Genomic DNA, 144,179 nt, shown 5'->3' on the forward strand with positions numbered 1-144,179 from the left:
ATGAGGTAACTGAGGCACAGAGAAGTTAAATGACTATGCACAAAGCACTGTTCTAAGCGCTGGGGAGGTTACAAGGTAATCAGGTTGTCCCACAGGGGGCTCACAGTCCTAATCCCCATTTTACAGATGAGGTAACTGAGGCATAGAGAAGTTAAGTGACTATGTGCAAAGCACTGTTCCAAGCGCTGGGGAGGTTACAAGGTGATCAGGTTGTCCCGCAGGGGGCTCACAGTCTTAATCCCCGTTTTACAGATGAGGTAACTGAGGCACAGAGAAGTGAATGACTTGCCCAAAGTCACACAGCTAATTGGCGGAGCTGAGATTTGAACCCGTGACCTCTGACTCCAAAGCCCGTGCTCTTTCCACTGAGCCGCGCTGCTTCTTCTAGATTGTGAGCCGGTTATTGGGTAGGGGCCGCCTCTACATGTTGCCGACTTGTACTTCCCAAGCGCTTAGTACAGTGCTCTGCACACAGTAAGCGCTCAATGAGTGAGTGAATGAATGAACGGATGGATGGATGGATGGGAAGGGATCCAGATCCGCCCCTCTATCCGGGGCTCCGGGTTTTCCCCCGCCCCGGCCCTGCGTGCTCCTGCCGGGCTCCGGCTCCCCCCGCCCCGCCCGCCCATGTGCCGCCCGCTGGGCCAAGTTTGCAGTCCGCCGCCGCCGCCGCCGCCGCTGCTGCTGCTGCACGCCCGCCGGTCAATCAGGAGCCGAGCGCCGGCAGCGAAGCGCCCTGCAGCACGGGGAGCAGCGGCAAGTTGCTCTTTCCGCCTTGGGCCGGGCGTGCGGTGGTGCAAACAAGTCGCAAAGGTCGGGACTCTCTGCCTCCGCCGCTCGGGAACTGAAACTCGCCAGGTGCCGCCGCCCCAGGCTCGGAGTCGGCCGCCGGCGGGAACGATTTGAACGGGACCCGGCTGGTTCGCAGGGCGAGGCCCAGCCGTACCTCTCCCCTCCTTTCTTCCCTCCCCCCGGCCCTCCAACTTTCCTCCTGCTCCCAGAGCCCCGGAGGGGAAGGCGAAGAGGCGCCCGGTGCCCCGGAGTCGGCCCACCATGGTCTGGCCGGGTTTGCCTTGCGTGATTTGCACTTTGGCCGCCCTGAGCCTGTCGCCGCTGGCCGCCGAGCCCAAGTCGAAAAGTTGTTCGGAAGTGAAGCGGCTCTACGGCTCCCAGGGTTTCAACAAGAACGATGCGCCCAGCCACGAAATCAACGGTGAGGACGGGACCGGACCGGCGGACGGGCGGGTGGGCGAGCGGGGCACCCTTCCCCCTCCCCTGTTCCCGGTTCAGGTAGCGGAGGGAGGGACGGAAGCGAGCCTAGGAGAAAGAAACCGGAGCCGCGGGGCAGGAATACTCAACCCCCTCGCCGGGGTGGCAGGAGGAGAGGAGCTTTGCTTCCTGGTCGGCTGCACGCATCCCACCCCGAGATCCTCACCCAAGCACCCCTTTGCATAAGCACCCCGGAACCCCCTGCCTCCCGGTGTACCCCCCCTCTCGATTTTCCGGGTCCACCTCTTTTATTCCCAGTTTGTCTCTTTGTGCCTCCGTCCCGGGGAGGTGGGATGTAGGGGGCCCACACAACCTATAATCATGCCGTGTTAATTGTTTTTTTTTTTTTAAAAGACCCCCTCCCCCGCCTAGCTACTTAGGAGACGTACTGCTTTTTAGGGTTTGTTTATTTATTTATTTTCGAGCCCGGTTACTACAGAGACTTGGGAAGCCTTTGAAATGAAAGCGCAAAAGCAATTCCAAACTCTCTCATTTGGACATCTACGGAGGTAGTCGGTGAGATTTCCCCCTTCCCTCTCAACTCCCCCCTCCCCCCCCCCCCCCGCAAACCTTGGGGGCTAATTGCACATGCAATTACGGGGACAGACGGTTGAAAGGACTGGTTTCAGGAAACCTTAATCTCTGTTTGGAAATGGTCATGCAAATGAAGGAGGCTAATCCTTTGGGAAAATGAGCACGTTTTTTGCACTTGAGGTGTTTAAAAGGGAACCTTTGCCTTGACTGTTTACCAAATTCATTCTTTTGTTTGGCACTGCTCGGGGGCAAGCATTCTTTCTCAGACCTACCAGGTGAAATCCAGCCAAGGATGTATCGTGGCCGAGGACTTCTCCCCGAGGCTGCAACAATTGGGTGCCAACCTGTGCCCGGCTCACAACATGTGCCAGCCTCACCGGCGGGGGGGCGAGGATTGTCCGCAGTGGTAGACCCATTAGTGGGAGCTCTTGGGAGAGCCTTCTAAAGACTCATGGATGAAGATCACCTAATTAAAAACAGTACAAGAATCCAGGGTTAGGTTGAGTCTCTTCAATAGCCCTTCACAGAAGGTAGATGACTACTTGGCCCCTCCTGGTGAGGTCGGGGGGAGTTGGAGGTAGGAGAAGGAAAGAATTTAAACTACGGTAGTTTCCAATGACTTAAGATAACTGGGGGACATTTTAGAAGAGCTAATAATAACATTGGAGTTTTAAGTGTGGTCATGAATAAATGCATGTTAAGTTTACTGGGGAAAACTCCTGGCTCATTTAAGATTATAACAAAGAAACACATGTTTAGAAATGGAGCAGAGTAAATGGTCATTTTCCCACAGCGTGTCAGTGTATTCTGCACCTTTGCAGTCAACAGCCTTGTGCACAAATAGCTTAGGTGCTGTTTGCCCTTGAGCTGCCTTTGTTTTTGCCAGTTGAAACGGACACGCCGATGCGAGGTTTCATTAGTTGTGTAGACTTGAAAAGCCCTCGTTATTTTCTCCCTCCCTGCCAGCGTTCAGAAAGGGAAATGGACCAGTAGTCACCGTGGTGTCACTAGTGTTGCATAGGTTCCGCCTGATCTGATGTGAAATTATTGTGCTTGGTGCAGTGGGGAACCCAGACGCTGGTAGTATTGGCTGGAAACTGACAGTAGACTTCCTCACATTTTGAAAGGGTGAATTGCATCTAGTCATAAAGTCAGCATTTTCTTTGATTTCTAGGGACATGGATAGATCTTTGATAAACTTTTTAGGGACAAAAATCTTATTCGGTATTAGCCAATCTTTTGAAGTAGTGTTTTCACCAGCCAATATTTCTAGGAAAAAGCTACCCCAGCTCTTAGTACAGTGCCTGGCACATAGTAAGTGCTTAACAAATGTCCAATTTTTTTAAAAAAAGTAACTTGTGGTATTCCATAGTCTTAAGATCTTAAGACTGTGTGCTTGGTGCTTAGTTTCATTCTCTCCTTGCCTTCTAGAAAACCCCTGAGGAAAAATTTTGCCCATCTGCCAGTAGCTCCCTAGCTCTCCAAAGGACAGGAGTGCTATTAGTAGCCAGGAGTAGGAAATGGAAGCTAATGTGCTCACACCCAAAACATTTTATTCTTTTTGTCTTGTCCTTCATCTCCCGCCCAGGGCTGCTGCTTTTATTTCCCCTTTTGAATGACCTACTGGACTGCATTCTCCTGAGGAACAAAGGAAGTGCCTTTTTAGCTGGAATCCTTGGGAGACCACCAAGGATTTTAGCTCATGCAGTGCAATTTCGCACCACTTTCAACAATAACAAAAATGCATGACTGAATGGCTCAAAAATGTGGAGTGTTAGAAGCATTCATTTCAGTCTAGGACACTGTCACAACACAGACAGACCCAAGTAAATACCTTTAGGTTGTTAATACAGAAACAGGGGCAATCTTTACCATGCTCTACCCTCTAGATATGCATATATTATCGTCCTTTTCAGTGACATAAACTAAAATGATTATGGTCAGTTGTGTGTTTTCATTGACAACCCAGGGATGTGCATTCATTACTTTCTGGGAAGATATTTTTTAGCGTAAGGTATCTCTGAATATTTCTAGGCTACATCCCCAATTCACACATACTTTATTCCCAGTTTGAAAATCCAGTCAATCTTTGACGAGTTTAATTCATGTGAGATTTTCATCATTGTAGGTTGCTGCAGGTTTTAAGAATACCGCTCTTTATATATCATAATTAGGATATTTGATGTGCTCTCAACAATGTCAAAGGGTGCATCATGCTGACTCAGTTTCCGTTAGAGGTCTTAAAGTAGATGTCAGTTTGACCCTCTGCTTTTACAATGACAGGTCAGAGAAATGTGGTTACCAAAAGGGATTGTTTCATAAAAAGGAAATCTTTGTATTATTCTCAACCGTAGCATATGCTGGGATCTAGCATTGGGCTTTTAATATTTTATTTTGAATCTTGTACCCTCGTGGAAAAAACAGCTAAGGTACATGTTGCAGCAAGTGTTCTACACAAATGGGTTTTCTCATTGATTCTATTTCTGACTGAGGCTGTTGGTTAATCCCTTTAGTAAGGACTTCTCTGTTTTTAGACTGCTTTTCACACCGTGCACTACTACTGCAGAGGGAAAAGTCATAATTGAAGATATGATGGAGAATACTTTTATAACCAGTTTTTGTGCTTTGGCCTCTCCTCCACTTGTGTCTTCCTGAATAATTAATATTATTCACCTGTTGAAGTTCCCACCTTTAACTCTTTCTCCCTCAAAGACCTTTAAATGTTTTGTTTCATGACATTGTGTAATTCAGTGGAATTAAAAACCTGATTAGTTAGGGGAGTGAGCTAGTTGTAGGTAGGGATTGTGTTCACGAACTCTACTACACTGTACTCTCTGAAGCACTTAGTACAGTGCTCTGCACACAGAAAGCGCTCAACAAATATGATTGAGTGGGGAAAGCATTTAAAGTAATAATAATTATAATGGCATTCACTGTTCTAAGTGCTGGGGAGGTTACAAGGAGATCAGGTTGTCCCACGGGGGGGGCTCACAGTCTTAATCCCCATTTTACAGATGAGGGAACTGAGACACAGAGAAGTTAAGTGACTTATCCAAAGTCACATAGCTGACAATTGGCAGAGCCGGGATTCGAACCCATGACCCCTGACTCCAAAGCCCGTGCTCTTTCCACTGAGCCACACTGCTATGAAGTTCAAAAATCAAATATGTGTAGACTGTCAATGGTATCTACTGAATGCTTACTGTGTGCAGAGCATACAATACATCAGAGTTGGTAGAACCATTCCCTGCCCTCCAGGAGCTTAGAGTCTACAGGGGGGAGATAGACATTAAAATAAATTACTGATATGGAGCTGGGCGATTGCCCTCTCCCAGGTATTTTTTTTCCCTCCTTAATTGGATTGATTCAGATCTTGGCACTTGTCTCTTTCTGGCTAAGACTCCAACTCTACTTCCTATGTTTTGCTACCTAGCCGTTATACAGGACCTATCCGTATTTTACTTGTCCTGTCTAGTACAGGAAAAAACTTCTTGAAAGAAACTTACTGAAAGTTAGGGCTTTTGCAGTTATTTAAATCTCTAGTTAGGACATTAACCCAAACTTTAAATGTTTGATGTATCATAATTACTGTTTTCATTTCTTTTCTGATTAGAGCTAGACTGGCACCCAGTTTCAGGATTTACTGGAGACTGGAATTAACTTAAAGGTATGTTTAGGCCAAGTCTGTGTGAGGGGAGAAAAAAGCTGAAAAACTCTGATAATAATGCAAGTCTCGTGCAAGTGAGTTAACACTTCAACTCGTCAACAATCTGTACTCCTGTAGCACTTTTCAGTCAAAATAGAAACACATTTTCTGTGGATCAGAAAAGCATTATTAATCTAGAAGGGAATTAGCCATAAATTATTAAGAAATGACTTTATCTTTGGTCCTAAATGAAAGGTTACATGGTGAATATTGCTGGTGGTGATGATGTTGAGAGTTAATACCACGCACTTTGGTATTTAATTCAGTCAAATTTATTAATTCAGTTGTACTTATTCATTCAGTCATATTTATTGAGCGCTTACTGTGTGCAGAGCACTGTACTAAACACTTGGGGAAGTACAACTGCAAACCTGACAGCAATTTGGAGTAAATAAAAGAATATATCCTGTAGAACTCAATGATAACTGATCCTTTTGATTTAATAAAGTGTCATTTATTACTTTTTATAAAATTCCTCCACTTCATTAGAATATATCTTTCAGAAGAAATGTATTCATCACCTTATACCCAACAGGCAGATAAAACTTCCAAATTCACTTGTGAAAGTAAGACATAAATATTTTTGAGCATCTTTTCAGTAGTGTCCTTTAAGAATAACTCTTATGGTTATGGCAGTTACACAGTTTATGAGCACATCTTTAGTGATATCAGAATTTATGGTATAGATGAATACTTTAAAAAAACAATCCATTCAGAAATTTCATTTCCTCTTGGCAAATGTCTTTAAATCACTGAAGAAATGATGGCTTTTTTCTGTCAAGTGACACATGAGCCTCAGATATGGGACTTCAGGATTGAGAACCTGTATAAAGGAATTGTTTATAGTGCCCGTGGTTGAAACTATGCCACTTAGACTCATGCCTGTTGGCTGCGCTCCTGTAGTGACTGAATAGCCAGGCAGGGGTGCACTGCATTGTGACTTGCATGCAAGAATTTTACTTACAAAACCTATTTTTGGCCAAAGCAACTGTAACTGAGTGCTGATGTTGTCATAGTGCCATGGACTAGGAAGCAGTTGTCAGGGTATCCACTTGCTAGTTGCTACAGCCTTTGCTGCCTCCATTAGCTAACCATTTTCAGGATTCCTGCTGATACTGGCCACTGTACGGTTTGCCCTGGGTGGTGTTGCTTCATTCCAGCAGACACTCTACCACTTCTGGCTAACTCTACCCATTTCTTTGAGGTATAAGGTGGCCTCGGCAGAGTAAAAACTAAAAACAATTTTTAACAAATGTCTGGGACACATCACTTGTGTTAGGCTGAGCATGTACCATAACTTGGCAAAGTCATGGGCTACTGGGCACCCTATCTCCCCCGACACCTCCCAGCCACCCTCTGCCTTAACCCTGGAAGCCCTAGGTGCCAGTAGCAGCAGGAAGAAGGAGTGGGATGAGGAAGCAAGCAAGTGAGCAAATGAACCATGGTTGCCTCTGGACAGGGATAAAGGAGAAGTAGTTGTATCCCACCTGTTGGGGGATAGGTGGTGTTTGAGGGACTGTCCTGGCAGATAGGGTCCTGCTTCCATCACCTCCCCTCATGATGGTCACTCCTTGTGTTTCTCTTAGTGGAAGGGTTCTGTTTTCCCAGTCCATTGCCAACTCTTGTCATTCCCCTGTCTCCCCAACCCTGGTCCCCAGTATGTCCTCGGAGCCTGGTTTCTGCCAGTGGCGAAGGGGAATATGGGTAGGTATGGAGTCCACCTTCAACCCCAATCCCTTCTGGCTTCTGCCTCCCCCAGCTAAGAGACCACAGGGGATGGGTGCCAGAGCTCCTCTCCTGCCCGGGGTGAGTCCCACCCAAAGCCATTTTGTGAAGGGAACAGCTGTTCCACGATTTCATCAGCTGAGTTCCGTTCTAGTCCCACTTCTGGGGCTGGAGGTGAAATACTATAGTTCACATAAAAAAAAAGAAACTTGAATACATCTTACAGGTATTTTTGAAGAAGGCATGTTGAGGGATAGACTGGCTACAGGATATCAGGAAATAAATGAGATTTATTTGAAATTTTTGCATATTTGTTTCATCTTTAATATCAGATTTGTCTGTTAGCTTACATTTTGATATCCAGAGACTTTCAAATCAGAGTATTGTTCTTTAATTCCCAATTACACATAGAATAACATGCCTTTAATGACCACAAGCTGTATTCTTATCTTAATTATTATGATTGTTATTAGCTTAATTATTAAACAATAGGTTTGAGTACTTTGGAATTAACAAGAGATCCTTGGGAGGAAATTCAGCCCTGTTGTGACTTTGTGTTCATATTTCAATGTATTAAAACTTTCATTATCCACTCCTGGGATAGGTAAAATGAGAAATCATTCCCTCATTTTAAACCTCACCATTGCCACTTTCCATACATCTTCCTCAAAAGCAGTAGTGATTGTGACATTTATGATCACAATGAATTATAGAGGAGATCGTCAGGAATTATGGTTGGGGGGTGATTAATCTGCTTTTATCACTAAGGACAGTGTTCTCCTCTCCCAGCTCCCTCTCAAACATAATTTGGATTTTGGTTTAGGATACATGAAAGAGTCACTCAGGATGAGTTTTGAAAACCTATATCCTGGTGTAGAGCTATTTGATTTTAACCAGAGAACTAGACTGCCACTCTGGAGACCAAGTTTAAAAGTTTGACCATTTGTTTTCCCTTTAAACATTTACTCCATTGAGTAAATATTTAATTTTGGAGAAAGACTAGGAACTAGAATTGGTTCACTTTGAGCATCCTGAGTGAATGCGATTGTTCATACAGTCTCCTGTGTGTCTCTGTAATAGGTTCTAATAGGAGCTTTGTGGAATTTCTAAGCTTCTAAGATCATATATTTGATCTGTCAATTTGCCTTGAGCTTTATCCTCCAGTATCTACCCTTTATAAAAGCTTTCCCACAGTAGAGATTTTTGGCTTGAATTTTGTCTTCTGTATCCATTGCAGGAAGAATTTTCAGTGCTTAATTACCATAAGGCCAAGGTTTATAATAAATACCTAGCAGTGACAGATGCACCAAGTAAAGTGAAAATATTCAAATCGTACCTGAAATTTTGTGGTAGTTCTTGGATTCTTTTGACACTCAGGGGTTGATTTCATGGCTAATTTTGAACATCAGTTGGCAGATTACTTTTATGCTTTATCCCTTATATATTAGTAATTTATCCAGCAGCCCACTGTCAAAATGGGAATTTTCTGTGTAAATTTTTTTCTCAGTTAACTCCCAAGGATGGGAGGCTTTTAACCTTTTTAAACAGTTGCTTCAGTAAATAGTGCAGTGCTGCGCCTCCCCCTCCCTCTCCAGCTTGAAGCCATTGTTGGGTCCTCAGGCAGTGTGGCTGCTTATATCAGGTGACACTCAGGGTCATCCTCCCCTGCACATTCTGTAGCCTGAATTGGTAGATCAGGCCTTTCGGTTTCCTATTGGTCACTTATCTTTGTGTCCCGCGGCCTACTTTGACATGTCTAATATTCGCCCATTGTGCTTTCATTTTGCAGTCCCACAAATGGGCTTTGGTCCTTGAGTCTCCTTTGCTGTAGATGAACTGAACGGAACTGGCTTTCCATTTGGGTTCCCGGAGGTTTCCGTGGTCTTCACCCAACTCTTGACATGGGGATCCCCTCAAGAAAAACGAGCTGCATGTTTGCTTTTGGTTAGAGTTTGTGTTTCACCACATTTTGTGTCCAAGTTTTCAGACCGGTGTTTGGTTAGAGACCAAAATAAAGCGTTATGTCTTAGCAAACTGCAGTGTTAAGCATGTGGTAAACAGTAACTGCTTGCAACGGTCCAGTGTGAGTGGGAGTATCATTTTCCTTGGCAGCCGTTTCACAAAAAGTCCTGTTTTTCGAATGCCAGAATAGCAGCCATTAAATTCCATACAATTTAGTGTTAAATTATTATCTATTAAAATTGATTTAATTATTGGCTGTTTCCTCAAAACACCAAGCTTTAAAATGGAAATGTATTGACTGTTCTTCAAAACTACTGTTTTGAACGCAGTCACATACAGATTAGAACCAAATGACAATGGTCTATTAATCTGAGCTATTTTCTTTTACCTTAAAGCAACTCCTTTTTGATGGTGAAGAGATGTGCGTGTGTCTGTGTGTCACTTGAAAATGAAATATAACTGATGCTCTGCTTTGCTGTAACTTCTATTTTTTTTTCCCCAGCTTCAGGCCAGGTGAAACTGGAACCTCACTGAAAGTGATGTTAGCCCTGAGGGGAGGAGTGGGTGCAGCCTAAGAGCTTTTGGTGATTGGCGAGTTATTAAGTGGTTTTGCAATCTTGGAAGAAGCTCGTGCATCCTTTGAGTTGGAGGGTAAATGAAGCAATGACAATTTTAAAAAATAAAGTGCTGCATCATAGTGCCAGGGAATTCTTGCTAGCTGAACCAAGGATTAGGTAACTTGCCAAGGTTAGGTAATTTTCCCAGATAATCTGAGCCTCCTTTTTCTTAGGTGCAAAATTAGTTGTTAAGGGACCAGCGAGCTCCTTATCCATCTTGAGGGGGGTCTTGGGCTAGGTTAAGTGCAACATTTTCAAGTTTCCTTGAGGACCTAGAGTTAGAGTGTCAGTCTCCCTGATCTTTCTTTTTGTATGATAAAAAGCTCTGTTACCTATTAAGTACTTACTGTATGCAAAGGGCTGGGGTAGATACAAAAAAAATCAGATTGGACACAGCTTGGCTCACACTCCAACTAGGAGGGAGAACGGGTACAGGATACCTATTTTACAGATGAGAAAACTAAGGCACGGAGAAGTTATGTGATTTACCCAAGGCCACACAGCAGGCAAGTAGCAGAGCCGGGATTAGAACCTAGGTCCTCTGATTCCTAGGCCTGTGCTGCTTCTATTAGACCACACTGCTTCTTTTCAGATGATGTGTAACTTTTCATCTAGGGTATCTGGTGGTTGTTGTGAGCAAAGCTGACTTTATTGTTCACCCTCCTATTTAGTCTGTGAGCCCCATGTGGGATGGGGACTCCATCCGACCTAATAATATTGAAATTACCTCAGAGTTTAGCACAGTACCTTCCACAGAATAAGTGCTTAACAGATATTATTATTGCCAAAGAGTGGTAGTATGAAATTTAACTTTAGGGAGTGGTTGCTGATGTTGACAATGTTTAGCTGCCTTTTTGAAGACTGCCTTATAACCAGGATTGAAAGATGTCAAGTCATGTTTTTGTTGGAAAATGCCCTCCAAAAGAAATGCAGTCAAAGCCCTTTAGAAAGGTTGAGGTGTGTTGGTGGGATAAAGTGAAGACCACCAGTGCTCCCTGCATGAACAGTAACACTCTGATTTTTATGTAGTGCTTATGTTCCCAAAGTGCTGTCCATTACAACATCTCCATGAGGTATGACAAAGCAGGAATTGTTAACCACATTTTACAGATCAAGAAACTGAGGCATAAAGAAGGTGTGAATTGCCCAGTGGCAGTAATGGGAACAGAAGTTTAACTTCCAGGATCAGCAATTCAGTAGTTTGGGTGTATACTGAAATTCACTTGACAGGGATAGAAAAATTGTGACAAGCCACACTAAACTTTCCCATGCATTCAGTTAAGGACAGTTGCTTTTTCCATGGCACTTGGAAGCTTTTAGTTTTAAGCCTGTATTAAAATGACACCACCCTCTCTTCACTTTCCTCTCCTTCCCTTAAAACACTCAAACCTTGCCCTATTGTGGTTTTGCATTCCAATATTTTAGTGTAGTATAAGGAATGGATAGACTTTGCTGCCATAAAAATGTTTTTTCCACTTTTGGATTTTGAGCAAAAATTGCCACAATAAAAGAAGCACTGTGTTATTCTGTAACTGATATGTTAAATCCCTTTGCCAGTTTTGGAAAAAGCATACTGCTCTTTCTCACATCTTGTGATGTTCAACAATCTCCACCATCATCACCATGGTGATCTTGGAAATACTGATTATTGTTATAAGTGTGTGCTTGAAGTAATGGTGCTGCTCATTGCATGGATGTTTTAATAAAACAAAAGACATCTTTGTGGAGTTGCAATCTATTTTTCTGTTTATCCAATTGTAGCCAGAATTCATTTTGCTGTATTGAGAGGTAGGCTTTTCGTGTCTAAGGGAACTATTATAAGGTTGATATCCAATGGATTTTTATTTAACTTTTCATTACCAAAGAATGGTACAGTAGTATTGTGCTTTCATGCATGCAAATCATAAAGTGCTTTCTCTGTCAACCTAGGAAGGAAAAAGAGGGGCCACAGGGATGGCTGACTGTGTTTTTTCTTTATTGTAATGCCATCTCTTTCTTCTGGTTGATGGCAGCTGGTGTGAAAGGAAGCTATCCTTAGTAATGGACAGTATTTTTGCTCTTCAGTCCTAAAAAGGCATCATTTTCCCACATCATCTCTTGAATGCTTCATATACCAATCAGACAACTCACTACATTGTTCAAGGATGCTTTCTGTGGAGAGTAAGCTTCTAGATGTTAGGGACCAAAATATGGACATTCAGTGGTCTCCATGGAATGTATGCTTAGTGTCTCACAATTAGTACTAACTGTGGAAAAAGGAGGGCAGCTGTACATTTACAAACACATATATGTATGCATGCATATATGCCATATATGTTTCTCTTGGAAATGCAATCTATTAATGGTATTTATTGAGCGTTTACTGTGTGCAGAGGACTGTACTAAGCACTTGGAAAAGTACAATACAGCTGCTGGTAGACTTGATCCCTCCCCACAGGGAACTTACAGTCTATAGGGGGAGACAGACTACCAAATAAATTACAGATAGCAGAAGTAGTAAAGCAATCTGGGAAAGTCAAATAATGCTTTAATTTAGCACAAGTCATGGTAACTGATCTTTCTGTGTCTTGAAATGTTAGTAGTGGAAACACTATTTGGAATTGTCAGGATTTTAAATTCAGTAGGTACCCTTTAGTTTTTAACTCAAATTCCAGTGTCTCAGAGAAGGGGCTCAGCTGGTTCCAGCTATTAGTGAGTGCATTGGTAGTAGAATTCAATGTAGTTGTGTATTTATTTTTCTAGATATTTTGCAGGCTAAATTGCAGGAAATTGTCATGGAATGTATTTTTTATAGTATTGTTAAGCACTTACTATGTTCCAGGCACTGTACTGAGGGCTGGGGTAGATACAGGCTAATCTGGTTGGACACAGTCCCTGTCCCACATGGAGCTCACAGTCTTAATCCCCATGTTACAGATGCGGTAACTGAGTCACAGAAAAGTGAAGTGACTTGTCCAAGGTCACACACCAGTCAAGTGGCAGAGCAATATTAGAACCCAGGTCCTTCTTATTCCCAGGCCCTTGCTCTATCCACTAGGGAATGCTGCTTCTCAATCAGTCGTATTTATTGAGTGCTTACTGTGTTCACAGCACTGTATTAAGCCCTTGGAAGAGCACAACACAATATAACAGACACATTCCCTGACATCGGGTTGTCAGGGTTGTCGGGTTGAACGAGCAGGGTAGCGGTTTGGATGGAGAGGAAAGGGTGGATCTTGGCAATGTTGCGGAGGTGAGACCGGCAGGTTTTGGTGACAGATTGGATGTGGGGGTGAACGAGAGCAGAGTAGAGGATGACACCAAGGTGCGGGCTTGTGAGACGGGAAGGATGGTAGTGCCGTCAACGGTGATGGGAAAGTCAGGGAGAGGGCAGGGTTTGGGAGGGAAGATAAGTTCCGTCTTGGACATATTGAGTTTTAGATGGCGGGCTGACATCCAGATGGAGATGTCTTGAAGGCAGGAGGCGACACGAGCCTGAAGGGAGGGAGAGAGAGCAGGGGTAGAGATGTAGGTTTGGATGCCTCTTACAGCATTTTACAAACATTACCTGATGTTTGTTGTGAGAGCGAGAGAAAAAGAAAGGAAGAAAAAGAGAAAGAAGAAAAGGAACAGCATGGCCCAGGGGATAGAGCAAGGGCTTGGGAATCAGAGGACCTGGGATCTAATCCCAGCTCTACTGTTTGTGCTCTGTGACCTTGGGCAAGTCACTTAACTTCTCTGTGCCTCAGTTCCCTTATTTGTAAAATGGGGTTGAAGACTGTGAGCCCTATGTGGAACATGGGCTGTGTCTAATCTGATTACATTGTATCTGCCCCAGTGCTTAGTAAAGAGCCTGGCACATAGTGCTTAACAAATACCAGAGGGTGACAGCCCTTGGTGGCAATTCCTTGGTTACATACAGAGATAGGGACCTCAATTCAGAGAAATGACTTCCTTATCAAAGAATGTGCCTTAATCATCCTCTTGTCTGCAGAACAGTAAATCAAACTCAATTGCTTCAAGTGTCTTAACTTCCTTTTGATACTGTTCTATAAGAGTTGTTCTAAGAAGTAATATACTTGGCGAGATCATGATCTGCAGTATAGCTGCACAGTACCTGAATCTGTCCTTTCCCTGGTACGAGACAGGTTTTCTCGATTTCCTTTCCCACTCTTTTCTTTGCCAGCCCCTTCCCCCTCTTGAATTCTTCTAGTCAGAGGAGGCACCTTTTAACTTACGATCAAACTCTTTCCTGATTCCAGAATGTTCAGGAAGGGAACAGAGAAAAGAGGTTATGTTTCATTCCAGGGTTTAATTTAGGGCCCAGGGATTGCAGGAATGGGAAGAAAAGAGTTGGAGTGGGGATAGTAGAGGGAGGGAGAGGAGAGGATCTAGGCTATTTAGAAACTGTCCAAGATTGTGGATGGAAGACTCTTTCTAACTTGCTGAGCTCTTCATTGCACCTGTGCAGATATATTCCCCAATAATATTTCACCTTTGTATGTTAGGGGGAAGAACTATACATACATATGGCCACATTTGCTCTCAGTGGGGTGGGGGATGTGTGTGTGTGTGTATATCCATGTGTGTATCCATGTGTGCGTGCTCACAGGGTGGACTTAACACATGCATTAGAAAACTGCATCATTTATATAAGCACAGTACTTCCTAGAAAGCAGTAACATTGTTTCCATTGAGAAGTGAAGTGATTCCCTTCCCCCACCCTTCAAGCTTTATTAGCTATGAAATAGCTCAACAACTTCCTCCCTCAAAATATCAAAAAAAGCTTTGCTGAACCTGATGTCTGTCACTGATCAAAGGGTATTTCCTGTGTCATTCATCTCCATGGTTCATTTGTTTTAGCATTTGGCTTTTAAACTCTTTGCTATGCCTTTTATCTTTCTCAAAGTCCTGGAAGATATTCTAGAGATTTCCTCAGTAGCTGCTAAAAAAAATAAAAATACACAATTTTCTTTATTCTGACAGGTTGCTGGTGAACGACATGCTTTTGAACAGGAGTGCTCTGAAGTAGTGGATGTGGGGGGGGATGTCTGTTCTTTTTCAGAAGCCTGGCAAATGGTGAATCCATTATGGGCTATCTCTTCCCCTTAATTGTGGTTTCTAAGAGATATCTCCCTGCACAGGAGTGGAAGGGAAAGATGTGCTCAATCTCTGACCTTTAGGGCATGATTCCATAGAGGAACACCAGTATGCCTGAGATGAACTGGTAGAGTTCCTCAGTTTTACTGGAGAGATTAATAAGAAAACTTTTAAGTTAGATAAGGGATAGAGTATCATGTGAAAGTGCTGAGGTAACAGCATGGGGGAAATAGGTTAGGGAGATGAGAGATCAATCAGGGAAGACCTCATGGAGGAAATAAGATTTTGGAAGGGCCTTGAAGATGGAGAATGCAGTGGTCTGCTAGATGGGAAAAGTGGGGAGTGAGAGGGGACTTCCAGACAGGAGGGAGAAGGTGGGAAAGAGTTCATCCATGAGAGAGACCAGAATGAGTGAGTAGGTTGGTTTGAGGTGAGTACAGTGCAAGAGCTGTAGTGTAGTTGGGAGAGTAGCAAGAATAAGATACTCTTCTCTTGTTAATTCATTCATTCAATTGTATTTATTGAGCGCTTACCGTGTGCAGAGCACTGTACTAAGCGCTTGGGAAGTACAAGTCGTCAACATATAGAGACGGTCCCTACCCAAGAACGGGCTCACAGTCTAGAAGGGAGAGACAGACAACAAAACAAAACATGTAGACAGGTGTCAAAATCGTCAGGACAAATAGAATTATAGCTATGTGCATATCATTAACAAAATAAATAGAATAGTGGATCTGTACAAGCAAAATAAAATAACAGTATTTGTTAAGTGCTTAGCCTGTGCCCCTCACTGTACTAAGCACTTGCGTAGTTACAGGATAACACTAGTTTCACCCTTTTTTAAGTCCCAGAAATTAAATATTTGTCTAGTTTAGGCTTATTGATACTGAGAGTTGCGGAAGCAAATTTGCTATTCATTTTAAGGAACAAGTAGGAAAAGATGTGTAAGCTTCACTTTATTCAAGTAAGGAGCACAGTTATAGCACTTCTGTAGCACTTCTGTGCAGAATTTTTGCAGATTGCAGTTTTGTTAAGAATTAGTTATAGCATTTTAGACTGTGAGCCCACTGTTGGGTAGGGACTGTCTCTATATGTTGCCAATTTGTACTTCCCAAGCGCTTAGTACAGTGCTTTGCACATAGTAAGCGCTCAATAAATATGATTGATGATGATGATTTCTGTGCAGAATTTTTTACCTTAATGGTTCTAAACTGTTAACAGTGCCGTTTCAGAGAACCTTCCATTTTTCCCCTACCTTTGCATAACCACCAAACTGTATCAAAGTAGGTATATGTTGAAATACTTTTGTTTCCTTGAGTTTATGGTCAGTCAGCCTTGCACAGTGTGCTTCTGTTTTGATGGCAGTCACAGGAGGGACAGAGTCCGGATCTAATTCCCACCTGTGTATTCTTTCCCAGCACTTAGTACAATGCTCTGCACTCAGTAGGCACTTAGTAAATTCTGCTACTGACATTAATGAGAAAGGAAAACTCAGTGTTTTTATGAAGTGTTAGAATAACCTGGGTTACTGCTGCCTTTGGTAATTACTGTTTTCTGACCTTTTTCAGTTTATGAAAAAAGTCCTGGAAAAAAAGGTGGAAAAGAATTACAGGTATAGGGAATATCAGTTTTGATGGAAAAAGTTCAACAGAAAAAATGAAATCTATCATGAGAAAGCTAGGTTCAGTGTATTTTTGTCAAATGTGATAGCATATGGAAATGTATATAGTTAGCACAGTGCAGATCTATAATGTAACCTTTAATTTTATCTGACTCAGTTTTCATTTCATTAAATTTTTTCATGATATAGCAACAGTGGTTCTCAAAAGGAATATTTCCGTAAGTGGCTTGAAGGCATTAAATTTTCTTAACACAAATCGAGTTATTGCTACATTGATCTCATGGAATTTCATGTTATAGTAATGTTTCTTATCAAAGACATTTGTGGGTCACATATATATGCATATTTTATGTAATGTGTGTGTTTGTGGTGACTAGGGCACTGTTGAAAAGCACCCATTAATTCCTTGTATTTCTGATTGTTTGCCAGAGTGGAAACAGAAGGAAACTGGAAATAGTTTTGGTGAACAACAGTTAATTTTTTGAATGGTTTAAAAATGTGCAAGAGGTTAAATGAGAATTTCCTCCTTGTTCTTGAATTATAGCTTTAAAATATTATTCCTAAATTCTTTCCTGAAAGATTTAGGAATAATTATACAGCCCTTAAGTTTATCTGGCATTGCCTATTCTTTTAACAACTCTATAATTTTTATTTTAGGGAGAGTTTCCTGTAAATGAGAGCTGGATTTGATTTTATAATGTTATGAAGTGTTTGTTGATTATGAATTGTGGGGCTTGGGTTTGTTGCAGTTCTTTTATAGAATTTTAAAATAATTGTTTCTTTTCCAATATCAACCAGTGCAGTCACTCCATACCACATTAATGAGGATGTCAAGTCCTTTTATACTAGGATATTTCTCTTTCTCTTAACCCTCATTGCACAGAGCCTGTTAGTAAGTCTTTTAGTGTTCTCTTTGTATATGAGGTTGGAAACATCAAATATTTTCAGTATATGTACTTAATTTCCATCACTCACACACAGTCATGCCTAGTTACAGCCAAAGACGCTTCAGCAGTTCAAGGGATAGCAAGATAGCTGACAGTCTGGAATGCAGATTTATCAGAGCAAAAGCTATTGCATTTTAAATTGTAAATAGCTAATTTTAGTTTAGAAAGGAAGCATCATTTTTTACACATGTCCATAGCCTTGAAGGGTCAACCTTTTTTGATTGAAGTTCTCTTCCCCCTAATTTAATATTCATGCTGTTTGATTGTGATGATGTTGTTATACCTCATAAAGTGGTTTGGTTTAAAGTCAAAATTTAAGGTCTTCCAGAAATGTGTTATTTTTTTAGTAGAGGAGTCAAGCTTACTTTAAATAATAGGACTTTATAACAGATGTCTGGTGGTGTGACCACAGCATAAATGGATTGGAAAGAAGAGAAATTTCCTCTGTGCCCAGTGGAGTGCTGTGGGATCAACCCAGTGTTTTGCTAATTTAAGTCTCAGGATTTTTTTTTCACTGAGGCAGTTATTGAAACTTCTGTTACCCTTTGATTAGTAAATACATTGAAGAAGATTTTGAATAGGACAAAGGGCGTATAATCCAATGTTTTGTCTTAGAACTGTTGTTCCAAAAAATAATAAGTGAAAGTGGTATAGTTCCACCTGAAAAGGGATGCCAGCTTCGAAGCAGAAAGCAGAAGCCTTTGCTTTTTAGCAGTTCCCATAAGAAGTTACTATGGTCAGTAACCAAAGAACAAACTATATGTGTCACAGATGTGGCAGAGGCTGGTATTTGTGAACGATTCTTTTCAGCTACATCTGTTTGCACAGGAAGCAACACTTTTAAATGTCATTTTTGAGTGTGAAAAATGAGCATGTGAAAAATGTCTTAAAAGTAATTTTTATCTTAATAGAATTCTTTGGAATTTTTTCTATTGCATAGAATTAAAATAAAAAGTCTCTGCAACCTTGTACTAGAAGATCCTGGTTATGAAAGAACAAATGTGTATGGTTTCTCAATTGATCAGTTGATCACTGAAATAACATAAAGAAAAACTAGAGCTTTTACCAAAGGAATTGCCACCTGTAATCTCTTCCAGTTATCATCTGCCTGAAATGATGAAAGTCTGTAGCTGCTCAGTCTAAAGGAAGCATTTTGTAAATAGTCTTGTGTTCAGCAGACACTTCCATAGGGATTCTGTCTTGTATAATGTCTTTTAGCCACATGTGTATACTCTCCCCTCCATAGGTAAAGTTTATCATCAGTGATGTCATTTTTGTGGGTGAAAGATTACTCAGTATGTAAATTGGATTCTATCCAAGTATGAAAGAGGCTTTTATTCTGTTTCAGTAACTTTTTCTAAGCAAGGCTTATCTTCATTGGTTTGGTTTGTCTCATTGAATCAGTTTTGAGCACCTGCTGTGTGCTGAGTGAGCATTGTACCAAACATCTAGGGAGAGTACAAGAATTAGTAGACCTGATTCTTTCCTCTCAAAGAACTTACAGTCTACTCTGCACTGAATACTGAGTGACTGGTAGAGTACAGAGGTACAATCCCTGCCCTCCAGGAACTTGCAATCTAGTTAAGAGGACAAGCTATGAAATTGTTGTAGATAGGAGGAAACAGAATGGAAAAAGCTATTTGGGGCAAATAAATACTAGTAACGTCTATATGTCTGTATATACATAAGTACTGAGGGGAGTTATGAGTATAGAAATCTGTTGAGAGAAAGGTGGGTGGATTTTGCTACCTGAGATAAAAACATGGTTGGCTCCTGTATTTAATGTTCATTTTAAACTTGCACCAAATTTGATGGTAAAATTTTAGTGAACTGTATGTTGATCTGCTAAAACCCTAGCTCTTTACCAATCAACTGATTATGTTTATTGAGCATTTACTATATGCAGAGAGTTTTACTAAGTGCTTGGGAAAACATCATACAGTAGAGTAGGTAGACATGATCCCATCTTATTTTACCCTTCCACTTGACTAACCACCCCCAGAGCAGAATTCCACATTATCTCCTTTGTCCTCAAAGCTGATGTAAACATGTTTTGTGTATACAGATCATTTTACTTAAACCATCAGTTCCAATTCTGAGGTTACTAGTAAATTTACTTAGATTTCTGCTAAAGTAAGGGCATGAGGAGAAAAATGTATTTTTTCATATTAAGTAGAAATCCCGTGCAAGTTTTCAGAACAACTGGTCAAAATGAAGGGGCTGGAATTATTCAGGTTTGAGCTCTGAAAGTATTTTCCTGGTATTAGTTATATATTTGATCCCACAAATATGGCATCTTTGTAAAGAAATTAAAAACACATTGGAATGTTGTCTTTCTTCCATTCTTTGTCATGGGTGTTAGCCATGCTATATTCAGATATATTTGCATCTCTTTTTCTTGCATCTTGTCTCTTGGGGATTGTTGAAATAATTCCTTTCAGCAGATGCTTTTTGTCTTTTTTTTTAAAGGATTCTTTTTGAAAGGAAGATGAAAAACTTATACAGATGAAATTCATTACAAAATAAATGTAGTCACATCACATACAGTATAGATATGTAGGCAGGACACTCCAAGAAAAATTATACTGATGAACTAGAAAAAATAATTCCATGGCTTCAGTTTGGGTAGAGGGATTTTTTAGAAAGTGAAAATCTTTCTTTTTCTCCCTGAAGAGTTTTCTTATGTATAACTTCCTATTTCCTGTCCCAAAGCACTTCAGTGAAAGGGGAACAGCTGCAGTTGTCTCACTAACATTTTGATTTAAGGGGCAATTACCTGCTGCCTGGCTGGGATAGAGAATGACTTGACAATAGAGAGCAAGGTCAAATTTAAATGGAATTGCACGAGGCTCAGTCAGCAAAATAGTGTTTGGACTGAACATTGATTTTTGCCAGAAACTTTTTTTTACAACATTCTGCTGTTTGAATGTCCCCTCCCCACACAAATGAGGACTCACTTTAGCCCAACACCAACCTCCTCTCATCTCCTCCTCACCCCCAATTGTGGCAGCATGTAGAAAGGGAGAATGAAAGTGGTTTATCTTCTGGATTTTGTTCATAGGGGTGGGTTGTTCAGGAAGGGTTAGGCAGGAAGTAGACCTATCAGTGGTTAAGAAAAGCAGAGGGCAGAGTGATAACTTGTGGGGAGGAGGTGTCAAACTCCAAATAAACAAAAGTGCTAGGCTTAGAAAAGAAAACATTCACTTATTTATATTAAGCCAAATCTTAGGTACTGTATTTCATGGAGCAGGTGAAGAAAGTCCAGTAATCAGTCAATGCTTTTGAGCACTAAATATGTGCAGAGCCCTGTTATAAGGGGTTGAGAGAGAACAATACAATGCCCATAATGAATAACTGATATAACCTTCTAGAGGCTATATTTACACCTGAGTTTCAAAATGGCAAAATGTTTTGAGGTACTAAATTAAACGACTTAGCCCTTTTAGTGACAGACCTCAGGATTTTTAAGTGTTCATAATGGTGCTATCCAAGATTCTGTAACAGTTACGTTTAAGTATGTAAATCTGTGTTGTATTTTTTGGCTAGAAGAGAGACATTGCTGAGAGAGGCCAGTTGGGGCCCCAGTAGCCCTTATATAGTTTCTTGTGCTACTATGGCCATATGGGGTATTAGATCAATAGTCTGATCTGACCACTAAAACAATACAAGGACCACAAAAATGTCTAATACGAGAGCTGCTAAAATTCCTAATGCTGTTTTCAGTAGTTAACCAGCCAGAGAGTTATATTGCTGTTTGTCCTCTGTCTGTGGTCCTTTTTACTCCTTAGAAGAGTTCAGCTTTTCAATAACTGTAGAAGTGTGAAATGACACATGCTAGGGAGTGGGAAAGGAGGAGGTTTTGTTATACTAAACAGAGGCTTGGAGGTCAAAAAATGTATTCCCAAGCCATTATACCCTCCTTGGTGTGTGTAGCGACTTGCATAACTTTCTTTAATAGCTTGAATCAACAAACACAGCTTGAGGGAGTGAGACTACAGATTTAAAATATTTTCTTAGGTTAGTGTTTTTTCTATCGTTTGGAAACAACTTTGAAGTTCTGATACTATTTATTCCATGATTATATCTGAATAACTTCTTTATTGTCTTTCTGTTTCCAATTTATTGTGTTCTTAGTATATGGCCAAGGGGTTTGCATGGCCAGGATCCACCTTGGGTACCTGTGGACATTGTTTTGGGGATGGTGAGGGAATGGTGGGGGAACCACATCAGATTATTTTTTTTTTGGTGGCTGGGTGGGGGCTATTGTTTAAAAGTGGCCTCTTTCACTTTTGAGAACGGGTCCCTCTAGATGGTAAGCTCATCTTCTAGACTGTAAACTTGTTTTGGGCAGGGAATGTATCTGTTGTTGTATTATAATAATATTATTATTATTATTATTATGATATTTGTTAAGCACATACAATGTGTCAGGCATTGTACTAAGCACAGGGGTGAATACAAGTAAATCGGGTTGAACACAATCACTGTCCCACATGGGGCTCACAGTTTCAATACCCATTTTACAGATGAGGTAGCTAAGGCCCAGAGAAGTGAAGTGACTTGCCCAAGGAAACAGTGATAAGTCGTGGAGCCAAGATTAGAACCCATGATCTTCTAACTCCCAGGCCCGTGCTGTATCTACAATGCCACGCTGTACTCTCCCAAAGGCTTAGTACAGTGCTCTGCACACAGTAAGTGCTTAAAAAAATAATTGCCGAAAATCAGCAGATGAAATCTAAGATGTTCATAATTGCACAAAGCCTAGACAGATAACAGGATGGCAAATCCAATCTCTTGTTGGGACAAGTGGAGGCACACCAGAATGCAAAGCGGAGACTAAAAGGCTTGCTTTTCTGACTTTTGGTTTTGAGTTTCCAGGGCCTTAGCAGGGGAAGTGAAAAGGTGACCTTGCTTTTTCCCTGGCCAGAGCGGCTGTGCCATATGAAGCTGATAAAAACTGAAAGGGGGCAGTGGTCTAGTCCCCTGTCGTGTAGGTGAAATAGGGGATTGGCTAAGAATCTGGACTAACTGGTTTTCCTGGCTCTGCAAGTAACCATGGCTGAGCCAGGTCTTGAAGGCATCACGGTTCCTTAGGTGAGGGAGAAAAGTAAGAGTGCTTAGAATTCACTTTGTAGTCTTGGTGGATTTGGAGAATTTTAATGTGTATACTTCCCTTGGAAGGCCGATTACCTTGAATATGCATCAACAAATCAGGAAGCCATAGTCTACTACATATTCACATTCCAAGCCTAGCCCTTCTTCGTGTAGCTGTAGTAATCCTGCAATATACAGATGTTGGCAGCTTTTCAACATTGTATTAATCCTGGGAGATACTTGGTCATGCATGATAGATTGTATTTATAAACTGATGTCTATGGAAATAGTCAGAGACTTTGAAGATTCTTTATTATGCTGTATGTGGAAGTGGAAGTGTTTATATCGCTTGCTAGGGATGTATTGGACAAGCAGCCACAAGGCAAAATGTAGTCTCTTAATAGACTGCCAAACTTTCACAATGACACTTGAATGTTCTTTGGGCAGTTTTCAAACCCAATTTAAGAATATTCATCAGATGTTTTGCCAAGGTTCAAGAACTCTTCAAATATACTGCATTAGGGGGATGATGCATATGAAGTTCTAACCCATTTAAACTTCCTACACCTGCTGAATGTGATCTACATGGTAAACATGGATATTTTAGAAGTATTTGGATACCAATGTAATAACTTCGGTTGTGTGTTTTCTGGGAAGCCAAACACTTTATAGCCATTACTCCTTTAACTTCAAAGGCTTTTGTGATAATTAGGTAGTAGTGCCTTTGTAGATGAGAAAATAGACGCCCAGGAGAAAACAGTGATTTTTCAGACAATCACAGAGATAATTACTGGAGAGATTTAAAGTGAGGTGAATGACATTGGGTAGATGCTTCATGAATGTGGACTCTGGAAAATTTTGGTTGAGCCAAAATTTTAAAAATTAACTGTCACTGGAGGCAGTCTTGGTATTTGAACTGGGTGGTCAGGCCTCTGCTTTGTTCCTAGTAGAGCTTTGTCTGGAAGGAATGGAGTTTTTGAAGCTGAAACAGAGCAGGGAACTTCAGCAGGACTAGGAAAGCAAAAGAGAAATGCATATAAATGGAAAACCCCGAACCTAACGGAAATCAAACCCTCAATAGTAATATTAATTGTGATATTTGTTGACAGTTGACTGTGTGCCAGCCACTGTACTAAGTGTGGGGTAGAGTCAGTCAGATCAGACACAGTCTCTGGCCCACAGCAGAGAAGCATCATAATCTACTCAATAGAACACTGAGCTGGGAGTCAGAAGAAGCTAGGTTCTCTGCCACTTGTCTGCTATGTGACCTTGGGCAAGTCACTTTAACTTCTGTGCCTCAGTTACCTCATCTGTAAAATGGGGATTAGGACTGTGAGCCCCAGGACATGGACTGTGGCCAACTTGATAAGTACCCCAGCATTTAGAGCAGTGCTTGGCACCTAGCGCTTAGAAAATACCATTAAAAAATGGGTCTCAGTTTAAATTGGAAGGAAAGTGGGTACTTAATCCCCTTTTTTGCCTTTGAGAAAGCTGAGGCCCAGAGGAATTAAGTGACTTGCCCATGAACCACAGCAGGGAAGTGGCAAAGCTGGGATTAAAACCCAAGGCTCCTGACTCCCATGCCTCTGTTTTTGCCACTAGGCCATACTTTCCTCAAGTTTTCTACCTCTGAATTGGTCATAACCATCAAATCACTCAATTTATACCAGTTTCTCAAAGGCAGTTTTGCTGTGGCAAATTGGGCCGAATCCAATCCAGGTCAAACATAACCAGGCAGAACCCTGCTTCCAGAGGAGATGGTAGCCCCCAAAAAGTTTTCCTGACACGGTAGCATCAGGGCAGCAAGTTCCCAGTCCCTTTGGCCTTGGCACTAAAACATGTAGTTTAGTGACACTGAAGCCCTTCCGCCTGAAACTGGAGACTTGAAGTGTCCAAAGGTGACCGCACCCAAGTCAAATTCAGTTTTGAACTGATCTAACTCTGTGCATAAGATGATTATTATTATCTTTATTATTGTTATTTATGTTCTACTGACTTCCCCAAGCTAAGAGAGGATTCAGTGTGTGAGGAAGCCTAAAAGGCATGGCACTGCAGAGAGAATCCTGTAATATAATGGAACCCAATTTAGTCATTTTTCTGTTTGGAACCCCCTTTCCAGCACCCTGAGCCATAACACCCCTTCGGCTAACTCTAACTTATGAACTTGTTTACACCCTACTTAACGCTCCTCTATTGTCTGCTCACTTATTTTGAGCAAGTGAATTGTAAATATTTTTATATTTGTCTCAGAGTACCAGCTCTTTGAGGGCAGGGACCATATTACTTTCCAAGTACCTAGTACAGTGCACTGCATTAAGTTGGTGCTCAATAAAATGTTAACTGCTACTATTACTACAGCTATTATTACCATAAGCCCTATTTTCCTCTGCTGTTATTGTAGGAGATTTTTGAGTTAGGTGCTGTAAGTATTAGTGAAGGAAGACTAAGAATTTATGGCTTACAACTTCACCTTTAATGAAAGATATTTTAAGACAATTAAGGATATGCTGCTCTGCTGCACTGAAACCTCTTCTACTATAAATTGCCTTATATTTTATATCTGCTGTGATGCTTAATAAGAAGAATTCACATTGGCAGGGTCATTCAAAAAGTGAGCAGAGATGAAGGGACCCAAAACAGCCCCCAAAGAAAGTCTGCTGTATCATGGCAGTAGAGAAACAGGGCACTTTGTCTCCTTGGGAAGAGACACAATCCTTTCTAAAACTCAGTTCATATTCATATCTCTTTATAGCCATTAAAAATTTGAAAACTACACTTGTAGGATTCTTAGATTTAACATTGACCAACAACTGGAGCATTAAACACCCTTCACCAAGGAGTGAGAATTCAGAATTACTTTGCACTTCTAAGCATGCACTATCCAAAATACCATGGAAACTTTGAAGCAGAGCTGTGTTGGGAGCACAGTTCATAAGATGCATGCTTGCCCTTAAAAGAGCACCTAAAGAACTCTTAGTTTGTTTCAGAGAGTTTATCAAAGGGGCTGGCCAAAACTTCCAGATCAGCAATTACGAGTAGTTAATTAGGTTTAACTTCTGAGTAATGGAGTGGGGGATGGGGAATGTCACTTCAGTTTGCACTGTTCTTTTATGTTGAGGGAACATTTCTAAAATGCTGGGAAGAGCTAGGGAAAAGAGTTACAGAAGATAAGTTTTTTATAGTACTTGTTAAATGCTTATTATGTGCCAGGTACTATATTAAGCTCTGGGGTAGTTCCAAGATAACTGGATTGGACACAGTTCCTGTACCACATAGGGCTCACAGTCTTAATCCCCATTTTGCAGAAGAGGTAACAGGCACAGAGAAGTTAAGTGGCTTAGCCAAGGTCACACAGAAGAGGTGGCAGAACTGGGATTAGAACCCAGGTTCTTCTGACTCAGAGGCCCTGTTCTATCCACTGCTTCTCAAGTTGCAAACTAGCTGTGAAATCATTTTGCCTGAAGGGATTGCAGATCATTTCATATGTTTGCAGTGAACAGTACCAATGTTAATTGATGCTTGTTATTTGAATTCTGAGATAATATAGGAAGACTTTTATGGTTTTCGAGGCTTCCAGATTCCTTAAATATATTATATTGATTGAAATATAAGGTTCATCAACCAGTTTGAAGGTCAGTGATCTAAATGTAAACTCTTTAGTCCCTTCATAGTAGTACAGGTGAGAAGCTGATTAGGTTTTGTTTGGTCCCAATAAATTCCGTTGAATTTCATGGACTCAGCACAGTGGGGCCAATCCAATTCCCATGTGGGGGTCTACAGTCATGGGAAAACTAGGTATTTTTTTTCTTAAGTCAGTGAAATGGTACTGGCTGCTTTTGACGTGTGAAACCATGTGAAAGCATAAGATATGAAAGCCTTTTTATTTTGACTATGTCATTCGTAGAAACGAGATACAATTTTGTGTTTGAGGGAGACCAGTTTTTTCTTTGCTCCCTGCCCTACAGAGAATGGGAGACTTGCTTAATTTTGATCTTTGATTCTTTTAAGGAAACTGAATGATAATATATTGAATGATAATGAAGAGTAAATTTTAGGGAACCAAGTACTTTTCAGGGCAGTCATTGTTGAATTGGAAGTTCAGAAAGATAAGAATCAAAATGGTATGCTTTGGTATCTAATTTATTATTAATTTTTGATAGTTCACGTGTTGGTGATCAAAAGTCTCAACTAAATTTAAATGTAAGTTTAAAAAATAAAAAAATTCTGACAAAAACTCCTAGTTCACTTAATCCCTTTTTGTTGATTCACTAGAGTCTGAGTGGTGCCTTGTAATATTTTAGCTGGGGGAAGGGAGGAGAGCAGAGGGTGCATTTCCTGCCAGAGTCAAGTTGATGCATTTTCGTTCACCTGAAATGTGTGTCTCAATTTTTAAAATTACCTTTCAAATATCCTGGGAGTTAGGCTTCTTAAAGTTTGGTCTGTCCCTTAGTTTCTTTTCATTTAGTTAATTGTCTGAGAAATTGTGTGAAAGCATAGTGTTTGTCATAAATTGTTATTCTGTGGGAAAAATTTTCTCTGCTTTGTGTGTAATAAATACATGCCTTTCTTCACGTATTGATAACTTTGGACTAGTATCTGTTGAGCCTGTTTATGTTTAAAAACCAGTGTACGCCATTGTTTCAATATTTTTGATGCCTGCTTCCCTTAAAAGAAACAATTGTTTAAAAAAACACTTTAAGGTTATTTGTCCATAATTTAGCAGTGAAACTTAAGCATCTTTTAAAATTGGTGTGCAGTGATTTGATGACTCCCTGTAGAATTAAGGTGGTAGCTCAGAGTGATTTCTCAGGAAAAGCAAAGGATGCAAGGGGTCAGCTTTCTGTAATTTTAAATAGTTTTCAATATAAGCGTGGAATAGGCTGAAAGCTTGGTGAAGGCTCTTACAATCCCATCTCAAGTTCCTAATGGTGCCTTAGAAATTGATTGTGAAATGAGAAATGTGCTGAAGTAAATATCATTTTTCAGTATTATAATTTTTTTCTAAGTAAATTGATGCAGTATATTTTATGCGCAGTTAATTATTTTACTTTTAAAGAATCATAGGAAAGGTTTTATATGCTTGTAAAGTGAAAATGTCATCATTTGCTTGTCATAAAGTCTTTTTGGATCTCACTTAATTTTTATGCTTCACTTCAGAAAATAATTTAAATTTTCTTTTTGCTGCAAGCTTCCCACCTCCTTCTTCAAGAGCTGAAGGCTTAAAAGAGCATGTCTTTTGCTCAGTGATTTTTATGAAATTTTTTAAATAAGAACCTGTGGATCAAAAACAGATGATTAGGTCTGGTCATTCAGGGCTTTGAAAAAAAAATATTAAGGTCTGCAAATAGCATCTTGAAACTCGACAGGGAAAAATTCTGAGATGGGATTATTGAAATTTTGTGCAGCTGGATTGAAACTGAAATAGAAAGTTGGAAAGTAGATCTTCATAAACTATTAATCATTTGTAATTATCTTTTATCATCAAAATCAGTATTGAATGCTTACCGTGTGCAGAACACTGTCCTAAGTACTTGGGAGAGTGCAGATTTATGGAAGAAGGAGTTAGAAAGTCAAGCACACCCTTTAAAACAGTACAAAATTCCAGATAGATACCAATGGAGCTAAGGTCTGGTAACCCAGATAAACACACTAGAGAAATGTGATCACATTTCTTCCCTTTGCCCAGAGTCTAGATGTTTCCAAATTTCAGCATCGTTATAATTTTGAAGTTACTACCTACTGTACCAAATGATCTTTACTTGGAGTAATTGATGCAAAGCAGCCTTTCTTGTTTAACCCTCCCCTCAAAATCTTGCCTCCTCAAATGTTGTTTACCAGAACACTTCAGGTACAGATTTTGCTGGTGTAAAACTCTGACATACATAAAACCTCAGATTGTATATGTGTTGTACTTTAGGCAGAAATGTATTTACAGAATACCAGTTGTTTATTAAACCATTTAATAAGGACCCTAACTGAAATTTTATATAAAGCTTTGTCAAAAAATATCCTCTACCCCTACTCATGCCACTTTGGGATGATTAGTTTTCTTTCTACTGTTGATTTTAGGAATGAAGTCTTAAAAATTGCAATTTGTTAGGGTTGTGAGGCAGGCAAGTGGAGTATCTTGTGATAGAATTGCTGTAATTATTTGAGGGCACATTTTAATGAATGAATAATGATGTTGGTTCAGTCACAAAAGAATCAAGCCGGCTCCCAAGCTAGGTATTTGGTATCTCAAACAGCAGGTTAAAAGGTTCCTAATCTAAAACACGTTTTCAAAATCTTCTTTCCCTGATTTCCTTCACCTTCAGTGCATTCGGATAATCATATTTAACATACTGTCAGTGTTGCAGATAGACTCTGACTTGTCTCAAGGATTCGTTATGGTTTCCTGCTGATTAAGAATCTTGATTTAAATATTGATATCAGAATGGTATCCTTTACATGGGATGTGGAAGATTTTTAATTTTACTTCTTCCCTTTGTAGTTATAGAGATAGTTATTCAGCATGATAAAATTTTCAACCGTAATGTGCAGTTATGTAAGTAGGAAATTGGGTATTTTTCCAAGGTTTTAATGCCATCATAGGTAACTGATTGGTATTTTAAGGTTTTTCACTCCAGTTGACATCAACATAATGTACCTAGACTCATTATAAAATTTTTCTGAAGTTGAGTTGGTTATGTTGAGGGCTGTACCTTGGCAGAATGGTATGATACAAACAGGAACTAGGGTCAAAAGCCTGAAGGAATAAGAGGTCACAACCTTTCTCAGAGGAGGCATACTTCACTGATACTGGTATTTAAAGGGCAGTTGATTGCATGAAGGAATGTGGTAACAGGATTTAAAGAAAACATACAACCCCAAGAAGGATTAAAGCTAATTGTTTGGCCTTTTTTAAAAAGGAGAATTGAAGGATGTGGTTTTATATGGAATTATTCTATTTTACTTTAAGTGGACTATTTTTAAGTTCCTGGTTTTGCATATTGTAATGTACAGTAATTTGTGGTTTATCTACTGTGATTACTATATAAGGCCTAAATTTAGAAGAAAAACTTTAAACAAGTTTAAATAGCAAAACCTCACTGTGTATTTTTTAAACAATGTGGCTCATCCGGGTATACAGTATATGTTGATTTTCATCTACAATTTTTTTATTTGAAATACCATTCAAAATTAAGTCTATTCTGACTCGGAATGAATCCTCTTTGTAAAGTAGGAAAAGAACCAAACGTCATTTTGCAATTAAGAAGTTGTATCTGACTCACTCAAAAGTATTGAACTAGTGAAGCATCAACAGTCCTATCCCAAGCGCTTAGTTCAGTACTCTGCACACAGTAAGCACTTAATAAATATGAACGAATGAATGAATCTTCTCAAATAATAACTTGCAAATAGATAACAGAAAAAATACTTGGAGCAGTGTGAGTATAAACCTGAACTTAAACCAGCACATATAATCGTCTAACAAGAGGCACACAAAGAAACAGTGTTATTTATTGAGTGCATACTATGTGCAGAGACTGTACTAAGTGCTAGAGAAAGTGTGGTACACAAGCTGGTAGGACTAATCCCTTCTCACAAGGAGTTCACAATCTAGTGAGGGAGATATTAAAGTAAACTAGAGAGAGGGGGAGCTGTGGAGTATAAAGGTGTATATACATAAATACAATCATTGGTACTTATTGAGTGCCTTGTGGACAGCACTGTACTAAATGTTTGGTTAAAGTACAGTAAAACAGAGTTGGTAGGCATGTTCCCTGCCTGTAATGATGATGATAATAATAATAATGGTATTTGTTAAGAGCTTACTATGTGCAAAGCACTGTTCGAAGCACTGGGGAGGGGATACAAGGTGATCAGGTTGTTCCACGTGGGGCTCACAGTCTTAATCCCCATTTTACAGATGAGGTAACAGGCACAGAGAAATTAAGTGGCTTGCCCAAGGTCACACAGCTGACAAGTGGTGGAGCTGGGATTCAAACCTATGACCTCTGACTCCCAAGCCCGGGCTCCTTCCACAGAACCACACTGCTTCTCAAATAAGCTTCTCAATAAGATTACAGTCTAGAGGATATGCTTAATATCAGTCTGTTTAAGGCGTACAGGAGAGTTGCCATATTAGAAAAACAATAAATAGAGGCATGGAAATTGAAGGGTTTGCTAAATGCCATAATTCATTATGTAAATTTCCCAGGTATATTCAGTGCCTGTCAGTGATCAAAGTCATTTCCCACTAAATGCAAACTCTTTACTTTAGTCAGACTGGTGTGGAATTCTTGGATTAGCCATTTAAACTAGTGAGGTTAGATTACATTAAGGCTAAAAGGCGACCGGGATGGTATTTTTTGAGCTTTTACTGAGTGCAGAGCACAATACTAAGAACTTTGGAGACTGTGAGCTCCTTGAAGACAGGGAACAGATCTACCAACTCTGTTGGATTGTGCTCTCCAAAGTACATAGTACAGTGCTGTGCACGTGGTAAGGGCTCAGTTGAGAGTACAATATAACAGAGTTGGTGGTAGTAATAATAATAATGGCATTTGTTAAGCACTTACTATGTGCCAGGCACTGTACTAAGCACTTGGTTGGATACAAGCAGATCCGGTTGGATACAGTCACCTGTCCCACATATTTGTTAAGCATTTACTATGTGCCAAGCACTGTTCCAAGTGCTGAAGTAGATACCAAGGTAATCAGGTTGTCCCACGTGGGGCTCACAGTCTTAATCCCCATTGTACAGATGAGGTAACTGAGACACATAGAAGTTAAGTGACTTGCCCAAAGTCACAAAGCTGGAAAATGGCGGAGCTGGGATTAGATCCCACGACCTCTGACTCCCAAGCCCGTGCTCTTACCACTAAGCCACGCTGCTTCTCAGAAAGGTAAACACATTCTCTGCCCACAAGAAGTTTGCAGTTTAGCTGCACAAAAGTGGATCATATTTGATTGTTTAATTCACTTTTGGAAGGCAGAAGTCAGAAGAATTTAATGGGAGATGAAATTCTGAAAATATGTAAAATATTTTAGCCAGAGAAACAAGGGATAAAAATCCCTCATCTCTTGAAAAAGAAAAATCCCTCATTTCGTATTTTTTGAAGTTTCAACGAACAGGTGTAACTAGGGTAGAATGGCGCCCATAGATCTGTAATTGAACTAAGTGTGAAATCAGGTAAAAGTTTTTGAAAGAAATGTTTCATTTTTAGTGTTTTTTCATTTTTAAAGCCATGTTTCAGGTACGAGATTTTTGGTTTTCTAAGTTATGTGGGCTTTTTGGGTAATGAAAAGAGAAGAAATTGACCATTTCTATTTTGATATTCATGCCAGAATTAGTTCCAAATAGTGTTTTATTGCAGTTGAAGGTGTGTTATCGTTTTGTGTTCAATATTAAAATGTAGACAGAGTCAGGGAATATTCTCAGTAGCATTTATTAAGCATCTACAGTATGCAGAACACTGCACCAGAAATAACTACTGTGTTGTAGACATGCTAGCAGTATAGTAGTGCTGTAGAAATGTTACCCAGTGTGGAATACATTGTTTCCTCAATCAGATATATGTGTTTATTGACAGAGTGTGGTAGAGCAGATAGGATAGTTAGAACAGTAGACTAGTAGTTGAGACCTGTTTCTTCCAGTAACTCCAGGAAGTGAGCAATTTACTTACTAATCCCTAGTGGATCAAGCCTATTGCCTTAGTCCTCTTTCCCTCCCTCTCCATTTTCTAAGGATTAAGGAAGCAATGTGTTTGATCTACTGAGTATAAGCAAGCAAATTACTCACTTCCTGGAGGTGTATGAAGTAGAGTCCTGTAAATGGGCATCCCACATATCTGAGCTTGCTGGATGATTGAGGCTCAGACTACATTGCAATCAAACAAGCAGTGATGTTTATCGTGAGCAGACCACTGAACTAAACACTTGGGAGAGTACAGTAGAGCAGGTAGATACAATCCCTATTCCAAAGTCTCTCAGTCTAGCTGGGAAACAGACATTAAAATAAATTTCAGATAGGGATGCAACTGAGTGTAAGAATATGTGCCTAAGTGCTATGGAGGCAGAGATGGGTTGAGTATCAAAGTATTTAGTGGATTTGGACTTAAGTACATAGATGCTGCAGAAGGGAGAGTGAATAGGGAGGGGAGATATGAGATCTATCTGGGAAATCAATGAGTTTGAGCAAGACCTAGCGAACTCATCCACATATCCATGCTAGAGGAAGAAAATTTATATTTGATCAGGTTGAATTTTGCCTTCAAAATGTGATTCAATCAATCAGTTGTATTTATTGAGAGCTTACTATGTGCAGAGCATTGTACTAAATGCTTGGGAGAGTACAATGTAATAATGTTGGTGGGCAAGTTCCCTGCCCACAACAAGCGTCGATGCCCAATATAACATGGAATTCGTCAGCTAAAACAGATCTTGTCAGTCGTGGATGGGGGCCATTTGGGGGCTTTTAGTCTCAAGGGCTGCTAGGTAGGAGATGGTGCAGGTTGCTTGTACAGCATGACCTGCTGTTCAAAGGGGCCATGGTTCCCTTAAAAAGTTAGTAATGCTGCCCCAGCCCTAGCTACAGGTTGGAAAATCTTAGGGTGGGAGGGGCAGGCACCACATCTTCCAAGTTATTCTGTGCATAGGGAAGACTCGAGCAACCCAGTTTGTGCTGAAAGTCACACCAAAATGCCATTTAGTGAACTGGAAGATATCATTTTTGTCTTCCTAGTGGTCTAAAAGGGTTAGTGCATAAAATAAAAAGTGCCAGCAGTTGGTTCAGTACTTGATTTATTTGAAAGGAAGGTGCTAAAATAAGTATAAAATGAGGTCATTAGGGATTCAGGCACCAATTGTGGCATATCACTGGTCTCATGATGTCTGCCTTCTCTGGCTCAGGCTTGTCTGAGTCTCAAACCCAGAGGGGTATTTTTAGCATAAGTGATTCTGGAGCCAGATCAGCTCTGCCCTAGAGACAGAGTTTTGACTGTGTGTTGAGAATGCAGGACTCCATACTCTGTGCTTTGTGTCACCTCAAGGGTAAAAGTATGTGCCAAGTGGTTTTACTTCACCACGATTCTAGATTGAGAATCGTAACAGGAGGATGTTGGAGTTGGTGTTTAGAGCAGTATTTTGCAAGTCTATCTGAAGCCTCTATATTTCTAAACTACCAAATGCTCATATGGATTTTTGCTCCTCATCATCCTCAGCACTTTATTTAGGCTTACCATGTGGCAAACACTGATTTAAGCTCCAGGGAACATCCCAGCGCTTAGAACAGTGCTTTGCACATAGTAAGTGCTTAACAAATGCCATTGTTATTATTATTATATGATAGAGGTAAAAGACGTGGTCATTGTCCTCAGAAACCTTGCCATGTACGGACACAGATTGCCAAATGTGTAGGAAAAACAGTAAGAGCATAGCTACAAGTGTTAAGAGCAAGCAGTTAGACATATATGCCAGTTTCAATGCGGATGCAATAATCATTGATAGGGATGGACCCTGTGTGCCTTCAGTAGCAGTGCGAAGCAGCTCGGTCTAGTGGATAGAGTATGGGCCTTGGAGTCTAATCCCACCTCTGTCACTTATCTGCTGTGTGACCTTGGGCAAGGCACTTAACTTCTCTGTTCGTCAGTTACCTCATCTGTAAATGAGGATTAAAACTGTGATCCTCATGTGGGACAAAGCCTGGGTCCAATTGGGTAAGTGTATCTCTACCCCAGTGCTTAGTACAGTGTCTGGCACATAGTAAGTGCTAAACAAATACCATTAAAAAAGTGAGCATTTCTAAACTTCAGGGTTAAAACCAATTGAGTTGTTGTCAGTGATCCAGTTTTCCAGGAAAAGATTTGGGTTTGCACAATCCTTTCTGACCTGTTCAAGTGAGTGTCAGTAGCAATACCCCTGCTTTAATAATGACATTATTAGTAATAATAATTGTGTTTACTATGTGCCAAGCATGAACTGAATACTGGGGCAGATACGACATAATTAGGGCAGATGTGGTCCCTGTCCCACATGAGACTCAGGCTAAGAATGAGAGAGAACAGGTATTAGGTAGTAGTGGTATAGATGTAGCCTAGTGGAAATAGCCTGGGCCTGGGATTTAGAGGACCTGAATTCCACCACATTCCTACTGAGTGAGCTTGGGCAAGTAACTTCACTTCTCTGTGCCTCAGTTATCTCATCTGTAAAATGAGAATTCAATACCTGTTCTCTCTCATACCTAGATTGTGAGCCCTGTATGGGACAGGGACTGTAGTGACCCCATAGTCCTTGACACATAGTAAGCGCTTAACAAGTACCACAATTATTATTATTAGTAGTATTAATAGTAATATTTAATAAGTGCTTACTGCATAAAGAGCATTGTACTAAGAGCTGGGAGAGAATACACAGTTGAGAAATGGATTGATTGATTACCTTGAGGGGGCTCACAATTTAAGAGTATAAGTGGGGGAAATCATCAGGAAAGATGAGACATTAAAAAATAACACAAAATACAGACAAATACACAAAATAAAAAAAGTTAGCAGGGTGCTATGGTTAGAGAATTGAACCCCCATTTTTCAGATGAGGAAACTGAGGCCCAGAGGACTTGCTCAGGGTCATGCACCAGGCAAGTGGCATAGACAGAATTAGAACCCAGGTCCCCTGACTTTCAGGTCCATGGTCTTTCCACTAGGTCATGTTGCTTTCCCCTAAAGGCCTTTGCTTTTGGTGTTCCCTTAATCTCCAGTTACAGTTACATTAACCTTCCAGGAAAGTGTGAAGAATATCTACATGCAGTTTGTCGATTTTATACACTGATGGGTGTTAAACATTTGTTTTAGAATGTTCATTAATATAACAGATGTTAAATGGTTTGTCTTAGGACATTAAGTTCTCTTTGTTTAAATTTTAATATAGTTTAAAAAGAATTTATTGTATTCTCTGTCTTTGCTGTTAACTCTCTGCTGAGAGTATTTTGTTATGAGGATTGGGAAAGAATTGTGATTGAATCAAGGTTTAGGACTTTTTAGAACTTTGACCTCTGAAGTCTGTGATGCTGAGGAAGACCTGGGTGATGGTTTTGGGATAAAATGTGAAATGGCAACATATAGCTTTGGGGATGGGCTAGATATTTAAGAAGTGGTGTTTATTCACAGTTCTACCATGAGTGATGAGAAAATATGTTCCTTGACCTCAGATCCTGCATAGTTCTTTCCCCTTCCTTTTCTCTTTCCTCCCATGTTTGCTGCACAGAGAAAGTGTATGAAGCAACTGCAGTTTTACAAGCAAGTGGGAAATGTAGGAACCAATGTGAGTTTTGCAGGTTTTGACAAGCTAGTTCCCTTTTTGCCAAACACCAGACAATAGAGCAGAATGGTGGGTAGGCAGAAGCTGGGTTGGGACTGGAAGACCCAACAGGTGAGGTAGTATTTTTTAAATGATTGACTTCCATGAACTATTTTGCACTTAGATCTCTATGAATTGAGTGTGTGAAAGCTGCTTTGTTATATTAAGGAATCATTTGATCAAGATAAACCTTTTAGTGTTTAGAAGACAGCAAAATATAAGCATGGGAACATGCTGATTTCTGAGAATTTAGCACTTATTTAATGTTGTATTTGTTCTTGAATTAATTTGATTGCCGTTGGTATGCCTAGCTCAGATATGGGAAAAATGGAGTCATGGAGAGGGAAGCTATTACTTGTGATCAGTTTTTAAGTAAGTCCGAATTCTATAAGTTGTTTATCCATTGAGTCTAGGAATTAACTCAAGCATATCCATATTGGTAACTTCCCTGGATTGACAATGAAGGACAAGAACACTGTTATACTTCAGTGGTTAGGTTTTTTAAAATAAAGGCTGAGCATTTGACTTAATTCTCCAGCCAGGTTTATATGTAATTCAGCGTTAATGTCATGATGTGAAACAATGCAACATCCTTTTAGAAAGTGTCTTCAGTTTGCCCTGAAGATTAGCCATTACTTAAATGAGTGCAGAAAACCAGACTGGAATTCCATCTGATCCCACAAATGCTAACATCAAGCAATTGTATGTATTGAGTACTTCCTGTGTACAGTGCACTGTACTAAGCACTTGGGAGAGTACAGTATAACAGAGTCGGTAGACACATTCCCCACCCACAAAGACCTTGGAGTATAGAAGGGGAGACAGGCATTAAAATGAATTATAGGTATGTACATAGGTGCTGTGAGGCTGAGGGTAGGTTGAATAAAGAGTACAAATCCTAGTGCATAGGCAGCACAGAAAAGACACGGGGTAGGAGAAGTAAGAGCTTAGTTGGGAAAGCCCTCTTGGAGGAGATGTGATTTTAATAAGGCTTCGAAGGGTCAGGGTTGTGGGGCGGAGAGAGTGGTGGTCTGTCACATGAAGAGAAGCAGCAGGGTCTAGTGGCTAGAACATGGTCTTGGGAGTCAGAAGGACCGGGGTTCTAATCCCAGCTCTGCCACTTATCTGCTGTGTGACCTTGGGTAAGTCACTTCACTTCTCTGTGCCTGTTACCTCATCTGAAGAATGGTGATAAAGACTGTAAGTCCCTTGTAGTACAGGAACTGTGTACAGCCTGATTTGCTTTTATCTACCCCAGTGCTTAGAATAGTACCTGGAACATAGTAAGTGCTTAACAAATGCCACTATTATTTATTATTGCTATGATGATGATGATGATGAGAGAGGGAGTTCCTGGGCAGGGGGGTGGGGGAAGAGGAGCGTGGACAAGAGGTTGGTGATGAGATAGATGAAAGTGAGGTACACTGAGTTGGTTGGTGGGCTAGGATTGAAGGGTGTATGGGCAGTTTTGGTGTTCCAGAACTAGAAAAGGCATAAAAAAGAGATCTCCACAGCAACAGAGAGAATAATAATAATAATAGTAATAATAATAATAATAGTATTTATTAAGCGCTTACTATGTGCAAAGCACTGTTCTAAGCTCTGGGGAGGTTACAAGGTGATCAGGTTGTCCCACGGGGGCTCACAGTCTTAATCCCCATTTTTACAGATGAGGTAACTGAGGTACAGAGAAGTTGTGACTTGCCCAAAGTCACACAGCTGACAGTTGGTGGAGCCGGAATTTGAACCCATGACCTCTGACTCCAAAGCCCTTGCTCTTTCCACTGAGCCATGCTGCTTCCTGAATAATGGGAATTTAGCAGTTCCCTTCTGCTGTATTGTACTCACCCAAGTGCTTAGTACAGTGCTCTGGACATAGTAAGCACTCAAATAACACTGATTTATTGATTGGGGCTTATAGGTATTGTGAAAACTATTACGAACATTTCTGCTAGGGTAATGAGATATCAAGGCCTCAAGGGAACAGTTGAGTTCTAGGGTGATCCAAGGGGCTCATATAAAAAAAAATGGGAATTTCAAGTTTCCTTGGATACAGTGAACAGGTGCATTTTAGGAGGGTACATATTCCTAGATCTAGGCCAACTTTGAGGAGCTTTCTCGACAAAGTATGTAGTAGATGTACTTAAATTTACTCTTTAATAGTGAAGTAGTGTTTCTGTCAGAGCCTCTACTGTGAAAACTTGTTGGGCTATTTGTACTACTTCATGCCAGTTTTGCAATTAGCCATGTGTGTATTGGTGGGTACATGTGTGCTCAAATCATTTTTAATTTTAGGTCCAAAACAGGAAGTAGTGACTAAATTTAAGTATCTTTTTATGAGGGATTAAAAACATCTTGAGCTTTGGGGTTTGTTTTTGTTTTTGGTATCAGTTCCATTTAAATGTCATTGTTTTTTGTGGTATATAAACACACTGAAACATCAACTTCTTGTGACAAATAATTTTTGTCAATCATGTCTTTGTCTAGAGCAGGGACAACAGTACATGCTGCTTTTTTCTGTCTTTCTGAAGTGTTATTGTACAATTCTCTCCAGTAAACAGGAGATGGTTGGGACAGTCCCTTTGATAGTGTTTTTGAAGTGCAGTGTTCTTCTCCTTCCCCCACCCCACACAGCCATCCCTCCACTTCTCTCCTTTTTCCTGTGCATCTACCAGGGCAGCAGGAGCTCTGGAATATGTCCGGAGCAGCATGTTCAGGGCGCAACGGAACCATGTGGGATTTAGGAAGCCCAGTAGCTTCCGCTAAAACAGCTGCTTCTGAGTGACGGAATGGTTCCTGCTCAGCTCAGAAGATGGCAGCAGTAGTGTTGGCAGTTCAGTTCCTCCTCCCTTAACGGTGTGTAACAGTTTCCCCAGAAATGGCATTGTAGGGAAAATCCCTTGCTGAGTTTTTTTTCAGTGTAGCTTGCTTTTCAATGGAGTTGAGGCACCTAAGATTCTTAAACACTCAGTTCCAAAAATGTGTGCATACTCAACCCATCCTTTGGAACCAAGGGGATCTCGAGGTAGCCGGAAATTGAAGATTTTGATCGTTACTTAATGTCTACTTGTCAAATCTAGAATTTTGCAGCATTTGCACTGCACCACAATTAAGTTCAGCCTATTTTTAGGCTGAAAAACAGGGACATATTGTTTTCTTCTTCCCCTCCTCCGTTTTCTGCATTTATTTGGGTCTCCATTCTCACTGACATTTTTGGTCTTGTTTTGGTTCTGTTCCCTTATTCAGAATCCTGCCTTAATTGTTGGACTATTTGGGGGTGGTGTTGCTTCAAAGAATTCCTAAAGAGGACTTAGAGAAAAATGACTGTATATCATTCCTTTCCTGGCTTTAGATGATATTCTTATTTTCTTGTCATAATAATTTCTGGACAGAAGGTGATAATGTTAACTTGTTCTGGTGTCTCAAAGTTTGCTGCTTGTTTTCTTAACATTACATGGCTTAAGAACTTGGCTTCACTTTAGCATCTAATCTATTTTTCTTCTTTTGGACACTTGGAAAGCATTCCTTTCATGAAGACCAAAGTAGTTAAAGAAAATAGTAATAATAAAGTTGTGAACCAAGAATCAGAAAAGGAACCCTCCACAAACTTAACCCCTCCAATCTACTGAATCAGATGCAACTCAATTCAGACATACTTGCATTTTCACTGTGTTTGGCCAGAAACGTATTAGAAATTTAGAGAACATTCTTCTGACAACTGGAGCCTGTTGGCATAATGCAAATGAATCAGCTGGTTTTATTGAGCACCCATCCTGTGCAAAGCACTGTTCTAGGTGCTTAGGAGAAGACAATAGGGTTAGTTAAATGTTATTTATTGAGCACTTAATGTATGCGAAGTACTAAGTGCTTGGGAGAGTACAGTAGAGTGAATAGACATGATCCCTACCCTCAAAGAGTTTACATTCGAGTTGGGCACCAGACATTAAAGTAAACCTCAGGGAGGGCATGGAGCAGAGCATAAGGATATGTATAGATACAGTGAAGGGCGGGATGAGTATCAAAGTGTTCAAGGGATATGGACACAGTTGCTCTAGAGACACAGAAGGTGGGGAGAATTGGATGGGGAATTGAGAGGTTAGGAAAGACTTTTTAGAGGAAATAGTATTTTAATAGGGCTTTGAAGATGGGGAGAGTGATTTGTTGGCTTTGAAGGAGGAGGGAGTTTCAGGCAGGAGAGAGAGGGCATGAGCAAGTGCTCCACAGTGAGAGCAATGAGATTAAAGCATAGTGAATAAATTAATGTTAGAGCAAGTTGTGTAAGTTGGATTGTACTTGGAGCGGTGTGAGGATAAGTAGAAGGGAGAGATCTGATTGAGTGGATACAATCCCTACCCTCAAAGAGTTTATATACAGTCTTTTGGGGATGAAGAAGGTTAGGGGGATGAGTACATGAGTAAGTGCTTAAGTAATAGGGTATTAAGATATGTACGGAAGTACTGTGGGAGGTTGTGAGTACACTAGTGGTTAGGTGGTCCTTAAGTGGCAGTTGCGGGTAATAATCTAGGGAGATTAAAAGGGGTTGGTCTCTTGGATGAGGTATAATTTCCAAAGGACTTTGAAGATGGGGAAAGTTGCAGTCTGTCTCCCACACAGGGGGAAAGGCATGAGCAAGAGGTCAGTGGAGGGAGAGGAAAGAATGAGGCACAGATAGTAAGTTAGCTAAAGAGGAACAAAGAGTGTGAACCCAGGTATGTGGGGAGAAGTGAGGTGATGAGGGAGAGAGCTGATTGAGTACCTCAGATCAGTTGTTCAGGTGTTTCAGCTGGATGTGAGAAAGAGATTTATGCTGGACAGTACTTTAGAAAGATGAATACTGAACGGCAGAGTGAAGTGAGGACCGGAGGTGAGAAGACCTGAAAGGAGGCAGAAGTTGAAATGTGACAAGTGCCTGAACCAGCACAGTTTGTGTGTTTGGATGGACAGAAAGGGAGGATCCTAGAAATATTCTGGAAGTAATAGCTACTGAATTGGCAACAAATGGAATATAGAATTGGAAGGAGAGTGAAGAGTCTTGGATAATTCTGAGTTTGTGGGCTTCAGAGACAGGAAGGTTTGTGGTGATGTCACATGTGATGGGAAAGTTATGTGGAGAAAAGGATTTGGAAGGGAAAGTGGGGAGTTCAGTTTTGGACATATTAAGCTTGAGAAGGTCTGGTGGAACACAGGTAGAGATGTCCTGGGGGCAGGAGGAGTTGCAAGATTGCAGATGAGGGAGAGAGATTGAAATCTTGGGAATGAATGCACTTCCAAGGAAGGGAATGGAAATTGAGAAGAGAAGGAGACCTAGAACAAAGCCCTGAGGCATACCCACAGCTAGAGGTGGGGAATTAGAGCAAGATCAGTGTGGTTTAGTGGAAACAGCACAGGCCTGGGAGTCAGAGAACCTGAGTTCTAATCCCAGCTCCATCATTTGTTTGCCATGTGACCTTGGTCAAGTCACTTAACTTCTCTGCGCCTGTTATGTAATCTGTAAAATGGGGATTAAGACTCTCAGCTCCATGAGAGTCTTAAGAGAAGCAGTGTGGCTCAGTGGTTATGTAATCTGTAAAATGGGGATTAAGACTGTCAGCTCCATGTGAGTCTTAAGAGAAGCAATGTGGCTCAGTGGAAACAGCACGGGCTTGGGAGCCAGAGGTCATGGGTTCTAATTCCAACTCTGCCACTTGTCAACTCTGTGACTTTGGGCAAGTCACTTAAATTCTCTGTGCCTCAGTTACCTCTTCTGTAAAATGGGGATTAAGACTGTGAGCCCCACATGGGACAACTTGATCACCTTGTATCCCCCCCCAGTGCTTAGAACAGTACTTCACACATAGTAAATGCGTAACAAATGCCATCATTATCATCATCATGAGGGACATGAATTGGGTCCAATCTGATTAGCTTGTATCTACCCTAGTGCTTAGTACAGTGCCTGGCACAAAATAAGCACTTAAATGCCATTTTTTAAAAAAAGAAAAAAAAATCAATTAAGAACTGGTGAAAGAAACCAAGAAGGAACAGCTAAAGAGGTAGGAGGAAAACCAGTAGGGAATTGTGTCAATAAAGCCAAGGCTAGATGGCATTTCCAGGTTTATGGGGTTCAAAACTCCTGAAAGGACGAGAAGGAGTAGGATAGAGTAGGCTCTGTTAGATTTGACAAGGAGGAGGTCATGGGTAAAATCCCCACTCCTGAATCGCATGCTTAGAACTGTATCCTGCTTTCTTCATAAGCCAGAAAAGGAACTTCATAACTGATTAAGGACTTAGTGTTCTGAACACAGTAAGCGCTCAATAAATATGATTGAATGAATGAATGAATGAATCGAGAAGTCAAATGAGTAGATGTTCTGATCAATCATTGCCCTGTCAACTTTGTTGTCGAATTATAATGATAGTAAGTGTTCAACAAAGGCATTGAATTAGCTCATCATGTTACTTGCACATACAGGTCTTTGTTTCTCCTGGCTTCTTTTGAAGTTATCAGCAACAAACTCCCTTTGTCTCAGTTTGGATTTATATATGATATAATAATCCTTAAGTCAATATTCCAAAATTATTAGACTATAGAACATACCGTTCTAACTTCAAAAGAGTGTGTGAGTCAGTTTTCAAAAATAGCGTTGGCGAATAGAGAGTTACTTGAAAAGGAAATAAAGCAACCACAGTATAACACTTTTACATGTTCAGGTCTCTGAAAACGCACAGAGGTAATAGGAGGTCGTTGTGATTTTTTTAACATTTGGATATAGAGTTGCTTCATAGGGACTACGGGAATTACGTTCTGTTTATTCTTCATTCAAATTGTCAGTCCCTTGTGGGTTACAAGCTGTCTTAATTTATTTTCATTTAGTGCTATAGTGATAATAATGAAAATAACGTAACCAGAAATAATTACCAGCTAATACTGGTTTATATTTTGAAATACTTCTTCATACAAACAAGTAACGCAGACCTCTATCTTCTAGAATTCTATCTATAGAAAAGAATTTAGGATTGCCATTTCCGTGGGTTCCTCTTAGCAGCAAATGGTTGAATAAATCCTTTTGGTTCTCCTGAATTCTCCCAGTGGCTTAGTACACTGCTTGCTCAATAATGCCATTGATTGAATTGATATACACAAGACTAAAGGTGTCCAATGGAGTGACCTGATTAGGAAGGTTGAGGTTAGTGAGGGAATGGCTCCTGGAGATTTTTTTTTTGTTTTTTTTTTAAGGAGGGTTTTGAAGGTGAAGAGGGGTGTTGTTTGGCATCCCCTAGCCCATGTCCTGCATCTTTCCTGGGACGCCCTCCTTCCTAAAATCTGACAGACAATTACACTCCTCGCCTTCCTTCAAAGCCTTAATGAAGGCACATGTCCTCCAAGAAGTCTTCCCAGACTAAGCCCCTCTTTCCTCTTCTCCTATTCATTCATTCAGTCATATTTACTGAGTGCTTACTGTGTGCAGAGCACTATACTAAGCGTTTGGGTAGTACAAATCGGCAACATATAGAGACAGTCCCTATCCAACAATAGGCTTACAGTCTAGAAGGAGGAAACAGACAACAAAACAAAACAAGTTGACAGGTGTCAATACCATCAGAATAAATAGAATTATAGCTATATACACATCATTAATAAAGTAGAGTAATAAGTATGTACAAATATACACGTGCTGTGGGGAGGGGAAGGAGGTAGGGTAGAGGGAGGGAGGGGGCGATGAGAAGGAGGAGGAGAGGAAAGAAAGAGGGCTCAGTCTGGGAAGGCCTCCTGGAGGAGGTGAACTCTCAGTAGGGCTTTGAAGGGAGGAAGAGAGCTAGTTTGGCGGATGTGTGGAGGGAGGGCATTCCCAGACCAGAGGTAGGACGTGGGCCAGGGGTCGACGGCGGGACAGGTGAGAACTAAGCATGTTGAGGAGGTTAGCAGCAGAGGAGCAGAGTGTGCAGGCTGGGTTGTAGAGGGAGAGAAGTGAGGTGAGAGGGGAAAGGGTGAGGTTATGGAGAACTTTGAAGCCGAGAGTGAGGAGTTTTTCCTTGATTCAGAGGTTGATAGGCAACCACTGGAGATTTTTGAGGAGGGAAGTGACATGCCCCGAGCGTTTCTGTACAAAGATAATGCAGGCAGTGCCCACTCCCATCTGCATTACCCTGACTTGCTTTTTTTGTTCTTCCTCCCTCCTAGCCCCACAGCACTGAAGTGTATGTATATATCTGTAATTTATTTATTTGTATTGATGTATGTCTCCCCCCTTCTAGACTATAAGTTAATTGTGGGCAGGGAATGTGTCCGTTTATTGTTGTATTATCTTCTCCCTAGTGCTTAATACAGTGCTCTGCACACAGCAAGCACTCAATAAATAAGATTGAATGAATGAAAGTATGGAGTTGAGAAGGGAGGGCGTTTGTACTAGGGGAACAGGAGAGTTGGTGCATTTTGGGAAGAGAAATAGGTGTGAGCTGGGCTGTAGTGGGAGAGGAGAGTGATGAAGAATCTGGGATTGTTATCAGAACTTTCTCTCTACCTCCTCCTCTGTCCTACTACCCTCCTGGGCCAGACCACCTGCCAACACAACAGTAGTTACCATCATCTCCCCTCCAGGACCTGCTCCAAGGGAAGGCAGGCTTGATTGCCCCATCTTGATTGCCTCCTCCTCTCCCACCAACTCTGTGGTGGCAAGGGGTTCTCTCTTGTTCAGGTGTGTTTGTTGCCCCCTTGAATATTGGCTCCATTAAGTATGGGTTAATGTTTGTGTGTACCTGAGTGTGTGTAGGTATATTTAGCCAACTGAGTGATGGGTAGAGATGGGTGTATAGCCAAGTAATAAGGGGCTGAGACTATCTCTAGCTGAGTGAGAACTGAGGATTTATATAATTGTGTATGCATGTGAATTAATAATAATTGGTATTTGTGAAGCACTTATTATGTGCCAAACACTGTTCCAAGTGCTGAAATAGATACAAGATTGGACATAGTCCCTGTCCAATGTGGGGCGCTCAGTCTCAATCCTCATTTGTCAGCTGTGAAAACTGAGGCCCAGAGAAGTGAAGTGACTTGTCCAAGGTCACACAGCAGACAAGTGGCAGAGTATGACTAGCTGGGTGTGGTTGGGTTGTGTATAGAACTGAGGAGAGGCTGGAAGTATGTACATGTGAGGAAGTGTGTAACCAAGTGAGGAGTGAGGGGTAAAGTTAAGGGGGATGTATTGCAAAATTTTAAATCTTGAACAGTAGTAGTAGTAGTAGCATGTTATATGCCATATGGAAAACCAGCCTTAGAGCATAACTGTAAGATCACAGAGTTCTTTCAGATTTGTAACTCTGCTAAAAGGAAGCATATGTAGTTGTGTGCAAGATAAGAGAAATATAATGGGCTTTTGTCTGGATCTTTTAAAAAATATTCTAGCTATTAGTACTCAGTTAAGTAAACTAAAATGTTTGGTAATTCATACTGATCAGCACCACAAAGCATTATCATTGAAAAAGAGGCTGAAGGTAATGTTAGCTGTTCTGAAGTTTGTTGAGTTTGTTGGGTTTTTTTGTTTTTGTTTTTAAAGAATTGCTTTGGTTTAGACAAAAATATATCCACAAGCTTAAAAAGAAAACCAGGTACAAAAGGAAAACCCAGGTATGATAATACTTAAAGTATAATTAAAATATACCCAGAGCTTGTTGCCATTATATTTGTCATTGGGATAAAACCCTTCAGGGTGGGGCGTGGACTATAAGTGTATTAAAATGGTTTATTTCTAGCAGGAGTGTTGGAATAAAAGTGGAACCTTGAATTTTCCCATACGATACTGCCTTCTGCAAGAAGGCCAAATTAATTTTTTGATGTCACATCAAAGAATTATCATCATAATTACAGTTAATTACAGCAGTAGTAATATGGTAGGCTATCCACTTACTCTGCTCTTTGGAAAGCCTAGAGAAAGAGGCTTCTTGCTCCAAGAAAAGTATATTTTAAGCTAGGCATGCCCATGAGTGACTGAAAATGTGGTTTGCTCAGATGACTGCTTGTTCAGCTGAGTCTGTGATTTATCTTAGTGCCATCTTTCAGAATGAGCAAATAATTTCAGGGCATCATGATTTGGGATAAAGATTGAATTGATGCCCTGCCCTTTCTCCCACCCCTTCCTTTATCCGAGCTTAGTTCAAATGGAACAGCATGCGGAAGTCTGATATTGAAGGGCCAGGAATAAGGCAAAGAGTTTTTCACAACACATCCAGCCTCCGTAACCAGGGAGCATGTGCTCAGTGGGTATGGCCAAGCTCTGACCTGACTCCAGGTGGTTCTTAAGTGGGCCTGAACTCTGGACCAGAAATAACACCAAGTCCTTTTTAGCATGGAACCTCCTAAAATAGATGGCCGCTAAGAGAAAGGGTGCTGGGTGACTGCCCATTTCACTTACGACCTTCTGTTCCTTGAAGTGCAGTGCCAGGGTTGCCATGCTGTCACCCAAAACTCACAAGGTATATTTAGTAATAACAAAAACACAAATTACTTACTAATGTCCATGAGGCTGAAGCTTATTTCACCTCCAGTGCAACAAGATCAAACGTCTTGGGCAGAGTAATTTGAATATTTTAACCATGGCTGTCACGGGAAGGGAACAGACAATTACCCCTTGTCCTACATTTGCACCTCACTTAGTCCATGCCACAGCATTGTGCCTACGTTGCATATCAGGCTCAAGAAGCATCAAAAGAGAAGAGGGAGGTGGACCTACCACCATGCGGCCTGGTTCTGAAGAAGGTGATGGCATGGTTGTGGTAGAGCTTAGGGTGGTGCCATGAAGAGTGTAAATGTCAGATATGCTGACGGCACTACCATCCTTCCCATCTCACAAGCCCGCAACCTTGGTGTCATCCTCGACTCCGCTCTCTCATTCACCCCTCACATCCAAGCCATCACCAAAACATGCCGGTTGCAGCTCCGCAACATTGCCAAGATCCGCCCTTTCCTCTCCATCCAAACTGCTACCCTGCTCGTTCAAGCTCTCATCCTATCCCATCTGGACTACTGCATCAGCCTCCTCTCTGATCTCCCATCCTCATGTCTCTCCCCACTTCAATCCATACTTCATGCCTCTGCCTGGATTGTCTTTGTCCAGAAACGCTCTGGGCATGTTACTCCCCTCCTCAAAAATCTCCAGTGGCTACCAGTCAATCTGCGCATCAGGCAGAAACTCCTCACCCTCGGCTTCAAGGCTCTCCATCACCTCGCCCCCTCCTACCTCACCTCCCTTCACTCCTTCTACAGCCCAGCCCGCACCCTCCGCTCCTCTGCCGCTAATCTCCTCACCGTGCCTCGTTCTCGCCTGTCCCGCCGTCGACCCCTGGCCCACGTCATCCCCTGGACTGGAGTGCCCTCCCTCTGCACATCCGCCAAGCTATCTTCCTCCCTTCAAGGCCCTCCTGAGAGCTCACCTCTTCCAGGAGGCCTTCCCAGACTGAGCCCACTCCTTCCTCTTCCCCTCATACCCCTCTCTATCCCCTCTGTCTTACCTCCTTCCCTTCCCCACACCACCTGTATATATGTATATATGTTTGTACATATTTATTACTCTATTTATTTATTTTACCTGTACATATCTATTCTATTTATTTTATTTTGTTAATATGTTTGGTTTTGTTCTGTGTCTCCCCCTTCTAGACTGTGAGCCCACTGTTGGGTAGGGACTGTCTCTATATGTTGCCAACTTGTACTTCCCAAGCGCTTAGTACAGTGCTCTGCACACAGTAAGCGCTCAATAAATATGATTGATTGATTGATATGCTGTATCTGAGCCAAACTGTCCTAACCAAGAAACCAAACAGCACTCATTTATTCCCGTGGTGGTAATCGTGATTATGTGAGCTCTCTCCTTCCATTTTCCTTGCCTTTGAAAACCTGCTCTGAGCTGAATCCCATACTGAGGCAATATAATTATCTTATGGAGAAGATCTGGATGACCATCTCTTTGGAGGACCAGAATTTGGCTTTTGAAGAGACATCTTTTGTCTGAGTCATCTAGTCCTCTTAGAATATAAACTCTGTGAGGGCAGGGACTTTTGCTTTCGCTATGTCTCTCCCAAGCACTTAGTGCAGTACTCTGCACATGGTAGACGCTCAATAAATACCAGAGGTTGGTTAATTGTACACTAGTGAGACCCAAATCTTCCTTTAACATATGCTAAGAAGGTGTTGGGAAAGATGTCAAATTCCCCTAGCCATTGTGGGGGCAGGTCTTTGGAGGAAGATGTTCAAGAGCCTTTCTCTTCTTGTAGGAATTTGGAGGAAGATAATAATAATATGTGTAAGAGCCTTTCTCTTCTTGTAGGAACGAGGGGGAAGGAGGTATCTGCTCATTGATGCTGCCTTTCTCCCTGTCCCCAAGCTCAGAGAGCAGGGCTCTGCTGCCAACTAAGGAGATGGAGAGAATGGTGCAGGGCCAGGGCTTTAACCCTTACCTATGCCCACAGCCTTGATTGTTGGAAAGACCTTGCTTTCAGCCAACCCATGGGTTGTGGAACTTTTCAGGGCTATGTAGTTTTGAAATTGGAATGTGTCCTAATTGAAACCTTAGAAAATTTGACCACTTATCTTCATCTTGCCTCTCAATTCAGTCCAAGGTAAAGTCCACTCCTGACAGGACCAGGGAGACAGGATGATCTCTGGGAGCGACTCAGTCCTGAGGTCTGGCACTTGTGGGGTGAGAGCTGAGTTTCTGCACCTGGGGGCGTAGGATGGGAGATGGACTCTGTGTGTGTGTGTGTGTGTGTGTGTGTGTGTGTGTGTATGTGTGTGTGTGTGTGTAATTTCATCCTGAAATATTTGCACTATGACCTATTTATTGGTAGTAGCATAGAATGAGCACCCATATGATGTGGTGCACTGTATTAGACACTTGGGAAGTACAGAATAACAAAGAGACAAATTCACTGACCACAAAGGAAACTATACTCCAATAGGGAAGACAAGCATAAAAATATTTGCAAAACTGTCAGAGTCAATTATGCGGGCATTCTTGTCCCACTATTTGTAATTTTGTGTCTGTCTCCCCCACAGAGTGTGTATTGTGGTATAAAACCAGAGAAGTAGTCACCCCACTCTGCAGTACAAGATGATGCGGTTGGGTGTTTTTCTTGGCAGAAGTGGAAACTGAATGATGAATGTTTACAGCAGCATTTTTGGACAACGAAGCTCTTACAGAAAAGCCATCTCACTGGATGTTAAATGTATTGCCTAGTCTGAAAAGTAGGGCTAGAGCCCTAGAAAAAATGCTTTCTCCACTTGCATGTTAAGGTTTTGCCATGTGTGGCTGTCATCATGCCTGTTTCAGTGTCATCTTTGAAATACTATTCTACAAGCCTCATTATCCCACAGTAAATGATCCAAGTTTCTTCAGGGCTTATTGACTATTTGAAAACAGGACTGAACACAATGTAATTGGAAGTAAGAATTAATTGTGATGCGTAGGCTAAGGGGTGTAATTAAAAGCAGGGAATAGCAATGTGTTATTTTCCCACTGTGTTCATTTGATGTCACTGTTTAATAAAACAGTACTCAGTGTAATTTGAAATCTACTTATAAAATGTTGGGGTTTTTTTTAAATCATTTTATTTTACCAGAGGTTAGGTGAGCTCTGTTAGAACTTGCATTGTCAAACATTTACTGGGTCGCAACCAGAGAAATATCTGTTTGTGGGTGGAGAAAATAAACTTTTAAAAAGTAGGAACAATGCTTAATACAATGCATTTCACACAGTGGGCACTTAGTAAATCCCAATAGTATGTCGTAGAGAGAGAGAGAGAGTGCACACACATGTGCACCTGTGTCTGAGCATGCCCACACATGCACATATTTTAAAGAAACAAATCTCAGAATTCCAGTATTCCCAACATTGTTTTTCTAGGTTTTACCATCAGTCCCAATGTAGGTTTAAACTTTACTTTTATCTAGGATAACTATCGTGTATTTTTTCTACAGAATGACTGACTTTATTACTGATGTTGCCCCTAGAAGCAATTCAGGTTGCGGTTAATAGGACAGGAAATCCGTCTTAAAGAATGATCAGAAGATTTTCTTAGCCCTATTTTTCCAAAGTAATTGTAATATAAATTATCTAGAGTGATTTGAAATCTAGTGTCACTTAATAATTAGAAAGTAAGTCTACTGTGAAACCGAATTAGATCCAGCACTTAGGTTCAATGTCTTTTTATAGATTTAGAGGAAGTCATAAAACACTTCTAAAGGTACCAACTTAGAAGAGGAAGGGGGAGGTGGGGCTGAGTGGTAGAAAGAATAGCAATGCTGACCTCAGAATGGCCTTCCTTATTCACTGGTCACATGGAACAACATGGAATAATGTCTGCTTAATACATGACAGCAGGAGTGAGGATTCTATCTGCTCACATCATATGTCTCTACTGACTCCCTGTTATGTTTTTCTCCCTTGGGAAAAACCTAAGTGGGTTTCTTACAGTACCACTTGAAAAGAAATAGAAACACAGGGAGCAGAATTAGCTGACACTCGAAAATGTGGCCAAAGTTCTTGATTTGCTGATTCGTTTATATGCCAGTGATAATGCTGATAATAGAGAAGGCCAGGGATCCTTCCTGGGTGGGAAAAAGCGTGCAAATGAAGAGCAAGTCTTTTGGAAAAAAATGAGGGTGTTGTCAGTCAAAAATTAGGAACAGTTCAGTTTGGAGAGCTTATCAAATGTTTTCTGACAGGTAAAGTATTTTGAGTAACAAGTGGATCTTTCCAGTAACAAAGTCATATGAAAACACATTATTAAGTTTGGAAAAAAATAGAAGTCTCCAATTCTAGTTTACAGGATATTTATACCAAATTCTTGTTGCTGTTGAAAATGTAAAAAAAACCCTTAAAAAAACACACTATCAAACCTTTAAAGAAGTGTTTGAACTTAATTGTTTATTTACCCATTTGGGGGGAGGGAAGAGCTTAGGAAAGGAAAGTCAATATTGATGGATTTACCTAAAAGAAGGAAGGAATGGCTGTGCTCGCAAATATGCTGGCTATTTGAAAGGTGTGCCTTCCCATAGGGAAGTATTTCAGTGGAATGCAAGATTAGTGAAAAAATGAATCAGAATGACATGAAACAGTGCAGAGCCCACCAGTTTTAAGCAGCAGTTTTGTCGGGGGCGGGGGTCAGAAACCCATTACCACATTAAGAAGTTAATGTCCATATGCCTATGTTAATCTGTCTCAAAACAATTGTTTGCAGTCAGTTTGATATATTCAAGTCATCTAGAGTTTATTATGGATTCCTGAGCCACTTGATTGGTTCTGCTGCCTTTGGGGCCAAAGAGAGTCGGTTTTTTTTGAAGTGAGACATGCCTGGGGATTGTATTTGAACATTGGCTCTGGCAGCATTAACATAAACATTTGGGAGAAGTGCCCATGTACACCGTGAAAATATATTAATGTAATAATGCCTGAGGATTTTAAATTCATGTCTAAACTCCTTGGATAACAGCCCTGTCATTTCCATACTTAAAATCTGACCTTAAAGTGTAGAGCACTGGAGGCATTTGTTAATAAAATCTAATTATTCAGTTTCGCCTTGCATTGGTATGGTAAATTCAGCTGCCCTGTCAGGAATATTAGTACAGATAAGAGTATGTGGTTACCACCTGTTCATCTTGTTGGCATAATGTATTAAACTCTCAGGGTCTAATAAATCATTCAACAACAGAAGGGGAGTTTTCCACCTTTTAGTAAGAGACATTTATGATTTCATAGTATAAAAAGTGCAAAACGGTTGCTACCTATTCACCTCCAGACTTTAAGCTCCTTATGGGCATGGAACATGTCTGTTAATTCTGTTGTATTGTACTCTCCCAAGTGCTAAGTTGAATGTTCAGTACATAGTACTCAATAAATGCCATTGATTGACTTAAAGATTAAGCTCATTTTTACAACTCAAACTGCCTATCAAAACACCTGCCTTGAGGATATTATTAGTCTTTGAAATAGAATATGTTGATTTGAGAATTTGCACATTTCCTATATCAACTTCCAGGATTAGGAGAATAAAAAGACTATTCGACAGTCTCAGCCCAAAAGGCAAGCTTTTGAAAGGTGAACACAGAGCTCACCTCTGGTTTAAACATCTGCTGTACACAACCCTAATAACTATGATTTATACACTTCATTATTAAGGATTAGGTTTGAGCACCAGGCTCCAGATGTGTTTAGCTTATTGCAAGAAACATATTTATAATAAGTACACGTTTTGAAGTGAACTATTATATATGTTCTTCCCCATCTTCCCAGCCCATTCAATAACTGTGGCGTTGTTTAAAATCTTTCGAAAACCTGTCTTTGTTCCCCCCAGTAAAGAACATTGTTGAATTCCCCTGGGGTTTTTAGTTGGCTTTGAAAGAGATAGGTAAGATATACAAGTTGCCATTTAACTCTGTGAGATCATGTCTCCCTTTGGGAACTTCCTGAATTTAGGTCTAAAAACTGAATAGAAACCATTTTTGTAGTTTGATACCAGTAATAAGGAACTGGCTGAAGGAATAAAAATCAGAAAGCATGACTAAGTATGAATTGAATAAATAGAAAATGACCTCAGGAAATAGTCATTTGAAATAAATTATTTTTGCTATCAAGGAGAAAAAATGGCCAATAGAAATTTTGTTTCGTTTAAAATTTTTATCTTTAGTTTGTGATTGCTTTCTACTGTTCGGACAATAGGAACTTCGGAATGTGCTTAATTAGTTTGCATTCACACGCTAATTCTGGGGGCCCCACTGTCAGGCCACAATGCAGTCAGTATGCTTCCCCAGCTCTCCAGAAGTGGGAAGTCACTGGGTCAGATGATAAAATGAGTTCCTTCTTGGCCTCCTTCACTGAATCACTCCCAGACATAACTGGCTGGAGCCAGTAAACAGGATTATAATTGTTCGGTTCAGAGCAGCTTTGGTAACCTCTCCAGGGTATAGTAGCCACAGGGAATCCAAGCTGAGACAGGAGTATGTCTTGTGCTTCTCTTATACTCTCTCAAATGCTTAGGACAGGACAGTGACTCAGTGGACTGAGTATAAGCACCATCCTTACTATCTCTATCTTCTATCTCCACCACTGCTCCTTGTTGGGCCCCAGAGGAATGAAACTGTTCAGGGCCCTTTACAAGGATTTCGGTGTTCATTGTGAAAGGGGCGTCCTGTTAGGCTTAATGGGAACTCAGAGAGGGTCTGCAGCTATCAGGCCTCAAGGGACCTGCAAGAAGAAGGGGTCCCCTACCACAAGAACCCATCCTCATCCACATCACCCAGGGGAGGTGCCATACCTAGAATGCTAGACTGAGCCTCTGGTGGTCCTAGGGTTCCCCTGAGCCACTTTCTAGGACTTGGGGGTACTTATGGGGTTCCTTAGCTCCTGAGTTCCAAGCCAGCCGGGAGCCCTACCAGTGGAGCAGCTCAAGGAAACTGTGATTTCTGTATTTCATCTTGCAGCTATATATATGTGGCATTTGGTTTCCCATGTTAGTAAAATCAACACAATTGTTGACTTGCACAGGTAGAGTGAGAAAGTATGCATGCAGTGTTCTGTATGTCACCCATTTCGAACCACTTTTCACCATCACATTTTGAAGTGCTTGAAAAAGGATGCCTCTTTGAACCAGTTACAACTTAAACAAACTCATATGTAAATTGCTGGGTGAAAATACTTCCATCCAATACCAAACAGTTATTTTCTTTTTAAGTTGATGCCACTGTCAGTAAATTTTTCCTGTCGGTTGCCCCAACTGATTGAGCAACATTACGTGCCACACACAGGCTGATCCATGTTTGCTACTTGCAGTACTTGGAAATGCTTTCATTTATATCATTCAATCTCATGATCATTTTGAAGCCTTTGCTTGAAAGGAGCCACTCCTTTCTTGTTTGTACTGAGGATGGTCTTGCTGCCACACAACCTTTCCAGATTTTTCTGTCACACTGCAGTGAGTGAAGTTAGACTTTGCTGCATCCTCAAAAGTGTTTCCTCTAACTTTTGCGCTTTTAGTTGCCCATCCCAGCTCAAACCAGAGCAGCTGCTTGGGTATTTTACCCGGCAGTGATGTTGCTTGCGATGAGGAGAGCTTCAGTGCCATCGAGAAAGGTACTGTGGTAACTGCCTCCTTCCCTTCTTCCATTGAGTGTCCTCACTCCCAACATGCTCCAGACTTGTTGAGCCATGGAAATAAGTTGTTCCTCCGCTGCTAAGAGTCCTTGATTGTGATGTGCGCTGGGCTGGGGATAAAAGCTGCTTCCACATGCTCTCAGACCCCTCCATCCCCACCAAGAAAAGCGTCGTAGAAGCAGCCACTTTCTTTTCCACCATCAAGGGTTCCTGCTCCCAACGTGCACCAGGCTAGGGGATAAAAGCTGATCCTGCATACTCTTAGACTATTCCATCTGCACTGAGACTTTGAGACCATTTCATGTATTTGTGTATTTAATAATAATTATAACGATAATTCATTCACTCATTCATTCAATCAATTGTATTTGTTGAGCGCTTACTGTGTGCAGAGCACTGTACTAAGTGCTTGCGAAGTACAAGTTGGCAACATATAGAGACGGTCCCTACCCAACAGCGGGCTCACAGTCTAGAAGGGGGAGACAGACAACAAAACAAAACATTAACAAAATAAAATAAATAGAATAGTAAATATGTACAAGTAAAATAGAGTAATAAATACGTACAAACATATATACATATATACAGGTGCTGTGGGGAGGGGAAGGAGGTAAGGCGGGGGATGGGGAGGGGGAGGAGGAAGAGAGAAAGGAGGGGGCTCAGTCTGGGAAGGCCTTCTGGAGGAGGTGAGCTCTCAGTAGGGCTTTAAAGGGAGGAAGAGAGCTAGCCTGGCGGATGTATGGAGGGAGGGCATTCCAGCCCAGGCGGAGGACGTGGGCCGAGGGTCGACGGCAGGACAGGCGAGAATGAGGCACAATGAGGAGGTTAGCGGCAGAGGAGCGGAGGGTGCAGCTGGGCTGTAGAAGGAAAGAAGGGAGGTGAGGTAGGAGGGGGCGAGGTGATGGAGAGCCTTGAAGCTGAGGGTGAGGAGTTTCTGCCTGATGCGTAGGTTGATTGGTAGCCACTGGAGATTTTTGAAGAGGGGAGTAACATGCCCAGAGCGTTTCTGCGCAAAGATGATCCAGGCAGCGGCGTGAAGTATAGATTGAAGTGGGGAGACACAGGAGGATGGGAGATCAGAGAGGAGGCTGATGCAGTAATCCAGTCGGGATAGGATGAGAGCTTGAACGAGCAGGGTAGCGGTTTGGATGGAAAGGAAAGGGCAGATCTTGGTGATGTTGCGGAGGTGAGACCAGCAGGTTTTGGTGACGGATTGGATGTGAGGAGTGAACGAGAGAGCGGAGTCGAGGATGATACCAAGTTTGCGGGCTTGTGAGACGGGAAGGATGGTAGTGCCGTCAACAGAGATGGGAAAGTCAGGGAGAGGACAGGGTTTGGGCGGGAAGATAAGGAGGTCAGTCTTAGACATGTTGAGTTTTAGATGGCGGACAGACATCCAGGTGGAGATGTCCTGAAGGCAGGAGGAGGTACGAGCCTGGAGGGAGGGAGAGAGAGCAGGGGCAGAGACGTAGATTTGGGTGTCATCAGCGTAGAGATGATAGTTGAAGCCATGGGAGCGAGTGAGTTCACCAAGGGAGTGAGTGTAGATAGAGAACAGAAGGGGACCAAGAACTGACCCTTGAGGAACCACTACAGTAAGGGGATGGGAGGGGGAGGAAAAGCCCACAAAAGAGACTGAGAATGAATGGCCAGAGAGATAAGAGGAGAACCAGGAGAGGACAGAGTCTGTGAAGCCAAGGTTGGATAGCGTATTGAGGAGAAGGGGGTGGTCCACAGTGTCAAAGGCAGCTGAGAGGTCGAGGAGGATTAGGACAGAATATGAGCCGTTGGATTTGGCAAGCAGGAGGTCATTGGTGACCTTTGAGAGGGCAGTTTCCATGGAATGTAGGGGACGGAAGCCAGATTGGAGGGGGTCGAGGAGAGAGTTGGTGTTGAGGAATTCGAGGCAGCACGTGTAGACGACTCGTTCAAGGAGTTTGTAAAGGAATGGTAGGAGGGAGATAGGGCGATAACTAGAAGGTGAGGTGGGGTCAAGAGAGGGTTTTTTTAGGATGGGAGAGACGTGGGCATGTTTGAAGGCAGAGGGGAAGGAACCCGTGGAGAGTGAGCGGTTGAAGATGGAAGTTAAGGAGGGGAGAAGGGATGGAGCGAGAGATTTCATAAGATGAGAGGGAATGGGGTCAGAAGCATAATAATTGTGGTATTAAGTGCTTACTGTGTGCCAGGCACTGTACTAAGCACTGGAGTGGATACAAGCAAATCGGGTTAGACACAGCCCCTGTCCCACCTGGGGCTAACCCACTTAATCCCCATTTTACAGATGAGGTAACTGAGGCACAGAGAAGTGAAGTGACTTGCCCAAGGTCACGCAGCAAACAAGTGGCAGAGCCAGGATTAGAACACCAATCTTTCATCATTCCTGTTGTCTGTCTCCAATTCCTGGCCTGTACCAATCAGTCAATCAGTGGTATTTATTGAGCGCATACTCTGTACAGAGCACCGTACTATGCACTTGCGGGGGGTACAATATAACAGAGTTAGCAGAAACATTCCCTACTCGCAACAAGCTTACAGTCTAGAGGGGGACACAGATATTATTATAAATAAATAATTTATAATTTAAAGATACGTTCATAAGTGCTTGGGGGTTGAGGGTAGGGCGAATATCAAATGCCCAAAGATCACAGATCCAAATGCATAGATGATGCAGAAGGGAGAGGGAGACAGGGAAAAGAAGGCTTAATCGTGGAAGGCCTCTTGGAGGAGATGTGGTGTTACACAAGGCATAATTTCCACATTGAAAAATGGATCTCTGCCAAGTGTTTCATTTAAAATAGCATCAGAAAATTTTACAGGTTTCAAAGCAAAATCCCAAAGAGAAATCCTTTCTTGGTTTTATCTGACATGCACATTGGTTAGTGTGGTCAAGTACAAAAGGTTTACATTAGAATCTTCCTGAATGATATCAACAATTGCATAAAATAGAAGACCCCCAGTGTGGGTGCACACAAAAAAACTCCCCCCTTATTTGCATATACCAATTTAGACTTTTATTTGGGAAAACTGATCAAAATCACCTAAGTTTTAAAATTAAAATTTTTATTGTTCCCCTTTTTCAAAAAATACCAAGTATGTATTCTGTTTCTTTGAAAAATTTATATTAATAGAATTCTTGTATCCCTGAGCTTACAGAAGCAGCATGGCCAAGGGGAAAAAGCCACAGTTCTAATCCCGAATCCTCCACTTACTTAGTTCTGGGATCCTGGGAATGTCACTCTACTTCTCAGTGCCTTAGTTATGTCATGTACGAAATGGGGATAAAATACCTTTTCTCCCTCCCTCTTAGACTCCAAGCCTTATGCAGAACAGGGACTGTTTCAGGTCTGATTGTGTTGTATCCAGTCCAGTTATAAACACAATGCCTGGCAAATAGTAAGCATTTAAAAATCACTATTACTATTTGTCCATTTTAATGGTAAAATGAATCATTCTAGTTGCTTCTAAATTTTTGATCCATTTGGGTCCTTTTGATTTAAGTAATTAATCAATTAGTGGTATTTATTGAATGATTGCTGTGTGTAGAAAACTGTACTAAGTACTTAATAATAATAATAATAAGGGCTCACTACGTTTCAAGCACTGGAATAGATAGAAGCTAAATAGTTTGGACACAGTCCTTGTCTCACATAGGGCTCATAGTCTTAATCCCCCTTTTCTAGAAGGGGAAACTAAGGCACAGAGAAGTGAAGTGAGTTGCCCATGGTCACATAGCTGACAAGTGGCGGAGCTGGGATTAGAACCTATGTCCTTCTGACTCTCAAGCCCAAGCTCTATCCACTAGACCACACAGCTTCTCTTCACTTGCGAGAGTACAGTACAACAGAGTTGGTAGATACATTCCCTGCTCATTAGGAGCTTACAGCCTAGAGGGGTAGACAGACATTAACTTAAGTAATTTACAGACATATAAATATAAATGTAAGCTAGATTGGGCAAGTGGCCCTTTAGTATGAATATTGGGCATATTCTGCCGCAAATCTGTGAACTCTAGTTTTCTGTACAGGGGCTCCTGGTTAGTACTCTTCAATGGTTCCGTGAAAATAGAGGTTTAGTAAAAGTGATAAACAGATAATTCCTCAGAGGAGAAATATAAACTCCATTAAGGTGTTCTTGATATAAAAATTTGATCAAGTCATTGATTATGAATGATGAGGGAGTCTTCTGTTGAGAACAATAAATGAATCAGAGATCTTCTTTAAATGTCTGCTGTGTGACCTTGGGCAAGTCACTTCACTTCTCTGGGCCTCAGTTTCCTCATCTGTAAAATGGGGATTAAGACTGGGAGCCCCACATGGGACAACTTGATCACCTTGTATTTCCCCCCCCCCCCAGCGCTTAGAACAGTGCTCTGCACATAGTAAGCGCTTAACAAATGCCATCATTATTATTATTATTATTATTATTAAACACTTACTATGCGCTAAACGCTGGTGAAGTTACAAACTAATTAGGTAGGACACCGTTTCTGTCCCACATAGAGTCACAGTCTTAATCCCCATTTTACAGGTGAGGTAACTGAAGCACAGATAAATTGCACAGATAAATTGCGACTTGCCCAAGGTCACACAGCAGACAACTGGTGAAGCTGGGATTAAAACCCAGGTCCTCTGACTCCCATTCATTCATTCAATCGTATTTATTGAGTGCTTACTGTGTGCAGAGCACTGTACTAAGCGCTTGGGAAGTACAAGTTGGCAACATATAGAGACGATCCCTACCCAACAGTGGGCTCACAGTCTAGAAGGGGGAGACAGAGAACAAAATAAAACATATTAACAAAATAAAATAAATAGAATAAATATGTACAAGTAAAATAAGTAAATAGAGTAATACATACGTACAAACATACATATATACAGGTGCTGTGGGGAAGGGAAGGAGGTAAGGTGGGGAGGATGGAAGGGGGGAGGGGGAGAGGAAGGAGGGGGCCCAGTCTGGGAAGGCCTCCTGGAGGAGGTGAGCTCTCAGTATGGCCTTGAAGGGAGGAAGAGAGCTAGCTTGGCGGATGTGGGGAGGGAGGGCATTCCAGGCCAGAGGGATGACGTGGGCTGGGGGTCGATGGCGGGACAGGCAAGAACAAGGCATGATGAAGAGATTAGCGGCAGAGGAGTGGAGGGTGCGGGCTGGGCTGTAGAAGGAGAGAAGGGAGGTGAGGTAGGAGGGGGCGAGGTGATGGAGAACCTTGAAGCCGAGGGTGAGGAGTTTCTGCCTGATGCGTAGGTTGATTGGTAGCCACTGGAAATTTCTGAGGAGGGGAGTAACATGCCCATAGCATTTCTGGACAATGACAGTCCGGCCAGCGGTGTGAAGTATGGATTGAAGTGGGGAGAGACACGAGGATGGGAGATCGGAGAGGAGGCTGATACAGTAATCCAGATGGGATAGGATGAGAGCTTGAACGAGCAGGGTAGCGGTTTGGATGGAGAAGAAAGGCGGGGATCTTGGCAATGTTGCGGAGGTGAGACTGGCAGGTTTTGGTGACGGCTTGGATGTGAGGGGTGAACGAGAGAGCGGAGTCAAGGATGACACCAAGGTTGCGGGCTTGTGAGACGGGAAGGATGGTAGTGCCGTCAACAGAGATGGGAAAGTCAGGGAGAGGGCAGGGTTTGGGAGGGAAGACAAGGAGTTCAGTCTTGGACATGTTGAGTTTTAGGTGGCAGGCAGACATCCAGATGGAGATGTCCTGAAGGCAGGAGGAGATGCAATCCTGGAGAGAGGGGGAGAGAGCAGGGGCAGAGATGTAGATCTGGGTGTCATCAGCGTAGAGATAATAGTTGAAGCCGTGGGAGCGAATGAGGTCACCAAGGGAGTGAGTGTAAATCGAGAACAGAAGGGGACCAAGAACTGAACCTTGAGGAACCCCTACAGTAAGGGGATGGGAGGGGGAAGAGGAGCCTGCAAAAGAGACTGACCCATGCTCTTTCCACTAGGCCATGCTGCTTGCATGAAGGAGTTGATTGTAGAGCTAGGGGTTTGTACAGACCATTACCATTGTAGCCACTGCAGTCTTTCCTGCCCATTTTAGCAAATTATTTTTCAGCATTACTTTGGGGCTTGACCATTCCTTGGTGGTTCCTTGGCCAGAAACCTTCACCATTGCTGGTATGCCTAGTTGCATCAGCCAGAGCTCAGAGCCATGCTCTTTCCATTGGATTAAAAGCAGGGACACAGGCAGAATAATATATCAGTATACTGAGTGGGAAGAACACAGAGCAAACATAGCTGCATGGTCAACTAGCAAGGTGACTATGTACCAGTGAAATAGATGTTTTTAAGTGTACATAAAAGTATTCAATTCTCAGTGTTAGCTTTTGCATCCTTTTCAGCAAGAAAAATACCTTCTGCAAATATATTAAAGGTATATTATAAATTTAACACCAAGTTGAGAGTAAACAGCTGTAGAAATAGTCATTTAATTTCTATTCAAGTCAGGTGAAGTACCTCACAGGTTGAGGAAACAGTGTGAAGGGAGGCTCATTGTTTGAGCCAAGGTAAACTTTGTGTAATTGGGAAAGTGTGCTAAATGAAGTGTTGAAACAGGGTATCCCTGTAATGTGGATGCTGGCAGAGCCTGGTTATGTCAGTGTTCAAATTTCTTTTTGAGGAAGGAACTGGGGTTAAGTAGGAACCTTGCTTACATTTTCCCAAAAAGCCTAAGCCTACTCCATCCCAGAATCACTTGGGAAAGAACAGGAGCTCTCCAGTTATCATTCCACACACTCTCTCTCTTGCTGCTGAATTGGAATGAGGGTCTTCTGGAAGATCCTGCTATGTTCTGCTTGTATGTGAGTACTCAAGCTCGAGATAACGGTCCTTAAAAACACCTTAAAAACTTGGTTTCCAACAATAGGCGGTGCCTTCTGTCTGAGCAGCCCCACTTAGAGATGTGGTGATAGCTCCAAATGAGCAAGGAGTTAAAGCAGAGCTGGTGAGCTCCTATTTCTGCATCCGGTGATAGTCTTTGAACACTGACATGTGGAATCTCACTGTCAGCAGTGTCATCTTTGAATATGAAGGATTACATGTGTGTGCGCCTGAATTCACAAAGCATTAAATGTTTAGTACAGTGCATTACACACAGTAAAAGCTCAATAAATATCATTGATTAAATTTCTTGAGATTTTAAGAATGCAAAACCTTTCATTGCACACCTGAATCCAGAAAGGGAATTCCGTCAATCATCTTAAATAGAGTAAGTTACTGCTGGCTTTTCGTCCACGTCTATGGCACAGTTTTTTTTTCAAATCAGTCAGTGTATTGCATACTTTCTGGGTGCAGAGCACTGCCTTGAGGGCTTGGGAGAGAAAAACAGAGTAAGTAGGTGCAATCGAGTCTTTTTTTACTAATGAGCCTTATTTTTAAGAAAACACTTGTAAAGAGCTGTTACTTTCCATTTTATTCCCCAGACTGTACAGGTCTGGTGGAACGTGTCTGGCAACCCTGTTTTGTACTCTTCCAAGTACATAGGACAGTGCTCTGCACACAGTAAGCCATTAGTAAATACCATTGATTTACTCTTTTGAACATTTCCACCCCCACTGTAAATTCAGTTACACTGTTAAGACTATAACAGTTTTAGCCTTCCAGGTTTGCATATTAGAAAATTTAATCTCCAGAATATTTCAATTATTAATTGTTTCCCTGGATTCAAATAAGTCCCTGCTGCACAATTTTGAGCCTAGTGGGAGGATTTTTTTTATATAACACAGGTGTTTCCATAAAATTGAGTTTTAGCAACAATACTTCCTAAACAGCATCCAGAGTTGCCTATAATTCCACATCTGTACAGTTTGCTGTGGAATGGTCCATTTGCTACATCTGTTGGCCAAGAAGTTCAGTAATGCCAAAGAAAACAAACAAAACTCTGGAGGCAGAGGTTGTTTGAAGATGCTTTGACTTAATACAGTTTAACAGTATATTTTTTAGTATATTAAGTATAATATACTTTTTAGTATAATTGAAAAACTTTTTCCACCCTCTCTACTGGCTGGAAGGACGTGTGGGCATGTGTCCGATCTTGAATGAAAAATCAAGTGTTAAATGAAGTGTCAACTTTTTCTGTCACAAAAAAGTGCTTTTTCTGAAGTATCTTTACAGGCCAGCCTAATACACTTGACCTAGAAAGAGTTGTAGTACTAGTATTTATTAAATGCCTACTGTGTGTAAAGCTTTGAACTAACTGCTTGGAGAAAATCCACAGGTGAGAGTCATTGGCCCTAGGGCTCCAGGGGCTCACAGTCTAAGGACCAGGAGGGAAGGGTTTGGTGACAGAAATAATGGGGAGCATGATATAGTCAGCAACATCAAAGAAGAGTCCAACAAGTCTGCTGGTAAAGGGCCTCAAGGGGATGCCACCCAGCTCACATTCAGATCTTCCCAACATTTTAAAGTGAAATCCCATGGTCCTACCTGCACAGGGCATGCCATGCCCTGGAGGTCATCATGGGAAGGTAGCAGGGGCTCCTGTTAGTTTCGCTTGGCAGTGTGGAGGAAGGAGAGGATCTTGTGAGCGATTCAGAAATGTATCAATCTATTCTTCCACTTGTCCATTTTACACTCTCCACAGACATTTCAAACATCATGCCTTGGTATGGTTTAAAAACTGCGTAACTAAGATGGTGTTCCCACTATTTTACTTCCAGAACTTGCCCCTGCCTACTTCTCTATCTCCATGAAAGGTCATTCTATCCGTTGATGGAACTTAGGTCTTGTTCAACTCTTCACTAGTCTTTTGCTCTGCTCATTGAGCTTGCTCCCGAACTTTCCAATTATTTTCCCTGCACTTCGCTTCCCCCCACTACACCCACACATAGACACAGGCACACACAAAAACCTGCCTGCCTTTGGTACATCCTTAAAATCTGAAGGACAAGATACTTATATAAAATGCCCCTCCACTGAGAAATTTAATGCATCTAATCTCATGTCGTATTCGCTGAGATAAACTCACTCATTACAATGAAAGCCAAGATGGAGCTCATTCACATGATATGATTTGGTGGAAAAATTGGAAGCTAGCAAGAAATTTAGTAATCAGGGGATGAATTTTTTTACTGTAGGTTGGCAATGAATCTTGTACGTCTCCTGGCCTTCGTACAGAATCATAGCCATTAGGGTTCACACTGATTTAGGTATAAAGCTTTATGTCTCTGGCTTGGGGATATTTTTTGAAAGAAAGCCTTGGTTGAAGCACTGGAGTAAGGTGTTTTATGATAATTTAGAAAATGTGCACAAATGACCCAACAATAGGAGTGGCAGTGGGAAGGTAGCTACTGTGAACCTGCAAGGAGAAATAAATCACCAGAAACAAGTTGTATCTTACTCTAGCCAGGATGATGATGTTTGTGTGGATCTCATCACCCATATAATGCTGGATTTAGCCCTTCAGTGGACTTTGTCCAAAACCATAAAAGTGGCTAAATGCTCTCTGCCAAAAGCAACTCCTTTGGACTTTGTTGTGTAACATGCCATTTTTTTTATTATTTAATCTTTCAGGTGATCATTTGAAAGTATGTCCCCGAGGTTACACGTGTTGTTCTCAGGAAATGGAGGAGAAGTACAGCCAGCAAAGTAAAGACGACTTCAGAGGCTCTGTCGGAGAGCACTGCAATCTCTTGCAAACAACATTTGGCTCTCGATATAAGAAGTTTGATGGTATGTACTGAAACTTAAAATCAGTGCCTGATGTTTAATATATTGTGGTGTTTCTGGACTCTGCTTTGTGTATGAGGGGAATTGAACCTTGTTAATTCCTCAGTCCACAGAAATGAAGAAATATTGATGCTTAAAATATTTGTTTTAAGAAAAGATGCATACTCATCCTTTTCATTTTAGAAAGCTAGTTCAGCCATTAATTTTAAATTGGAGGTAGTTCTGTAAGTCAAAATTGGTAAAATATGAAGTGTAGATCATACATCAGGACAATCTTTAGGTCTCTAAAAATGTGTATTGGCTAACATTATTTTCACTTGGTGTAGTAGAAAGGATGCAGTTGATACAAGTGAGAATCAGTAGCCTAGGTAATGATGATGTCTTCTTTTAAAATAACTTGCCTGCAGTCTGATTTCTTTTAGAACCTACTTCATTTTTTTGTTATCATTGGTTCTATTAGCTAGTGCTGATTTTTGTAATGTAGTTATGTGGGCAGGTTATTCACTATGCCAATTGTATGAGGCCTATTGCTTTCTCCTTCCAGGTGCTTACAACCTAGTTATTTATCTACCGCTCATTAGGTGTAGAAACTTGCAAGTAGAGGCCTGCAGTTTTTGCTTTAGTAGTTTAATTTCTTTTAGATCTCGCTTAAATTTTTTGAGGACTTGGACTTTTGATTCTGTGCTGTCTTGTAATACTGGTTCCACTCAAGTATGCTAATTTCAGGAAGATTGTGATAGTCTTAAATTGGTATTCTCATTCCGAAAAGCTCACCAAATAAACTGAGCATTTTTTTTTCTTAATTTGAGGGAGGTTTTGTCTTTGTTTTTAGTGCTTTATTTATATTTTTGCAAGAGAGAGGAGAAATAGTTTCCTCCCAATTCCATTTCTTAAGAAACAGGTTGCACTGATCATTCTACTTGTCACCAGCTTGTAACTGCAGTAGTTGGCATGGACAGACCCATGACTTCAGCCTGTTTTCTGTCCCCATCTAGAAAGAGTTTAAATCAAGAGTAGGTTCAAATTCTTCTTTTCAGAAATGTGAAGTTAGTTGGGAGTAAAGTACATACACACACATATATGTGCAACTGGAAATATGAGGTAATACAGACCACTTTTCTAACACTATGTGAACACTTTACTCCCAACTAACTTCACATTTCTGAAAAGATGAATTTGAATCTACTCTTGATTTATATATATACACACACTCACAATTACCCACATTAGATATACACAGCAGCATGGCTCAGTGGAAAAAGCCCAGGCTTTGGAGTCAGAGGTCATGGGTTCAAATTCTGGCTCCGCCACTTGTCAGCTATGTGACTTTGGCAAGTCACTTAACTTCTCTGGGCCTCAGTTACCTCATCTGGAAAATGGGAATTAAGTCTGTGAGCCCCATGTGGGACAACTTCATTACCTTGTATCTACCCCAGCGCTTAGAACAGTGCTTTGCACATAGTAAGCACTTAATGCCATCATTATTATTGTTATTATTATAAGACTATATATAGTCTTATACACACACACGTGCAATTGGAAATATGAGGTAATACAGACCACCTTGTGTGTATCTGATGTAGGTAGTTATATGCATGTGCATTTACTTATTTTTTCATGTTGAAGTGGTCTTTTCACTTCCATCTTTTAAAGCCACTCTGGTATCTGGGGTCCAGTTAAATGGAAAAAATGCAAACCTGTGAAAATGACTCATTTGAGTGGTTAAACCAAATTGACAGGGTTTGCCTCTTCTGTAGTATCCTCAAACGGTTCCAGCTTCTTTTTATCTGCTGATTTATGTACTCAAAGGTTAATCTAGGCTGCTGTTAATTTTGTATCTTTTGAAACTGAAATGCACACCAGTTCTTTTGACTGTTCCCTCCATCCCTTTCTCCAAAAGCCCTTTAAATGTGATACTCACACATGGATGGGGTACCTCTGACAATAAGATGAAGCCCCAGTCCAGGGATCTGGAGGGCAGCCATTCATTCAATTATATTTATTGAGCACTTACTTTGTACAGAGCACAATACTAAGTGCATGGGAAAGTACAACAATTGTGTGTATATTTGTTCATAATTATATGATTTTCATTTGAAGATGATAATAACTGTGGTATTTGTTAAGCGCTTATTGTGTGGTGTAGATACAAAATAAGCAGATTGGAGCTCACAGTTTGAAGTGAAGAGAACAGGCATTTTATCCGCATTTTATTCATTCATTCATTCAATCGTATTTATTGAGCGCTTACTGTGTGCAGAGCACTGTACTAAGCGCTTGGGAAGTACAAGTTGGCAACATATAGAGACGGTCCCTACCCAACAGTGGGCTCACAGTCTAGAAGGGGGAGGCAGACAACAAAACAAAACGTGGACAGGTGTCAAGTCATCCGAATAAACAGAAGTAAAGCTAGATGCACATCATTAACAAAATAAATAGAATAGTAAATATGTACAAGTAAAATAGAGTAATCTGTACAAACATATATACAGGTGCAGTGGAGAGGGGAAGGAGGTAGGGCCGGGGGGATGGGGAGGAGAAGAGGAAAAAGGGGGCTCAGTTTGGGAAGGCCTCCTGGAGGAGGTGAGCTCTCAGTAGGGCTTTGAAGGGAGGAAGAGAGCTAGCTTGGCAGATCTGGGGAGGGAAGGCATTCCAGGCCAGGGGAGGACGAGGGCTGGGGATCGACGGTGGAACAGGCAAGAACGAGGTACAGTGAGGAGGTCAGCGGCAGAGGAGCGGAGGGTGCAGGCTGGGCTGTAGAAGTAGAGAAGGGAGGTGAGGTAGGAGGGGGCGAGGTGATGGAGAGCCTTGAAGCTGAGGGTGAGGAGTTTCTGCCTGATGCATAGGTTGACTGGTAGCCACTGGAGATTTTTGAGGAGGGGAGTAACATGCCCAGATGAGGAAACTGAGGCCAGAAAAGTTAAGTTACTTAGCTATGGTCACACAGCAGCCAAGTGTCAGAGTCAGCATTAGAACCCAGGTCCTATGACTTTCCAGGCCTATGTTCCATCTACTAGACCATGCTGCTTCTCAGCTGCTCACAGTGAAACTTGGTCCATGTGTGAATAAGTGTCATTGAAAGACAACCTTTTCTGCACTGAATCCATGAAAAGACAATAGGGCATACCCTCTAGACTTTTGTCCAAAACAGTTGGCTTGTAAATTCCTAAATTGGACTCAGGCACCAAGGATGCTGCTGCAAGATGCTTCTTCAGCAACGAGGAGACCAAATTGGGTGGGACTCTAAAATTTGGTAGGGGAAGAAAAGGGAAGGAGACAAGGAATATCCTATCTCTCTTTTAGCTGGGCAAGCCCTTGATTTGTCTTGTAGTGATGAATGGACTGAACCATCCATACCGTTTCTAGTTATTCACTTCCAAATAGTACACACTGTGAGATGACAGGCCAGTGTCACAAGTTGGTTATCAGTCAATCAGCTGCTTGCAGTCTGGCCTAGTGAAGAAAGCACAGACTGGGGAGTCAGAGGACCAGGGTTCTAAACCTGTCTCTGTCACTTACCCACCGTATGACCTTGGGCAAGTCACTTAATGTCTCTGTGCCTCAGTTTCTTCAACTGTAAACTGATAATTCATTTACCTGCTCTCCCTCCCGCTTAAGCTGTGAGCCCCATGTAGGACACAAACTGTGTCTGACCTGATTTATTTACACCTCAAACCCTTATTGTTCAGTGGGATCACCCTGCTGGGAGGGTTGAGGAAAGCTCAATATTTATGTGCTGCCCTCTCATTCAGAAATCCACGGGACCAGATAGACGGGATAGAGTGGATTGAGAGCCTTAAAGTGAGTGGAGAGGAATTTCTGTTTGATGCAGAGGTGGATGGGCATCCACCAGAGGTTCTTGAGTGGGGAGACATAGACTGAACAGTTTTTCAGAAAAATGATCCAGGCAGCAGACTGAAGTATAGACTGGAAGGGAGGAAGATAGGATGCAGGGTGGTCAGAGAGGAGGCTGATGCAGTAGTCAAGGTGGGAAATAATGAATGCTTTAGATCAGCATGATAGCAGTTTGGGTGGAGAGAAAAGGGATACTAATAATAATAACGGCATTTATTAAGTGCTTACTATGTGCAAAGCACTGTTCTAAGCGCTGGGGAGGTTACAAGGTGATTAGGTTGTCCCGGGGGTGCTCACAGTCTTAATCCCCATTTTCCAGATGAGGTAACTGAGGCCCAGAGAAGTTAAGTAATTTGCCCAAAGTCACAAAGCTGACAAGTGGCGGAGCCAGGATTTGAACCCATGCCCTCTGACTCCAAAGCCCGGGCTCTTTCCACTGAGCCACACTGCTTTTAGTGATGTTGTGAAGGTAAAACTGACAGGATTTCATGACAGATTGAAAGTGTGGGTTGTTTGATAGAAACGAGTCTAGGATAAGGCCAACGTTATGGGCTCGTGAGATGGGGAGGATGGTGGTGCTATCTTCAGTGATAGGAAAGTCAGGGGGAAGAGAGGATTTGGTTTGAAAGATGAGGAATTCTGTTTGAGAGTGAAACAGTGTGGTCTAAAGGAAAGAGCACTGGCATGAGTGCCAGAGGTTCTAGGATCTAATCCCCTATCCACCACTTGTCTGCCGTGTGACCTTGAGCAAGTCACTTCACTTCTCTGAGCTTCTGTTATCTCATCTGTAAAAAGGGGATTAAGACTGTGAGCCCCACGTGGGACAATCTGATTACTGTGTAACCCGTGCTTACAACAGTGTTTAGCATGTAGTAAGTGCTTACCAAATACCATCATTATTATTATTATTAGTTGAAGCCATGGGACTGAGTTCTCCAAGGGAGTGGGTGTAAGATGGAGAATAGAAGGGGACCAAAAACTGAGCCTTGAGGGACCCCCATTGTCAGAGGATGGGAGACTTTTTCCAAGCACGTAATACAGTGCTCTGCACACAGTAAGCTCTCAATAAATACAAATGAGTGAACGAATGAATGATTGAGAAAGGTTTAGAAGGAGTAATTAGAGATAAGATATAGGAGGAGAACCAAGAGAGGACAGTTTTAGTGTGAAGCCAAGGTTAGGTAATGTTCCTAGGAGAAGGGAATGGTCCACAGTATTGAAAGCAGCAGGTGGGTAGTGGAAGATTTGGATGGCATAGTGGCCATTGGATTTGGCAAGAAGATCATTTACCTTAAAGAGTGCAGTTTCAGTGGAGTGAAGTGGGTGGAAATCAGATTGGAGGAGACCAAGGAAATAATTGAGAGGAGAGGACATGGAGGCAGTGGGTCTAGTCAGCTCACTCAAGGAGTTTGTAGTTTGCACTCCTCCTTATTGCTCACTGTACTGTGCCCAAGGAGAAAAGCAGTCTTAAAACATGTAATTAAATGAGTACTATTTATTTATAAGCTTTAAAATGTTTTGTTGCTCAATACTGTCTCAATTTTATATTTGTGTGTTGCCCATACAAAGTTTTTCTACATATGGAGTCTTAAAAGGAACCATTACAAGAATGTGTTGTTTAAAGAAAATTGATTTATCCCAAGTAAAAGAAAAAACAAGTCATTCTCTTTTCAACAGCTCACTTAATTAGGAAGGGCAGGGTAGGTCATAAAGAGTTGCAGGTCAGGTGCAAACAGGAAATAAGACAGGTCAAAAAGGATATGAGGAATCCTTTGCATGGGATGTCACAGTTGTTAAAAGGTTCTTCAGATCTATCATACATGAATTCACCTAGGAAATGAGAAGGGACCACTTGAAGATGTAAAATGTACGTAGGTGAAAAAAGAAGTAGCTAAGAAGATGCTTAATGGTTTGTCTCTTAAGGCCAACTTGTACTTCCCAAGCACTTAGTACAGTGCTCTGCACACAGTAAGTGCTCAATAAATACGATTGAATGAATGATTGTATTAGGGAGACTCATAAACCAGTTTGTTTATTTTTTAAACTGCCTTTTCTAAGAGGATGGGTCAAAATGAGTAAAGCCTTACCCAATAAGCTAGAACAGAGCAAAATCCTGAAGACCCTAGTAGGTGCAGTGGAGGTGCAGTGCTGCTTTCAGGAATTCACTGTGAATTTTTACTCTGCTCTCCACCGCAACCTCCAAGGTCTTCCTCAGGGATGTATTCCCAACAGTGTGATCAACTGTCAAAAACAGATTGACACACAAATCCTGTGGGTACTAAAGGATCTACTCGCCAAGGCATAGTGTCTGTCAAGATGGGGCACCAGGCCCAGTTGTGCTTAAACAAATTCCCTTAAAGAATAAATAATAATAATAATTATGGTATTTGTTAAGCGCTTACTATGTTCCAAGCACTGTTCTAAGCACTGGGATAAATACAGGGTAATTAGGTTGTCCCATGTGGGGCTCACAGTCTTAATCCCCATTTTTCAGATGAGGTAACACACTGAGAAGTTAAATGGCTTGCCCAAGGTCACACAGCAGACAAGTGGTGGAGTCGGTATTAGAGCGCATGTCCTCTTGACTCCCAAGCCTGTGCTCTTTCCACTAAGCCACACTGCTTCTCCACCCTCAAAGATGCAGCATTTGATGAGGAACACCTATCGGGCCAGGGCATGCCATCAATTTATGGATAGTTTCAGAGAGGAAAAAAAATAATAAAAAGATGGTATACACCCATCAACAACCCATTGATGTGCAAGAATCCTCACAAGCAGAGGAATAGGATCTACTGTGTGGACCATAGCAAAAAGGCATAGAATAGGCAGATCATACATCACTACACACAAACACATCACATCACTTCTCCTGAAGTTAGAGTTGCTTGGCCAGATGTCCACTGCTGCTGGAAACCTCAAAAGAAAGACTGGAGCAACTCTATGCTGCATACACTCCCCCCTTGGTGTATGGAGAAGGCCCTCCATTACTCTACTCCATTACTCTATTTATTTATTTATTTTATTTGTACATATCTATTCTATTTATTTTATTTTGTTAGTATGTTTGGTTTTGTTCTCTGTCTCCCCCTTTTAGACTGTGAGCCCACTGTTGGGTAGGGACTGTCTCTATATGTTGCCAATTTGTGCTTCCCAAGCGCTTAGTACAGTGCTCTGCACATAGTAAGCGCTCAATAAATACGATTGATTGATTGATTGGAGAGTGTTCGGGACAATGAGGCTTCTGAAATGCTTCCATGTGGGAGCCCCTCATCTTCAGGGGGAATGAGTCCATCATCTTAGACTTCTTGAGGATGAAGTTGAGGAACAGTGCCTGATGCCTGATCCCTAGGCTTGTGGTAAGTGAGCAGTCCTTTGAGGATCTCCTTCTTCTTCCATTTTCTTTAGGACCTCCATACAAGCTAGATACCTAGAGAGTCTGTCCTGTATTCAAAGTGAATGAGAGGGCAGCACATAAATAAAAGTCACAAGGGTTTGGGGTGTTGGGGTACTAGAGGCCCAACCCTTTTTCCTTAGGAAAATGGTCTCTGGGTCAAACTTCCAAAACACCTTACCATCATTGCTTTTGTAGCAAAACTGTTAAGATTTAAGCATTTCATTTTTAAAGCTATGCAGTGAAGTTGTACCAGTAAATGCTAACATATGCTTGAAAGTAGGGCAAACAATTTTGTCTTGCCCTTCCCATCCGGATTTCATATTCAATAAGTATGTTAGTATTGAGTTCTTGGGTTTCTCAGCACATCAGGAAAACGATTATGAAACTCTGGATCGTTTCTCCCTGGTGTAAATTACAAATGTGGTAGAGGCAGTTAAAGAAGACATTAAAACTAACAGGCAAAAAGGCATAGAGCAGCCAGACCATACATCACTACACACAAATATATCACATCACTTCTCCAGAAGTTAGAGTTGCTTGGCCAGATATCCACTGCTGCCTGATACCTGAAAAGAGGAACTCTGTGCAGAACTACAAAGTAGAGAAGCTGATGTATATTTGCATCTTTCCTTATATCTTTTCCAAATGACTATCTGTCAAGAAGTAACCTTGTGCACCTTCATGTAGAGCCAGCTGGAGGGTGGAACCCGATGTCTTTCTTTTTTCGTTAACGGAGTGGTATCTATTAGGATTTTCCTCAGAGAGAATTGTGTGGAGAATTGGGAGTCCTTTGTATCTGCATGAAAATGAGCATTTAAAATTTGTGTATTTACAAATGCCACCACAGATTGGGCAGTCCTAATTTCACATAATTTTCATGTTATAAATTTTCTTTACTTTCTCTTCTCACCCTTTTCCCTGTTTCACAGGACCCACTTCCACATCCACTCCTCCCTACGCCATTGAACAAGGAAATATACTGAAGGAAATTGTAATAGCCAGCTACTCCCCCTGCTGGCTCCCTGTGGGAGATTTCTTCCTTGTCTATTGTTGCTCTATGTTGTGGCACTGCCAATTAGCATACTTTAATTATCACTGGAGTAGGCTAGTAAACACCTGGGTTTTCTTGCTGTAAGTGGGACACCAAAGGATTCTTATCTCGGTGAAGCCTAGTTTAGAGCAGGGGAAGAACTTCAATGAAGTGTTTGAAATGGGAGAAGTTAGTAGTTTACTACCAGTCTTCTGTTAAATCTAGGAATTAGAGACATTTATTTAAAAATGCTTAAACACCCACAAAAACTAGCAGGGTAAAATGCATTTAAGGAAAATAAAAAAGAGTATCGTCAATCCATTAAACATACGCTTCTAATGTATTGGGTTCGGTTTAAGATTAAGTCATCAGTGGTCAGAGAGATTGTCACAACATACATATAGTATGTATTTTTAAAATCAGAGAAAACTGTCTTATGTTAAGTGCACTTGTGTGTGAAATATATAACTTTTAATGCCCAAATAGAATGGAATCCTTTAGTAGAACTTGACTCAACTGTAAAATCAAGCGCTTAGTACAGTGCTTTGCACACGGGAGGCGCTCAGTAAATATGATTGAATTTATTGTCTTAAAATGCCATACTAATAATTTGTTATTCATTTACGAAGTCTTTGTGTGTCCAGTGATATTTTGGAGAATGAATAAAAGCAAAATGTTATAATGTTTTTTGTTAAATACCACATCTTGTACCAGATTTTGTTTCTAGTCCAGGGCATAGTACAGTGCTTGGCACAAAGTAAGCCCTAACCAAGTACCATTATTATTATTAGGAGTAGTAGTATTGTACACTTAACTATGTAGTAAGTAGTATTATTATTGTACACTTATTATGTGCCAAGCCCCAGGATAGATACAAGATAATCAGGTTGGACCCAATCCCTGACCCAAATGGGGCTCACGTTTTAAGGTGGGAGGGAGATTAGGTATTTAAATAATCTCCATTTTGTAGATGAGGAAGCTGAGATGCAAGAGAAGTCGTGACTTGCCTATGGTCACACAACAGTGAAGTGGCAGAGCAGAGATCAATCAATCAATCAATCGTATTTATTGAGCGCTTACTGTGTGCAGAGCACTGTACTAAGCGCTTGGGAAGTACAAGTTGGCAACATATATTAGACCCCAGGTCCTCTAACTCCCAGGTCCATGCCCATTTCACTACGCCATATTGCTTTTTTGTTTTTCAACTATGCATAACAAATTGTGTGCTGATTTAAACAGAATTATTGAATTTGTCTGTTGTTTTTAACCCTGCATCTTAGTATGTGGGGTTTTTTTTTTGGTAGTTGGGTTGAACTTCCAACTGCTTCTTGGGCAGCAGCTATACTAGTATACCTTGAAGCCGTAAGCATGTAGTACAGTGCTGTGCACACACTAAGCGCTCAATAAATATGATTGAACTCTCAAGTAGACACCTGATATTCAGCTACTGTACTCTTAGTTTTCACTAACTGATTTTTAACAACAGTTGTAGTACTTGGAAATGATGAGCACAGATTTAGATTTCTAATTTTGAGATAAGAAACAACAGCCCTGCCTTTTAAAGTCTTCATTAACTTCAAACCTACAATCAGATCTTGAGGGTAGGGAGATAGCATGTGTGGACTGAGAAACAAATGTTGCTTTGTTTCTCTCATCACAGATTGTTTACTTTGATTCCTATCTTTAAAGTGTTCCATTCTTGGTTTTTCCAAATCTTTTAAGAGATTTAGGTTCTTATTGTTTCTGAATAATTCATTTCAGGCTGAGAATGTAAAGTCCCTGATCTTTAAACATTTTGAGTTCCTTTAAGAGCAGAAAGGTATTGATTTATCATCTATGAAATGTATGTGTTTAGAGTTTACATGAATTTAGGTGGTGATAATTTCATGAGAACAGATTATTTGTACCATGCTGTAAAACGTGTTTTTTACAATGCTGTTAAGCAGAAAAGTAATCTTGTTTGTACACATCCTTTGAGGAGAATAAGTAAACTTTTAGTACAACCAAAAGGTGTTAATTTATAGTGCAACGCACACAATTGAAATTGAATAGAAGCTTCTACTTATCAAGTTCACAATTTAATTGTAGAATCTGTCCTAGTTCATTAATCATTTAACAGTTCTTTGTTTTTCAAAATTGAGAATGTCAATTTACCAAATTGACTTTGAGGGCTGTTTTTAAGACCATGACAAAACTGGGTAGCTTTTGGATGCCTTTTAATCCAGGAACTTTTGGTGTGAGGTGAGAAGCTCAACCCGTTTCTCAAAGGCCAAAGTTATGGAAAGAAGCACATTTTATTTGTTATTTATTCTAATGCACTGCATGGTAAATTTGAACAAAAACTAGGGTGTAATGAGGTCCATTAAGTTTCCATTGGAAAATAAACTGCTAAAAACCCTGAAATGTTTTTTAGTTTTCTATATGCCCCAAGGTCTCTAAATAGTTACATCTTGCTCTTTCCAGTATGCACCCTTCCTGTTTGTGAACAGTTGGGTATATCTTCATTCCCCTTTTTGTGAGGAATGCCTGTTTTATGTCTCCCTCTTACCCCACCCCCCTAGCTCAATTAGGGTATCTCTGAAATATTAGGAAGTCCATAGTAGTTGGGCTGGGTAACTACTTTCCACCACGGAGGGCTGTTAGGAATAAAGGCACCACACAAATTAGGTGTTTTCATCAGTTGTGTATTTGATGATATATAAAAGTATGCAGCACTGTACTAGACATTAAGTTTCTGACAAAACAATGTAACAGGTTTATGAAGATCAACTGGGTTCAACAAAATCTTGGCCTTTTGACCAGGAGTAGGTCTTCAATTATAGCTCCATTGTGCTTCATTCATTCATTCAATCGTATTTATTGAGCGCTTACTGTGTGCAGAGCACTGTACTAAGCGCTTGGGAAGTACAAGTTGGTAACATATAGACGGTCCCTACCCAATACCGGGTTCACAGTCTAGAAGAGGGAGACAGACAACAAAACAACACATATTAACAAAATAAAATAAATAGAATAGTAAATATGTACAAGTAAAATAAATAGAGTAACAAATCTGTACAGACATATATACAGGTGCTGTGGGGAGGGGAATGAGGTAGGGCCGGGGGATAGGGAGGGGGAGGAGGGGGAGAGGAAGGAGGGGGCTCAAATATTATCTGTTAAGCACTTACTATGTGCCAAGCACTGTTCTAAGCACTGGGGTAAATACAAGGTAATCAGGTTGTGTCCCACGTGGGGCTCACAGTCTTAATCCCCATTTTACAGATGATGTAACTGAGGCACAGAGAAGTGAAGTGACTTGCCCAAAGTCACACAGCTGACATGTGAGGGAGCTGGGATTAGAACCCATGACCTCTGACTCCCAAGCCCGTGTTCTTACCACTAAGCCACGCCATTTCTCTTGCCACACCGCTTCTGCTGTGAAGCAGAGGGGGGCAGCATCAGTGGTGATCCCCATTTTTGTAGATAGCCTGAGACCACTGATAATGCATGTCCCAGGCATGAACCAAAGAAACCTGATTTTTCACCGAACTTAAACATTTGTAAGATATACAGATTCTTTAAACTTGCTGGGTGTTCTGACACTCTGTTAATATGGATGCACTTAGAAGTTTGTTTTTCTACTCCCTTTGAGCATTTGGAAGATTAACACTTGAATTACGGTGAGTGGAGTATAGGGAAAAGTTACGTAATGGGATTGTATATCTTAAAATGTTTTCTGGATGGGGACACATGTAATTAAAAATCAGTTTCATGGAAATTCTCATTACATTTACGAGCTGTGAGCCCATTCCGAAGGCATATAAATGTGTGATCTCTCTGGACCCTAAATTAAAGGGCCTGAAAAAATTGAAGGAACGGAAGTAAGCTTTCAAGGTGATTAAGTGTATTAGAAATTAATATATACCACCAACTAATCTCTAAAGTATAAACTAAACTAGAAAAATCTCCTTTGACAGGAAATGCCAGTCATGGGAACTAAAGTAGAGGTTCGTGCTGATACTGAACAGAGGACATTTAGGTTTTGAAATCAATCTCTTCTTCACTGGATCATTTCTCTTGTACTCCTAAGAGGTTGCATTATATATAGCTAAGTAAACCCCCGAGCCCCATGACTTTAATCAGGAACTCTAAGAATGTTTCACTTTTTCCAGAAAACTTTCTCTGTACTAAAGCTGTTGTTTGTACTGGAGCACTTTGAAGCCTAAAAGTATGAACTTCAACATACTTTATACATTTTAACAAGGTTTAAATTCAAACAGGGCCAAAGATGTTTTTTTCCCAACAGCTTCAAGGCTCCAAGCATCATCCCCTTGAGAATTAAATGCACAGACCCATTTTATTAAAAAGTATTTATTGAATGTGAGTCATGAGAACCCAGATCAAAAATCAGAACATTTAAACATTAAATGGTATACATTGAGAAACAAGCCTCCTAGTGTTTTTCATACACAAATATGGGTAGAAATGGCTAGAACTCACCCAGGAGCTTTGAACAACGGTGGGTTTTCCTATTAATTTTCAGAATATAATGTCATATCATTGAGTCTTTGCACTTAATTCTGTTTTGGAATTTACAGTAGTATTACATGGTAGCCAGGTTAAACAATAATTGGTTTGTCTCTTATGCGGTAAGTTAATTTTTATTTATTACAAGTAGAACATGTGTTCAAAATCAGTCATTTGTCTTTGTCAGATGATGAATTCAATCTTGTTTCAGAAAAAAGTTGTAAACTAGTCTCTCATCTTCAGATTTGGTTTTTCCAGATATAACAACTGCTGATATTCATACTTTGAATTTACTTTGTATTTCTTTAATTTTTATAGATTTTGGTAGTCATATTTTCTAAGTAATTTAATGGGGTCCTACTTACGAATTTGATAGCCGGGAGCCTTATTTATACAATGATGAAATTCTATAACAACTTTAAATGGTTGGTTTAACTCTTAACCACCTCTTCGTTCCACAATATGTGCTCTGAAAACAGATAAGGGGTCTGGTCATCTTTGTGTGTGTGCACAAATAAAACATTATATCTAATAAAACATTTTACCCAATATATGGTATTGAGAAAAGAGTTAGGCACAAGCTGGCTTCATATAAATTCAGTTATAGCAAACTGTTTCCTGATGATAACCTGTAGACTATCCTGGTACCCATTTTAATTTTTATTTTACTTGCTCATATTGTTTTCTGAAATAACTCCTGAGAAAAATGCTGTTTTCTGTTTTTATTGCTTTCTGTTTTAGCCTTTGTCACCTAAGCCAAGATAAAGCTGTTCACGACTTGAGATCCTTTTCATTAATGAACCATGAAAGATTCAAAATTGCCAAAGGAAAACTCTATTCATTACGTAACATCCCAGTCAGATTCTGTTGTGAAAGTGGGGGTTTTTTAAACCTTTGCTCAGTTTTCAGTATGGTGAATTACATGAGAAACAGTATTTAAGAAGACTATGGCTGTTTAATCACTGCAAACCATCACTTTTTTCCAGAATTCTTCAAAGAACTACTTGAAAATGCAGAGAAGTCCCTGAACGACATGTTTGTACGGACATATGGTCGCTTATACATGCAAAATTCAGAGCTATTTAAGGATCTCTTCGTAGAATTGAAGCGATATTACGTGGGAGGAAATGTGAACCTGGAAGAAATGCTAAATGACTTTTGGGCACGACTTCTGGAACGTATGTTTCGACTGGTGAACCCACAATACCATTTCACTGATGAATATCTTGAATGCGTGAGCAAGTATACGGAGCAGTTGAAGCCATTTGGGGATGTCCCTCGAAAATTAAAACTGCAAGTGACCAGGGCATTTGTGGCCGCCCGCACTTTTGCACAAGGCCTGGCGGTAGCAAGAGATGTAGTTAACAAAGTATCCGTGGTAAGCTAACTTTCGTAATATATACTCCTTTATCAAAAGGAACCTAATTCCTGGGGCTGATGACTGAAAGGAGGGTGATGAGAATAATAATTGTAGTATTTGTTCAGCACTTACTGTGTATGAAGCACTGTACTAAAACACTAGAACAGTTGCAAGATAATCAAGTCCGAATCACTCCCGGTCCCATGTGGGTCTCACAGACTAAGTAGGAGAAATAACAGGTATTTAATTCCCATTTAATAAATGGAAAACTGAGGCACGGAAAAGTTAAGTGACTTTCCCAAGGTCAAACAGCAGGTGAGGGACAGAGCTGGGATGCCCTTTGATTACCCTGCACTCCTCACCCATTGACTCCCCTGCCCAGGTGCTTCTGGGTGAACATGCTTTTGCTCCAGGCATTGCTCAAGCTGCAGGATGGAATCTTTGTGTCTTCTTTTGGCCTCTGACTGGAGTCTGAATCCACTCACTGCCAGGGCAAGACCAGATTGGGGGACCCTGGTGACCAGTCTCTGTCACAGCGGCAATTTCTTTGGGAGATCAGTACCAACAGAGTAAGGCCCAGGGACAAAAGGGAAGCAGCTCTGGGGCGAGGGGAGGAAACGCTGTAGTAGAAGTAGAGTATCGGCAGAGGTGGAGGGAGATCAGACCACAGCTTGATCACCAGAAAATATAAAATGAAGAATTTGGGTTTTCCAAACCCACCATTTAGTGCTGCAGTGTGGGAATTCCTAAGGAATATAGTCAACAGATGCCACTTCTGAGTTTTAGTAGGAATGGGTAAGGGAGGAAAAGAATGATTTTGAAATTCTGTAGAAAAATACGACCTATGTCTAGATTTTCCTCAGGTTTCAGCCCAAGGTACTGGGAGAGATTTTTCACTACTGCTGTAAAGTGCCTGGTTTATACATGGGCCAGTAGTTGAGATCAGGAAACAGTCTTGGAGAGCAGGCAGAGACAAATTTTTCGGTGAAGATTAGGCACAACCCCCTAGATTTTACCAACAAAAATGCTTCATACCCTTCCTCATATATGTTACTTAAAGAGAACTGAAATAATCGAGGTCTGCCTTAAATGAATGTAGTGTAGAACATACATCTGGATTATTTGCTCTGCCCATGTTAACTGAAACACTTCCCTCATTTGGGAGAGAAAGGGGAGGATGATGGAGAGTTGCAGCTTGTGGGTTGCTTTACTATAGGGCAGAAGGAGACAGAGAACTAAGTTTGTTTCCAGTAGATGACTCACCTGTGGGTGCTGGTTTCTCTTCCTGAATCACTCCCTGGTTAAGGTAAGAGCCTTAGCAGTACACAAGTGCTGAAAAGAGGTATAAGTACATAATTAATCAGTAGTATTTGTTGAGTGCTTACTGTGCACTTAGAGTACAGTACAACAGAAATGGTTGACATGTTCTCTTCCCACAATAAGTGCTAAAGGTGACTGTTGAGTTAATGCGATGTACAGTGTTGGGGAATTAATTTTGTCAAAGCTTATTCTTTGACAGTGAGTTCTTTAGTTGAGAATAAAATTGCATTTGTCACAAAAATTTTATATGGAAAATGATCATTTTTTTTAATCATAGGGAAGTGACATTGCTGAATCTTCTGAGTCTTTAATTGAGTTGCCTGCCATGATGTAGGTGAAGTTGTCGAAGAGCCCTGGTAATCAGATCAGTTTCAGAAGCTTCTAAATCACAAGTTGCATAAAAACCAAGGTTGAGCTTTTTCTGTGCCATTTAAATAATTTCTAAGTGCCCCAAGAAAGCATGTGTGATTTTAATTTGGTATGTAAATGGCAAAATAGGAGGAGATGACCCTTGGACAGAAGATTATATTGCATCATTTCAGAAAATATTAACTGCACATTTTTAAAAAGAAATTTGATGCCTTTTTTGATGCAGATTAGTGCCTAGGATAGGCCTAGATAAGAGGATTGTGAGCAAGTGCAAGCATGTGAATGTTTTTTCCCTATGCAAGTAAAATGACATACTGATGAGCTATATACTGATAAACCACAAATAAGGGCTGTCAAAGAACATTCAGGAGCCAAAGAAAAGTTAACTAGGGGCTATTAACAATGGTAAACTGATTTTAATTCTTTCTACTTTCCTGATGACAGGGAACATTATCTTTTATGTATCCAGCTCTGAAATGAAGTGTGAGAGGAAAATTTAGATCTAGTAGTGATTTGATTATATTGAGCCCTTTGAAAGGCAGTAAAATTAGCAAACTTAAAATTGTTACCAAAAGCAGATGCTTCCTGTTAGCCTTTGGTAACAATTTTAACTTTTCAACTGAAAATAATCTATTACCTTTGGGTTCAGTCCTCCTTAAAAAAAAAGAGTGACTTAAGCTGGTTCAGAATTTGATATTTTGCCATTCATAACCTTCAGAAATTTATCCTTAATTAGTAACACATGGTCTAAGAATACGTATATGCTATAGGTGCTTGTGCTGTTCCATCTTTACTAGTCATGGTTCAGAATACTTTGCTTATTGGCCTGCTATTTGTGCAGTTGTGCCTCCAAGGGAGAAATACATTGAGATCTTTCCAAAATGCAATAGTGGTAGTATGCACCATGAAAATTAATAGCTCCTTGCCAAAGCAAGTTGGCCTTTCATGGTTTCAGTTAATACTGACAAGGCAAGGTTTGTGCCCACACCCACTCCTAAAAAGCTATAATTAGAAATTTGGTACTTTACTGCAGCAGTGTTTAGTCAGGCTTTTTTACTTTTTTTCTGCTTAAATCATCCCTCCCCCAAATATCCTGTGGTTTGCTTCTTTTTTTGTTGTTGTTGTTGGCAGGGGCTGAGGTGGTAATTTAAATGTAGAGGATAATTAAAATGTTAGTTTAGTAAAAACTTTTATTCCTTTTAGGTTGATTTTAATTCATGGCTAAAAATCTGAAATTGTAAAATTCATAGTCAAAATCAGAGATCAAGGAAAACTTGATTAACTCAGAGATGCCCTCTGCAAATACAAAATTAAATAAATCTGTTATTCACCTGGTTCTCTAGAGTTACATTGTCTGAAATGGATAAAGTGTTTTCAAAATTGGTGGTTTTAATTATTTAGAGGGGTTTGGGGAAATGTAAATTTTATTACAGTTATTTTAAAGTACTCTGCTACAGCTTTTTCTGCACATTCCTTTCCATAGACAATCTTGAATGATGGTTAGTTTTTCTAGTGTATTTTCTATTCAGGCTTCCAGGCAAGTTGTTATCAACTTGTCTTCATCTTTTTATGTGGAAATCAGAGTGGTTTAGTAAACACAAAGTTCCTGAGGCAGAGTTTTTATTTAATGGTATCTTTTTCTTACACTAGCACTGGAGAAAATTCCCCATTATTTTTATTGGGTGCTTCTGTTAGAGAACCACAAATACGTTCTTGATCATTTTAGTTTAGAACATTTTCCCCTTACCGACAAGAGTGTTCCCCAGCATGTGTCAGTGCCCACATTTGGAATTCTGTATACTGTTTCGGCTACCCTGGAAATCAGGTTGAAAACATTAGTATTCTGTGACCTTGCAATTGCCCTTTCTCTTTTTTTTACGGTATTTGTTACGGGCTTACTGTGTGCCAGGCACTGTACTAAGAGCTGGGGTAGATACAAGCTAATCAGGATGGACATAGCCCATGTTCCTCATGAGACTCACAGTCTTAATCCTCATTTTACAGATGAGGTAACTGAGGCCCTGAGAAGTTGAATGACATGCTCAAGGTTACACAGCAGGCAAGTGACAGAGCTGAGATTAGAACCTAGGTCCTTCTGACTCCCAGCCCCATGCTCAATCTGCTAGGCCATGCTGCTTCTCCATTCCTGGCCATTTCCAGTTGCCCGCCCTGGTTTGCCCTTGTGGCATTCCCTTTTGCCATTGCAAGAATACCATGAGTTCATGAAGTGATGATGATGATGGCATTTATTAAATGCTTACTATGTGCAAAGCACTGTTCTAAGTGCTGGGTAGGTTACAAGGTGAAGTCTACACAAACCATATTTAATCTAAAACAAGGCTTTACATGGCTGTCATTCCTATTTCTCCCGATTACATTGTGGTTTTTGCCCTTGATCAAGGCAGTCAAGGCAAGGAAAGAATGAATGAGTAATTTTCGAGGGCATGAAAATTAACATTAACAGGGAAAGTTATGGTAATTGTTGTAGAATACCTGGAGCCTGAATTATAGCCAAATAACAGTATTATGTAAAATTGATTTGACACAGTCTATGTGCCTTATGTATTCATATTCAGTATAGTACCTGCTTAGAATGCTTATTTTTGACTGTAGCAAGCAGCGTAAATCCGGGCCATGATCCTTGGTCCCATAAATTATAAATTTTGCCAATCACTGAAACCTAATCCAAGTGGTTTGTGAGAGAAACTTGCCTCACCTGCTCATGGACTGAACAGAATGGGTCCTCAGAAGGTTTGCTTTTGAGAAAATGTGTTCTCACCTTTACTATGTTACCAGATATCAATGAGTAATACGTTGGTCCCAGGCTGCTTGTAAAAAAAGCAGTTTCATTCAGTGTTAAGAAAATAGATTATTTTGATATAAAATCTTAGTTAAGGATAAAAGGATTTTGTCATTAGTACCAGCATTGGCGTTAAAATCTGACTCTCAATCCATATTCAAAAATCAAGCATCTGTGGGGATCTTAAATGGAAAAACTTATTGCCAGTGAAAGTTTTCCACCACTTGTTTATTCTTTCTTGGTTCATGGCTTGGAGGACCCTTGAGTTGTTTGGTAATTTAACTTTGCTGTCAAATTCTCCTTTGCACTGCACAGTCAGATGGGTGTTTATCATTGTCATTAAAGATTAATAGCTCTGAGATCCATTTGAAGTCAGGAAGGTTAGGTTTGCTGCATGCACTTAATCTGTTCAATGTCTCACCTTCTAGCCATTTATGGAGGGGATATGAGTATAGCAATGCTTTCATTGTACCCCATTCATGTTGATGTTAGTAGTCATTAATGCAACTGACTTCTGTTTTTTTTCTGTTTTTTTATTTTCATGGCTGGGGTAGATACAAGCTAATCAGGTTGGGCACAGTCCATGTCCCACCATGGGGCTCACGGTCTTAATCCCCATTTTACAGATGAGGTAACTGAGGCACAGAGAAGTAAAGTGATTTGCCCAAGGTCACCCAGTGGACAAGTGGCAGAGCTTAGATTAGAACCCAGGTCCTTCCGATTCCCCGGCCCATGCTCTATCTACTAGGCCATGCCCTGCTGAGAGCTCACCTCCTCCAGGAGGCCTTCCCAGATTGAGCCCCTTCTTTCCTCTCCCCCTCGTCCCCCTCTCCATCCCCCCGCCTTACCTCCTTCCCCTCCCCACAGCACCTGTATATATGTATATATGGTTGTACATATTTATTACTCTGTTTATTTATTTATTTATTTATTTTACTTGTACATTTCTATCCTACTTATTTTATTTTGTTGGTATGTTTGGTTCTGTTCTCTGTCTCCCCCTTTTAGACTGTGAGCCCACTATCGGGTAGGGACTGTCTCTATGTGATGCCAATTTGTACTTCCCAAGCGCTTAGTACAGTGCTCTGCACATAGTAAGCGCTCAATAAATACGATTGATTGATTGATTGATTGTTGAATACCGTGGTAGAACAGATTCCTTTCCAGTTAACCATATTCAGTTTCTCATCCCAGAAGGATCCTTTTAGAGAACAAACTTTTGGGGAAAATTATTCTTAAATTTGGAAATTTAAAAATAAGTATCAAAATAAAATTTTTGTACAGTTGCTCCCAGAGAACAATTTCAGTTTTAGAATAATTCACTAAAGATGTCTTTTTCTGACTGTGCTTAACTCCCAAAGACTTTCAGAGGATTCTTTAGTCATATCCCGCCTCTAGAACCCCTAGAGTAGGTATCCCACTTCTGCCACTTGTCAGCTGTGTGACTTTGAGCAAGTCACTTAACTTCTCTGGGCCTCAGTTCCATCATCTGTAAAATGGGGATGAAATCTGTGAACCCTTCGTGGGACACCCTGATTACCTGTATCTACCAGCGCTTAGAATAGTGCTTTGCAGATAGTAAGCATTTAATAAATGCCATTATTGTTATTACTATTATTAAGCAGTTTTTATTTGAAGCCCTGATGCATCAACATCATGGGGTTCTAATCCAGGCTCCGCCACTTATCAGCTGTGTGACTTTGGGCAAGTCACTTAACTTCTCTGTGTCTGTTACCTCATCTGAAAATGGGGATTAAGACTGTGAGCCCCATGTGGGACAACCTGATTACCTTGTATCCCCCCCAGTGCTTAGAATAGTGCTTGGCACATAGTAAGCACTTAACAAATGCCATCATTATTATCAGCAGTGCCTTCAAGATACCCAAAAGGCCCTAGGGAGTAGATAAGGAATTTTAAACATGAGAGAGAGAGTGTTCATTCATTCATTCAATCGTATTGAGCGCTTACTGTGTGCAGAGCACTGTACTAAGCACTTGGGAAGTACAAGTTGGCGACATATAGAGACGGTCCCTACCCAACAACGGGCTCACAGTGTTGGGTGGGGGAGGCTGGAGTTGACTTGCCCCTTTCCTTTTCATAATTATTCAAATTTTCATTCATTTTGCATCATCTGGGAAGCAGAAAGAGGAAGAATACTAATTGAAGTGCTTAATTTTCTACAAGATGTTTTGAGAGATGGTAGTACAACATGGAATTCATTCAGTTGTATTTATTGAGCACTTACTGTGTGCAGAGAACTGTACTAAGTGCTTGGGAGAGTACAATATAACAATAAACAGACACATTTCTTGCCCATAATGAGCTTACAATGATGCAATCAGTTTGCAGTGGTACCGAATCATGTATTCCAAAGGTGAGCAACTGCCATATAAGCCGTCTGAGAGGAACAGTCACAGATTTTAAAAGGCCAAAGATGTGTTTGGCATACAGTGGGAATAAAATTGCCTGTTAGAATTTTCTCTGGATTTTTAAAGCCCTGATATAAATTAGCAAGATAGTTACTAATAAATCAATTGATCTAAATGAGCATTTTGACAGTGAAATGTCAAATAAACCCCTGAATTTTAATGTGAATCTTTTGTTTGATGATAATGGCTATTAGTAGCAGTAGTAGTAATAATCATCATCATCAATGTCATTTATTAAGTGCTGGGGTAGGTACAAATTAGGATTCTGAGTAAAAATTAGGAGACCAATAAAGATGTTATTGCTTTTCTTATCTTCAACCCTGTTTCAGTGAATTATATTTCCAAAGTACAGCTTTCTCCTAATACTTAAGAGTTGGCCTCTGAGAGATTGGAAAAGCATGAGATGTTATTGCTTAAATTCTGAGCACTTGCCGTGTGTTAATAATAATGATAATGATGGCATTTAAGCACTTACTATGTGCAGAGCACTGTTCTAAGCGCTGGGGAGGATACAAGGTGATCAGGTTGTCCCACGTGGGGCTCACAGTCTTAATCCCAGTTTTATAGGTGAGGTGTCTGAGGCACAGAGAAGTTAAGTGACTTATCCAAAGTCACACAGCTGACAGTTGGAAGAGGCAGAATTTGAACCCGTGACTTCTGACTTGAGCTCTTGAGAAATGCATCATCTTCATATTCAGAATCTGTGTTGTCAGCAGCAAAGCAGCTTTATCCATAGGCAAAGTGGGCAGTGGTTCAGTAACACTGCTGGGGGGGCTCTGTCACTATCTTGCCGTAAACTCCAGTGTTGCTGTGGGATATTTAAATGGGCTCAGCAGGGGCAGGTCTGCCCCCTCTGCTATTTTTAGAACAGGATGATGGGAGCAGGGAGGGAAATTTCAGCTCTGTGCTCTGGCATTACATTTTAAAAATAAATAAAAGATCTAAAGAAATGTGGATTGGGCAAAAGCTGAATAGTTTATACTTTGTTTGGGGTCTATTTGGCAGTGTTCATTTCTTTAGCTTTTATCTATTGGAATTTTTTAAAGAAAGAAAGAAGGATTATAAAACCATATGCACCTGTTGTGGAAAAATCCAGTTACAATGTGCAGTGATAGGCGAAGAAGAACAAACTGTCCATCAGATTAATATAACTCACACATCCAACATCCGAGTAGATGTTGAAATGTCACCCCTTTTAGGTCGTTTTCATATTGTACTGATTTCTGAAAGGAAAGAAATACATCGCAAAGGGAGGAAAGTCAGGGACAAGGAGAAGTAGTTGATCTGTGCCCTTGTGGTTGGAAATCAGGAACTTGAGGTAGAATGTGTTCATCTGCCAGTGGTAGTGAAAATAGCCTGAAAATTGAAATAAAAATTATACTAGATTCCCCAAATATAAATCTGTTTTGGGACATAACTCTGGTTCTAAATGTAATCTTGAGGATTCTATTGGGTAAGTTTTTTGGGGGGGGGTTTTGTTTGTTTTTTTCCTCCTCCATTTTACCTTGGTTCAGTTGGCAAAAGAACTTGAAAAACTTTGTTAAAGAAACAGTTGCTTGCAGAAAGTCAGTGAGCTTCCAATTCATTTAGTCATTCAGTTGTATGTATTGAGTGCTTACTGTGTGCAGAGCACTGTACTAAGCTCTAGGGAAAGCACAACACAACAATAAACAATGACATTCCCTGCCCACAGTGAGGTTACAATCTAGAATGGGGATCCAGACATCAATACAAATAAATAAAATTACAGATATATACATAAGTTCTTTGGGGCTGGGGGGGGTGGGGGGAAGAGCAAGTTACGTATTCATAACTGAAGGTTGGATTTAGGTCCACCTAATTAATGTAAAGCATAAATTAAATATTTTGGGAGGGACAAGAAAAATGTAACTTACTGCTTAGTTTGTGCATCAACACGCACATAAGTAATTAATGATATATGCTAAGATGGATGCCCGGGCATCATTTTTGTTAGCAGCCTTTAATCATCACACTGGGTGAAAGTGTCTAGTCTTGGACAAATTTCAGTTTAGTTGATGAAGACTCACTGTGATTTATTGCCTTAGTGGCATGGCAAACCAGAGAAAATAAATACATTTCATGAGATAAAAGGAAAGAGGGTTTTTATTCCTCTCTAAGGTTGTACGCAGGCTCCATGGCATAATGGGCTACCTGGACTTGAATCTACTAGAGTAAATCCTCAACAAGTAAAAGCTCTCTTTGGGGCTGTTTTTATTAGAACGGGGATTATTTCGTTTTAAGGGTCACTCTAGAATAGCACTTGAATGAACTTGAGTTTCTTTCCAAGATAAACACACCCACAGAACAAAGTATAACTTGGTTTACTATTGCATAGAATAGTGTTCTAAGGATCTGCACGTGGTATTGCAGAGAGCTCATTTAAAATTTTGTGAAGACTCTGGGGCAGTGACATCGGTCTGTCATTTGGACAGTTCCACAGTTGTGCTGGAAAGGGCCCTGGCCTTTCACCAACAAGTTTGATAACGGACTTTCAGTCATTTGTATCAGCTCTGCATTTATGCTTGTGATGCCGATGTGCTTCCTGTTTGTCTGAGCACTAACCCCCAGGTTTTGTATATTAGGTATTTGAATTTAATTTATAAAACTGTGTCAATGAAAATGAAAACAAGCAGTTGCTTTATTTTTACATGCTGTGGGAGCGTAGCTTAAATAGACAGGTCCTGCACTGTGCCCTGCAGGTCAACTAATTCCGGCTCTGTCAGATCAGCGTAGGAAAGGAATTCCAGATATGTGGGCCCCCTGCAGAATGTGCTTCCTCTGTGTCCCTTGGAGTTCAAATTTGGGGCCATGAGTAGCCTCGGTGTGACAGATCTCAGTTGCTATGAGAGACAATGGAGAAAATGACTGCTAAAATACTTTGAGCAATTGTTGCTTTGAAGGGTAGAGAGGTTTCTTTGAATTCTGGAATTTGAGCCTTCCATTTTTGATATGTTTTTAAATGGTCCCAGCTAAAACACACCACAGGAAAGAATTGTGTGTTTTAATCGAATAATTGTATCTGACTTTTCTTCGACTAACAGCTTAGAATGAAGCATGTCATTATGAACAAGGTATAACTTTGAATTATTCTCTTTGTTTACTTAAGATTTATGAAACTATGGCCTACCCAAATCCAGATGGTTACTCAAATTACATAGAGAGCAAAGTGCTCATGTAGGCTATATTTTACCATATTTGAGGAAGCGATATTTTTGAAAATACACAATTGAATTACTTCAAAAATGTCCTATTTATGATTTAGAAGAAAAATAGAGATTAAACGTCAGTTCACAATTCCTCCATTAATCTGAAATTGAGTTTGGTTTTTAAAAAAGAATAGGGAGGAATGCAGCATTCAGAAGGTGTATAAAGTCATAATGGGATGATTTTTAAAAAGATTCCAGGGAACACCCTGATTTGTATGTATGTGTGCCGGGGGAATGATGGGTTCCTCTTGAAAACAGAAATCTGGCTCCTTTCCCTTTAATAGTGTATAGCCTGCCACCCTTTATGGAGCCCTCCCAATCAGTTAATCAGCAGTATTTATTAAGCGCTTACTGTGGGCAAAGCACCTTACTAAGCTCTTGGGGAAGTATAATGCAACAGTATTAGTAGACATGTTCCCTGCTCACTCTCTGACTGAAAACCTGAGGCCTGTCTCCAGACTCTAACCCAGCCTAGAGCCTCAACAAAACCCAGTCTCCTTTCTAAGTGGGGGCAGTGTCATGCCTGCCTGAACACATAACTGGTGGGCAGTGATGCCACGAGCCCTTACAACTTGTAGCCTGTCTTTTTAATCAACATTTAAGGAAAGGATTAAGCCCATGCTTCCCTAGAATGAGCTTTAAATTGGGATTTCCTTTATTTCTTAATCTACGACTATTCTCATAGACTGTTTTGGTTTTTTTGTTTTGTTTTCAAAACTCATTTTGTACTATGCTCCTCTTCTTCCCATTCTCTCTTTCTTATAACTTATTTTCCTTTTGGACTGTTTCCATATTTCTTAGTATTTCCATAGTATGCTCTAGCTTTGCAGATAGTCTTACTGTTTATAGAACAAATCATTCACAGAGCCAGATTTCGTATTTAGCAAAAGAACCTGATTCAGAAATGTAGCATCTCTGAAACACACCCAGAGTTTTAATAAAGAAACACCTCATTCCCATCATAACTCAACCTCCCTTTGCATTCTTGTCTGTGCAACTAAAAGCTTGATGTCCAAATCTGAAAAAAAATTTAGCCTCCTATTTTAGAATGTGCAGTTTGTGAATCTGAAAAGGTATTCTTTGAGTTCAGAGTAAGTATTTGATCAACTCCTTAAACCCCAGCAGTAGATTCCCATCTCCTCTATTTCAGGACCTGGGTATTATATGAACAGAGTCCAATTTTTAAAATGATGCTGATTTTAAAATTACAAATCTTCTAACTGGATTGTCATTTAGGGATGATGATACCACTGTTGGTAAAAATTTACCAGGGAGTACATATGTGGCTTCAAAGGCCATTATGAGTTTGAAATTCCCAAATCACCATATGCACATACAAATATTGTCCTTTGTTATGCAATTTTTTGCTTTATCTCTTTTGTCTCACAGTTCTCTGCAAGTTTCTGCTCCCAAAGATCTCCTCTGTTTTTAATAGTGGTGCAGCCTGCTGTTCTCTCTGAAATAATTTGTTGGCTATGCTTTCTGTCATATTTTCTGAAACCCCTACTACTGTCATTTCAGCCCTTCAATATCACATAAACACTTGGGCACCCCTCCCCTCCCCAACACCCACTTTTATTTCACTTTCCCTTTCTCCCCATGAAACTTAAGCACATATGTTTAACCTCTATTGCTATACCCTACTTGTAAGTTAATTTAATGTCTGTTTCCCCCTGCTGGATTGTAAGTTTCTTGAGGGCAGAGATCATGTCTACCAATTATATTGTACTTTCTCAAGTGCACTGTGCGGTGCTCTGCATGGATCCAAGATGCAGTAAATGCTATTGATTGATTGCTAGCATCTCTCTCCCTATGACACCTCTCCTATTGGCTGAATGGCCTAAATATCTGCAGTGTAGCTCCTGCGGTGGTGGTGTTGAAGAAAGTATGGTAAATATTGAAGACATTGCATTATATTTGGGAAAAATCCCAGGCAAGGATCCATGTTGTCCCAAAGGTCTCAGTCAGCAGTCCCTGGCATTGGGCAGTAGAGATGTGCAATATGCCATCAAGTGAGGTCAGCATGTTATTGCTGTATTTTCAGCCTCAAGTCATTTGAACACAGATAATGTGCCCTCCTCAGTGTTCAATTTATTACTTGAGCTTGATTTTCCCCAGGTCCTAAGACACCTGTCAAGTGCCAGGTTCATTCAGATGATTGAGTGTTAAAGAGAAGACAGGTAGGCCAGAATTTTCATAAAATCACTGGGAAGTTCACTCTTAGTGATGTTTTTCAAAATGACAATTTCATCGCCTCTCTGGGAACAGATGCCTTAAGGTATAATTCTGATCACTCTTTTGACTTGCCCAGGATACTGGCAAATCTCTGTCCCTCTATCCTTTCTCATAGGATGTTTTCAGTTAGTGAGTATTACCTGAGAACCAGTTGTGTACCACAGTATACCATATCTTAGGGAATCACGTTAAACATTTCTTGTACTGTGCTCCCCCCACCCCCTACCCCACCCCTGAAAAAGCTTACGGGGTAATAGAAGAGATGAGTCCATTAAACAGAAACATGAAAGGCCATAGCTTAGGCAGAAAGGCAGCAGAGAATGCTTCCTAGAGGGGGTGAAACTTGAATTCTAGGAGGTGATATTGCAGACTGGAATAGGGAGATAAGTCCATGCAGAAAGAAGAGTTCGGGCAAAGGCATGAGTGTGGAAAAGGGGAGCCTTTGGACAGGAGCTTCATGAAGGTATGATCAACTGGAAAATAGTTCAGACTGTTGCTTTTCTTTTGACCCACCTGCATGCAGAAAGTGAGTCAGAAGACTTTGGTTTAATCCCAGCTCTGACATTGGCTTTCTGGGTTACCTTGGATAAGTCACTTAACCGCTCTGGGCCTCAGTTTCTTCATCTGTAACCTGGAGACAAGATAGATTGTGAGCCTTGTGGGAGGCAGGAACTGTGTTGGATTAGATAACCCTATGTATACCCCAGCACTTGGCAGACAGTAGAGGTTAAATGCCTCATTCATTGTACTCATTTATTGAGTTTTGATTTTTGCAGCCTAAATTATTGTACGTACCCTTTGAAAAACTTTTCTCTGTGGTATTAAACTATTTCAGAAGTCATCTTGGCAGTGTTAAATCTCTAGCCATTTAGTAGAACCCTGCTCAATTTGATAATCTGGGATTTGACTCAAAATGGTAGGATGGTAGGAGAATGCACATGTACGATCAGTCAGTCAATCAGTGATATTTTTTGAGCACTTACTATGTACAAAGCACTATACTAATAGCTTGGGAGAGTACAGTACAAAAGAGTTGCTTAGGCATATGCTCTGCCCTGCCCACAATGAGCATACAGTCTATAAATAATTTATAATATATAATTTATAGATATGTACATAAGTGCTGAGGGGCTGAGGGCGGGGCAAATACTAAATGCCCAAAGGTCACAGACCCAAGGGCACAGATGATGCAGAAGGCATGAATGATGAATGGTGTATGTCAAGGGCCACCTGTCATTTCTAGACTGTGAGCCCGTTGTTGGGTAGGGACCGTCTCTATATGTTGCTGATTTGTACTTCCCAAGTGCTCAGTACAGTGCTCTGTACACAGTAAGCACTCAATAAATACGATTTAATTAATTAATTCATTAATTAATTTCTGGACCACGTAATAACCCACCCCCCCCACCCCCCACCGCCCCCCAAATATGCTGCCTAGGTAGATTGTATTAAAACACTCAGGGTAAATGTAAACTCTCGGCGGTGAGCTATTCACCCCAGTGTCTTTTTCTGGAATTGGGGTCTGCAGGAAAAGTGCCTGGTCTATTTGATTGAAATCCCCTGAAGGAAGTGCACTGTGATATTGATTCGGTGAGGCATGTGAGGAAAAAAAGGAATAATATTAGAATGCTCAAGAAGGGAGTCATCCTGCCTCTGCAATAACGGGATCAACTACTGTGGCTCCACTGGACTAGAATTAAGAAACCCTCATCACTTCATAAAGAATATTCTCCTTGAAACTGATTTTGCTAATTTCGTGTTCAATGTGTACTACCCTAATTTGCTGGGGTTTCGCTCCCAGTTTTTCACTTAAAGATTTTTGGAAAAGGAAAACCTCTTAGGGATCCACTAAGTAAGTTGTAGTTGTGACTTTGAGAAGCCTGAAATCCAACTGCCTCTTTGGTGCTTATCATTATCTTTTATTCCTTTGTTTGATTTCTTTCCCTAAGTTCCTATCACCAGCCCTCTCCCCCATTGTTCTGAGATTGTGAGCCCCTTGGAGACCAGGGATCACGTCTGTGCCTCATCCAAGTTCCTTGTGGTCAGGGAACATATCTTTCAACTTGCATTGCACTCTTCCAAAAAGCACTTAGTACAGTACTTTGCACACAGTTAGTGCTCAATAAATATCACTGATTGATTGATCTAAGCATAAGGTAGTGTGTTGCACAAGGTAGGTGCTTAATAAATACAATTATGACTCCAAGATTTGCCATAATTAGGAGAATATGAATGGATCCTAAGAAGGCCAGTGTCCGGTGCAGTACATCAATCAATCAGGGGTATTTTTTAAGCACTTACTATGTGCCAAGCACTGTAGTAAGAGCTTGGGCAAATACAATACAACAGAATTAGCAGATAAGTTCCTTGCCCATAATGAGCTTACAGTCTGAAGGGGATATACGTCACTACCAGAGCACCATAAAATAAATTTGCTTCTCTTTCCATTCTGTGTCTAACAATAGAAGGTGTTTCTTTGGGGGAAGATGTATTTGGGGAGAGATGGGAGGATGAGGGAAGATGCAATTATTCCAAAGTGAGCAGAAATAAAGAAGAGGAGAGGTCTCACTATCTATGATGTGGATCTGTCTTCTCTCAGCAGTTTTTTTTTTCCATAAGGGAGAGAGCAGAGCATGGAATTGTCCATCTCTGAACTTCTTGGAAGTGTTGGAGAATATGTGAGTCTAACTTGTGTTTTCCCATTTTAATTTTAATCCTCATTTTTTTTTCCTAAGGTAAACCCCACACCCTCGTGCACACACGCCTTGCTGAAAATGATGTATTGCCCACATTGTCGAGGTCTGGTGACTGTGAAGCCATGTTACAACTACTGTTCTAATGTCCTAAGGGGCTGCTTGGCCAATCAAGGGGATCTGGATTCAGAGTGGAATCATTTTATAGGTGAGAGTTTGTGTCTGCTTGGTCTTCTTTCAAGATACTGGAGAAAATCCTGCTTATCCCACCACAAGAATGTGATCTAATCAGCACTTAAGTTTGTGTTTGTCATTGCTTTGTTTTCCCAAGTCTTTTCTGTTGTTAAGTTTATACTCGTTCAAAAATAATTTTTCTTTACAAATAGCTAGTGGCATTTAATAGATTGCAGGTTTGGACACTACGGAAATTTAAGAATGATCCTTTTCGACCAATGCACTTGGGTTAAATTTTTTGGACACTGAAGCCTTGGAAGTTCTGCGGCAAAGCCAGTGTACTAGCTATTTTAATCTTACATTGATTGATTACATTGCAACCTAGTATATGTCTAGCCATAAACAGATATTCATTTTTGAAGATCCGGTGAAATTCTTGGATATCTACAAAGGAGGTAGTGATACCAAAATTGTACACATGAGACTGTGAAAATTTTCCCTGGTAACTTTAGAGATGACTACTCCATCATATACACTACACCTGGAACACCATTTGGAGAAGGTAATCAGCAATGTAAAATCATAAATTTAAGTATTCTACAAAGACAGCAGATGAATGGTAACTCTCACGGCAAATGCCCTAGATTACAGAGTTCTAACCCTTTTATTTTGGTATTTTAAAGGACCTGGGTACTCTTTTAGCAGTAGCAATAGTAGTAATAATTAAGCATTTACTATGTACAGAGCACTGTAATAAGCCCTGGGAGATGTTGAACACACAGGTTGGAATTAGAAATGGTCCCTCTCCCTGGGACTCACAATATAAGAAAGTGATTTATGTAACTGTTTATAACTCCGAATGTTTTGAAGCAGTTGAGAGTATCTTTAACAAAAATGTTGACTCGGTGTTTCCATAGGTATACATTTTTCATTTATTTTGGAGATCGTGAACTCAAATGCCCATGATTATGTTTTTTTCCCTTCCCAGAAATAAAATTTTACTTGCATGGGGAGTTGATCATATTAATTTTTTGCCAAAGTACACCTATAAATTAGTTTCAAGAAATTCTTGGGACCCCTAATTTAGAAAAATCAGTAGACTATTAACATTTCTGCACAAGTGCAGGCTAGGTAGCTCAAATTTAGAAGTCTTGCAAACATCCAGCACAAGAAGAAAAGAGGAAACTCATGGAAAAAGAGGCATAACTTTAGAAATAGAAACAAACATCTAAATGCTGCTGGCCCTAAACACTTTAGGACCAGGAAAATTTGTTAGAAAAATCTAATTGAATTAAAATGGTTAGCAGTCATAGACCTCAATTGCTGTTCTTCCCCACAAAATGTGAGTGTTGAATTCCAGTGTATCAGTCACAACATACTAGGTGACCTTTTTTCAAAGGCCAACCATGGGCTTAAAATTTTACCATTCAAGTCTGAAGCTGACTCTTGTTCCTGTCCATTTAAAAAGGTTTGCCTAGTTGTTGTTTTTTATTTTCCAGATTGGGAATAAAGAGTCGAACAGTGGCATTTCCCCACTCTTAAAATAATCCTTTTAACATTTGAGGCAGAAGCTACAAGGATTAATGAACCGACAGCAAAAGGCATTCCATTTGAATAAAATGTTTAATGTATTTTTTTTCCAGGAGATGTGAATTCAGAACAGATTGAGACCATATCACAGTTCAGCAAATGTTTAAAATGTTGCCCAAGGGGGGCATTTCCCAGATACCCAATTTCTGTTAAGAAACAAAAGTTAACAAGGAAAGTGGCGGGATTTAAAGCATGTTTTCTTTTATCATTGTAAATCACATGGGAACTGAAAATTATATCTAAGAACCATTCTTAACCAGACAGGGTTGAAACATTCTTTATTTCAAATAAACTAGTGTAAAAGAGTAGGAGCAGTGGGCATTGGTAATCTCTTATGCCTTTTCATGGATTTTTTTTTTCCACCAGGGTTTAATTAATCTGTTCTGAGAATGTAGAATTTGGCCCAAATTGGGTGTCCCTAGAACAGGTTCCTTTTTTCTTTGCAAGGACTTTTTTTCCCTTTAAATGACTCTTGTTAATGAATGGTCAAGAGCGTTTTTTTCCCCTTTTAAAAATCAGATCTTGGGGTTAAGTCTGGAAACTGCCTTTTGTTCTTCAAGTCAGACAGTGGAGCTGAAGATGTGGGTTTCTGATTATTGGTGACACAATGCAAGAGAATTGCTTCCCTTAGTGAGAAGGAGTTGCTTTGTTGCTGAGGGTCGTCTCAATTGCCAGTAGGGAGGAAAAATTTATGCAGTAGGAAAAGTGTTTAAAAGCTGGAGTGATATATTTTTCAAAATCGCTTCCCTTATCGCACCCTTCCCCTCAAAAAAAAAAAACCCCACATTGGGAGTGTCCTTTTAAACCACTATTGCCGATGTGTATTTCAGTAAATTTTGAACTCTTGACAACCTGTAGTGAGATGCGTCAAACTAATTGAACCATCTTGTAGCCAATTATAGAAGAGATGAATTAGTTTGAAGCATGAGCTCAAAAGGAAAGGAAAACATGCTCCAAAATGTCAGCTGTAGGAAAATCATAAATTAAGCTTAGGTGCAGTGTGTTCTTTCTCCCATACCATAGTAGTGTTAGCATGATCTTGAATCATAGCCAATCTTATTAATGTCAAATGTTGCTGCCAGAGGGAATTTACTGTTCGGATTGCTGGCAGGGACACCAGCCAGATCCTAGCAGGAGGTAGGAGCCAGTCGAATATACAGCTTCCCCCCACTTACACTCCTCTCCTCAGTCTTCCCTCCCCCAATTAAAAAAAAAGCCAACTGGCCACCTTTTTTGAGGAAGGTTTATTTCTTTAAGTGCTTCTTGTCAGTGTCTATTGCAGCTCCTGAAGAGCTACAGTTGAATATATTCTCCAAGGCCAATTATTACTTTGCTTATCTTATATAGCCAGCTTTGGCCACTCTGCTGGAGGCTGAATGCATTTTCTATATCAGCAGTCAAAGCAGAGCCTGCATTCCTTAGCTGTGATACATGTAACGCCATGGCACCCTGAGTAACAAAGGCCCCAATTCGCTCTACATTCCCATGCTCTTGTGTATGGCCCAGCCGCCTCCAAGTGTACAAAGACGCCAAACAGCCAGAAGAATTGGGGTTTATGTTTCCTTTCAGACTTCCACAAACACATTATTGATCTGGGACTTTCCCTTGCCACTTGAGGAATGAGGAGTTACAAAATCGAATGATTTTTGTTGTTGAAAACTGTACAATTTCTGTGTTTGCTATTGGTGTATTCATAACATTTTTATTGGAAGCAAGCACATTCTTCACAACTATGATGGGATATTCTTTAGGAGTGTGAAAAACCCAAAGCTTTGACAGTGATGGGCACTTTTAAGTTGTGCTCCACTTGTTTACAAAAGTCTCCATTTGCTGGCACATCAAAAGCATTTTTCTCTCCTCTAGTACAATAGTATATTCATGCTAGCAGTCTTTACTCAGAGATTTGAAGCATCAGTTTATTGGAGCTCACCACAATATAATCTAAGACTCTTTGTTTCATTTATTATCTTCTTCGCCTCCCCCCCCCCCCCGGCAAAAAAATGCAACTCGAGGAAACCTGTTTGTGGGCCATGACAACTAAATTCCAGACTCACTAGACTAGCCACTTCCTATCTAATGACAAGTGCCATTGGTTATTCTGGGTTGAAGTTTAAAGGTTGATCACCAAATTTTGTTTCCTTAAATAAGCTGGATTATTTGCTTTTGATGAGCAAGTGTGGTAGGTTAACTTGTGGTTTAGTTGTGTCTATATATAATGGGGGACAGCGAATGAACAACCTAGTTGTGGAAAAATTAAGCTTCTTCTAGAAAATATTTTTAATACACAGGTATTCTGCCTAATCAAGTCAAAATACAAGTGTAGGAGCTGTCCAAGAAGAAAATTTTAGTTTTCATTGTGCAGTTCTGTTGTAGATGATGTACCCTGGCTATCTCTGTAAAAATGCCTTTTTAGCTATTGCTGTCAATCAAGTAACATATCACTGTTTGAAAGTTATATTTCAGAAAAAGCTCCCTAATTAATTAGAATGGGTGTCATGTGTAAATAAAGTTTGACTTGATTGATCTGCCCAAAGAGAAAAATGGAAGACAAATTTTGTTTTAAAGAATTAAATAATGAATGGAAAATGGAAGGTTGCCTCTAAAATGTAAAATTCTGACTCCAAAGTAAAAGTTTTAATGTCCAGTTTTTATATGTAGGATCACATTTCCCTGCATTTCATTTTGTTCTGTTAGCTTAGTGAAAATGACATGTGTAAAATTATTTGCTTGTAAATGAACTTTTGAGTTTGAGATGTTCCCAGTCTATCTGGCTAGAGATTTTGTTAATAATTTTTTACCTTTTTATAAATTGTTTTAGTCCCTCACATATTTTCTTTTGTAATCAAGAAAAAGGTTACATTAGTAATCTTAAAAATGGGTATTCATTTGTATTTTTGCTGTATAAAGTGAAGCTGACATATATAAATACTTTCTATGAGTCCATCAAAGTTTGCGGTTGAACTTGGATCTGACATGGTTGTCTGTCATCTTTGTGTGGTTCCGCAAATTCATGGCTGTGAATGGTTGGAAAATAATTAAAATAGAAGGGTTTGATTTATTTCTCTATGTAGAACAAAGTGTTTACTTACCATGAGGGATTTAAGGGAGAATGACATATTTTGAATAAATCTCTGTTTAAAATTCAAACCTGATTTGTGTTGTGGAAAAGTCAGGAAAGCATTAATGAATTAAATATGATGGGGGACTCTTCTGTTCCCTCAGCAAATCAAGATTCTATGATAGACTGATTAATTTGGGTTTTCTTTGATGATTTGTCCATTTATCCTTGTATTAGATGCCATGTTAATGGTGGCAGAAAGGCTGGAAGGTCCTTTTAACATTGAATCAGTTATGGATCCCATTGATGTGAAGATTTCTGATGCCATCATGAATATGCAAGAAAACAGCATGCAAGTGTCCCAGAAGGTATAATACATAGCTTTAAAAAAATCTAAGTGGTTTCTTCCCCTCCCCCAAAACAAAACGAGCATCTCAAAGACATGTCAAGCTACTGTGTGAACTCTGGATTCTATGCGGAGGATACAGTAACCTTGCTTAGTCAAACAGATGAGCAGAGGAAGACCTCATGTAATTTGGTGAAGTGATTTTTCTAAACATAGTGTGTTTGGAACTGTTGTAGGTTTTCCAAGGATGTGGACCTCCCAAGCCCCTATCACCAGGTCGGTCCTCTCGTTCAGTTTCAGAAAGTGGCTTTAGCGCTCGCTTCAGGCCGTATAATCCAGAGGAACGTCCAACCACAGCTGCTGGCACAAGTTTAGACAGATTGGTGAGTGCCTATCGAACCATTTGTATCAGAAAAGCCATGGTACTGCCAGTAACCTTAATGAGGTTGGTCCAGCTCGAGTATTAGTTTTGGCCAGCCTGAAAGAGTTTTTGGGGGGAAACTTTTGAAGCAAATTGAGTTTGTGTGTGAGCACACTTGTAAGGAGAATTGTCTGTTTATACTAACTTTGACGTAATGGACATATAAAAATCTATGAAAACTACTAATGGGTCTAGACACAGATGAGTGGTTTATTTTAGTGATTTTTGCAATTAATATGGTTTGTGAGATGTAATTAAATTTTTTATATGAAACCAAAAGTAGACTATAAATTACCATGGAAATTTTTTAGATTGTTTTGCATTGTTTTACATGGCTATAAATTTTCACTAGGTGACTGATGTCAAGGAAAAATTGAAGCAGGCCAAAAAATTTTGGTCATCTCTTCCAAGCAATGTTTGTAATGATGAGAAGATGGCTGCAGGAAATGTCAATGAGGATGAGTGCTGGAATGGAAATGCCCAAAGCAGGTGGGATTAAGCTTAAATAATAATAATGATAATAATAATAATACTGGTATTTGTTAAGCGCTTACTGTGTGCCAAGCACTGTTCTAAGTGCTGGGGTAGATACAAGGTAATCAGGTGGGCTCACACCTGATGGGGCTCACAGTCTTAATCCCCATTTTACAGATGAGATAACTGAGGCACAGAGAAATTAAGTGACTTGCCCAAAGTCCCACAGCAGACAAGTGGCGGAGCCAGGGTTAGAACCACGTCCTCTGACTCCCAAGCCCGGCCTCTTTCCACTGAGCGATGCTGCTTAAAAAGCTTTATGTTTTCCCGTTTTAGTGTGGCTTTACATTTGTAGAATTTATATACGGGTAGAGACCTGGACAACATCTATATTGAACAAGCTAAATTGTAAGAGGAGAGGGTTGGTAAATTTTGGATTTTAGATATGCAAGCAGCAGGTAAGTAAAGAGATGAGAGAAGACACTAGAGGTCTGGGGTATTGGAGTTAAGCAGGAGTTGGGAAGGTTCTTTGGGAATTAAAATGGGAGAGTAACTCTAAGCTCCTTGTGGGCAGGGATCATGTTTCCCAACCTCAGTGAACTCTTCCAAGTGCTTAGTACAATGCTCTGCACACAGTGCTCAAAAGATATCACTGATTGATTGAGAGAATCAGAAAGGTGAGTTTGGATATTGAAGTAGAATTTGAGAGTGAATCAAAAAACAGTAAGCATATTAAATGATGTAATCATTATATAATACTTGTGAACACCCAAATCCCTTCTCATGTTGCTAATGCTCGAAACAATAACTCTCACACTTTCATTTATGGCAATTTTCCATTCAGAGGGGGAAAGAACACCCCTTAATGATAGTCCATGCTTCAGCACTGTAGAACTACTTTCCCAACAACGGAAATTGTCTTCACATTGCAATTTATTCATCGGAAAAGCAACCGAGCAGAAAATGGGTTTGGTGGGAAGGAGAGGAAAGATTGGGTTGAGGCAGGAAGAGTTGATAGCTCTGCAGAAGTCCCTAAACTCAAAACCTTCTATTCCACAAATTCCACAGCCTTAGTCAAAATTTATTCCTGTCTCCCCATCCCTACTCCTCTGGCTCACCCCCAAGAACCACAAACTATAGTTTGAGAAATGCATTCCTAAGGGAAGACAATAGTGTTGTAGTTCAGCTATGTGGGGGACAAGGAAGATTTTATAAAAACAAGAATTGTAATTAGATATTTTGCTCTCAGTTTTTTTTAATGTTGTATAAGGGGACATGGGTTGAGGTGAGGAGATTAAATGACTGGAGGCTTTTTGCAGAAGGATGAAGATGTGACAAGAGGTGGAGATGGGACAATAAGGGAATAGACTGGCTTGTTAAGATCTTCAGGGCACAATACCTACATGGGCACATAAACATACAGACATAGAGATGGCAATTTGATTTTTTTTTCCATGAGTTTCCTTAATTTTGAGAGAGTAGTAGCAATAGTATTTATTGAGCACCCATTGAGTACAATGCCCTGTTGTAAGTGGTTGGGAAAGAACAAAAAATTCTGAGACACATGCCCTGCCCACTAGAAGCTTATACTCTAACAAGGGAGATAAATGTGAAAATAGTTATTAATTTATAGTTGTACTTTGTATTTGAAGGCTCTACTGATGGTGAAATTAATCCATGATTCAATGAGCATGTGTGTGACTGAAAAGGCCAACTTGGAACCTGTAGTCTAGGCCACATTGTGCACAGCCCAAGGCTGACCTTTGCTGTGCTAATGACCTACAGATCTAGTAATCAGAATAAGTAATTAATGTGTAATTAATTAGACATATTTACTTGAGTAATGAGGATGGGTTTAAATATCTAAGTGTTGAAGCCGTCAATGCATATTAGTAATGTAATCACGATCTCAAAGACCTGTTGTGCTACTGTGGGAACATGTGGGCAGGGATTGTCTCTTTTTACTGCTGAATTGTACTTTCCTCGCACTTAGTTCAGTGCTCTGCACACAGTAAGTGCTCAATAAATATGATTGAGTGAATGAATAGTAATTGATTGTGTTTGTCCTCAAGATCTTCAACCCCTGAAAAACGTAATAATGGCATTTAGTATTGAACTTTGTCTTTCATTCATGTAGTCATTATTGTATTTATTGAGTGCTTACTGTGTGCAGAGCACTGTACTAAGCGCTTGGGAAGTACAAACTGACAACATATAGAGATGGTCCCTACCCAACAACGGGCCTTTTCATCAACATTTCACAAATTCACCAATAGCATTGTAGTTACTAGCAGTACTGGCATTATAGTTACTGGCACTCGGGCCAAGTACATATCCCTGATCGCTGTTGAATATGAGTCCTTTTGAAAAGTCCACTAATTTCAGGTCTGAGGTTACCAGTGAAAGCAATATAATTTGGAGGAGACATCACTAGTGCCTTATTATAGGTGTTTATAAATGAGTTAAACTTCATTTCAGGTACCTGTTTGCAGTGACAGGAAATGGATTAGCTAATCAGGGGAACAATCCCGAGGTGGAAGTTGATATCACCAAACCAGACATGGTGATTCGTCGGCAAATCATGGCTCTTCGGGTAATGACCATCAAAATGAAGAATGCCTACAACGGAAATGATGTAGACTTCATTGATATAAGTAAGTCCCTTTTAAAATTGTCAAGATTCCTCTAAATTAAATTTATGGATAATGAAGCACAATCCAACACTTTTTTTGTTGTTTTGCCCTCCCAAGGTGATGAAAGTAGCGGAGAAGAAAGTGGAAGTGGCTGTGAATCACCACAGTGTGCTTCCGAGTTTGTGTTCAACGTGACTGACAACGCTGGGAAAGCCCAAAACAATGACAGAAACGTAAAGGACAGTTCTTCTGCTAGCACTGTTGAACCATCACGTGTAGCTGTGATCTTTGGCATCATGTTCTTGGTCATGCAAAGACAATGGAGATAATTGTAACCCCTAAAGAAGAGACTTTTATAATCAGAGTTGCGAGGCACCTATTTTCACTTTTATACCATCTAGTGACTTTGCTTTTTAAGTTAATGGACAACAGTGTACAGTTTTTAATAGGCGGCCACTGGTTTTTTTTAAAAAAACGTTGACTATTTTTCATTCACTGTTCTGGAAAAGAGGGACTTGGACTTGGAGTTCTGCTCACCAAGAATTCTTGTTAAATGTGGCTAACAGAGTGTATATACCGAGCTGTAGTTAGCTGTTCATTTGTGTTTTTATCGCTTTCTTTTTTTAAAAAAAAGTTGTTTTGGGTTTTTTTTTCTTTTCAAATCATACCATTATTTCTTACAAGAAAACCAGAGTCCTATCTTGGCATGTAACAAGGATGTTTTTCTGAAAATCTGAAATATGTACAGAAGCAAGTTTTATTTATCATGTTATCTTATATATATATAAAAAGCACCCAACAAACAGAAGGTATGTTTTGTGTAGTAAACTTCCCACTTATCCATGTTATGTTTGTTGCCTTATCTGGAGAGAATTAGAGGCAACTTGCTTTTATTCTATCTTAGGACAGAATGTGAAGGCAGAATTGACTGTCAGGCCACTTATGCCAGACCTAATATAGCATTAATATCTGGAGTGATTAGACTTCACCCAGGTCTGGGTAAATTGGAAGAAACTGCAGACAGTGTCAGTTTTGCATAAGCTAACAAGAGCTTTGCCTGCCATTCCCAGAACCATTTTATTAAAGTGTAGCAGTCCTGCATTGGTCCTTGAATTGTGCTCCTTTGAAAGATTTCAGGCAATATTGTCCATTTTGTTAAAACCTAAAATGTTCTTGAGTTGTGCAGCAGTAAGCATTTGCCTTCAGATTGTTTATGGTGTATGTTGGAATTTCTTTTTCAGGTATCGTAAATTGTCTTGTTCAAGCCTTTTTGCCCCTCACTCCTCATAAGGAACAGATAGTCAAAGTGAGCCCAGCCTAAGGTTGGCAAAATGTTACACGGTCATCCAAAATAACCCAAAGTTTGAGTGAATTTGAGCATCCAGATTGTGGGAGAAGGTGAAGCTCAGTGATGCCCCTTCAAAGCTGAGACCCTTGGGGGTCACTGGAGTGGATTGGTCAGGTCCATGTGCCCTTGGATGGTGTTTCTGCTGGTCAATTTGCAGTTGACTATTGTCTTGTCCCCTGGGGAAATACTTCTCCTTGTGTCCCTTGCCAGAGATGAGGGCAGGTAGTAAGTGACAGTTTGACCATGGAATTATGGAAAGGAACTGATCACTTTAAAAAGGAGTGCCTGAAAGTCTGCTGAAAGACTAAAAATTATTCTGCAAGTCGCCTCTTGCTCCTGACAGCCATTGGAATTCTGACTGAGTCTACAGAATCTTGAAAATACAGAAGGTTTGTTATGGTCAAATCCCTGTTTAAGGATGATTTTCTATTTTTATATTGAAATAAAATTTCTTGTTAGCTCAGGGTCAACATTTCATTGAACATTTTTTCCACCAAATTTCTGTAGAATGATAAAAGTGGAATTTTTGGGGCTGTTACAAAAAATCCTGGAGGCTTAATTTTACTAGAAGTAGCCAGTTATTTATTAAAACCTGATGTTAGTAAAATAAGCATATTCTGGCTAGTTTGTTCTTTTGGGTTTTCTTTTTAAACAAATCACGGAAACATAAAACTGAAAAGGTTATAAATTTATGTGTGGGAAAAATAAATTGTAAATAACTAAGTTGCCTTGTGAGAAATTGGAAAACGTGCTGATACTTAGTAACTACCTCAGTTCTGAGGAATTTCCTTTTTAGCTTTGAGTGCTTTACTTGGTAGAAATGAATCTGGTCTCCAAAATGTAGCTAAAAGAGTTATCCCCATAGACCTTGTTAGATTGTTTTTAATTTAGAGCATTGAACTATGTCCAGCTGTCTTCTTTCAGTCAAGTTCCCGAACACAAGAAAAACTTCGAATTAAATATTCTTGAAGATTTCCATGACTCTTTTTGATTTGTTTCATTTCTTGGCCTTTTTTCCCCTTCCTGTCCTTTAATTATTTAAATTGTCCTCTGCTTTTGTAAACCATAGATGCACTATCATTGTAAATAAACCTAAGTTAGCTCTGACTTCCAGAAAGGTCTGACAGGCTAACCCTTTTGGCTTATACCCAGCTGGCAGGCCAGCAGTTTTTTTTAAGAGTAAAAAACTTTTAAGAGTTTAGAGGGCCAGGGAGAGCAAAAATCTTGTTAACAGAACAACTGTCTTTTCCAGAATCTCAGTTTATGGCAAGATAAGTGTCCATGTATAAAAAGTGACTTGTAAATTATTTTGCTTTCCGTCTGCCCCCTTTAAACCTTAAAAAATTATATTATTTCCAGAAATGTATTTCATTTACAATTAATTGTCTACTAATTCTCATGTGTTGGTTAAAATCTACAAAGCAAAGAGTGGACATGAGTTGTTAAGCTTGTGTGGATAGAGGCTTTGTTAGGAACATTTCAAATATTTAAATACATAGCATAAAAATTGTTGCTCGGGTTGGCAAAAGCCATAGTAAACATAAACTTAGAACTACACAGAATTTTGTTTTTCTTTTTATTTTGTTGGGGAAGGGAATTAGCACTGAGAATTAATATGGTGAACCATATTGTGTATATGTATAAATATATAAACTATGGTAAGTGAATGAAACAAGATTGGTGGATAAGGAGTGCATGTGTTTGCTGTGCTGTCAAACTCTTCAAAAATCAAAGGAATAATTTCATTTATTTTTTAAAAAATTGCTGAAAGTGTCCTAGTTTAGACTGTCCTTTGAAAGGAAAATGCAGAATATGCAATGACATTCTTTAAGCGTTCAATTTTTAACTCTGTCTTGGAAACATCGTATTTTTCTGTAATATGAATTTTTATGGAAAAAAAAATTGTTTTACTGTTGCCTATAGAGTAAAGTTCTATACTGGGGTTTGAAAATTAGCAAAATGTTATGTTACCCTGAGCAGCACCTCTATAAAATTGGGGAACTGATGCAATTTTAGTGGACTTCATGTTCATGGTACACTATATTTTGTTTCATACATAAAAGGAAAGAACACTTTAGGTGCTTCCCAAGTGGGACTTTGAAAAATGGAAAGGATAAATGGTAAGCTGTTAAGCTTTATTTAGAGTTTGGACTTTTCACCTAGGTTGCCTTGTAACATCTTTTGCCTTCCATGTGCTATTTGAAAGATTTTTATGTACATTTCCAGTAGAGGATTCTGAATGAACCAGTATGTTGAGGAAGAAGCAATTTCCAAATAGTTCAAGATTTGGAGAGTTTAGTAATGTAAATACACTTTGAAAATTTGCATTTACTGCTGATGCTTCATCCAGACAAAATTCCAGTATTAGGCAGGATCTGCCATCATGTTTCCAGTTAAAACCAAACTTTGTGTTGTCAAGGAAATTTGAAATCAGAGTCAAATTAGAGTCATTCCTTTTGCAACAGATATTAGGTACCTACTAGGCAAATCACTTGTGATTTTTTTTTCTTCCAAGGTCTTACATGAATTTCAGATTTTCTTACAATATTTAAGCCAGAATTTTGGCAGTCTAGAGAAAAATCACCTTTCTTCACTTAGGAAAGATTATCATTTATGTTACTGAGCAAAACATGCAGGGATTTACTTTCTGCATGTCTGATTATCAAATGCAAGCCAGGGTAAGATGGACAGATTTGGTCTCAAGGCTTAAGATAGAAGTACAGTTTTCTAAAGTCCACTTATTATAGTTTTGTTCACTGTTCTCAAGTTTTGGATGGAATGCCTTTTTAAACAACTTTTATATGTTGCAAATTGTAATATTTTATATTTCATTAAAGTTAGAATTTATAATAGCTTGTCACCCCTTTTATTTTTTTAATTGTTGGAGAATATGGCTAGAACATGTTATTGGTAAAACAAAGTCCTGTAGTGGAATGCACAGGCAGAGTTGTTTGCTTGCACCCCAACACTTGAACTTGTCTTGTGAACAGTCATGCAACAGAATTGAGCTTTTGCTCTCCACCGAGCCCTGAACCAGGTCTGAGGGGACAGAGAAGCAGTAATGGCAGAAGAGCACTGTCCCAGTAGGAGTTCTAAGAAGCTATTTTTGCATTATCCTTTGCATTAGACAAGTAGCATGGTCTAGTGGAAAGAGCACAGACCTGGGAGTCAGAGGACTTGAGTTCTAATTCTGGCTCTGCCACTTTCCTGCTGTATTACCCTGGGCAAGTCACTTCACTTCTCTGTATCTCAGTTCCCACGTTTGCAAAACGGGGATTCAATATCTATTCTCCCTCCTATCTTGACTATGAGCCCCATATAGGACCTGATTTCCTTGTCTTTACCCCAGCACTTGAGTGCTTGGGACATTGTAAGCTCTTAACAAATTCCATTATTATGACTGTTGTTATTGTTATCATCACTGTGGTATTGCCTTTTCCAATCCTTCAATTTTTTTAGCAAGAAAAATAACATTTTCACACAAAGCACTGTGGCAGTATTCATTCATTCATTCAATTGTATTTATTGAGCGCTTACTGTGTGCAGAGCACTGTACTAAGCCCTTGGGAAGTACAAGTTGGCAACATATAGAGACAGTCCCTATCCAACAGTGGGCTCACAGTCTAGAAGGGGGAGACAGAGAACAAAACAAAACATATTAACAAAATAAAATAAATAGAATAAATATGTACAAATGAAATAGAGCAATAAATACATACAAACATACATACATATATACAGGTGCTGTGGGGAGGGGAAGGAGGCAAGGTGGGGTGATGGAGGGGGAGAGGAAGGAGGGGGCTCAATCTGGGAAGGCCTCCTGGAGGAGGTGAGCTCTCAGTAGGGCCTTGAAGGGAGGAAGAGAGCTAGCTTGGCGAATGTGCGGAGGGAGGGCATTCCAGGCCAGAGGGAGGACATGGGCCGGGGGTCGGTCGACGGTGGGACGGGCGAGAACGAGGACCAGTGAGGAGGTGAGCGGTGGCAGAGGAGCGGAGGGTGCAGGCTGGGCTGTAGAAGGAGAGAAGGGAGGTGAGGTGGGAGGGGGCGAGGTGATGGAGAGCCTTGAAGCTGAGGGTGAGGAGTTTCTGCCTGATAGTAGCATTGTGTTTATATGTAGACCTGTTCATTTCAGCAGTGCAGAGATATAGTATTTCCCTGCCCTTGCTACTTACTTGCCTGGTATTTTAACTAATAAAATTGGTGTGTGTTGGGCGGGGAGGGAGATGAGAACTGGGATGTGCAGTGCTATTTGAGTCAGGTGTAACTCTGGGGGCTCATATGGCTGTAATAATAAAGTAATGATGATACTTGTTAAGCGCTCACTATGTGTGAAGCACTGTACTAAGCCCTAGGGGGATACAAGGTGATGAGGTTGTCCCACGTGGGGCTCACAGTCTTAATCCCCATTTTACAGATGAGATAACTGAGGGACAGAGAAGTTAAGTGACTCAACCAAAGTCACAAAGCTGACAAGTGGCGGAGTTGGGATTAGAACCCGTGACCTCTGACTCTCATGCCCATGCTCTTTCTACTGAGCCACGCTGCTTCTCTCATACATAAAAATGATATGTATTTTTTAAGTACTGGAATAAAACTCCATACTGAACTTTGGGGGAGAAATACAAGGGCATTTAATTCAGATATACTTTGCATCTCTGTATGTGTGGGGACAAAAATTTCCAACTTGTTTTATGGGCAAACCGGTGTGGGATGAGAGTGTGCATATAGTTTCAGGTGGGCATTTAATGGGTGTTAATTAATGCCTCATTCACTCATGTGAATATCTGGTGGATCTGGATCTTCAGTGGGCACTTAATTAAGGGCTGTAGGGGAAAAATGTCAGTTGCCAGAGTTTTCCAGCCAGTGAATCTATCTGGTCAATACGGCAGAGTGTGAGATACATCCAGATGACGCAGGTAAATTCTGAGTGGTGGGGTGTTTAGATTTGGCTGCTATATGGAAATTTAAGGCCTATGTTGTTTTAGGGTATTGTAGTAAGTAAATGTATATTTAAAATATGTGCCTAAATATTTAGAAAACATTCATGTATATTTACCTGTATGTTACGTCATTCTTCATTTCTCTGTAATGGAGCCATTTGGAACCAGGAATGAATGAAATCTAACACTGGCTCTGTCAAGCAGAAAATTGTATCTAACCTGAACAAACTCTGATGCAGTTTTAAAATTTTAGCCCTGGTCTCTTCCCTCTCTTCCCCTTCTCTTCTCCTCTGCCCCTCCCCCGCCCTCACCCCCATCCCCACCCCCAACCAACTCCCCTCATTCCCAGCACATTCACACAAGCATCTCCCTCCTTTCCTACACAACTCCAAATACAGGAATAGGAAATTCAGATCGACTGACTAAATCTCCCGCCCTTTGTGTAAATGAAAGTTATTCCTCTGTATAGAGCAGAGTTGCACAAGCTTATCTATATGATGGGTTTGAGAGGAAGAGAAGAGAGAATTTTGTAGAGGACAGTTAGCATGCCTAATTAGCATGTGCATTTTCCCTTAGGAATCAAAATTGACCTTGAGGTTGCAAAATATTCATAGGTCAGCAGCCATGAAAACCACTTTTGGCTGGATTAGCAGGGTTTGGAATGCAGTTCCTGGATTTTCACTGACAGACTCATAATATTACCCATACTTTTAACTTTGATTTGACTTCTAAACCTGAAGGGAAAATAAGATTGTGAATTATGGTTACATCATTATTGTGAATATACACTTTAAAAAGCATCCTACACAGTGGGGTGTAACCATTTTTAGTTTTTGTTTGTACTTTAATTCTTAGTAGATAAACATGTGCCCGGACAAGTTCTTGAAAATTAAACCCTTTGGCTACTTGTGGAAGTGGATGGGATTCTTCATGGTAATTTGAAGCTGCCATCATTTCTGACTTCTTGATTTGGAAATCACAAAGTGAATTAACAAGTTGCATTTGGAGGAAGGAAAAAAAGCTATCCTGTAATTTTGGAGTATTTAACCAGAAGACTGGTTTGAGAAGCCTAATGCTGTAGTACTATAATAGATGTCGTTCATAATATGAATCAGCCTCTCAGAAGGAGTTTCACATGCGAACTGGTGAACACCTTACCTTTCCAAAAGAGTAAATATTTGAGCATGACCCTTGTGATTTAAGAGCCAATTTTCTGGATGCATGTCCAGTAAGCTGATAGTAATAATAATAATGATGGTGATAATAGAAATTATAGTATTTAAGGGCTTACTACATGCCAAGTACTCTACTAATCACTGGGGTAGATAAAGGATAATCAGGTCAGACACAATCCTTGTCCCACATGGGGCTCACAGTCTAAGTAGGAAGGAGAACAGATACCGGAAATGGAGGCACAAAAGTTAAATGACTTGCCCAAGGTCACACAGCAGAGTTGGGATTTGAACTCAGAGCCTCTGACTCTCAAGCCAATTACTCTTTCCCAAAGTCCTCCATTAATTTTCTGGATATCTCAATTCTTGCTCCTCCAAGCCTCCTAAACACACCTTTTGAATCTATTTCCCTTTTAACTTCTCCCACCCTGAACGTCCAACTCTAATGCCCCTTTTTGTAATGTCATAATTTTCCTAGTGGTCCACCTATAGTGGACTACTGAGTGACAACTGCGTGAGTAGCAGCATGGCCTAGTGGAAAGAGCATGGGCTTGGGAATCAGAAGGCCTTTGTTATAATCCAAGCTCTGCCAGCTGCTTGCTGTGTGACCTTGGGCAAGTGGCAAGTGGGATTAGAAGCCAGGTTCTTCTGACTCCCAGGCTTGTGCTCTAACCTCTAGGTCATGCTGCTTCCCTGCATGCTTAGTACAGTGTTCTACATACAGAAAACTCTTAAATCCCATTGACTGATTAACAAGAGGAAGAGAAGAGCACCAGACCTAATAAATGGCTAATACAACAGCGCAGCAAAGGTACATGAATGCCTGATACGTAAGGGAGACTTAATCAGTGTTTTCAGCCTATCCCACGGTCACTAGAAAACTTACAATTAGTAATGCCATCTTCAAAAACAAAAGGATGGTCTTTTGCATAGATTCCTAGTTCCACTGGGTGTTTGAGGTGCTGGTCTATGGCAGGCCAGCCACATGGATGAGGCCTACAGAAATGGCAGCTTTTAACTTAGCTTCAGTTGGAAATTCTAGTAGTAGTGGTAACTAGTGATTTGCACAAAAGGACATTGAGCTGGAAGGACCCATTGGCTCTGACTGAAACAACTAATTGAAAAGCATCATTACCTAGTGGATAGAGCACAGTTCTGAGAGTCAGAAGGACCTAGGTCCTAACCTTGGCTCCACCACTTGTCTGCTGTGTGAGTTTGGCCAAATCATTTCCCTTCTCTATGCCTGTTAGCTCATCTGTAAAATTGGGAATTTAAGACTGTGAGGCCCATGTGAGATATGGACTGTGACCAACCCAAGAAGCTTGTTTCTGCCTGGCACATAGAAAGCGCTTAACAAATACCTAAAATTAAAAAAATAAAGGTTTTGCAGAATCATAGTGTGCCATAATGACTCACTCGCTCCTTGTGAGCCCGTGCTGTTCCTACCAACCCTATTATACTCTCCCAAGCTCTGCATGTAGTAAGCGCCTAATAAATTCCATCGATTTATAATAGCTGACTAATGCACAAGTGATTTGGCATTACTACTTTGTCTCAATTCACCACACAACAGCTGCCATTTGGCTGAGGTTATGGAGAAAGGGCATTTCTGGAATGAGCGTGCATCCAAGTGACAGCCTTCAGACTGTATTGAGTCTACCAACTGAGCAGTGATGCCCAGACTTCTGTGCTCCCTCTCACCTTTGCAGCTAACCAGTCTGGAATCCCAGTACTTCCCTAAATAATAATAGTGGTATCGGTTAAGTGCTTACTGCTTGTCAAGCACTGTTCTAAATGCTAGTATCAGGTTGGATACAGTCTAAATAGGAGGGAAGACAGGTACTGAATCCCTTTTTATAGATGAAGAAACAATGGCAGAGAGAATTACATGACTTGCCCAAGGTCACAACACAAGCAATTGGCCAAGCCAGGATTAGAACCCAATTACTCTGACTCTCAGACCTGTGCTTTTTCCAGTAGGCCATACTGCTTCTCCCTTCTCTTTGCTCCTTCTCTTTATCCGCCCCCCCCAATACCTGCAGCATTTGGGGTCATGGGACTGGGATTGGGCTGTGATTTAAAAAAAAAAAAACAAATAACACCTGTTTATTAGGTGGTTATGCTGATGATGTGGTTACCTGGGCAAGCTTGGAGAAGAGGCTAGTGATGCTTGTAGATCTGGGTTCATTATCCCCCTCTGCTGTGTTAGATCAGCACTTACCTATAGCGTGCCCTGGACAGAGTTGTGGGCGACATTGAATTTTACCTGGGAAATAAGTGAGATCCAACCAGAGTCTGGTTTTCTGGGTCAGGTGAGCATGTTACCATGTGAAGAGGAGTAGTGTGTGGATATTTGTGTCTCAGAAAAAACACTTAATGCATTACCCCCTAAGTAAACACTGTTTTGGATGCTTTGAAATCTGGCCAAATCTATGATTCGAGGGTTAGGCTGTTTTTTCAAATGATATAGGAAAAAATTGTCTCAAATGTGCTTCCCAGCACATTTAGTATACAATATAACCCTATAACCTTATGTAGAGTAGTTCAGATATTATAGCACTTATTTGGTGGATTTTCATCACTCAGTATTTCCATTATAAATGTAATTTTTCAGGAATTTATAACCATGCCATAAAAATTTACCCTATACTAAAACTCACAGCCAAGGTATACTTTAGAAAATAAAAGGAAGAATTTTGGAAAGATCTGAATTGCTTATGAAGTTCAATGATGGTTTGAGATCATAAGTTATTTTCATAACTCCAAACCACTATGGTTGGAAATCTTGAAATTTCACAAGACATTAGACCATGTCATAGCTTAAAAATGGACTTCCTTGGGGGGAAAACTGAAGCAACAACTGGAGTATACGTTCTGAAAGAAGCCACTGAATATGGACAGGGTATGACTACATTCCCAATTAAATTCTGCAAGAATTACTAATCCTTGGCAATTGTAGAGGGGTGAGAGAGTTCTCTTGTGCTTTGGTGCCCCAAGGCATGTTGATTTTTCACAGTATGGTGGCATGCTTCATGAATCATAATACCTTGATTTTTAAATAGTACTTTTAATCCCAAAGAACCTCTCACAATAATTAGTGAGACTAGAGAAAGTTCTACTATTGGATATTCAGTAACTCAGGTCTTTTAGAGACTGTTGTTTCTGAGTTCAGGGTACTGTCTGCTTTGATATTGTTTGCTAGAAGATGTTACTCCCCTAAAATAGCTACAACTGGCTTCAGATATTTGACTCTCCTGAGTAAGGAAAAAAATATGCTGCCCCACCTCTTCTGGGGGAGGGGGTCATCATGATGCGTGTGACACATGCATGTGCTGCAAGACATGCAGCGAGCAACATGGCCTAGTGGATAGAACATGGGCCTGGGAGTCAGATGGACCTGGTTTCTAAACATGGCTCCGCCACTTGTCTGCTGTATGACCTTGTTGCTTAACTTCTCTGTACCTCAGTTATCCCATCTGTAAAATGGGAATAAGACTGTGAGTTCCATGTGGGACAGGCACTGTGTCCAACTTGATTAGCTTGTTCCACCCCAGTGCTTCGAACAGTGCCTGACACAGAATAAGTGCTTAAGAAATACCATCATTATTATTACTGCCCCATGTAGGTTTCTGTAGAATTTTGCTTGTACCAGTCAGGTGATTATTTGAGTGCTTACTTTGTGGCGAGCACTGTATTAAGTGCTTGGGTGAATGTAACATGTTAAACTACCTATTTCAGTATTAAAGCCGAAACAAATGATAAAGCCAACATATTAGTGTTAATCTTACAGTTAGCATATCTAAATGTTGCAGTGCTATACAAGTCCTTTTTCTCATCTCTCATCATCAACCCCTACCATGTCCTCATGTCTGTTAACTGTATTGTACTTTCCCAAGTGCTTGGAACAGTACACTACACACAGCAGTCAAATAGTATAGAATCCTAGAAAATCCTCAGAGTGGTTAGGCCACTCCATTGCTGTGCAAGCCACCACCCCCTCCATTGGCATGCCATGAGGCAATTACCTCACTCACTGTCTGAAGCTGGCCTTGCTAGGAGAGGACCCAGGCATTCATTTGGTGAGCTGACTCCACTAATGTTCACAAAAGGATTGGTCAAGAGATGTGGCAGACATAAATGCAGAAGAGTGTAGGAGTTCAGGAGGTGAACTAGAGTCATACCCTCATGGCTTTGCTCCACCTTATTTGTGGGCAGTAGAAAGGAGAGAGGGGAGTGGAAGAGATGTTCCCAGCACAGAAAGGCAGAAAGTTTGTGAACCAGTTGAATAACAGCAACAAGAACGTCAGCTAATGTATGATGCCCAAGAAAAGACTAAATATCCATCAGCCCCATATTCTTTCTCCCATCTGTGGTACCAGAAGATATCTGTGAGAACAATGTAAGTTTTCCTCTTTGACACCCATGCTTAATCAATTGATGGTATTTATTAAGCACTTACTCTGTGCAGAGCATTTTACTAAACCCCGGGGAGAGTACAATATAACAGAGTTGGTAGTCATGTTCCCTGCCCATAAGGAGTTGAAGACTATAACCTTCCCAACTAACCCATTAAGAATTTCTCAGGCAGGAATTTATCATTTGAAATCCTTCTTGAAGCTATTGATATTTCCTGCCTGAACAACTTCCTGTGGAAACAGATTCCATATGCTTACCACCCGCTGTGTGAAAGTGTTTCCTTTAGTTTTGACCCTTCCACCTTCAAGCTTCAGGGTGTCTCCTTGTGTTGGTGTTGGGAGATTTGGTGGACAGCAGCAAGCATCTGGGTTTATTCTATGGTAACCAGAGACACAAAGTGAATAGTAAAAGTGTGTTCATAAATTAATTAGCACTATCTTACCTCACTCTGGCCTCCACAGGAGTGTCATATTCAAGTTCTAAAGCATCTGCAGTCCTCCTCCACAACCAAAAAGGTTGCAAGTATCTGTCAAATATTCCAGAACATATGCGACCATGAATCATTCAGACTTGAAATGCTTGGGATGGAGATGGAGCTATTTATGCTGAATGGGATTTTTATTGGTTGTTTTCCATTGAGAACAGTATAATAAGGAATGCTTCTAGACAATGTACTTTTTCACCAGTGCTTTTGAGCCTTTAGGTATGTCAACCTTCAAATCCACATTCCTGTGTCTGTTTGCAGCATGGCATTGTGTTGTATGCTCCCAAGTGATTAGTACAGTGCTCTGCACACAGTAAGCGCTCAATAAATACGATTGAATGAATGAATGAATGAATAACTATGATTGATACTCTGCTTTTCAGAATCTGGAGACAGACACAGGGTCAGTTCCACAATCCCAACCATCTCTGTTGCTGCTCCACGCAGCTGAGCGATGGCTGCAGATGTTTTTTTCCTAAATAACTACAAGAGGTAAAGGTGCATTTTAGTAAGGTGCATTTTGAAAATGAATTAACTGTATATAACTTGACACTTGGGAGCATACAATGAGCAGAAGTCATCGCTGCCCTTGAGGCATTTACAATCCAAGGCAGAAGATGGCAGACCCAAGGTTGCAAAAGAAACACAGAGGTGCTCTTCATTCATTCAATTGTATTTATTGAGTGCTTACTGTGTGTGCAGAGCACTGGGCTAAGCACTTGGAAAGTACAATTTGGCAATAGAGACAATCCCTACCTAACAATGGGCTCACAGTCTATTGGTAACAGCAAAAGTAAGAAAAAAAAATGTATCAACCGAATAAGTAAGTGCTCTCCCTGTAAGTGTTGAGAATGGCTGGTGGGATGACAGGGTAGGGGAACATGTGGATTAGTAGAGGAAATTCCTCCTGGGGAGAAAATAACAGCTCATTTTACTGGCTGGGTGGGCAGTTGCTTTCCAGCTACCGACATGAGCTTGAAATAGGCACCCAGTTGGAATTTATATTCCATTAAGAAAATACACTCTTCTTCCAGAGCTTCCGGCTCTGTGGGGGCAGCCTCCTTCTGCCTGCCACCTGAAAATCCCCTTCCCCTTTCTTCTGTCCACCTGTCCCTCCATGGGGGAGATGTGGAAGTGTAGAATGGCAGGACTCCATGTTCCAGTCATGCCCACAGCTTAGATGAGTGTTTCCTGTCAGTATTTACATTAAGCACTTAAAATTCTTGGAGTCATGCAGTGCTGGGGGAAAGATATGACAGTGATTCCAGCAGGGTCCCTACCCCAACTGGGGGCTCAGAATACAAAAAGGAGTTTTGGTGGAAGACAGACTTAGCTGGAAAGAGAGAGAGAGAAAAGTTTAATATCAATAAGTTAGGAAGTGTTTACATTCAAAGGGGTAATCCAGTAATTCTCAGAAGAGGCTATTTGAGACCACCATGGCTGCAGCATCCCAGAGGCTGGGAAGTGAGTGTTGGACTGCTCTCTTTGCTTGTGAGCGTGGCAGGGCTTGGCTTCAGGATGGAGGACAGAATTGGGGTGAAGGAAGCCCCAGCCATTAACCTGCCTCCCAGGGCTTTGATGGAGGGAAATCCCAGGATCATGTCGTCTGACATGTCTGGCCACGCTCCACTTCCTGGAGAAAGGGATTGTTGAGAAGGTTTGGAGAGGAAGCTCCTGAGATGCCAGATGAAAATAGTAATTGTGATTTTTTTTTAAGCACTTATTCTGTTCCAAGCACTTTACTAAGCCCTGGGGAGATACAAGATAAGCAGGTCAGACACAATCCATGTCCCATATGGGGCTCACTCACAGTCTAAAGAGAGAAAACAGGTGTTGAATCTCCATTTTACAGGTAAGGAAAATAATAATGGTTTTTGTTAAATGCTTATTATGTGCCATGCACTGTTCTAAGGGCTGGGGTGGATACAAGCAAATCAGGTTAGACACAATCCCTGTCCCACGGGGGGCTCACTGTCTACATTTTACAGAAGAGGAAATTGAGGCACAGAGAAGTGAAATGACTTGCCTAAGGTCACACAGCAGACCTCTGGCTGTCAGAATTATAATCCATGACCTTCTGACTCCCAGGCCTGGGCTCTATTGACTACGCCATAACAGGTAAATCAAGGGACTTGCTCAAGGTCACACAGCAGGCAAGTGGCAGAGCTGGGATTAGAACACAGGTCTTATGACTCCCAGACTTGGGTTTTTCCCATTAGGCCTTACTGCTTCTCACTGAATACCTTGGAGCTCTGGTAGCGTGAATGGGATATGTCCATGGAATACAAATGTCAGCTAAGGGCCCAAGGAAAAAGGCTTGTTTTAAGCATTAGTCTTGGGTAACCTACAAGATGTCTATGGGTTTGTTTATCCCCATTTCAATTGAACTATTTAAAATCTCATTAAAGGGATTTTTTTTTTCTGGCAAGTATTACCCTCTGTCTACAAGCATCTTTTGGGAACCTTGGACAATTGGTCTGACCCAGAATGACCTGTTTGATGTTCTAGATGGCTGGGGTAGCCAAGAATCACATCCCTGGCACAGACAGGTTTCCAGCAAGTGGGCTTCCGTGGGTGGGGTAAAAGGGTGGGTCAGAGATGAACCCAGAGGTGGCCACCACAGACCGCTAAATGCGCCCCGGGCCTAGGCACGATGGAAGGGGGCTCTTCCCCCATGAGGGCGAGAACCCCAGCCTGCCAGTAAGGCAAGCCAAAAGGTGAATCTGATCTCTTGGCTCCCAGGCCAAGTCATTCGTATTTATTGAGTGTTTACCTTGTGCAGAGCACTGTACTGAGTACTTGGGAGAGTACAACATCCTGGCTTGCTGCTACGTCCTGTTAGACTCTTAGGGGCAGGAAGGCCCTCCTTCAACCCACCCTCCTCCCTCTACTTTGACCATAGGGATGAAGAGATGCTGTCATCCAGGAGTCTTCCTGGAGTTGGGCCTTCCCGATTTTTGCGGATACTTCAATCTTAGGACATCTGTCATTTAAGTTCCCTCACCCTCGGCCACAGATGGTCACTAGAAGGCCTCCTGCCGAAGCTTGCAGAAAGCTCTGTGGCTCGTGCCATCCAGTATTTTAAAAACAAATGGGAGTGACCCTGTCAAAGTGGGTGGAGTAGACTCTGTGGTGGCACTCTGTAGTGGCAAGATGGCTTGGCCTGTTTGGGGAGTAGATAACACCATTCAGCAAAGGCTCAGAAAACACTAAAGGTCTGTTGCATCGTGAGTGGACACCAGCCAGACCACCACTATGGACCAGCCCTAACTGATTATACCCATGGTGTAATACCCTGGGGGCGGTATTATGTGTGTGGGTCAATGGAGGCTGGTTCAGCACTAAGGCTAATTTGAAGGGTGAGTAGAAACGTGTGTTTCATAACCGAGACTTCATTATTGGAAACAGGTGGGGACTGGGTTTTTTTTTTCCTTTAAAAAAATGAAGTGCCTAAAGCACAGAGCATCCCTGGATCCAAGTGCATTATTCATGAAGTGGATTAGCAATCTGGACAGAGCAGCCAAGCAACAGGTGCCAGCACCAACACTTAACTTCTGCCTACATCCGGGCACTGTATCCTGGGATTTTCCTGGAGTAACACAAAAAGGAAATATCAGCTTCTTAGAGCTGAATCCTTGTGTTCCAATTCCATTTCTTCCAGGGGCTCATGATGGGACCAGTTATTGAATTTTTCAGGATTTTTTTCCTTCCGGGCAGCAGAAAGTTAAAAGTGTGAATTGAGCACCGGGATTAGTGAATGCTTCTCGTTTTGTGATCCTCAGCCTGAGCTCATCAATTTTTCAATAATACTTACTGAGCACTTAGTGCAAAAGTCATATTGAGCACCTGGAAAAAAAACCCTAAAGTATACATAATCCCTATTCTCAAGGGCCTTACAATCGAACAGAGGAGAGAGACACTAAAATAAATTACAAGTAGAGGTAGGCAACAGAGTTTAAAGAAATGTATATAAGTGCTCTGGGAGTGGAGGTGAGTATCAAAGTGCTCAGTGGACCTGAGTTCTGCAGACTCATTCCTTCAACAGTATTTATTGAGTGTTTACTGTGTGCGGAGCATTGTACTAAGCACTTGGGAGAGTACAATACAACAATAAGCAAACACATCCCCTGCCCACAACAATATATAGGTGACATAGTCGGGGGAGAAAGAGGGTGAGAAGATGAGAGATTAGTCAGGTCATTATTCAGGAGAGGCATGGTCAATTCAATCGTATTTACTGAGCACTTACTGTGTGAAGAGCACTGTACTAAGCACTTAGGAGAGTACCATATCAATCAATCAATCATATTTATTGAGTGCTTACTGTGTGCAGAGCACTGTACTAAGCGCTTGGGAAGTACAAGTTGGCAACATATAGAGACAGTCCCTACCCAACAGTGGGCTCACAGTCTAGAAGGGGGAGACAGAGAACAAAACCAAACATACTAACAAAATAAAATAAATAGAATACATATGTACAAGTAAAATAAATAAATAAATAGAGTAATAAATATGTACAAACATATATACATATATACAGGTGCTGTGGGGAAGGGAAGGAGGTAAGACGGGGGATGGAGAGGGGGAAACGGGGGAGAGGAAGGAGGGGGCTCAGTCTGGGAAGGCCTCCTGGAGGAAGTGAGCTCTCAGTAGGGCCTTGAAGGGAGGGAGAGAGCTAGCTTGGCAGATGGGCAGAGGGAGGGCATTCCAGGCCAGGGGGATGACGTGGGCCAGGGCCGACTGTGGGACAAGCGAGAATGAGGCACAGTGAGGAGATTAGCGGCAGAGGAGCGGAGGGTGTGGGCTGGGCTGTAGAAGGAGAGAAGGGAGGTGAGGTAGGAGGGGGCGAGGTGATGGAGAGCCTTGAAGCCCAGGGTGAGGAGTTTCTGCCTGATGCGCAGATTAATTGGTAGCCACTGGAGATTTTTGAGGAGGGGAGTAACATGCCCAGAGCCTTTCTGGACAAAGATAATCCGGGCAGCAGCATGAAGTATGGATTGAAGTGGGGAGAGACACGAGGATGGGAGATCAGAGAAAAGGCTGATGCAGTAGTCCAGATGGGATAGGATGAGAGCTTGAACGAGCAGGGTAACGGTTTGGACAATAAATGGACACATAGCAGCACTGGTGACATTCCCCAACAGGTACTGATCTGAAAGCTCCTTGTGGACAGGGATTGTGTCTACCTACTGTATTGTATTCTTCCAAGTGCTTAGTACAGTACTCTGCCCACAGTAAGTGCTCAATAAATACCATTTATTGTGTGTGCGTGAGAAACCCAATGTGGGCCTGTCAGATCTGACCACATTATGCATTTATGATAATCCCTTGTGTTGCTCTCATGTGCATCATTGGGAGTGCTAGCCACTGTTATCGAGGATTTACAAGCATGAACACTGAGAGGCCCTTTTAATGAGACTTTGTCATACCAAAAACAGTTTCCCAGACTAATGTTTTGACATAATTTTTGCGTATATCTGACTAGTACATGCAAATTATTTAATCAAGACCATGTTTATTCACTAACCACCAAGGCACTGAGTAGATCCAAGGTTAGAACTATAACCACCTATTCCAAAAGGAGATCAAATTAAATTTTTCTCTTCTTTTTGGTATCCTTGACCAAGGGCTTTCCTCTTCATTGTGACCTAATTTGCTGGAAAAAATGTGGGTTGAACTCCCTTGGAGACTATAATCCTGCTTCTGCCTTCCAAGAGGTTGCTCCAGAATGATGGGCGGTGCTCCTGGGCCTGCATTTGGCAAACAGAATTATGTCCCGAGTTCCAAATGAAACATACTCAATGGTAAATTAGTTGGCTGAGTGTTCCCTCTAAAAATGCTCAATGGGCCAAAACTTCAACTAGTTCAATCCTTGTTATTGATTTAGCCACTAAGCTAGTGAATTATTGTTGCACTCAATCACTATGAGTCCAGTGCATTTGGGAAAGAAGTGTTTATGAATGTGCTACCAGGGAAGCAGATATTTTAAGATAATTTCCCTTTTGCTTCTTTCTCTCTCTCCCTCCCAGCTGCCTCTAGCTCTCCTCTCTCCATGCCCCCTTAGGAAATGCTCACTCATATTCTCTTGATCCCTCTCATACACCATCTTTATCTCTCTGCATCTCTGCCTCTCTCGCATTCTCACATTTTCTCCCCATTCCAACAGGCCAGAAGGTAGGCAGGCCCACTGGATAAGTATCCTGGTAGGAACAGAGTGGAATTGCCTCGTGTTCTAAATTTTTGGTGGGCATTACAGTACATTGCATCACATTGGTCTTCCCAGACTGAGCCCCCTCCTTCCACCTCCTTCCTCTCTCCCTCCTCCCTCTCTTCCCTTTCCCCCTCCTCCCCCTCCCCATCCCCCCATCCTACCTCCTTCCCCTCCCCACAGCACCTGTATATATGTTTGTACATGTTTATTACTCTATTTTACTTGTATAAATTTACTATTCGATTTATTTTATTTTGTTAATATGTTTTGTTTTGTTGTCTGTCTCCCCCTTCTAGACTGTGAGCCCGCTGTTGGGTAGGGACCATCTCTATATGTTGCCAACTTATACTTCCCAAGCGCTTAGTACAGTGCTCTGCACACAGTAAGAGCTCAATAAATACGATTGAATGAATGAATGAATTGGTAGTCCATCCCTCCCAGTATTCCATCTCCAACAGTGGCATCAAAAAGTATGTAAGGATAAGTCTGATATTTGATAACAAGCTACATTATTAGGGGATATTCTCGCAATCCCAAACACACTCTTCATCCTATTGACACTTCCTTGTTACACAACTTCTGTGGTGGTGGTGACTCCATATGTTTACCACTTTGCTTTTATTCACTTTGAACCTGCCATTGTCAAACTGTCATGCCCTTTTCCTGAGGATTTGGGATGTGAGGTCATATTCAACTTATAATTTTGTGGGCTTAACCATCTCTTCTTTCAAACCAGAATGTGAGTCTTTGAAATCCATCCTTATTCCAAATGTCACCCTTACCTGGGACGTTTTAGTGGCTGTTCTCTAGTTCTGTTATATCCTTCCCAAAATGTGGAACCTCAGCTGTCTGCAGGGTAGCACTATACACATTGGCTGCTGAGAAGGTCTATGTTCATATGATTTATATTAATATCAGTCTCCCTTTTTAGACTATAATCTCACTGTGAGCAGAGGATGTATCTACCAACTCTGTTTATTGTATTCTCCTAAGCCCATAGTAAAGTATTCTGCACACAGTAAGCCTTTAAAAAATACCGATGATGATTATGTTGACATGTGTCATAGGCGCTAGCTGTCTTCAGCACCTTCCATACTGACTGTCTGATTCTTCCCCAGTGCGACTTCTGCTCTGCCATCCCACCTCCAAGGGTTCTCTGTCCACAGCCCTCTTTCTCATTATTATTATTATTATTATGTCCAAAGAGGGAGAACATTTTGTCAAGAGCAAACCAGCCAGAGAAGAGGCCTAAGAATGGCTCTGCTGCCAAGGGTGGAGCAGAGAGAACACTGGGCCTGAGCCTTAGGTGTGAGGAACTGCCAGAGGAGATTTGGCCACGGGATTCTGTGTGCTTCCAGATAGAAGTAGTCTGGCTTGGTAGGGACTGGGGTGCAAAGTGCTGAGGGAGTGACAAAATTCTTTACCAATTCTTGGACAGTGAGTGCAGATGTATGAATTCCTGTTATAGTCTAGAGCAGGGGTGGTCAGGAAATTCCACCCCCAACTGCTCTGGGCTGTGCGGAAGTCTGAGGGCTGGCTCTGGCATCAGTGGGTGGAAGAGACGGAGCAGGTGCTGTGAAGGAATAAGGTCTGTGGCTCCATTGGTCACGCAGTGATGCACGTGCAGAATACACACTCAGGCATGATGCCCTGACATTAGGAAAATTTCAGAGGCTCAGAAATCCTAGGGAACCCAGAAAAATAGCTAGGGATTTTTCCCTGCTGTGATTCACCCGTGGCTTAGTGGAAAGAGCCTGGGCTTAAGAGTCAGAGGTCATGGCTTCTAATCCTGCCTCCGCCACTTGTCAGCTGTGTGACTTTGGGCAAGACACTTAACTTCTTGGTGCCTCAGTTATCTCACCTGTAAAATGGGGATTGAGACTGTGAGCCCCACATGGGACAACCTGATTACCACGTATCTACCCCAGCTCTTAGAACAGTGCTCGGCACACATAGTAAGTGCTTAATAAATATCAACATTAATATTATTATTACATGATGCTTCTATATATTATATAGTACAATAAAGTCATTATGTATAGATCCTTCTATTGATGGTGAGAAAATTTATTTGTGAGTGTGTGTGTGATTGGTAAAACCAAGGTATGACAGGCACTCTCCCCCCAAGTACTCCTGCTTTCTTGTTTTCTATTTTTTGGTTCGCACCGGACTGGTATCATTGGACAATGCACTACCCGATTTAAAGAATTCAGTGACATTGTTCAGCTCCCTGTCCCCGGTGGTGATCCTTGACTATGTGCAGACTTTGTCAGGTACAGCCTGGTTACTGATCTCCATCATCTTCTCCAGAAATAGTACTGTCTAGTCACAAACCCTTATCCTTCTTACCTATTCTCCTACAAGTACGTTTCATGGTATTTGCTAAGCACTTATTGAGTGGGTAAGGACTGATCTAAACACTGGGGTAGATAAAAGCTAATTGGACTGGACACAGTCCCTGTTCCATTTGGAGCACGCAATCTAAGTAGGAGGGAAAACAAGTATTGAATCCCCATTTTGCAGTTGAGGAAACTGAGGCACAGAGCAGTCAAGTGAGTGGCCCAAGGTCACACAAAAGGCAAATGGCATATCCAGGATTAGAATCCAGGTCCTCCTGTCTGTTTCTCTCATGACAATGAAAGTTCTTTGTGGGTAGGGCGTGATGCATCTCCTGTTCTTTCTCAAGTACTGAGTAAAGTGCATTGACATTATTAAATGAAAAGAGAAAGTTGCCACATGCTCTCAGGACAGGCTGGGAGCAGGATTCCAGGCCATCAGGTCAGAGACAAAAAAACAGGCACAAGACCTGGGCTCCACCCAGGCATAAATTCCATCCCTCGCAGGGTAGGAAACACTTCCTAAAAGCCCCAGTGACTTCTGGGATTGGAGGTAATAAGCCCCATTGTCTATTGGGAGATGTAGTTTTTCCTTTCTTTCCCTACCACTCTTTTAATAGACTCCTCTGTTTGAATATTTTGAAATTACACACTCTTACCCACAAACTGCATTACAACAATATCTAACAATTTCTGTGATCTGCCTTTCACCGGCAAGTCTTATTTTGCATAATTATTTCGCATAATTCTGTGCCATAGACTCCATTGATGTCAATCTCTGTTATTTTAATCATCATCTCTGTGACATGATTTTTATTTTCTTTGAGTTTGATAAATTTCTGCTTACTGTCAGGTTGAGGCTCACCACCCCCATCATCAGCATCATGTAGAGGATATATTAGGTGCCTCATGTTGGCTCCACATTGTCCTAAGGGTTTGAATGGACATAGCAAATAATAGGAGAAGCAGCAAAGCCCATTGGATAAAGCATGGGCCTGGAAGTCAGTGGAGCTGGGTTCTAATCCCTGCTCCACCACTTGTTTGCTATGTGACCTTGTTGGGCAAGTCACTCAACTTCTCTTTACCTCAGTTACCTCCTCTATAAAATAGGGATTAAGACTGTGAGCCCTCTGTGGGACAGGGACTGTGGCCAAGCTGATTATCTTTATATTTACCCCGGTGCTTAGCATGGTGCCTGATAAATAGTAGTTGCCTAACAAGAGCCATAAAAAGACACTATTCTTGCCATCTCAGTTATGGTACTTGGTAAAACTGGCTTGGGTGAGGCAAGCAATGTTTAGGATGCCTATTAAGGTCCTCCTCCCCTATCAGGGTGAGGTGTGTGTTCCTAAATAGGGCTGCTCAGACCCAGAAGTAAAACTCCTGTAGGCACCCTTGAACCAGAAGAGCTAAGAGGTTGAGTGGGGTTCTGTGGGAGTTGAAGGAATCTCACTCCAGGTAGAAGCCAGCAGTCTTGTGATGAGCCATCCCAGGTGATGTGCAAATCTAAGAGTAGCCAGCACGGGTCATAGCAAGGCTAGTGTTGCTCATTAATAATAATTTTAGTATTAAGTGCTTTCTATGTGCCAAACACTGGAGTAGACACAAGATCATAAGATTAGACACAGTCTCTGATCCCCCTGAGGCTTACAGCCTAAAGGGGAAAGAGAACAGGTATTGAAATCCTGTTTTGCAGATGGGGAAATTGAAGCCCAGAGAAGTTAAGTGATTTGCCCAAGGTCACATGGTAGGGAAGTGAGGGAGTTGGGATTAGAACCCAGGTCCTCTGACTCCCAGGCCCATGCTTCTTTCCCCTGAGCCATGGTGCTTCAGAGTCTGAGAAGTTGAACCAAAGATCATCTTAACCTAAATCATCCTATCCATGGAAAATCAGGCCAGATTTTTCCCAGTCAACTTCAGCAAGTAGGACTTTGGTTTTAATATGGTGATTGAAATACATATCAATGCACTTTTGTTTCTCTCCTCCTTCAGACTTGGGCTCAGAGGGATCAACATAATAGTGACCTCTTTGGGTTTTAGAGATACTCATAGAGCACATCAGAATTATGTGTACAAAGATCCCCTTGCAGATATATATAATGGAATTAAAATGGAAGTCTTGTTCCAACAAAAGTGAGGCTTAGACTAGGAGAAAACAGTTGCTAAACACAATTAGTTTGCATACTCTTGCTAAGATTCTGAACTGGTTCATCTGAAGATGAGAGTGTATTCAGTTGGGCTTTCAATCAGGCACTTACAAGGAAAACAATATTTTGAATAGCTCCCCAGGAATCGAATTGTCAGAGTGACAACCAGGGCTAAATTATGTAAATTTACCCATTTGAAATAACTGGAATTGTGGAAATATAATGTCAAATGTCTGCATGTTTTTTTCCTTTGTAACAAACTACACACCGTAGCCTTTCTATTGAACTGTTCTGGGGGGTTTTCCTACCAACCTTGAGAAATGGAGCACAGCTTTGATAATCTTGCAACTACAAGGCAAAACCAGACAATGTTTATATAATGTGTGTTTGAGTTTGAGAATAGTTTAAATTGATTTCTTTGTTCCAAATTTGTCCATTCAGATTGCTGTGTAACTCCTACAGATGTCAAATATTGTTCAGCCAAACCAGAGTCATCCAGAAAAAATACTGTTAATTTCAAAAGATTGAATTTGATATTTTGGTATGTAAATCCTTCAATACAAAGACCACAGAGGGCCCCAGCACCCTCATATCGATTTAAAATTTGAATCAGTGTTTCTATCAGTGAAAACGTATGCCTGTTCGAATGATTACTTGAGCTTTAAGCTTTGTTGAATCGTTTGGCAAACATCAATTTCACATGACAATGGAAAGGACAACCAAATCTGAAAAGAGGATGTGTAAGATTTCTCTCTATGAAGAAAAAATCTTTCTTGTGGCCACACATTTTAAATTGAGTGTCACTTTGGATGTTCTTGCTATACAGCTTTCTTCTCAGTTTGACTGAAACTGGAGGCAAAAACAAGCAAGCAATTGTTGAACAGCATGCCAGCCTCCCACAACTCCATGACTTGTAACAGACCCTGTGGGCTTCTAAGAAGTCATCTCTCATGCCACTAGAGCCCCCAAGTGGGCTGCGGGGATTCCTCAGCTATTGGTCTCCAAACTCTTATTTGGGGAGGGTCCTGTAAGGGATTCTGGCCTTCCCTTCTCCTCACCAGGACACCCAGAGCTGCAGGGAGCTCCTCTAGACTGTAAGCTCACTGTGGGAAGGGAATGTGGCTATCAACTCTGTTGTACTCTCCCAGGTGCTTAGTACAGTGCTCTGCTCACAGTAAGTGCTCAGCAAGTACCATTGATTGATTGTGACAGATCAGAGAGTAGGGGAGAGAGTTGCTGGTATTCCCAGCCCTTCCCATTCTACCTCTGTCCCCACTGCTGCATTGCATAGCTCTGGGGAATGTAATAATAATGGCATTTTTAAGCACTTATGTGCCAGGCACTGAACAAAGGGCTGGAGTGGATACAAGGAATAGAGTTGAACCCAGTCCCAGTCCCATGTGAGGCTCACAGTCTCAATCCCCACTTTACAGATGAGGTAACTGAGGCAAGGAGAATAATACTGATGACATTTATTAAGCACTTACTATGTGCAAAGCACTGTTCTAAGCACTGGGGAGGTTACAAGGTCATCAGGTTGTCCCATGGGGGCTCACAGTTTTAATCCCCATTTTACAGATGAGGTAACTGAGGCACAGAGAAGTTGAGTGATTTGCCCAAAGTTACACAGCTGATAATTGGCAGAGCCGGAACTTGAACCCATGACCTCTGACTCCAAAGCCTGTGCTCTTTCTACTGAGCCACACTGCTTCTCTAGGAGCAATGAAGGAGAAATGAAGTGACTTGCCCAAGGTCACACAGCAGATAAGTGACAGAGCAGGGATTAAAGTCCATCACCTTCTGACTCCCAGGCCTGTGCTTTATCCACTTTGCCATACTGCTTCTATAGCAGGTTCTCCCCGATGTGGGTTCACCCTGGGCTTCCTGCTGTAATCTCAACCCCAACTCCCACTGGTTCTGTGGCCACGGGGTTAAAGGACTGGGTACTGAGGTTGATCCAAACTCTCTTCCCTGAATCATGGGTCTGGGACCCCATGGTTAGAGTCCCCTGGGCTAAAAAGAGGCATTCATCATATCCATAATTTTTTGAGGCTCCACTGGCTGAACATCAACAAACTGACCCTTCTTCCAGACAGGTGCTTAGCACCAACTCTTCCAGAGTTGTAAGTAAACACACGGCAAAAATTTATGCCTCTTTTTAAACAAAAAATATAATCCTGACGATAAGCAACTTGACCATGTTTGCATGGTAAGAGCCACTAGGAACGAAGTGCTTTTGTCTTAGGGAAATACTGTTACTGAATTGGGACCAAAATCTCCCTGGGAGCAGTCCATCTGGGGAGAGTAGTTCTATGGAACTGAAGATTCACAGAGGATGGTGATTCATTCATTCATTCATTCAATCGTACTTATTGAGCGCTTACTGTGGGCAGAGCACTGTACTAAGCGCTTGGGAAGTACAAGTTGGCAACATATAGAGACGGTCCCTACCCAACAGCTGGCTCACAGTCTAGAAGGGGGAGACAGACAACAAAACAAAGCACGTGGACAGGTGTCAAGTCTTCAGAACAAATAGAAGTAAAGCTAGATTCATTCAATTATTCATTCGTATTTATTGAGTGCTTACGGTGTGCAGAGCACTATACTAAGCACTTGGGAAGTACAAGTTGGCAACATATAGAGACGGTCCCTACGCAACAGCGGGCTCACAGTCTAGAAAGGGGAGGCAGACAACAAAAAAAACACATATTAACAAAAGAAAATTAATAGAATATGTAGAAGTAAAATAGAGTAATAAATATGTACAAACATATATACATATATACAGGTGCTGTGGGGAGGGGAAGGAGGTAAGGCGGGGGGGGTGGGGGGAGGAAGGAGGGGGGCTCAGTCTGGGAAGGCCTCCTGGAGGAGGTGAGCTCTCAGTAGGGCTTTGAAGGGAGGAAGAGAGCTAGCTTGGCTGATGTGCAGAGGGAGGGCATTCATTCATTCAATCACATTTATTGAGCGCTTACTGTGTGCAGAGCACTGTACGAAGCGCTTGGGAAGTACAAGTTTGCAACATATAGAGACGGTCCCTACACAACAGCGGGCTCACAGTCTAGAAGGGGGAGACAGACAACAAAACAAAGCATATTAACAAAATAAAATAAATAGAATAATAAATATGTACAAGTAAAATAGAGTAATAAATCTGTACAAACATATATACAGGTGCTGTGGGGAGGGGAAGGAGGTAGGGCGGGGGTATGGGGAGGGGAAGGAGGTAGGGTGGGGGGGGTGGGGAGGAGGAGATGAAGGAGGGGGCTCAGTCTGGGAAGGCCTCCTGGAGGAGGTGAGCTCTCAGTAGGTCTTTGAAGGGAGAAAGAGAGCTAGCTTGGCAGATATGTGGAGGGAGGGCATTCATTTATTCATTCATTCATTCAATCATATTTATTGAGCACTTACTGTGTGCAGAGCACTGTACTAAGCACTTGGGAAGTACAAGTTGGCAATATATAGAGATGGTCCCTACCCAACAGTGGGCTCACAGTCTAGAAGGGGGAGACAGAGAACAAAACATATTAACAAAATAAAATATATAGAATAAATATGTACAAATAAAATAAATAAATAGAGTAATACATACGTACAAACACATATACATATATACAGGTGCTGTGGGGAGGGGAAGGAGGTAAGGCGGGGGGGGGATGGGGAGAGGGAGGAGGGGGCTCAGTCTGGGAATCAATCAATCAATCAATCAATCAATCGTATTTATTGAGCGCTTACTATGTGCAGAGCACTGTACTAAGCGCTTGGGAAGTACAAATTGGCATCACATAGAGACAATCCCTACCCAACAGTGGGCTCACAGTCTAAAAGGGGGAGACAGAGAACAGAACCAAACATACTAACAAAATAAAATAAGTAGGATAGAAATGTACAAGTAAAATAAATAAATAAATAGATAGAGTAATAAATATGTACAACCATATATACATATATACAGGTGCTGTGGGGAAGGGAAGGAGGTAAGACGGGAGGATGGAGAGGGGGACGAGGGGGAGAGGAAAGAAGGGGCTCAGTCTGGGAAGGCCTCCTGGAGGAGGTGAGCTCTCAGCAGGGCCTTGAAGGGAGGAAGAGAGCTAGCTTGGCGGATGGGCAGAGGGAGGGCATTCCAGGCCCGGGGGATGACGTGGGCCGGGGGTCGATGGCGGGACAGGCGAGAGCGAGGTACAGTGAGGAGATTAGTGGTGGAGGAGCGGAGGGTGCGGGCTGGGCAGTAGAAGGAGAGAAGGAAGGTGAGGTAGGAGGGGGCGAGGTGATGGACAGCCTTGAAGCCCAGGGTGAGGAGTTTCTGCTTGATGCGCAGATTGATCGGTAGCCATTGGAGGTTTTTGAGGAGGGGAGTAATATGTCCAGAGCGTTTCTGGACAAAGATAATCCGGGCAGCAGCATGAAGTATGGATTGAAGTGGAGAGAGACACGAGGATGGGAGATCAGAGAGAAGGCTAGTGCAGTAGTCCAGACGGGATAGGATGAGAGCTTGAATTAGCAGGGTAGCGGTTTGGATGGAGAGGAAAGGGCGGATCTTGGCAATGTTGCGGAGCTGAGACCGGCAGGTTTTGGTGACGGCTTGGATGTGAGGGGTGAATGAGAGAGCGGAGTCGAGGATGACACCAAGGTTGCGGGCTTGTGAGACGGGAAGGATGGTAGTGCCGTCAACAGAGATGGGAAAGTCAGGGAGAGGACAAGGTTTGGGAGGGAAGACAAGGAGCTCAGTCTTCGACATGTTGAGCTTTAGGTGGCGGGCGGACATCCAGATGGAGATGTCCTGAAGGCAGGAGGAGATGCGAGCCTGGAGGGAGGGGGAGAGAGCAGGGGCAGAGATGTAGATCTGGGTGTCATCAGCGTAGAGATGATAGTTGAAGCCGTGGGAGCGAATGAGGTCACCAAGGGAGTGAGTGTATATTGAGAACAGAAGGGGACCAAGCACTGAACCTTGGGGAACCCCCACAGTAAGAGGATGGGAGGGGGAGGAGGAGCCTGCAAAAGAGACTGAGAAAGAACGACCGGAGAGATAAGAGGAGAACCAGGAGAGGACGGAGTCTGTGAAGCCAAGGTCAGATAACGTGTTGAGGAGAAGGGGGTGGTCCACAGTGTCAAAGGCAGCTGAGAGGTCGAGGAGGATTAGGACAGAGTATGAGCCGTTGGATTTGGCAAGCAGGAGGTCATTGGTGACCTTTGAGAGGGCAGTTTCCGTGGAATGAAGGGGACGGAAGCCAGACTGGAGGGGGTCGAGGAGAGAGTTGTTGTTGAGGAATTCTAGGCAGCGCGTGTAGACAACTCGTTCAAGGAGTTTGGAAAGGAATGGTAGGAGGGATATGGGACGATAACTAGAAGGTGAGGTGGGGTCAAGAGAGGGTTTTTTTAGGATGGGAGAGACATGGGCATGTTTGAAGGCAGAGGGGAAGGAACCAGTGGAGAGTGAGCGGTTGAAGATGGAAGTTAAGGAGGGGAGAAGGGATGGAGCGAGAGATTTCATAAGATGAGAGGGAATCTCGATCTGCATTTTACAGATGAGGCCCAGAGAAGTAAAGTGCCCTGCCCAAGGCCACACAGCAGACGAGTGGCGGAGCTGGGATCAGAACCCATGACCTTTTTTTTTATAATGGCATTTATTAAGCGCTTACTATGTGCAAAGCTGATGATGAGGGGAATCCATTTGTGCCTGAAATCAGACACCACCTTGAAGTTTTGCTTGACAAATCTATTGTTTCCTCAGGTCTAATAAAAATTATACTTGGGGTACTGGTTAAGCACTTACTAAGTTCAAAGCACGTAGATAAATGCTGGCATAGAGAAACAATAATCAGGTTGGACACCTTCAATGTCCCACATGGGACTCACAGTCTAAGGGAGGGAGAGAGAACAGGTATTTAGCCCTCACCTTATAGATGAAACAGAGACACAGAGAAGTTAAACGACTTGCCCATGGTCACATAGCAGGCACGTTGCAAAGCTACTTGGATTAGAACCCAAGTCCTCTGACTCCCAGGGCCATGCTTTTTCCACTAGGCAGCTGATGGTCTCTGCTGAATTCAGGGAATCCCCTTGAACAGCTTACTTCCTAGTGTTTTAGCTGTTCTGTCTAAGGGTAGCTGCCAGGCCCAGCAATTCTTTCTAACAGTAGTTTTCAGAGATCACATAAGTTTTAGTATTCAGAAACTGAATTCTAGATGGAAATATTTCCTTTAAGGTCTGCCCTTCTGAAGAGCAAACAGCTTAGCAGCACCCTGCAGGGAGCAAGAAAAATGGCATAAACATTCATGTCAAAACACAAAGATTCCTGTGTCACAATGAAATATGGATCTAATACTGGTGCATTCTAATAAATTATGTATTACAAATATAGATGAATAGCAAAGGTGCACCACTACATGCAGTGTTCCATCACTAGTAAATTTTGCAGTTATCTTCAGACCAAAATGTAGCTGGCTTCTTATCAATAATGAAATATCACATGGAATATTTTGCAATTACTGAACAAATCTTTCCAGGAGGTAACCTTTATTTGCAGACTATGGGTTAAAATTGAAATCCTGAGTGTCTTTACTTTGATCATTTTCAGTATGGTATCATTCTGGACTTTGTGAAAAAGGTCACTGTTTCTGGAAAATATGATGATCAATAGAAACAGTGTGGTCTAGTGGAAAGAGCCACCGGCTAGAGACTCAGAGGACATGGCTTCTAATCCCAGTTCTTCCACTTTCCTGTTGGGTGACCTCAGACAAGTCACTTAACTTCTCAGTACTTCAGTTTCTTCATCTGTAAAAGGGGGATTAAATCCTAGCCCTCCAACTTAAATGGTGGTCCCCATGTGAGGCAGGGACTGGCTCTTGTTACTACCCCAGTGCTTAGTTCTGTGCTGGAACATAGTAAACACTTAAACACCTCTGAAAATAATTTGAACTCCAGTTGCTTTAGTTAGTTTAATGAATCACATTAGGGAAACAATGCAGTCTTTACAGGATTTGAGGTCAATGGGTATTGACTTCAAAATAAGAGTAACATCTTGCATGTTTTGGGGGATTTAATTTTTCCAAATGCTTTCACATTAATTATCCCATTTTATCCTTACCACTTCCCTGTGAGGGGGAGAAAAGAAAGTATTATTGATCCCATTTTACAGATGAGAAGATTGCCGAAGTTACTTAGCAGGCCGCGGTAGAGGTGGGATTAGAACTGTGGTCACCTGACTCACAAAAACACGCTCTTTCCAGTAGGCCCAACTAGCAGGCCAATGGGATTTCTTTGTAAGCTCATTGTCTGATTATGACCCTTTAAGCATATTTCTGCACCAAGAGATGAACTGAAATAATTACAGACAGTTTCTGCAAATTGACTTATCCCCCTTATCTCATGGGGACTGAACTATGTGTTGATTTTGAGTAGACCATAGACGTTAAACCAACCAAAAGCTCTTGGAGCAAAAATAGAATGTTTACCTAGTTCCATAGACAAATAGGGGATAAGCACATAAAACTTGCAACAGAGAAATTAAAACACAGATGAAATATTATTTAAAGCAAAAAAAATCAAAAGCCATCATTGCTATTCCCTTATTGAGACTGAAGCTATCTCTCTGCTCTTCATCTTGGTAGCAACTGGACCAATTTTCAGTTTTTCCTCTCTGCCCTTTACTCCTACCAGGTTTTCACAGAGAACAAATTAAGCATGTTCAATAGTATTCCTGTTTGATCAGTGCTGTTTACTAAGTACTTACTGGTTTGGTGGAAAGAGTGGGGGCCTGGGAGTCAGAAGCGCACTATAATAAGCATTTGGGAGCATTCAATAGAGTTAATACACGATGCCTGCCCTTACAGTGCAGTGAGTTCACAATCTAGTGTTAGCTCTAAATGTTCCCTTTCCTTTATTAATACCAGGGAACGAATATACTCTATTTTTAACTGGAAATTAATTTTAATCCAAGTCATATTGAAGTGCATGCTCACTTCTTGCACTTAAAAATAAAAACTAACGGTATTAAGTGCTTGCTATGTGCTAAGTGCTGGAATAGATACAAGATATTCAGGTAAGACATAGTCCTTGTTTTACTCACAATTCAAGTAGGATGGAGAATAGGTATTTTATCCCCATTATATTGATAAGAAAACTGAGGCACAGAGAAGTTAAGTACTTGCCCAAGGTTACTTATAGCAAGGAAATAGTAGAGCTGGAACTAGAAAGCAGATCTCCTGATTCCCAGGAAACTGCTCTTTTCACCAAGCCAGTGAGAGAGGAGTCAAAGGTGGAAGAGTCTAGAGAGAGCTACAGTTCAGTGAGCTTTTAGAAGTAAAAAATATGAGTTGAGGAGCAGCTGGTAAAGAAAGGTGATATGTAATCAATCAATCAATTGTATTTATTGAGTGCTTACTATTGTGTAGAGCACTGTATTAAGCATTTGGGAGAGTATAGCAGAATTGGCAGACACATTCCCTGCCCATAACAAGCTTCTAAAATGGAGAAAGCTGGTAGAGAGTCTTGAAGCCAGTGGTAGGAGGTTTTTGTTTGATATGGAGATAGATGTACTTCCCAAGTGCTTAGTACAGTGCTCTGCACACAGTAAGCGCTCAATAATATGACTGACTGACTGAATGAATGGATGGCCACTGGAGGGTTTTGAGGTGTCCAGATGTGTACCAAGCAATGCATCAGGAAAGTCATCCATTTGACAGAACGTATTAAAGACTGAATCAGGGAGAGGTGGAGGCTGGGAGACCAGTGAGGAGTAGTCTAAATATAAAATGCTTCAGTAGTCTAAATATAAAATGACAAGAGCTTAGACCAGGCATCCAGCTAAGCATGAAAGCATCTGAGTGATGGGAAGATGGGGGTTTGAGATTCAGAAACTCCTCTTCTTCCACCCAGGGTTAGATTTGCCTCACATAGGCTCTAAGCTTGTTGTTGCCCAGTCATAACAATAACATTAACAAAGTATATCCACTATTAGCTAGGGTGAACACTGGAACTCTTGTTTAGTAATAGAAAAGGGTTTTTTTTGTTCTTTTCCTGAAAATTTGCCACGGTCAACCTCTCAGTCCAGGGTCTATATCAGCTAACCTCTCACTACTCCGCACCACTATCACTCTCCTAATGGTTCTAACTATATTATATTGTACTCTCCCAAGCAGTTAGTATTTTTTATTGGTACTTAAGTGCTTACTATGTGCCAGGCACTGTCCTAAGTGCTAGAGAAGGTACAAGATAATCAGTTTGGACACAATCCATGTCCCATATGGGGCTCACAATCTTAATCTCCATTTTACAGATGAGGTAACTGAGGCACAGAGAAGTTAAATGACTTGCCCAAGGTCACACAGCAGACAAGTGGCAGTTGCAGGCTAGAACCCAGGTTCTTCTTACTCCCAGGCCTGTGCTCTCCATCACTAGCCCACACTAATTAGTACAGCATTCTGCACACGGTAAGTGCTCAATAAATACGATCGACTTAATTAAGCCCCATCTCTTAGGGGACCAGTTCTGCCTTGTTGTAGTTCAACTAAAAATCAAACGCTGTGCTCTGAGAGGAGAACAATTTACCTTTGCAGTCACAGGAATGATCAGTTTTAGTGGATGTCGTCAAAATTTGGTATTTCTTCAAGTAAACACTAGGGGGCAGAGAAAACTTAATAAAGAGAAAACTCTAAAAGCATCCGATACAAGATAAAAATCGCTCTATTTGTAGAATTTATAAATCTTAGTGCTTCAGTAAAATAGAACGTTCTTAACAATCAGTCATATCACTCATTTGGAAATTGATAATGATAACTGGCTAGAGGATTTAATCTCAGAACTCTGCCAACTCCAGACTGTAAAGTCAATGTGGGTAGGGAACATGTCTACCAAATCTGTTATATTGTGCTCTTCCACGTGCTTAATACACTACTCTGCAAATAAAGTGCTCAATAAATATGATTAATAATGTTTTCTTGAATTGTGTTTGATAAACATGATGCTAAAGTCCCAAAGACAATCACTCCCAAGGCCAGATTATTTAACACAAAACATTCTGTTTCTCTCCATGTTTTTCATTTCAGAAATCCCGGTAGTCTTCCCCTTGTACCCTCTCCGATAAATCAGCTCAAGAAGAGAAACAAACTCACACTCTAATCACTCTTCCCTAAACATTCCCTGGGTAAAACTGCATGGTTTTCTTGGACAGTTTCACTTTTAACAACAAGTTCCTTTTCTTTTGCCTTGATTGTAGTATAGTGGTTATGAGAACAGAAGAGAGGAGGAAAAGGGGGCAGTTTCAATATGCCTGATTGTGAAGAAGCCAGAAGCAAAGGGATAAGGCGATGCAACTAGAACCAATTGATCCTAATGGCGACTTCGGAACTTGGTCTCATTTCTGCTTTTCTACACCTCCTTTAGATGATCATCTTTTTGAAAAAAAAATTCCCCTGCAGGCTTCATTTCTCCTAACTTTCTGTGTTGCACATATCAGAGGAATGAAGATCTGCTCCATCATCTGTCTCTGTCTCTGTCTCTGTCTCTGTCTCTCTCTCTCTCTCTCTCTCTGAGAGGAAATAGGCACTGTTCATTCTGCCCCATCTCCATCCCAGTTTGCCCATATGGGCACCCACCTGAGCTGGGGGTGGCGGTTGAAGTCAGTCAGTTTGAAGGTGTCCCCTCCCACAATTAGTTTCTGAAATCAATTTCAGAAAGAGGCTTGCTCCAAACCCTGCAGCCATTTCTCTAAATCTCCTCCACAAAATAAACACTTTTTCCCCTTGGTGTGGGCCAGCTCCGTGTGCCACCATATATGGTAATGTTCTTGCATGTCTTAGGTAATTTCTGAGGTATGTTAGGTGAACATTATCAAAATATGGAACAGCTGTGTGGGTGCCTTGACAAGCCCTAACTGATGGAATCTTCACCTGTTCTATGCTGCCTGGGCTGGCTGGAGAAATCAGACCCTGACTTCAAGATTCTGTATTTCAGTTCATCTTGAAAGAGGTTTTTATCTTAGGAAGGAAAGAGTATCCCATTTCATACCTAACTTTCCTGCAGAATGTTTTACCTGGAAGTGCTGAAGCACAGTATGGTGAAGATTAAGTGTTGATTAATAGATGCAATTTTTACCTGGACAGAAATGGCCCATGATGGCTCTGGGTTGTCCATAGAAGGCTCCAAATATCATCGCTATTGGCTGCTAATGCCAACAGGGGACACACATCGGCCAAGCAGTACATCTTCAGGACCAACTCACCCTGGTGTCAGTGTCAATTCAACAATCCACATGGATGCAAATGGTTGTAATATCAATCCCAAAGATTAATTAATTAATCCTGATGCTTTCAACCTCCACAGCATCACCAAAATCTGTCTTTTCCTCTCCATCCAAACTGCTACCACATTAATCCAAGCATTTATCCTATCTATCCCACCTAGATTACTGTATCAGCCTCTTTGCTGACCTCCCTGCCTCCTGTCTCTCCCCACTCCAGTCCATACTTGCTCTGCTCCCCGTATCATGTTTCTGCAAAAACGTTCAGTCCATGGTTCCCTACTCCTCAAGAACCTCCAGTGGTTGCCCATCCACCTCTGTTTCAAACAGAAACTTCTTACCATCGGCTTTGAAGTGCTCAATCACCTTGCCCTCTCCTACTACAATTCAGCCTGCATGCTTTGCTGCTCTAATGCCAACCTACTCACTGTACCTCAAGCTCATCTATCTCACTGCTGACCTCTCACCCACGTCCTGCCTCTGGCCTGAAATGCCCTCCCTCTTCATATCTGACAGACAATTACTCTATCCCACCTTCAAAGCCTTATTAAAGGCACATTTCCACCATGAGGCCTTCCCTAAGCCCTCTTTTCTTTTTCTTCAACTCCCTTCTGTGTGCCCTGACTTGCTCCCTTTATTCATTCCCCCTCCTAGCCCCACAGCACTTAAGCACATATATGTAATTTTATTTATATTGCTGTCTCTCTCCACCTCTAGACTGTAATCTCACTGTGGGCAGGAAATTGTTTCTTACATTGTTATATTCTACTCTCCCAAATGCTTAATACAGTGCTTTGCACATAGTAAGCAGTCAATAAATACGATTGGCTGACAATAAATATGACTGATTGATTGAGAAGCAGTGTGGCCTAATGGCTAAAGCATGGGCCTGGGAGTCAGAAGGACTCCCTGCTCTTCCATTTGTCTGCTGTGTAGCTTTGGGTAAGTCACTTAACTTCTCTGTGCCTCAGTTACCTCATCTGTAAAATGGGGATTAAGATTGTGAGCCCGTGAGGAACATGGACTGGTACATAGTAACCGCCTAACGAACACCACTAAAAAAATAATAATCACTGTCCCCATCAGGAGAAGAATGGAGTTCAGGAAATGTATTTTGCCCTTGAAATAGTAAAAGTGTGGCTTAGTGGAAAGAGCCCGGGGTTTGGGAGTCAGAGGTCGAGGGTTCTAATTCCGGCTCTGCCACTTGTCAGCTGGGTGACTTTAGGCAAGTCACTTCACTTCTCTGTGCCTCAGTTACCTCATCTGTAAAATGGGGATTAAAGCTGTGAGCCCCACGTGGGACAACCTGATTACCTTGTATCTACCCCAGTGCTTAGAACAGTGGGCTTGGAACATAGTAAATGCTTAACAAATACCATTATTATTATTTTTAAAAGGGGAATGGCATTTTTGTAAACCAACATCCATATAATGTAATGGAACTAGTCCTGCCCCTTAGTGAAAGAGAGAGATTTGGTTATGCAAAGACGGAATTCCACATCCAGATTCAACACAAGTACTTTTTGAGGTTCTGCTTTTGTGGCTGGCAAATAAAGCCTGTTTGAGATGTATTTGTGGAGCAACACCTAGTGGCCACTCTTGAGTTAACAGGTGGTTAAAATCGTCCCAAAACTGCCATGTCTAAATCTTTTTTCTTTAAAGATTAATTTAAAATGTTAATTCCCACTGGAGAGAATTAGAACATTTAATTCTGGGGATTTTCATACTTACCAGCTCCTTGATGACTATCTTGAGGACTTGAGCCCTACTGAGAGCTCACCTCCTCCAGGATGCCTTCTCAGACTGAGCCCCCTTTTTCCTCTCCTCCTCCTTATCCCCCCTGCCCTACCTCCTTCTCCTTCCCACAACACTTGTGTATATATTTGTACAGATTTATTACTCTATTTTACTTGTACATATTTTCTATTCTATTTATTTTGTTAATGATGTGCGTATAGCTTTTCTGACTATTTTGACTCCTTTCTACATGTTTTGTTTTGTTGTCTGTCTCCCCCTCCTAGACTGTGAGCCCATTGTTGGGTAGGGACCGTCTCTATATGTTGCCGACTTGTACTTCATAAGCGCTTAGTACAGTGCTCTGCACACAGTAAGCACTCAATAAATACAATTGAATGAATGACTTCTGATGCTTGTAAACTATTGAAATAGAAAAGCATCAGAGTCCATTCTACCAGCTTTCGAGTTGCTAATTGTGGCATAAAATAGTGGAAAATGCTGAAGCTATTCCTCAACCTTGCTTTGGTCCACTGGTGAAAATTGTAGTATTGGCAATAATAATAATAATAACTGTAGTATCTGCTAAGGACATACTAGGTATAAAGCAATAAGATAATCAGGTCCTGTACCACAGTCTAAGATGGAGGGAAAACAGGTATTTTATTCCCATTTTATGCAGGAGGTAACTGTGGCACAGTAAAGTGACTTGACCTAATTCACACAGCAGGCAAGTGGCAGAGCTGGGATTAGAACCCAGATCTTCTGACTTCTAGGCCTGTACACTATCTGTGGTTCCAGTGCATAGCACCTTGTCCTTAGCTCCTGGGAAAGTACAACAGAAACAAAAGAGAAATTACTTGCCCACAGGGAGCTTACAATCTAATAATTATGCTTTTCATGATACTGAATTTAGGAACCAAAAGCCAAGACTCTTCTCAGATTAAACATTTGTTAGGCTATTTCAATAAGTATTTCAATTAGCCTGACCAACTCTGGAACATATGTACAAAGTCCTCTGTCAGTGCATTAAAGAATTTGAACAGGATCTGAAATTCAGTAAAGAAAAAATTTGGAAAAGCATTACTTAGGTATCAGGGGTTGGGAGATTTGGTAAAAAAATTTTCAAGTCACTATTTCTGAAAGGAAAAGGGAAAACATACCAAAAAGTTCAGAAATGTTTACAAAGTTGGGGAAAGAATAAGCACAAACTGCACCAGAAATTCAAGTCATACGTCATAAATAGCAGCGTGGGAAGCAGCGTGGCTCAGTGGAAAGAGCACGGGCTTTGGATTCAGTGGTTGTGGGTTCAAATGCCGGCTCCGCCAATTGTCAGCTTTGTGACCTTGAGCAAGTCACTTAACTTCTCTGGGCCTCAGTTACCTCATCTGTAAAATGGGGGTTGACTGTGAGCCCCCCGTGGGGCAACCTGATCACCTTGTATTCCCGCAGCGCTTAGAACAGTGCTTTGCACATAGTAAGCGCTTAATAAATGCCATTAAAATAAATAAATAAATAAATAAATAATTTTTGCACCAACTGAAGAGCTAAGTAACTCAGGCTTCTGAGGTATTCCTTTTCTTTCTTTTTATGTCTCATTTTTTTTCAACTACACTCTCATTCCTAGGACGTGGTCCAAAAAGATATTACATACATATGTTTTTACTCAGTAAAACTTGTCCTCTTCATATTTTCTGCAACAATGCTCAGTGCTCACCTGCAGGAGACTATGATGGTTTTTACCTATTCAAAGCACATATAGACCAGGAATCAAGCTGTCATTCCCAGGTGGCATATATTAATTTCTCCTGGCAATACCTGACTCTGTGCTGAGGTAATTGAAAGTCTGACTGCCTCATGAGGAGTAAAAATTTGTATAATTTTTGCTGTCAGATTCAGACAACTAGAACTCCACATTCAAGGGTTATCATTTGTCTGTATTTTCATTTTTAAGTCCTTAGCAATGTTATTGACTTTTCTTACATTGTACCAGTGTGCAGGTCACCTGTGCTGTCGAATTTAAAATTTAAAAATCCTTATATTTTCAAATGTTTGGCCTCTCAGGTTATTTTTCTAGGCTTTTAGAAGTTTCAGATTTTACCATTAACTGCTAAACAGTGTCCTTAAATTCTTGATGTGGCCAACTTCCACTAATCTGCTTGCAGAAGCAGTGGAAAGGGCATGGGGGTTCTAATTCCAGCTCTGTCATCTGCCTATTGTGTGATTTTGGGCAAGTCACTTAACTTCTCTGTACCTCAGTTTCCATTTCTATAAAATAGGGTTTCAAACTTGTTTCTCCCTCCCCTTAACCTGTCAGCCTTATGTGTGCCAGGGATTGTGTCTGACCCAATTATATTGTATCTACCACAGCTCAAAGTACAGTGCTTGGCACAGAGCAAACATTTCACAAGTACAACAATTATTAACTAGATCCAACTGGATCCCTGGGTCACACATCACCAAAGGCACACAACCCTGTACTAATAAAAGATGGACTGCAAACGAAGAGGCAAATATTAATTTGCATTTAAACTTTCATTGTAGTCCATAAGGCTCCATCCTCTAAGATGTATGTTAAGCCAAAGTTCCCAAGGGTTCAAGATATCCAGTAAAAAAGCTGAGAGTTGCCAAAAGCAGGAATGGAACTCTCAACCCTTATTCTTTATTTTTGACCTTTTCCTCTCCTTTCTCAAAGCTGTGTGGCAAATGTTGTATGAAAAGCGGTGTGCCATTTAGCAGCAACAGCCTGGTGAGTTGTCAGAATAAAATATGGAGCAGTGCAAGTACTTAATTTACCTGGGAACAGAGGGGATTGTGTTTCTGCAAGATGATTATTTATTATTTATTACTAATGATATTCGTTAAGCACTTACTATATGCCTGGCACTGGACTAAATGCTGGAGTGGATACAAGCAAATTGGGTAGAACACAGTCCTAGTCCTACATGGAGCTCACAGTCTCAATCACCATTTGACAAATGAGGTAACTGAGTCACAGAGTAGTGAAGTAACTTACCCAAGGTCACACAGCAAACAGATCATCTCTATTGCTGTATAGAACTTTCCCAAGCACCTGGTACAGTGCTCTGCACATAATAAGTGCTCAATAAATATGATTGAATCAACGAATGAAGTGGCAGAGTCAGGATTAGACCCCATGACCTTCTGACTCTCAAGGCTGAGCTCTATCCACCAGGCCATGCTGCTTCTCCCAATTTATTTCCAACTTAGCTCCTTTGGGGCTTCGAATAGTTCTTGGGTAACTTACTGTTAGCTCAAACCAGAGAAGCTGCCTGTAGCTATAGGTATTGCTTCACAGCTCAGTGAGAGGAATACCACCACCAGTTTATAGGCCAGTTACATTTGACTTGTTATTGTGCAGATCTATCCACAAGCCTCCTTGCCCTAGGGGAAATTTCACAACCTACAGTGGGTTGCCTCTGTTCATGGCATCTTAAACTCCATAACAGAGCCAAGGGTAGACTTGAAGTATTTAAATACTGAATGCTCTTCTGACTCAGCTCAGTACTACACATTGCTTCCTCTAGTTGGAACCCAGTTGTAAAGGATTCAAGAAAAGAGAGGGCAGGTAGGAGCAAATTCTTTTCTCAGTTGACTTCTTTCAGCAGTTGGGACATGTGGAAGGAAGCTTTGAAGTGAAGATTTAATTTTCAGCTTTTATTGCTTTCCCCTCCTATCCTCTGGTGGGGGGTGGGGGTGGGGGGCGGGGGAAAGCATGTGCTCCTCTCTGGATTTTAGAACAAATGTGTTGTGCTGTACTTCACTCCTTAAGGCTGTTCCAGATAGGGATCATTTTTTTGTTTGTCTTGTTCAGGGGCTGATGTTGCCAGGAAATGTGCTTTTTCACTGCAAACTAATTAAGAAATTTCATTAGATCCACATGACTGCTAACCATTAACTTCTTTTCTCTATCGGGAACAAAGAGAAAATCTTAAAAGCATTTGGGGCAAAGGAACCATTAGGGGAGGGGAAGGGAAGGAACACCAGTGGGGAAGAAGTTTAACAGTATCTGGAATATGTGGAATGAGAACGATCTTCACTGGATGGAGTTTCTACTGACAGTAAAAGTACTTGATATGTGGAACAGGTGGGCTGCAAGGGTATTTTTTTTTCTGCACCTAGTGGCTAAATTGAATCCTCACTAGTGGTGGGCAACAGCCCTGACTTGGACATCAGAGAAGAAAAATGAGAGTGTCCACCTTCTGTGGTTTCTGGGAGCCCACCTCCGTCTCTCCCCATGTTCTATCCCTCTCAGCCCCTCCACTACCTGCACCTTTAAATAAAGCTGACCCATTTTCCCTCAGTTCTCTCCTTCCACCTGTTCCCTAATCTGCTTCCTACACCTCACCATCTCCCTGCCTATAATCAATCGATCAATCATATTTATTGAGTGCTTACTACATGCAAAGCATTCTGTTTGGGAGAATGCAACACAATATAACAGACACATTCCCTGTCCACAATGAGCTTACAGTCTAGAGTCGGAGACAGACATTAATATAAATAAACTATGGATATATACAGAAGTGCTGTGGGGCAGGGGTGGGTTGAATAAAGGGAGGAAAGCACGGCAATGCACAAAGGAGTGGGAGAAGAAGAAATGGGGAATTAGAGAAAGCCTCATGGAGGAGATCTACCTTCAAATAAAGGTTTGAAGGTGGCTAGAGTAATTGTCGAATATGAAGAGGGAGGGCATTCCGGGACAGAAGCAGTATGAGGAGAGGTTGGCGGTGAGATAGATAAGACCAAGGAACAGTGCTTAGGTTCGCATTAGAAGAGTTAGTTATCATGGGTTTAAATCCCAGCTCCACCACTTGTCAGCTGTGTGACTTTGGGCAAGTCACTTCACTTCTCTATGCCTCAGTTCCCTCTTCTGTAAAATGGGGATGAAGACTGTGAGCCTCCCATGGGACAACCTGATCACCTAGTATCTCCGGAGCCCAGCGCTTAGAACAGTGCTTTGCACATAATAAGTGCTTAATAAATGCCATCAAAAAAAGAGAAAAGTGGGTGGGCTGGGTTGTATTAGGAGAGTAGCGAGGTGAGGAAGGAGGGGGAAGGTGATTGAGTGCTTTAAAGCCTATGGAAAGATGCTTCTGTTTGTTGTAGAGGTTGACAGGCAATGACTGGAGGTTCTTGAGGATTGAAGAAACATGGCCTGAATGTTTTTGTAGAAAAATGATAATAATAATAATTGTGTTATTTGTTAAGCGCTTACTGTGTGCCAAGCACTGTATTAAGCACTGGGATGGATACAAGGAAATCAGGTTGGGACAAAGTCTCTGTCCTGCTTGGGGCTTGCAGTGTTAATCCCCATTTTACAGATGAGGCAACTGCGGCACAGAGAAGTGAAGTGGCTTGCCCAAGGCCACACAGCAGATGAGTGGTGGAGTCAGGATTAGAACCCATGACCTTTTGATTCCCAGGCCGGTGGTCTATCCACTATGCCATGCTGCTTCTGATCCAGGTAGCAGAGTGAAGTACAGACTGGAATGGGGAGAGACAGGAGGCAGAGAGGCCATAAGGAGGCTGATGCAATAATCAAGGAGGGATAGGATTTGTGCTTGGATTAATGTGGTAGCAGTTTGGATGAAGAGGAAAGGGCAGATTTTAGCCATATTGTGAAAGTGGGACTAACAAAATTTAGAGATAGATTGATTATGTGGGTTGAATGAGAGAGGAGTCAAGGATAACACCAAAGTTATGGGCTTATGAGACTGGAAGGGTGGTGGTGCTGTCTACAGTGGTGGGAAAGACAGGAGACAAAAAGGGTTTGGGTGATAAGATAAGTTCTGTTTTGGACATGTTAAGTTTGAGGTGATGCCAGGATGTCCAAGTGGAGATGTCTTGAAGGCAGGAGGACGAGGCTGAAGAAAGGGAGAGAGATCAGGCCTGGAGATTTAGATTTGAGAATCATCCCCATGGTAGTTGAAGCAAAGGGAGTGAATGAGTTCTCTAAGGGAACGGGTGTAGCAGAATAGAAAGGGACCCAGAACTGAACCTTTAGGGACCCCCGCAGTTAAGGGGTGGAAGGCAGAGGAGGAGCCTGTGAAAGTACTGGCCAGAGAGATAGGAGGAAAACCAGGAAAGGAGAGTGTGAGTGAAGCTGAGGTTGGATAATGTTTCCAAGAGGAGGGGGTGGTTGACAGTGTCGAAGGCAGCTGAGCGGTAGAATATGATTAGGGTGAAAATACTCGTTTCACTGTCATGGCCACAGCCACCCCTCCCCACTTGAAGTCTAGGCCCCTCTGAGGTACAGGGACTGAGGTGATCTGGAATGAGTGAGGAGGATTGGGAGAGACCTGCCATCCCCACCCCCTCCTGCCCATCTGGGTCCCCCCATCTGTGGCAGACCTGGGGCTGCACAGGGGACCAGCAGTGCTGTCAAACAAGTGAAAAGAAAAGGGAAGAAAGGGAGGAGCAAGGGGCTGAGGGAGGCAGATTCGGGGGTTGGGGGGGGTGCTAGAGTCAGGAAGAAATGAGAAAAACATAAAAGTTTGGTGGGGCAAGGGGGAAGAAGTTTAAAGAAAAGTGGTT

General features: G+C 41.2%; 1 protein-coding gene across 1 annotated transcript; it reads left to right on the plus strand.

Annotated features, from left to right (window-relative positions):
- Window positions 1-723: 723 nt before the first annotated feature.
- On the plus strand, window positions 724-103,919 carry GPC4 (glypican 4). The gene is made up of 9 exons (XM_038747957.1): window positions 724-1,213; window positions 63,525-63,683; window positions 77,455-77,846; window positions 92,944-93,109; window positions 97,961-98,091; window positions 98,306-98,452; window positions 98,843-98,979; window positions 101,443-101,618; window positions 101,715-103,919. Exons 1-9 carry the CDS (start codon window positions 1,054-1,056, stop codon window positions 101,924-101,926), a joined length of 1,680 nt encoding a protein of 559 aa, XP_038603885.1. The 5' UTR covers window positions 724-1,053; the 3' UTR covers window positions 101,927-103,919.
- Window positions 103,920-144,179: the final 40,260 nt, after the last annotated feature.

The sequence above is a fragment of the Tachyglossus aculeatus genome, chromosome 6 (genome assembly GCF_015852505.1).
Source record: "Tachyglossus aculeatus isolate mTacAcu1 chromosome 6, mTacAcu1.pri, whole genome shotgun sequence".
NCBI lineage: Eukaryota > Metazoa > Chordata > Mammalia > Monotremata > Tachyglossidae > Tachyglossus > Tachyglossus aculeatus.

Bases quoted from the DNA above. Each gene is read 5' to 3' on its own strand.
- GPC4 (XM_038747957.1), top strand. From the start codon at position 1,054: ATGGTCTGGCCGGGTTTGCCTTGCGTGATTTGCACTTTGGCCGCCCTG. The intron at 77,847-92,943 runs GTAAGCTAACTT...TTTTTTCCTAAG, and splicing joins TAGTTAACAAAGTATCCGTG to GTAAACCCCACACCCTCGTG. The intron at 98,980-101,442 runs GTGGGATTAAGC...ACTTCATTTCAG, and splicing joins AATGGAAATGCCCAAAGCAG to GTACCTGTTTGCAGTGACAG.